General features: G+C 46.6%; 2 protein-coding genes, 2 long non-coding RNA genes and 1 pseudogene across 4 annotated transcripts; 1 reads left to right on the top strand and 4 right to left on the bottom strand.

Moving 5' to 3' along the window:
- Positions 1-5,195: 5,195 nt before the first annotated feature.
- LOC144284861 (adenylate cyclase type 1-like) lies at positions 5,196-111,691 on the bottom strand. Its single transcript, XM_077849974.1, has 10 exons — positions 111,443-111,691; positions 83,004-83,122; positions 76,916-77,063; positions 56,659-56,735; positions 22,123-22,250; positions 18,781-18,939; positions 18,266-18,407; positions 16,654-16,809; positions 9,053-9,241; positions 5,196-8,912 (listed from the first exon to the last, which is right to left on the bottom strand). The coding sequence occupies exons 1-10, from the start codon at positions 111,537-111,539 to the stop codon at positions 8,805-8,807; spliced, it is 1,323 nt and encodes a 440-aa protein (XP_077706100.1). The 5' UTR covers positions 111,540-111,691; the 3' UTR covers positions 5,196-8,804.
- On the top strand, positions 24,139-29,492 carry LOC144284856 (uncharacterized). Its single transcript, XM_077849966.1, has 6 exons — positions 24,139-24,333; positions 24,739-24,855; positions 26,409-26,602; positions 27,196-27,252; positions 27,967-28,160; positions 28,394-29,492. The coding sequence occupies exons 1-6, from the start codon at positions 24,202-24,204 to the stop codon at positions 28,762-28,764; spliced, it is 1,065 nt and encodes a 354-aa protein (XP_077706092.1). The 5' UTR covers positions 24,139-24,201; the 3' UTR covers positions 28,765-29,492.
- On the bottom strand, positions 37,375-38,307 carry LOC144284865 (uncharacterized). Its single transcript, XR_013353278.1, has 2 exons — positions 37,761-38,307; positions 37,375-37,575 (listed from the first exon to the last, which is right to left on the bottom strand). It is a non-coding gene; the product is annotated as an uncharacterized LOC144284865 (long non-coding RNA).
- Positions 43,347-47,969, bottom strand: LOC144284864 (uncharacterized). The gene is made up of 3 exons (XR_013353277.1): positions 47,622-47,969; positions 45,872-45,892; positions 43,347-43,465 (listed from the first exon to the last, which is right to left on the bottom strand). It is a non-coding gene; the product is annotated as an uncharacterized LOC144284864 (long non-coding RNA).
- LOC144284857 (integrator complex subunit 4 pseudogene) lies at positions 49,164-54,788 on the bottom strand (annotated as a pseudogene).
- Positions 111,692-131,043: the final 19,352 nt, after the last annotated feature.

Genomic DNA, 131,043 nt, shown 5'->3' on the forward strand with positions numbered 1-131,043 from the left:
AAAAAAACAAGGAAAGCCTTATGGCCCTTTATCTTTAGAGAAGCTCATTTTAGTTAAAACCTTCCTACTCTAAAGACAGACATACAAATCCAAGCCGAAGGGCTTCACTTCCCAAAACGTCTGAGGAAGAAATGGTACCAATTCTACGAACTCTTCCAGAAACCCGCAAAGGAAGGAACAGGTCCCTACTGGTGAGGCCTGCTTCGCTCTGACCTCAAAGCCTTGTCTGGCCTAGAAAATGAGAGAACAACCCATATGTTGGCAACTGAACAGCAACAGAAAATAAACTTACAAAAATAAATAAATAAACAAACAAACAAATAAATAAAAGACAATGAGAGAACTACATTATTCATGAGCGCCGACGCACATCCCCTTACCACGTTTTGGCAAAGCGAATCCAACAACACACAGAACCGTTCCCGCATGACAGGCAAGCCCACACCGGGCCACCTTCCCTCCGAGTGCTGCCAATACGGCGCCACCACCGGCAGGAATCACCCTCCCGAGACAGGCATTCCCTGTGCAGGAACAAGTTGCCCTACTATCATCCAGACTAAGGTCGCATCCCGATTGTCTGGGGAATCCAAAGGAAACGCGGCTCTGGCACACGGGCATTGCGGTGGCCACAGACGAGGAGGAAGCTCAAGCATGCAGGCTCCTGGGACCACCCGGGGTCTGAAAATAATTAACCCCCAGGCCTGGCCTGACCGTTCCACAACGGCGTGAGACACTGTGATGTCTGCGTGACAGGCTTACGGACCCACATGGCAAGCGGGCAAAGTCGAGAAATGTCCTTGTTTTGCTGGGTTTACAGGAAGGTGAGGTGGCCTTTCCCGTTACACGTCCTTGGGAAAATATGTCAGTGTGTCGCATGTAGGCACCCCTTCCCAGTGACATGCGGAGGGTCTCCCTGCCACTGAGCTCCCCGGAAAACTCACCGAGAGGTGGGGGCCCGGGGTGTTGTCAGTGGGGAACCCCAGGGCAGGCCCAAACACTGGGCTTACACCATCTAAAGGGACACCGAGAAGAGCGCCTGCCAACCCAGACGGGGCACCGCAGCCTCTGTCTGTAGCGCTGGCCGCACGGCAGGTGCCTGGTGAACAAGCCGGAAGCCAGATGCGCACACGCCAGGCCAACCCGGCTCTCCAGCGCACCCTGACTGCTCTCCTCAAGCTGAGTAGCTAATCACAACTAAAGACCTGAAACCAGACGGGCCAGCTGACCGCGGGGTGGGCACCTCTAGGGACCAGCCAGCCCGGTGCCCCTGGACAGCCAGCCACAGCCAGACAAGGGTCCCCTGAGTCCCCTGGCACAGCCCACGAGAGACGCTGTGCTCTGTCACCTGGTGAGGCCATGGCAAACAGCAGTGGTTGGGTCTCCCTTCTGGGAACCCATGTATGCGGCCGTCTGTCTGGCACCGGCTCCGACCTGAGACCTCTGGGCTTGGCCAGGGCGGAGCCTCAGCAGGCCCGGGGAGAACGCGGCTGGGCCCCTCCCGGCATAGTCAAGGAGGGCCGGCCGGGTCCCTTGGCTGAAGGCCGTGAGTCTCGTCTGGTGGCCTGCCTCGGGGCGCCTGCAGTGGCCCTAGACCCGCCCATCTCAGGTGAGCCGACGGTCCTACCCCTGACCCACCCAATCCGGGCTGTGGTCGGGCCCTCACGTGGGATGACGGTGGCAGCTCAAGTCCCTTGTGGGACAGAGCCAGCATCGGGGGCGTACCCCGGTCTGCAGGGAGACTCAAGCCAGCACTGTACACCCGCCTCCCCAGGGTGTCCCAGCCCCATGGACAGGGGTCCAGAGGGCTCAGCATTCCAGGGCCTCTGCCCACCCAAAACCCAGAATCCAGGTGTACAGTGAAGACGGCACCGGGCAGCGAGCCCCTCAGATCAGGGGTCTCCCCAGGGCTCGGGGGCGTGGGCTGCCCAGAGTAGACGCGGGATGGGCAATGAGCAGAAACACGCATCCACGGGGATGGGGCGGCAGACGTAGGGAGTGACCGCTGCTGGGGACAGGACCCTCTGGGAACGTGAAGATGCTCTAACACTGACCATGGCGACGGCGGCCCAAGTCTGTAAATACACTGGAAACCACCGAACCGCATACTTTACAGGAATGAAGCGTGGAGAGTGGTTTTAACCTCAGTGCAGGTGTTATGCAGAAAAGAATAATTAGGCTGTTGTTCCCCGGCATACAGACGTGTGTGCAGACCCCCTATGTACTCGGGTACGCACACGCGCACGCACACGGGTCTTCCCTCCTCTGTCTACCCGGAGGAACGGGATCACCCTTCATGGTCCCGACACGCATCCTGCCCGGACATCCGTAGCCGGGACCTGCCTTTCCCAGGTTAACAAAACCAGAGAAGAAATATCAGACTGGCTCCTGCAGGTGGAGCGTCCCAAGAGATGAACAAGTTGGCGTCCGGAGGCCGCCCAGCCGCACCGAGAGCTCACTGCGCGCCAGGCCCGCCGCCAAGCCCGTCCTGGTGGGGAACTAGTCACTGTATCCTCACCCAGGCTGGAAGGTTATGTGTCACCCGGACCAGGCCACAGGACGCCCACACGGCCACCAAACATCACTTCCAGGTGTCCGTGCTGGTCTCTGCAGCCCATGGTCTTCTTCGGCGAGGGCAACCTCACCCCCCAATCCTCTGGGCTCCACCTGTCTGGCATCAAACACTGGCTCTACCTGCATCCTGGTCCCCAGGGGGGGCCCAGGCTGGACACGGGGCTCCCAGGATGAGGCGACTGCCCCCCTACTCCGGACACCACTCAGACCCTGGCTCTTCCCCGCTGGGCCATGTACCAGCCACCCGGGCCTGAGCACGTCACATCGCTGCCCTGCTCCCCACCTGCAGGCCCATGCCCTGGGCAGGGCTGCCATGAAGACCGGACACAATTAAATGCCTCGGATGCTAGAGAGCGGCTGCGTAATACATCAGGATTAGAAAGCTCCTGAGAGCTCGCATCCACCGTCTCTCTTCTAGGGCGTGCCCCCTGCCCACTTCTAGCCAGGGAAGCCAAGGGAGGCCCTCCACCCAGGGTCCAGTGGCACGGGTCGACTTGTCCAGCAGGCCAGAAGGCCTCCCCATCCAGAGGCGAGGGACACAGCAGGGGACGAGGGGGGCCCCTCGCGCATGCCCCGCTGGCCCAGACGAGCACCAGTGTGCTGGTCACCTGGCAGGTGCACAGCCCACGCCTCCGGTAGTCATCCCCTCCCTCCCCGGGCTCGGACCGACAGCTCGCATACCTGCACCCGCACACCTACTAACTTGGGTGGGCGGTGCAAGAGTCAGTGTTTTCTGGACACTCCCATGACCCTGGGGATACCCACTGTCCCGTGCAGTGCAGCAAAGGCTGAGCCACTCTGCGCGGCAGCCCTACTGCCGGACGCCTCTGGGGATGGGGAGCTCACTGCTCAGGATGTCACCAAACCCCTGTGCCTGTCAGGCACGGCTCATGGGGCTGTGCTCAGCTTCCCCTGGTCCCCGTCCTGCCTCAGCACTACTAGCCCCTCTACCCCCACGGCCCCTCCCCAGAGGCTCCTCTGCCGCACCCCTCCCTCCGTGGAGCACACGGAGCGCCTCTTGCCTGTGCCGTCCAGAGGTAGTCCAGCCGCAGCTTGACGTCCACCTGCCGGGCGTGCAAGGCCAGCGTGCACGAGAACAGCAGGATGGCCATGATGGGCTCGAAGCTGAGCCCGGACACCGCGTTGCCCCTGGGGGAGGTGGGGGATGGTGAGGAGAGAAACCTCTTCAGTAACGAGGGCCCAAGACCCGTCCACGTGCCCCCGGGGCAGGCCAGTCGGCAGTACCTGCCACCGGCCTGGCTGCAGCACCTCCCACCCGAACCGAGGCCTCGCTGGCCCTGGGCCCAAATGGACACACGGATAAGCCGTGGAAGCAGGCAGCGCCCGACGCGTCTCCAGGGGGCCGGCAGCAGCGCACCTACCCCGAGGCCCAGGTGTAGCCGCTGAGCTCCAGGACCAGGATGTAGGACGCGGTGAGCATGAGGAGCAGGATCGTTTTGGGCAGGGAGGACACTCGCAGGAAGATGGCCAGTGGGAGCGTGTCCACCAGGCTGCAGAGCAGGGCGTGGGGCACAGACGCACAGGGCGCAGCGGGCACAGGCCGCCGGGCGTCAGGACCCCCAGGGTCCTGTTAGGGCTGGAGCTCCAGGCCCAGGGCAGACAGCCCACCTGGAGGGGGCGGAGGGGTGGAGGGGGCAGGGGCAGAGGGGGAGGGGGCGGGGGTTAGGGGGAGTAGGAGCAGAGAAAGCAGGGCCAGAGGAGGCAGGGACAGAGGGGGCAGGGGAGGAGGGGCGGAGGGAGTGGAGGGGGAAGAGGAGGCAGGGGTGGAGGAGACGGGGGTAGAGGAACAGAGGAAGAGGGGGCGGTGGGGGCAGAGGAGGCAGGGGTTGGAGGGGGCAGAGGAGCAGAGGGAGCAGGGGCCAATGGGGCGGTGGGGGTAGAGGAGGAGGGGGTGGAAGAGGCACGGGTGGAGGAGGCAGGGGCAGAGGGGACACAGGGTCAAGAAGAGGTAGGGGTGGAGGGGATGGTGGGGAGTGGAGGCAGCAGGGGCAGGAGTGGAGGGGGCAGGGACAGAGGGGTCACGGGCAGAAGAGTAGGGATGGAGGGGCAGGGGAGGAGGAGCCAGGGGCAGGGGGGCAGGGAGACGGGGGCTCAGGACCAGCTGCCCTCAGCCCCACCTGCACCGCCCACCCGCTGCTACAGCTTCCTGTGGGAAGGAGGGGATGCCCCCAGGTGCCGCCCGCCCCCCCTTGCTGTGCCCTCCAGGCTCCTCCCAGTGTAGGCTGGGAGAAGCAAGAGACCCCCTCGCCCCCCCAGACCGCCCGTGCCCTCTCGGCCCCCCTACTGTCACTGCGGCCCTGCCTCCCTCCTGGTACTCAGCGCCCCACCCCTGCCCTGACTCCTGCCCCAGCTTCTAGTGCGCACTGGGGAGGGGCTGGGTGTCCCTTCACCCAGAGACAGCCCCCCTCAGCCCCGCACACCTCACGGGGCTCCCCCCGCTACACCCTGCCGCCTGCGGACATGCTCACCACACATCCTTGGCCACGGAGCAGATCAGGACACTATGAAAATACACAAGTCGGTGCGGATCTGGATGGTCAGGCTCCTGGAGAACACTAGACAATAAAACATATTACTGTGAACACAGGTGTTCCTTAGAGTCGGTTCGGGTCGCAGGAACGGTCACAGCACAGAATGGGCCGCGCGCCCTGGTGCCGCTGGCTCCCCACCCAGGCCCCCCCTCCACACATCTCAGCTGTGCCCAGGCTTCCTCTCCCAGGTCGACGCTGCCAAAATTGAAACAAAATCTACTGTCTTTCAGTGAAAAACCACCACACCTGCCACCGTGTGCCCCACGCTGTGACTCTGGCACTGGAATGAACGGATTAATTTGACATTTTTATTGCATTAAATCCTTAACTACGTTATGTATTTTTTGACTTTATATATTGTTATTTATTATATGAAATAACAAGGATTTACACGTACTTGTGTCTTTTTTAGGTACTTTAAGTTTTATGTTATTCACATAGGTTTTACGCTGTTTTTGTTACTAGAAATTTTATTTTAAATCTGTTTGGGGGAACCTGGGCAGCTCAGGTCATGATCTCATGGTCCTGGGACCGAGTCCCACGTCGGGCTCCCGGCTCGGGAAGGAGTCTGCTTCTCCCTCTCCCTCTGCCTGTCCCTGAAATTGTACTTTCTTGCTCTCTCCCAAATAAATAAAATCTTTTTAAAAGAAAGAAGGCAGCTTAAATACAGTTTGCAATAGTCAACACGTGAGTTCGTGGATAAAAGCGCAAAATTCTTTTTTGATTCACGCTCGTGAAATTCAAAACAAAAACTAAAATAAAGACCGCAGGGACCCTGCACAAGACGCTGACCAGACCCGCAGCAGGCCAGGGCCGGCCCCCTCCGCGGCCCTCCCCTGGGGGAGTCCCGACCCTCCTGTCCCCACCAGCTGGCCTTCCGCGTCCTACGCGGCTCCCATGGCGCAGCCTTGGTTCCAGATTCGGTTCGGGATTCCTGAGTCCGACCCTGCCGCGCCGTGCAGACACGCTGGGCCCCCAGATCTCAGGGAGAGGAGCCCCCTGCAGCGGTGCCAGCCCCGACTGCTCACACCTGGCGCTGGCCACCTCCCTCCCTGTCCAATCTCGTGTCCGCCCCTGGCCGGGACGGAGATGTGCCCACGGACTCTCGCCCGGCCGACAAGGCACACGCAGCTCACGCATTCGCTCAGCAAACACAGGGTAAGGGGGGCTCCTCCCGCTGTGGACATCAGGAGCCCCTGGGAGCACTGCCCAGGTCTTGCCTCTGGTGGCCTCTGGTGACTGGAGGGCCACCGGCCGACGCTCAGCAAGCTGTGCCCGGAGTGCAGGGAGGCTGAAGTGGGAGGCGGCCTGGAGTGTGCAGGCCGGGCTCAGAGGCAGGGGCGGCCTGGGGGGTGGATGCGCCGTTCCCATTTGGCAGCCAGTCGGCCAAGCGGTGGCGCCTTCCTACGACGATGCTGAACGGGGGACACAATCTGCCCCCGTGGCTCCCCCGGTCTGGCCCTCCCTCCGAGCTCTACTCACTGAAGGTCATATGCAGCGGGCGCTAGCCGCTCCCACATGTCCTATGGATGGGCAGGGACTTACGATTCCTGGAAGCACTCACGCAGGACAGCTCTGCTCCCACCGCCCATGTGCCAGCGCCACACGACGCTCCGTAGAAACGAGAGAGCAGGCGAGCCACCGGGGGCTGGCCTCAGTCACCTCCGACCCGGGGCGCCCGCTGAGCGCTTGTCACACCATCCACACTCCGTGCAGCCCGGTTCCACTCCCTCGGCTGCCCGGGTGCCGGCTCCCCCGCACTCACTCCACAGCGCACGGTGACATCCAGGGATCCGGTGTCTTGGGACCCAGGCCTCGGGGCTACTGAGCACAGCGGAGCGCCCAGGGCCGGGCACACCGCCTCGCTGGGTGCAGAGAGCACGCCAGGGCTAGGACGCGGGCCCGCAGGAACCACAGGGCGCTGTGGCCTCACGCAACCTGTCATCCTCCTCGCGGGCCCTGCTCAGGGTCGCGGACCTGTGGCAGAAGGGCCTGCCCGGCAGGGTCACCCGACAGCCACCTCCCCAGCTCCCCAGCTGGCATTCTGGCCCGGCCTCGGTGCCTGTACCCCCGCCCTTCGGAACCACCGGCCTTGTCACTCCCCGTCTTCACACCAGGGGCAACCTCCAAGGTGGGAGGCCAGGACACACTGTCCCCGGCAAACAGACAAAGGACCAGAGTCGGCAGGTGCACACGGCCCCACCTGGGAGGCATCCCGCACTGCAGAGGTTCAGGGGTCAGGGGCTGGGCCAGGATTCAGGGACACGGCCCTGTGCTCCCAGGAGGGGCAGGAATCCAGCAGCGACATCAGACGACAGGTAGGGAGGGAAGGGCCAGCGCGCACTTGCACAGGCATGCGTTCTCGTGCACACACGGCCATGCACACGCATGGACACTCACGCAGGCACACTTACAGATGCACAAGAACGTGGTAAGAAAGGGAAGCTGCCAGGGGCCCTCAGGACCTGGGAACCCAGGCCGGGCAGGTGGCAGATGCACCCAGTGCTCGCAGAGCCCGTCATCTTAACTGCAGCCACGCAGGGCCTGAGCGAGATGGGCAGGAAGCTTCCCCCCAAAACCCCACCAGTAAACACCGACATGGGGAGACCCTGCCCCCCGTGGGGGGGACGGTGAGGACCACGCTCTCAGACCTGGCTTTGCACCGACGGGACCCACTCCCAGGAACACCTGTGCAAATGCCTGCCCGCCTGGGATGTCCAAACCCACCGGCCACACACGTGAAGCCCCCGGGTATGGGGGGTGCGCGGAGTCAGTGTTGATGGAATTCACATCCCAGCAAACTCGTCACAAACGTGAGCTCACGGTCAAATCCACAAAAACCCTTAGAGGCCATAAACCCCTGGGAGTGCCCACCAGCAGAATCTGGCTTCTTCCTGAAAAGCCCCTAAAACCGCGGGCTGGGGCCAAGCAAGCTGTGCCCGACAAGTGCCCGCGATTCCAACCCCCAACCTCTCCACCAAGTCCCTTTATGTCTTCCCCCCAACTCCTAACCAGCGGGGCCCATGGAGAGGTCCTCCCTCATGGAGGACCTGCCGCTGGGCACTGCCCTCCTGGGCCAAGTCATCGGGGAGCAGATTTTCTAGGAAAAGCTTGATCCCCACACGGGGCCATCAGGTGGTCGCCCTGTTGATAGCATCTGGGGACGGAGCAGCTTCCTGTGCTTTCTGGAAACTCTGGAAACCAAAGGAGAGCCACTCCACCAGGGGGTCTAAGATAAGAAACTGGCCTCTCTGGAAGGAAAGTGGACTTTCCTCCTGAAAACAAACACTGCCAAACTCACTTTGACTTTGGGTAACTTATTATTACTAAATTACTACGTTTCTCTTCCTTTCCAGAGGCCACTATTTCTCACTTTAACATATCTGAAGATGACGCGCACCTAGAAATCAACGTCCCTCGAAATCTGTCCTGAAGTCAAGGGTACACGTTGGGCGGATGGAAAGGCGCTGAAAATATCTTGTGTCTTAGAACTGTGTAAATGACACACGAGAACCTGACCGTGAGCGTCCCACACGTGTGCCACCAGGGCCTGCCTGACGGCTGACTGCAACCAGGGGACAACGGGCTGTGGCTCGTGCGGTCCCGGTGCCAGGGACCACGGGGGCAACGAGCAGACGAGGAAGGACCTCCGGCGCCCTCCTGCCCCGACGGCCAGGCCCGTCACACTTCCTGCGGGATGATGAGAAGGTAGACGAGGCCGAACAGGGCGGTGAGGATGAGCGCCAGCACAACGGCACTGGTGAAATATTCGTCCTGGAGCTGGTGGTACTGGGAGACACGGAGACCGCCCATCAGTGGCTGCAGCTGCCAGGACACACGCAAGGTCCCCGCAGGGGCACCCGAGACCCGGGGATCACGCCGCCTGGAGACAGGTGGGGGGAGTGGCTCCCGGGGCCCCTGCCACCTACCTTGTGCTCGCGCTCAGCCTGCTTGTACTTCAGGGTGAAGAAGTCCAGGTCTGCCATCTCCAGCTCCATCTGGCGCGCTTCCAGGAGGCGGCCGATGGACCTGTGCATGCCCGGCGTGGTGTAGACGACGTTTGCAGAGAACGAGGAGCGGTTTCTGAGTTTCTCCGATGCGGTTCTCAAGGCCCTCCGCTGCCGCCATGGAGGGAAAAAAGTAAATGTCAAATCGTCCGCTCATTGAAGAAAAAGCTCTTCCACTCCCTCAGCCTGCTGTCTGGGGGGGCAGGTGCGGGGCCGAGATGCGGTCGTGCCTCCACCACCTGAGATCCCAGGTGACTGAGCGCATCATTGGCCCTGAGACGCCTGCGTCTGCAAATACGGGCATGCGACGTTCATGTGGCACTCCGTGTGGATGTGGGCGGAACCCAGCACAGAGCAAGAAAACAGAAGTTGGTTCTTGAAAAATATCAATAAAGTTGACAGATCTCCAGCAGGCATGACAAAGAAAAAAACAGAGAGAGACTAACAAACATGGGGATGAAACAATTCTACTATAGACTCTGCTGACGTCAAAAAGGTAATAAGGAAATACTGTGAACAATTACACATCTTAATTTGACCACTCAGATCAATGAACGACTCGCAACACACACGCTACCACAACTCACTTAACATGAAAGATTATGAGATTAGCCCTGTAATTTACTAAAGAAATTCAACTCATAACTGTAAAGTTCCCGAAAAATGAATCTCCAGCTCCAGGTGGCTTCACTGGAGAATTTTACTTAACATTTAAATAAGAATTAACACCAGTTCTGTATCATCTCTTCCAGAAAATAGAAAAGGGAACACCTTCCAACTCACTTTATAAACTCAGAATCATCCTGATACCAAAGTCAGACTGAGACAAGACAAAAAAAGGAACACTACAGGCCATCTCTTTCAATACCGATGCTACAATCCTTAACAAAACAGCAAATAGAATTCGGGAGCCTAAGAACAGAAGCATGCACCATGACCATGAATAGAGATGCAGATCCTTTTACACATCTGCACATCGATGCAATACACCACAGAAAAAATCCCATGGTTGTGTCAATTGACACAGAAAAATTTGACAGTTGAATCTGACAAAATTCAACACCCATTCTTGATAAACAAGATCAGAAAACTAGGGAGGGAGGGGAGGTTCTCCAACTTGATGAAGATCTACAGAATACTGACAGCTACTATCGAACTCGCTGGTGAAAGATGGAGTGCTTTCAGCAACCCCAGCCATTGCAATAGGGCAAGAAAAAGAAAAAAAGAACATCAGAAAACTGGCCCTTTGCAGATGCCACAGTGGTGTACGTAGAAAATTCTATGTAGGAGAGGAAACAACTCTAGAACAAATGAATTCCATAAGGTCACTGGATACAAGATGAACATAAAAAAGGTATTTCTTGGGGCACCTGGGTGGCTCAGTCAGTTGGGCGTCTGAGTCTTGGTTTCAGCTCTGGGCATGATCTCGGGGTCCTGGGATGAAGCCTCACATTGGGCCCCCTGCTCAGCAAGTAATCTGCTTGAGCTTCTCCTCCCTCTGTTCCTCCCCCTGCTTGTGCACTCTCATGGGCTCTCTCTAAAAATAAGTGTATTTCTTAAACTAATAATCAGCATGTGAAGACCAAAGTTAAAATTCAGTGCCATATGTACTCATGGAGAAAAACGAAGTACTAGCTACAAATCTAACACGTACACAACTTGTATGCTGAAGACTATATGATACTGATGAAAGAGATCAAAGATTTCAATGAACAGAGGGACACACGTGCTCATCGATAAGAAGACATGACACAGTAAAGCTGTCGATTCTCCTCATATTGATGTGCACAGGTTCTTAAAAAAAAAAGATTTTATTTGCTTATTCATGAGAGACAGAGAAAGAGGCAGAGACCCAGGCAGAAGGAAAAGCAGGCTCCATGCAGGGAGCCCAGTGTGGGACTCGATCCCAGAACCCCGGGTCAGGCCCTAAGCCGAAGACAGATGCTCAACCAATGAGCCATCCAGGTGCCCCGCGGTGCATGGGTTTAATGTAATTCTTATCAAAATCCTAACAGGAATTTTTTCATCGATACAGACTTATCTTAAATATAAATGGAAAGGGAAGGGGATGAGAATAGCTCATTTTTCTCAAAATCACTCAACCCAAGGTTAAGACTGATTGTGTAGCTACCGTGGTCGGAGCAGTACAGCGCTGGTGACAGGAGAGACACAGAGATCTACAGAATAGAGAGTCCAGAAACAGCCTCACACCAGTATGGTCAATGATTTTTGACTAAATGCAAAAGTAATTCAATGGAAGAGGATAGTCTTGTCAACAAAGGGTGCTGGACCAACTGGTCGTCCCTGTGCAAAAAAGGAAATCTCAACCTAAACCTCACATGTTATAAAAAGAACTTATCAAACTCAACACCCAAGAAACAAACAATCCAATCCTGAAATGGGCAAAAGACATGAACAGAAATCTCACAGAGGAAGACGTAGACGTGGCCGACAAGCACATGAGAAAATGCTCTGCATCACTGTATTTCCATCAGGGAAATACAGATCAAAACCACGAGATCCCACCTTACACCAGTGAGAATGGGGAACACTGGCCAGACAGGAAACCACAAATGTTGGAGAGGATGTGGAGAAAGGGGGATCCTCCTGCACTGTTGGTGGGAATGTGAACTGGTGCAGCCACTCTGGGAAACTGTGTGGAGGTTCCACAAAGAGTTAAAAATAGACCTGCCCTACGACCCAGCAATTGCCCTGCTGGGGATTTACCCCAAAGATACAGATGCAGGGAAACGCCGGGACACCTGCACCCCGAGGTTTCTAGCAGCAATGTCCACAAGAGCCGAATTGTGGAAGGAGCCTCAGTGTCCATCGAAAGTTGATGGATAAAGAAGATGTGGTCTCTGTATACAATGGAATATTCCACAGCCATTAGAAAAGACAGATACCCACCATTTGCTTCAGCGTGGATGGAACCAGAGGGTATTATGCTGAGTGAAGTAAGTACTCGGAGAAATATGGTTTCACTTATATGGGGAATATAAGAAATATTAAAAGGGAATAAAGGGGAAAGGAGAGAAAATGAGTGGGAAAAATCAGAGAGGGAGACAAACCACAAGCGACCCCTAACTCTGGGAAACGAACAAGGGGTGGAAGAAAGGGAGGTGGGCGGGGGGTGGGGGTGACTGGGTGACGGGCACTGAGGGGGGCACTTGATGGGATGAGCACTGGGTGTTATGCTATATGTTGGCAAATCTAACTTAAATTTAAAAATGTGATAAAATATATGTATACAAAAGAGATTAACTCAAAATGCACCATAAGTTTAACCAGAAAGCATAGAAGTATAAACTTTTACAAGAAACATGATAATCTTTATGGTTTGGGCTACATAGAAAATTCTTAGAACACCAGAAACACAGTCCAGAAAGGAAAAAATATCAGTAAATCGGACATCTTTGAAATTTGAAACCTCTGTCCTGGGAAAGACACTGTGAACAGGACGGAAAGACAAGCCACACGTGTGACAGTAGAATCAGATCCAGGATTCATCGAGAACTCCGAAAAGTCAACAGTACCAAAAACAAAAAAACAAAAAAACAAAAAAACAAAAAAACCCACTCCAATTACAAAGCAGACAGACATTTTGCCAACAAAGAAGAGAAAATATATGGACAGAAAACAAGCACTTGAAAAGGTGGCTGGCATGACGAGCCACCCGGCAGATGCCAATAAACGCAAGTCACTACACGTGTTAGAACAGCCAACATTTTCTAAAAACAGAGACCGCACAAAGCTGGCTGGACGCAGAGAAGCTGCGTCTCGCACACGTGGCTGCCGGGAACGTGGTACCGGACGGTCTTTCCGGAAACAGTTTGGCGGTTTCTTAAAAAAAAACAAAAACCAAAAACAAGACCCATCCGCGGCACAGCTGGGCATCTGTCCCAGATAATAAGCATTTACGTCCCCACGAAAGAGAACGCAAACGAATGTTGCGGTTTTATTTTTAACAGTCACGGTCGGGAACAAGCTAAACGTCCTTCAACGGGTCCCGCAAACGGTGGCCCGCCCGCCCCACGAAATGCCAGCCGGCCACGGGGGACGGGGGACCCGGGGCTCCGTCCCGTGAGGAGGAGCCAGGTCACGGGGCGCATCCCGGGGTCCGCGTCCACCATGTCCTCAGTGCAGAGGTCAGCACGGAGAGCCGTCCGTGGGGGGCGCCGGGGGCTGGGGAGGGGGGCATGTGGCACAGCAGAAGGGGGATCGTGGCGTGAGGGAACGTTCCGGGCCCCGAGTGTGGCCGCCAGGACGACCCGGGGCACAGCCACACGCACCACCCAGCGGTGCCCGTCACTAGCTCGGGTGCACCTGTCCTGGGGAGCTGCGACCTCGGGGAGCCCGCCGGGGGCCCCAGTGTGCACACTGCGTGGCGCCACTGCACATGCGTGTGGCCAGGGTGGTGCATCACCGCCCCCCTCCGGAACTTGGCGAGAACGTGGGACGGGTTGGGACAGAGCCGTCACCCACGACCCCTGCTGGGCAGGTTGCTCCCATGCGACCAGCAGCACGTCCGGGCTCCTCCCGGGCCCAGCTCCTCCGAGGGCAGGATCTCCGCCGCGCCCCCACCCCGCTCCCCGCTCCCCTGCCCCGCAGTGAGGCCATGCTTTCCCTCTTTGTCGTTCTTCCCTGGACTTTCCACAACAATCGTGTTTCCTCGGAAGACAAGTCAGAGCCAAGGTCACAAGGAAACGTGCCCATTTTGGTGCAGACTCTGGCCGCCTGAGCCTGTTTCTTGACCTGCCGGAGGGCAGGCTCGAGGCCTGGGTGCAGAGCCCTGGGTGCGGGCCAGCCATGCAGCCCCGAGGGCGCCCCTAACCTCTCTGCTCCAGCTTCCCGGTCTGCGACCCACAACGAGGGGGGGCACGGTGTGCTGCCAGCGGGAAGCATCGGAATCCACGCAGAGACCCAGGTGAGGCAGAGCCGCCGGGAGCAAGAGGCCCTTGCGGGAAGTCGGGAGGCTGGGCTGGGCCGACTGACCCCGGGCAGGAGAGGTGACCCGGACCCGCTCTGCTCACCTGGGTCTTGCAGGGACGTGGGGGGAACGGGGCTGTGCGGGCAGAAGAGCCCGCTTGGGGGCCGACATGGACTTGCCTGTTCTGCGTCCTTCCCGCCAGCTGAAACGAGGACGCAATGACCAGAGCCCCAGCATCCCTGCGGGGCCACGTGGCGATGACGGCAGGCAGGCAGGCAGGCCGGAACAGGGTCACGGGTCTGGCTCAAGATGATCATGAAGCTGCCACGTGGGCCCCCACCTGCCTGCTCTCTGGGTTCACTTTAAGCGTAAGAAAGCTAACCTCTCTCCTGGTCAAGCCCCCACGACCGTGGGTTTGTACAACAGCACGATGCCCAGGCTGACTCACAGCGGCCCTGAGCGCACACACGTGTGACGTGCATTTGGGAAGCTCAGCGGTTGAGCGTCTGCCTTCAGCTGAGGGTGAGACCCCAGGGTCCCGGGAATGAGTCCTGCATCGGGCTCCTGCAGGGAGCCTGCTTCTCCCTCTGCCTGTGTCTCTGTCTCTCTCTCTCATTGTGTTTCTCATGAATAAACAAATAAACCTAATAATATTAGTAGTAGTAGTAGTAGTAATAATAATAATGATAATAATAATAATAATAATACAAGGGGGAAAAGAGGTGCCAAAGTCATAGCTATAACCATTGGTCCAGAAACCGAGAGCGCCAAGGCTCGGCCCCACATGAGGGCGCCTGCCAGGACTCAGGCATGGACATGGACGACCGGGACACAGGGCCAGTGAGAGACCCCATCTCAACGGGGACACGGGCCCTGGGTGGCAGGGGGACAGTGCCCATGGGCAGAAGGGCCTGCCCGGAAGGGTCACCCGACAGCCACCTCCCCAGCTGCCCAACTGGCATCCTGGCCCGGCCTCGGTGCCTGTACCCCCGCCCTTCGGAACCACCGGCCTTGTCACTCCCCGTCTCCACCCCGGGGGCAACCCCCAAGGTGGGAGGCCAGGACACGCTGTCCCTGGCAAACAGACAAAGGACCAGAGTCGGCAGGTGCACACGGCCCCACCTGGGAGGCATCCCGCACTGCAGAGGTTCAGGGGTCAGGGGCTGGGCCAGGATTCAGGGACGCGGCCCTGTGCTCCCAGGAGGGGCAGGAATCCAGCAGCGACATCAGACGACAGGTAGGGAGGGAAGGGCCAGCGCGCACTTGCACAGGCATGCGTTCTCGTGCACACACGGCCATGCACACGCATGGACACTCACGCAGGCACACTTACAGATGCACAAGAACGTGGTAAGAAAGGGAAGCTGCCAGGGGCCCTCAGGACCTGGGAACCCAGGCCGGGCAGGTGGCAGATGCACCCAGTGCTCGCAGAGCCCGTCATCTTAACTGCAGCCACGCAGGGCCTGAGCGAGATGGGCAGGAAGCTTCCCCCCAAAACCCCACCAGTAAACACCGACATGGGGAGACCCTGCCCCCCGTGGGGAGGACGGTGAGGACCACGCTCTCAGACGTGGCTTTGCACCGACAGGGCCCGCTCTCAGGAACACTCTTGCATATGCCTGCCCGCCTGGGATGTCCAAACCCACCGGCCACACACATGAAGCCCCTGGGTACCGGCGGGGCGGGGCGGGGAGACGGGACGGGAACTCAGTGTTGATGGAATTCACATCCCAGCAAAATTCTCACAAACGTGAGCTCAGAGCCAAATCCACAAAAACCCTTAGAGGCCATAAACCCCTGGGAGTGCCCGCCAGCAGAATCTGGCTTCTTCCTGAATGAAAAGCCCCAAAAACTGCAGGGATGGAATTCCTCGTAACTGCACAAAACCCAGGATGGCAGGGGACAGATGGCATGGTGTCGGGAAACGGAAATCAGTCATGGACAGAGCCACGCTGGGCTAGGGGGCCCAGGACGCAAGGACACAGCAGGGGAGGGGGCGGCGCGCCAGGCTTTTCCTGCCCCCACGGAGGACCGGGGTCGCCCCTGGAGGGGCTGGGGTCTCCGCCCACACCCCCAGACAGGAGGCCCATGTGGTAGAAGCAGATGCTGGGACCCGCACGGGGCGGCACCATCCCCCAACCCAGCAGAAGAGGAGAAAACCCAAGGATGCCTCTGACCAACCCAAGGGGAAAACCAGAAACTCCCGGGAGCCAGGTCATGAGGTGGGGACCCCACGGGAGGCCGCTTTCCGCGGACAGACTCCATGATCTAGCCACGGAGGAGAGGCAAGCAGGTGCGTGGCAGGAGGCCACGGACAGGAGGGGGCCGAGGGCGGGTCTGTGGGACGGCGGCCGGGGCTCACAGGCCGTGGCCGGGGCTCCAGACCTCACGACAGAGCATCTGAGGACCGTGAACCTGCAGACGGCAGCGAGGGTCTGAGCACGAATTTACCGAGAAGCACGGGGAATGCCAAATGGAAAAAAAAAAAAGCAAGAGAATAGGAAGATTTTCACAGGGAAACGAAAGCCACCCAGCCCCGGACAGCATCCACACGGTCAGGAAGCACAAAGGACGGCGCGGGCGGCCCTCCTACCTTGTCGTCATCCTCACACGTCATGTCGTTGGAGAACAGGATCTCCGCCTTGAACATCTTCCGGCACTGCATGAGCTGAACCAGCAGGTAGCACACGGTCTTGAATTTCATCCTCTTGGCTGCCTTGATGTCGGACAGGATGAGCCCTGGGAGTATCTGTGCAGAGAGGTGGTCCGGGGACGGCCCGTGAGCAGCCCCGAGCTGCCCCCCGGGCCGGGCACGACCTCACGGGGACACAGACGCCAAACAGGCGAGCGGGACCGGCGGGCCGGCTCCACGGCACACGGCTCTCGGCTCCTCCCGGGGCCTCTGGACCCAGAGCGAGGCCCCGGAGCGGGGCCTGCAGCAGTGGGGGGCTTGGGGCCCGGCCAGGGAGGGACCCGGAGGCCTGGACGTCGCTGGCTGGCGGGGTGGCAGCCGGCCGAGGACCAGCGCCAGAGACCCCCGGGGTCCTGCCCCGCAGGCCCCACCTGCCTGGGTGACTGCTGCTGTGCTGGGGTCCTGGGCGACTCCTCGCCCGGCCCTCCTCCAGGCCCGCGAGGGCTGCCCCTGCTTCAGGAGTGAGCTCAGGGAGCCCCTCGGCCGTGGGCCCCAGGTCACAGGGCCTGCACAGCCCCAAACCACGGACACACAGGACGGAGAAGCTTCAAGCTCTGTCTCGCAGCCGACCTGCTTATGTCCTGAAGGAGCACCAGGGCCGCTGGTGCCCCACAACCCCCACCTGTGCCCCCAGACCCTGCCTGTGCCCCATGGCCCCACCTTCTGTGCCCCCGGCCCCTCACCTGTGCCCCCCACTACTCTCCTGTACCCCCATCCCTCGCCTGCGACCCCGCCCCTCATTGTGCCCCGCGACCCCTGCCTGTGCGCTGAGACCCCGTCCGGTGCCCAAGGACCCCACTTGTGCCCCGTGGCCTCCCCTTCTGTGCCCCCACTTCTGTGCCCCTCGCCCCCCTCCTGTGACCCACATCACCCGCCTGTGTCCCCCGACCCCAAACTGTGTCCCGCACCTCCTGCCTGTGCCCCCAGCCCCTCGCCTGTGCCCCCCGCCTGTGCCCCGCGAACCCTGCCCGTGCCCTGCATCCACCACCCGTGCCCCCTGCCCCTCACCTGTAACCCGCATCCCTCACATATGTCCCATGGCCACCCCTTCTGTGCCCCCTGCCCCTCGCCTGTGTCCCCCACCCCTCGCCTGTGCCCCATGCCTCCTGCCTGTGCCTTGCGAACCCCACCTGTGCCCTGCGCTCCCCGTCTGTGCCCTGAGACCTTCCTCTGTGCGCTGAAACCCTCGCCTGAGCCCTGGAAGAATTAGGCCCCCTTAATCACACTCAAATCCGTTTCCTTGGGCACACAGCCCTTGATGGCCCTCTATGCGGGTCACAGGCCCTCCCACGTGCACGGCACCCTCAGCCCTCAGCAGCCCCACCACTGACGTGACATGCTGGAGAGGAGTAGAGGCCCAGGAAGGTCAGTGGGGGGGGGCAGTTGCAGGGTGGCCCCGCCCCCAAGAGGACCCCAGGCTCCGCCTGGGGGTCCAGGAGTTCGTCCACCCAGAAGGCCTGGCCCAGGACCAGGACCAGGCGAGTGGGGGCCCCGTCCCCCTCTCAGAGCCTACCTTCCGCCGGTGAGACAGCACGATGAAGAACGTTTCAATGTTGTGAGCTTTCAGGAAGCTGTTCCTCTCGTGCCCGTGACCCTCCTCCACCTCGTAGTCACCGTTCAAACACGCCAGCGTCGTCCTCGTGATGTGGACATTCCTGCAACACAGCAGCCCCGCCATGCCCAGGGCCTGCAGGCGGCGGCAGGCAGCCCTCCCCGTGGGCGTGTCCAGGACTGAGGCTCCCCGTGTCAGGGGCAGCCAAGGCACTTGGACACGCAGTGCCGGGAGAAAGCTGGTGTGCCCTCCGGACAGTGAGGCCACGGGGCCCCCCTTCCTTAGGTGAGTGCAGGGGACGAGCAGAGAGAAGCGACAGCACCAGGTGGTCTGAGCCTCGGACCTCCTCTCCACCCACTGCGGCTCCTGCAGAGGCTGGGGGTCCTGGGGGCCCCCCGCAGGCCCCTCCCAGGTGGCTCCGAGAAGCACCTGCACCAGTCCTTTGGCCCAGAGCGCATCGCCTCCCCTCCACTCACCTGGGCAGGCCGGCGACCTCCATGACGTTGGCCAGGGTCACGTCGTTGGACCACACGTCGTACTGCCATTTGCGCAGGCCGAGGACCCCGCAGAGGACCCTGCCGGTGTGCAGCCCCACACGCACGTTCAGGTCCACCTCAGTGGCCTCGGCCACCGACCTGCAAGAAACAGGTCACGGACATGAGCTGGGCCCTCGTGTACACGCATCAGGGGAGCCCGGACAGGCGGGAGCATGGGGTCCCCGCCCTGTGGGATGCACGGCCACAGTCAGGTGCCAGAGGATGCGCTGAGCCAGGTGCTCAGCCCCTCTGTGCCCTGGTCTGTCCACAGGTGGCCCCCACAGCAGGTGTGTCCAACGGGCCTTCCGCATGAGCGGCAAGCCCAACCACACCAGGAGGCCGAGCCACGGCCCAGGACACGGTGGCCCCGTGGTTAGCAAGTCTGCCACAAGGGAAACCACAGACATGCAGGGCCACCAGGCCGCCACCCTGGAGCCAATCTCACCAGCGCCCAACCTGGGGCAGACCCCCACCCGCCCAGCACAGCAGGTGGCCCGTGAGCTCAGAGACCAACCTCCCTCCTGCTTCAAAACTGCGGTTGATTCATGTGCGCCCACCTTCTTCCTAGTACAACTTGGCCCAGCTGAGACGTAGCCTCCAGGGAGCCCTCCCAGGCCCTCACCCCCATCCCCCAGGGCCATTCGCCAAGGCCTTTGGGTGCCGGTTGCCCTTGCAGGAACCCACTCCCCCAGCCGTGAGGACCGCGTCCCCCTGGCCCAGCCTTCCGTGGCCGGGCGCCCATCACCACCCCTTGAGCCCAATGAGGGCCCAGCCCCCAGAACCACAGTGTTTCGCGTCGGGTCTGGGGTCCCCGCCCGGTGCACGTCCAGAAGTCCGCGTGTCAGCACGGGTTACTTGGGAGTCTGAACGGGTGTATCCTCTATACCTATCGACTCCGCGGCCTGGCGAGGGGCGTCTGCAAGCACCACCTTCCTGCCGGTCGCCCACAGCTCACTCTAGCCATCCAGGCTGCGGCGGGGCCTTGGGGTGCTGTGCCCTTGGGGCTCCGAGGGAGAAGACTGACAGGCCCTGCTCAGAAGGAAGCCGCCGTCCTCCCAGGGCCCTGGGCCCAACACACAGCAGCACACAGCCCGGCCAGAGGCCAGACACCCGCCCTGACCACTGCTCCTCGCTTCTTCTCGGGCAAGTTTCGCGTTTCCAGAGTTCCAGGCTAAACACAAATACACAGGCTTCCGTACGTTTCTGTGTCAGAAGGGGGCGGTGCGGCAGGTGAGGGAGGCCACCGGCAGGCCAGGAGTGGCCCCCCAAGAGCCCGTCACTGCGTGAGGCCCACCGTGCGGCGGACGCACACAGGCGGCGCCCTGCGCTGGGGCCCCCAGAAAAGGGAAGTGGGGCTCATCGTGGGCAGGAGGCCGGCTCCGAGCTGTGGCTCTGGTGGCCCTCGCCCCCGTCCAAGCCGGGACGGCGCCCAGGACACGCTCCCAGTCTCTGGAGACAGAGACCGGGCCCTGGATTCCCAGGAGACCATGGAAGCTTCTGGGGATCTGGAGCCGACACAGACGGCAGCCCCTGGAGGCCAGGGAAGATGCCCACTGGCCCCGGGGTGGGCGGCCTCCGAGGCCTAGGTCGGTTCTCAGGGCCGACAGGGTCGGGGAGCCTGGAGCTCAGCCTCAGCGGACAGGAGACACTGCCAAGGGGCCCCCACCGCCCCGAGGGAACGGAGCAGGGGGCAGACAGGTGGCCGATCCACCTCTCCACACGGCACAGCAGCAGCCACACCCGAGGGGAGGTGGAGAACTCCGGGTTGGGGCAGCCAGGAGACGGTCACAGAAATCCCTCCGAGGCCGCCCAAGTGCGGCGAAGGTGGGGCGCACCAGGGCAGGCCCAGAGCCCGCGTGAGCAGCCAGGCGACCCAAGCACGCCTCTGGGCGCCTCTCCACCCAAGGAGACCTGGGGGCGACGGGGGCACCAGGTCCCCCCAGGAGGCCCCCAGCAGGGGCGGCCGGCGTCACCCCCCTCAGGGACATCAACGGCACGAGCCGTCGGTGGCACCCTGGCCAGGACCTGCCGGGGACGCACCCGTGACCGGCTGACGGGGGAGTGGACACCTGCCTCCCCGCACCTCCCCCTGCACAACCTCACTTTGGCCCAGGAGGTCCCAGAACGACACACGATGTGACCCAGGCTGTGCTCCACACTGATGTGGCCGCGACGAGAGAGCTGCTGGGCGTGAGCCCCACGCGACGACACACAAGACAGCACGGGCTGTGACACAAGGGATGACGCGCGACGGGGCGGACGTCACATGCTGACAAAGGACGCGATGTGAACCGCAGGCGTATTCGTGGCACGTGGTGCCCAGCGCTCTGATGGCTGGGACGTGGCCGGGGACACGAGAGGACGCCGTCGCGAGGGGGAGCCTCCGAACCCTCCGGGAGACGCACCTGTGCTACCTGCCCGGCCCTGCCCGCCTGCCCCAGTGCAGCGCCCCCTCGAGGGCAGAGGCTCCAGTGTCTGGATGCACGCTGGCCTCACCGGGGTCTCTCCCGGCCCAACCCTGGCGCGGGTGCAGACCCGCCACCACTGGCAAAGGGACCCACTGCCCTCAGGGCCCCCACCCCTGTCCCTGAGGGTGCTGCCTGGCTCCTGGTCGCCCCACCTCCAAACCCGTCCACACTTCGGAGCCTTCTCGTTTGCATCTCTCTCTCTCCCCTTTCTTGTTCCCCAGACGACGCTGCTGCTGCCTCTTCTCAGCTCCGAGTGTGGATGCTGACAGCGGTCCCTGGGAATTAAGCCCATCCTGCGGGGCTGCACCCACCCCTCTGAGCTGCTGAGACGTGGGCACGGGGGTGCTCCAGCCACCGGCTCGGCCTCCCGGCCCCACGCCGTCCGTACCCCGACCGAGGGTCCCTAACTCTTCATCCCGCTGCCTGACGGGACGAGACAGGCTGGCTGAGAAGCGGACACGGCCGGCCCGCGGTGTCCAGGCGACGCGCACCTGTTCCCTCGAAGGCCCCTCGGCACGGGGCACCTGGACACCAAGGCGCGCAAGGCCGAGCACGTGCAGTTCCTTCAGCGGAACCCGGCTGACTCCCTGGATGCCCGGCCTGGCTACGCGACAAAGCGTATTTCCTCCCGCCCCACTAATGCCATCCCGACAATGCCCGGGACGGCCAGGGATGAAAAAATGCCGTCCCAGCCAAATGCAGAGGAGGGGGTCCCAGAGGCACACGCGCCTCACCATGCGGCCTGGCTCTCGGCAGAGTGGACGGGACAACGCGGGGGCGGACGCCACGGGGACGGTTGCCGCGGGGCGCTCACGTGATGGTATCGATCATGTCCAGGCCCATCTCCACGCAGCAGTGGGCATGGTCGGTCTTGGGCTGGGTGAGGCCGGACACGCAGTAATAACAGTCGCCGAGGATCTTGATGCGGCGACAGTGGTTCTCCTGGAGGGGGAGGGGGGGCGACAGGACAAATCCCAGGTTAGTGACCCGCCCGGGGCCTGGACACCTGCACTTTCACCACCAGGTGCCAGAGACCACAGAGCGTGCAGCACGACAGGCAAGGGACCCCCTCGGAGGCCAGGGCAGCCTCAGGAAGGTGAGCGGCCCCCAGGGCTGTGGTTAGGGTCACCCTGGGGCACCCACCCGGCCCTACACCTGCACTCAGGCCGGTTCCCACGCAGGGGCCCACCCTGCCCGCCCCGCGGCCCAGCTGGCACACCCACACAGCCCCAGCCTGGAGCCAGCTCTCTCTTCCAGCTTCCCTCCTGACCACCCCCTCAGACCGTCACCTGCTGGCCCCTGTGCATCGTGCCACACACCCCCGACACCGGCCCCCGAAGGGCATGTGCGCACACCTGAGTCCTCGTGGCTGGCCTCCACGGGATGTGTGGGTGCTGTCTGTGAAGAGTCACCCGCCGGGGCCCGAGCCGCAAGGGGCGCACCAGGCTCTGCACCCTGACCTCGCCACCCAGGGTCATCTCAGAACTGCCACTCTGGCACTTTGCAACAGGAAGAGTGTCAGCGCCCACCTCGCCGTCGCCCGGGGGCAGACTCACTAGCACCTGTCACACGCTGACCCGCTGCTCTTGCCTGTGATCATCCTCGGACACTTCTGTAAAGCTCCCCTCTGCGTCCCTAAAATAGCAGACGGCCTCACAAGACTCCTTCCCGCCAGTGGCTCAGGTCCACGGGTGTGACCACGAGATACGAGGGAGACGCTCTCCAAAACGCATTCAGGCGTTCTCCCAGAGGGGACAGCAAGCCCGCTACACGTTAACGGAAGTCGCAAACTTCACGAAAAACGATGACCTTTTCCAGAATGAACACAAGCAGTGAGAAGCGTGGCTGTGTTCACACGGGGAGTGACGCGGGCGCCCTGGGCCCACGGGCGTCTGCAGCCCCCTCTGAGAGCACATCCCCCGGCTTCTGCTCATGCTGCCCTCCGTCTGCCCAGAAGGACCGACCCCTCCGGCTTTTCTCTGGTGCTACACGTTGACCTGAGAATTCAGGCCAGGACGCCCAGGAAGGACAAGGACAGGGAGCCCTCTCCCAACGTCCCCTGTCCCCAGGCCTGGGGCCCAGGGATGGCACCAGGGGCCACTGCCAAGCCTCGCCCGTGTCCTGGGCGTCAGGATGTCCTCCCAGCGATCAGCCCAGGGCTGCAGGGTTTCAGGATAAGGACGGCCTCACACCTTCTAGGCCAAGACTCCCACACCTACTGTAGGGTTTGCCTTGGATTCAGGAGCCTAGGATCGTGGGAAGCTATTGCCCATCCCTGCCCCGGTGGCACTGTCATCTTCTGGGCCTCCAGAATGAGGGTACCGGTGCCCACGTGTGTGCACACAGGGACCTTGTGGGCCTGGACGCATGTATACACCAAGGAAGAACATGTGGTGGGAGGTATTTCCTGCTTGGGACACCCGCCTCCAATGTCATAGATATGATGCCACAGTGGCCTGGGGACGTCTGGAGGAAGCACCTGCTAGGATAATCCCCATGCCACAGGCAAGAGGCAGACCATCCCCGACGGGCACAACGGCTTCTCCGGGGTGGAAACCTGGGAAGAATGGAAAGTTGTGTCTGAACCCAGGTGTGTTTCCAGGCTGGGGCCCTGGCTGCACACAGTCCTTCCCTGGGGCCTGTGGAGAGGGGTGCGGTTGTGTCACTGTGTGCACACAGGCCATTGCCTTGGGGGACGGGGGGGCGCATTGGCAGCCCCGAGCGCTGCTCCTGAAGCTTCCTCCAGGAGTGGACTCAGGGAGGGGGTCCCAGGCAGTGAGGTCACTTCTTTCACAACAGAGGCCAACAGAACTTGGAACCCCTGCCCGGGGCCCCCACATTCTAGTGCAGCCCCACCTCAGGCTCACTTTCAGGAGACTTTTGCTACTGAAAGATGTTCCCTTCCGGTTTTCCCAGTTTCGAGCCACGCCAGGAACCCCAGGGATGCGGCTGCTTCGAACGCTGGAGACGTTGGTGCCACCGTCAAACCCAACGCCTCAGGGAGTTTTTCAGGAGGCGCCGTAGGGTAATACAAAGCAGGCCAGGCCAGGCCAGGCCACCTGTGCCAGCCATCCTGGGTAGCCCCATCCCCTCCTCTTCAGGGAAACAGGGATGTGTGGGCAGGTCGCATCCAGGCTGGAGGACATTGCAGGGCAGCAGGTTCCCCGGTGATCCCTTCAGGGTCACCCTGATGTCACGGTGGGCAGGGTGGAAACAGGATTACCGAGGCGCCTCTTACCCGCCCCAGAGTTAACCCAAGGCCCTGCAGCCGCATCCCTTTGCTCTACCTTGGGGGAGGTGTGAGCCGGCTGTGCTTGGTGGGTCTGCAATGGAGTCAGCTGGGTGTGCGGCCCGGCCGAAGCGGCCAGACCGAAGCGGCCAGACCGGGCGCTGAGGCCTCCTGCCTGGCTGCCACACACTGTCTTTACAGAGCTCCACATGGGACAATGGGTGGCGGCGGAGGCGGGAAGAAAAGGACATCCCCCACACCCCGGTGGTGATCAGGAAGCAGCCCAAAACAGCTAACGGAGGCCTGCAAGGGTTCAAGGTGAGTGCAGGGGCTGGGGCCACCCGACACCCAGGGCCCCGATGCAGCAGGAAGGGCCCTGGGCCCCAGAAGCCAGCCTGTGCTCCCCCGGGCTCCCCCCTAGACTTCTGCTCCTTCAGGAGTCTGGATTCTCCTCCTCCCCAAACTTACCCCCATGACCCTGCCCCTGCCTGGGCCAGATGCATGCAGAGTCCCTGTGCACAGATTTGTAGGAATATCAGAATAGAGCCTTCAGGGGATGCCTGTTCGCCCAGGGTTTAGCGTCTGCCTTGTGCCCAGGCCCTGATCCTGGAGACCTGGGATCGAGTTCCGCCTCGGGCTGTCTGCATGGGGACTGCTTCTACCTCTGTCTGTGTGTCTGCCTCTCTCTCTCTCTCTCTCTCTCTCTGTGTCTCATGAATAAATAACAACTTTTTTATAATTAAATCTTTTTAAAGATTTTATTTATTTATTCATGAGAAACCGAGAGAGACAAGCAGAGACACAAGCAGAGGGAGAAGCAGGCTCCACGCAGGGAGTCTGATGTGGGACTGGATCCTGGGTCCCCAGGATCACGCCCCGGGCTGAAGGCAGTGCTAAACCACTGAGCCACCCGGGCTGCCCATAAAAACTTTTGAAAAAGAGACACGTGTCTCATCGCACGTGGTCTCCAGTAGTTTCCACTGTGCTCTGCTTTCTCCTAACTGGTGCTCCCAGGAGGCCCCACTGGCCTGACGTCCTTCCCCACCTTCTCCAAGGCTTGAGCATGGTCCTTGTGAGTTGGGAGACTTTTCCCCAAAGGGACACGGGGCTCACTGTACTATGTCTATCGCTCTGCAGTTAGGTTTTGAAGGAGCGCATCCCTGCCCCCCGTCCCCCCGGGGTCAGGCACAGGGGCCTCGTGTGCTGCACAACATGTCAGAGGCCAGTTGGTCCCAACAGCCACTGAGCCCTTCACTGATGCAGGACTTCGATGCGATTCCCTTCTGTTGCCAAATCACAGGGTGGCGCTGAACATCCTGCAGCCCTCACGCCCTGGGACCTCCACCCAAGGAAAGGTCTCCGTGTGGGCACCTCGAGACAGGGACGTGTGGTCAAATTCAAGGGGTGAAGCCGTTAATGCAGGGAGGTGCTGTCAAAACTCAGCTGACAAGCGGCCCTGGGAGACTGACCCCTCCCACTTGAGATCCTTGTATTGATCCAAATTTTTTTGAAAATTTATCCTCTAAGATTATTTCTTTATTGGATAGTTTGTTTAAGAGACAGGCAGAGAAGCAGGGAGCGGAAGAGGGAGACACAGGCTCCTCAAGCACACTCTGCCCCAAGCGCAGAGCCTGCCAGGGGTGGGATCAGGATGCTGAAACCATGACCTGAGCCACAACCCAGAGTCAGATGCCTAGTGACTGAGCCGCAGGCGTCAAGCCCCGTGTTCCTGCTGTGGGCACTCCTGCCACCACCACCCACCCCGTCCCCCGCAGCCACTGAGAGCTCGGGCTTTGGTCTGCGCTCCAACTCCCAGGTGGTCTGGAGGCTACAGTGCAGGCTGCACGTACGTCTCCTCTGTCCCACCTCAGGCTGAAAGGGCCTCAGCCCTGAGAAAGAATCGGATCTGCCCAACCACCCCCAGCCAGAGGGAGCTGCTGGAGCAGCAGGTAGAAGAACTGGTGCCTGCCTTGCTGCGCTTGGACAATCTGTTCCTATTTGAATTTCTAAATGTTTTGGAGGAATATGGCACCCCTGAAGAGGTGCTGGACCTGCTGTTTGCAAAGTGAGCACCCTGACCCTCCACAGCCCAGGGGCATGGGCCACCTACTGGTTGGGAGTCTTGGGGAAAGTGGCTGAACTTCCCGGCCCTTGGGGCTGCTCCTCTGACTGGAGTAGAGTCACGCAGGGCCTAGTCGGGTCCTGCAGGGCAGCCCCTGGGGCCTGGCCTGTGGCAGGTCGGCTAGAGGGGCTGTGATTGTGCTCAGCAGTCGTCGTTCTCTCCCCATGACGAAGCCTGTTCCGCCTCCCCACCGTCACCAGGGTTTTGAGCTGACCTGTTTTGCCATGGAAAGGGAGTTTTGAGTCCATCTGGGGTCTGTATCCTGGGGCATTCGGGGTAGGGGTCCCCGGGGACCCCTGGGCGCCCAGGCCCACTTGGATATCGGCCATGGGCCTGGCCAGAGCCCTTTCATTCCTCAATCATTCAGGAAGCGCCAGCAGGTGCAGGTCCTTCTCCAGGAGCTGCCCGTGGCCCAATGCACAGAGCTAATGGCCCCCCAGGGTTCTGGACTAGTTGGGGTTCAGAGGGTGACAGCAGCTATGAGGAGAGGTTGGGTCCACAGGACGATTCATGTGATGCCCCCCGCCCTCCTCTAGATATCGATACATCATACATACTTGCAAGAAGGAAGGAATCCTGGACCAGTGGGAAATGTGAGTGAGCCCTGGCTCATACAGGGGAGCCTTCCCTCTCCAGGAGGGTTGCGAGGGGACTGTGGGTCGGAGGGGCTGCTGGACCCCTCACCCCACACGTCTGCAATTCCTGTGACAGGGCAAAGGTCTGAGGCCCCTTTAGGAAAAGAGCAAAGGAGAGCCATGGGTGGGGTGCGGGCTTTGTGGGAGAGCACTGGGACCCCAAAGGGAGACCTCCTCCATGCCCATCCCCACCAACCCTGTCTGCCCCACACCTGGGACGCAGAGCAGAGGGTGTGGGGAGCATCACCCTCACCAATCTGGTGGCACCTGGACCCGGGTGCACGGCAGGTGCTCCGGAGACCCAGTGAGTGCTCACGGACCAGACAGCCCCAGCCCCGTGGGAGATTAGAGTCAGTGGAAGGACACCCCCTGGGGGCCCCTCGTGAGGGAGGCAGGGCAGACCCACGGGAGGGAGGTTCCCTGGGAAAGACAGTGATGGTCACACCGCTGGTCATGGGCTCCCACGCACAGAGGCTTCATGCCAGCCCCTCCTCAGTGAGCAGGCCTGTGGCAGGCAGGACCGCCAGGTGGCAGGTGGACAAGGAACAGCACTGGCCTCCGACAGCCCCGGGCGGGAGGCCGAGGGCCCCGGTTCCTGCAGGGCTTCCCCGGGACACCTCTGTGTGAGGGAGCCCTGTCTTCTGACGCCTCTGCCCACCTGTCCCTCCTCAGCGCCATGTCCTCCTTCTTGACCATCTGGCTGGACTACTATGAGGAGGACTTCCACGATCCCCCAGAATTTCCTGCCCTGACAAAGCTGCTGAAATTCACAGGGCAGTACGTGCCAGGCTCAGTGCTCGACTGTCGTGTCGAGCGCTACCTTTGGCGTTTCATAAACCTCCATCAAGCGGAGTTTGAGGGTGGAGGTGAGGAGAACTAGGGTGGCCGAGTTGGGGACAGGGTGGGCCACACAGATCAAGCCTCCGTGCTGCTGGGCCAGGAGCACTGGGTAGGCTCACACCCCATCCCCACGGGCTGCAGTCTGGGGAGACCTCCCAGGGCTCTTGCACTCACACACGTTGAGCGGTGGGAAGAGGGTCCTTGATTTGAGAGGGACGTGGAAAGTCCATCCTGGTGATGATACTTTGTCTTCCTGGAGATGATACTGTGTCTTCAGACCCCGAGAAACACCATGAACCACCCCAAGAGCGCGCCCGAGCCCCGACTCTGGGGCCTGCTCCACCTTCAGGGTCTCAGGGGATGGAGCTGGTCCTGGCCGATGCAGCTGAGGGATCGGCCCAAGCCCTGATGCCAGCTGCCGCTTACAAGGTAAGACACGTGATGGTCAGACCTCTCCATCCCTGTCCTGACCCGGAAGAACCACCTGTAACCTTGGGAGCGCTGGAGGCCGAACGGGCCCCACCACCGGTTATCGAGGTCATCGATGGGCCGGAGCAGCCGCCTCACTCAGGGGAGCAACCGGCTTCGGACACCGAGCAACACCCTGAACCACCGCAAGAGCCCGCCTGAGCCCCAACTGTGGGGCCTGCTACACCTTCAGGGTCTCAGGGGATGGAGCTGGTCCCGGCTGCTGAAGCTGAGGGCTCGGCCCCAGCCCTGATGCCAGCTGCCGCTTACAAGGTAAGACACGTGATGGTCAGACCTCTCCATCCCTGTCCTGACCCGGAAGAACCACCTGCACCCTTGGGAGCGCTGGAGGCCGAACGGGCCCCACCACCGGTTATCGAGGTCATCGATGTGCCGGAGCAGCCGCCTCACTCAGGGGAGCAACCAGCTTCGGACCCCGAGCAACACCAGGAACCACCGCGGCAAGAGCCCACCCGAGGCCGACTGTGGGGCCTGCTGAAGCTCCTGGGCCTGAGGTGATCGAGCCGGTCCCGGCTGCTGGTGCTGAGAGCTAGGCCTCAGCCGAGATGCCGGCTGCTGAGGTCAAGCCAAGGTATCTGGTGGTCATACCTCAGATTCACTTCCCCGACCTGGAGGAGCCACCTGCTTCTTGGCCACCCCAGAAGGAGGAGCAGGTCCCAGCGCTAGGTCTCGAGGTCATCGAAGGGCCAGAGCTGCCACCTGCCTCAGTGGAGCCACCAGCCTCGGCCCCCGAGCAGCAGTTCGTGAAGGCTGCAGCACAGTTGAAGCCTTCCCCTCCCCTTTCGTTGTGCTGTTTCTGTATTTTGTGTTTTTCATAATTGCTTCATGAATTTTATTTGTAATAAAGGATAAGTTAACCTTGTACAAAATTGACTCTGATGCTTTTAAATTATACATCGTGGTGCTTTAGGTCCATTCATACTTCCAAGCTCGTTCTATGAGGCCAGCATCACCTTAATTCCAAAACCAGACAAAGACCCCACCAAAAAGGAGAAAATTATAGTCCCATATCCCCGATGAACACGGATGCAAACATTCTCAACAAGATATGAGCCAACAGGACCCAACAGTACATAAAGAAGATTACTCGCCATGACCAAGTGGGATGGATTCCCGGGATGCAAGGCTTGTTCAACACTCATAAAGCAGTCAACGGGATGGATCACATCAACAAGAGAAAAAACAAGAACCAGATGATCCTCTCAATAGATGCAGAGAAAGCATTTGACAAAATACAGCATCCATTCCTGATCAAAACTCTTGAGACTGTAGTGATAGACGGAACATTCCTCAGCATCTTCAAAGCCATCTACGAAAAGACCATAGCAAATATCATTCCCGATGGGGAAACACTGGGAGCCTCTCCCCTAAGATCAGGAACACGACAGGGACGTACACTCCCACCACGGCTACTCAACATACTACTACAAGTCCTAGCTTCAGCAATCAGGCAGCAAAAAGAAATAAAAGGCATTCAAATTGGCAAAGAAGAGATCAAACTCTCCCTCTTCGCCGATGACATGATACTGTACCTAGAAAACCAAAAGACTCCACCCCAAGATTGCTAGAACTCATACGGGAAATTCGGCGGCGTGGCAGGATACCTAATCAATGCCCAGAAATCAGTGGCATTTCGATACACTAACAATGAGACTGAAGAAAGAGAAATGAAGCAGTCGGTCCCATTGACAATTGCACCCAAAAGCATGAGATACCTAGGAATACACCTAACCAGAGCGGTAAAGGATCCCTACCCGAAAAACTACAGAACACGTCTGAAAGAAACTGAGGAAGACACAGAGAGATGGAAAACTATTCTGTGCTCCTGGATTGGAAGAATTCATATATTGGGAAAACGTCCACGTGACCCAGGGCAATTTACACATGGAAGGCAATCCCTATCGAAATACCATGGACTTTCTTCAGAGAGTTGGAACAAATCATCTGAAGATTAGTGTGGAATCAGAAAAGACCCCAAGTAGCAGGGGAATATGAAAAAAGAAAACCAGAGCCGGAGCATCACAATGCTGGATGTCAAGCTGTGCGACAAAGCTGTGCTCATCAAGACAGTGTGGTACTGGCACAAAAACAGACACACAGATCAACGGAACAGAACAGAGAATCCAGAAGTGGACCCTCAACTCTATGGTCAACTAATATTCGAGAAAGCAAGAAACACCATCCACTGGAACAAAGACAGTCTCTTCACTAAAGGCTGCTGGGCACGTTGGACAGCCACACGCAGAGGAATGAAACTGGACCATTCTCTCACACCACCGTACACAAAGAGAAACTCAAAATGGATGAAAGATCTAAATGTGAGACAAGAAGCCATCAAAATCCTAGAGGAGAACACAGGCAACACCCTTCTTGAACTTGGCCACAGTAACTTCTTGCAAGATACATCCATGAAGGCCAGAGAAACAAAAGCAAAAATGAATCACTGGGACTTCATCAAGATGAGGAGCTTCCGGACAGCAAAAGAAACGCTCAACAAAACTAAAAGACAACCCACAGAATGGGAGAACATATTTGTAAATGACCTGTCAGATAAAGGGCCAGTGTCCAAGATCTCTAGAGAACTCATTCAACTCTACAGCAAAGAAACCAACAATCCAATCATGAAATGGGCAAAAGACATGAACAGAAATGCCACAGAGGAAGACACAGACGTGGCCACCAAGCACGAGACAATGCTCCGCATCACTGGCCATCAGGGAAACACAACTCAAAAGCACAATGAGATACCACCTCACACCAGTGAGAATGGTGAACATTAAGAAGACAGGAAACAACAAATGTTGGAGACGATGTGGAGAAAGGGGGACCCTCCTGCACTGTTGGTGGGAATGTGAACTGGGGCAGCCACTCTGGAAAACTGTGTGGAGCTTCCTCAAAGAGTTCAAAATAGAGCTGCGGGGAGAGCCAGCAATCCCACTGCTGGGGATTTACCCCAAAGATACGGATGCAGTGAAATGCCGGGACCCCTGCACCCCGATGATTATAGCGGCAATGTCCACAATAGCCACACTGTGGAAGGAGCCTCGGTGCCCATGGACAGACGAATGCATAAAGATGTGTTCTACCTATGTAATGGAGTATTCCTCAGCCAAGAGAAATGACAAATACCCCCTATTTGCTTCGACGTGGAGGGACCTAGAGGGTATTATGTTGAGTGAAATAAGTCAATGTGAGAAGGCCAAACATTATATGGTCTCATTCTTTTGGGGAATATAAAAATTAGTGACAGGGAATAAAGGGAAAGGAGAGACAATGAGTGAAAATATCAGTGAGGGTGACAAAACGTGAGAGACACCTAACTCTGGGAAAAGAACAAGGGGTAGTGGAAGGGGAAGTGGGTGGGGGGTTGGGGTGACTGGGTGATTGGAACTGAGGGGGGCACTTGGTGGGATGAGCGCTGGGTGTTATGCTACATGACAGCAAACCGAACTCCAATAAAAAAAAATCGTTTTAAAAAGAAGGGTGAACCCGCGGCGCCCGGCCCTGCGTCTCCACCCTGTCGGGAGCAGCGTGGGGCGAGCGAGACGCCGGCCACCCGCTCTCCTCCTGCTGCTGCTGCGTGGGCTCTGCTTCCTTTCCTCGTGCTGGGCCCGGGGAGCGGGTAATGGGCCGGCTGCTGCCGAGGGGGGCGCGGGGGGCCCTCGCCTTCATCTCTCTTGCACACTCATGCTTGCGCTCTCTTGGTGTGTGTGCGTCCGCCGGCTGCTCAGCCCCGTCGGGGAGACCAGACTGGGGCTCTTGGTCGGCGCTGCCGGATGTGGGGACACCTTCCCGAGTAGGCCACAGACGCAGCAGGAACTGTCCTCCCACATCGTCTGTGGGGCCTGGTCCTTTCGGGGAGCCCACCGGGTGTCCTCGGGAGACACAGCCGCGGTCTTTGCTCCTGCCTCTGCTCTGCCCGTGGGGCCTGAGCTACCCCAGGCCCGCAGGCCGCGTGCCCGCTGCTCTGTGGGGCTGTCAGCTGGCAGGTTTCCTGGGACCTTCCCTCCGGGGCTGTCCTGGGGGCTGCGGAGGACTCCTTTCTAGGTGATGGTTCCTCCAGAAACGGCCCCCTTCAAACGGCTTGAGTAGGCGGGAGCTGACTCGTCCGTCGTGTGGGGGCAGGTTTGTGGCTCCCGGTGGCCAGAAACGCGTGGGGATTCCTGAGTATGTCCGAAGCAGCCCCTGGGAAGCATCGGGTGGCTCTCGTGCCTTCGAAGGAGCTGCAGACACCAGATGGCTGGGAGGAGCGTCGCCAAGGGGGCGCAGAGCTCTGCCCCCATAGTTGGGCCGCAGCCTGTTGCTGGAGCTGCTGAGGCCCATCCTCAAGGTCCCCAGAATTTGCACACCTGTCCCATGTCCCAGGGTTCTTATGGCACGCACGTGCGTGAGAACTGGCCTCGATGGTCTCGTCGGGGTCTCTGGTGTGACGACGTGGGACGTGCACCGTACCCCAGCTACTCGGGAGACTGGAGAGCCATGGACTCCATGGTCTGTCGTCTTCTCTATCTGACGTCGTTTTCAGTGTTGCGTTTCGGCCCACCCCGCCTGCCGTGGCAGCGGCTCACCAGCGTCAGAGTGGCGGGCTGGGGCACGGGGCCATGTGGCCGATGGCGGGCCGTCCTCGTGGGTGTCCTCTGCCCATTGCTGCTGGCCTGGGCCCTGGAGCCGGTGCAGCCTGCGTGTTTTGTCTCTCCAGACCGGCCGCCGCAGATTGGCCACTGAGCTCCGTCAGCCGAGGTCCGCGGAGACCAGGGTGTCCGCCCGCGAAGCCCCCTCTCCAGTGTCGGTTTGCAATAAATCTGTATTTAAGCACTTCGGCGTCTGTGTGTGTCACTTGCTTCTGAGACTCTTCTCTGCGTGTGTGCGTTTCCGGAACTCCAGCCACGAGGTCCCTGGCTCACGGACAAAGCAGATGCCACCGTAGGGGTTCCTCAGTGTCTTCTGAACTGTGTCTGCTCTAACCTGTGGTTTTCAGAAATCTGATGAGCTTTCAAGAAAAAAGGATTTTCGTTGCAGAGCTGACATGGGTCTCCAGCAGGTTCTGAAAAGCTGAAGTGAGCACAGGATCCCGAAGCTTCAGCCAGAGGACACCCCCCCCCCCGCCGGCACCCCGTGGAGCGAGTCTCGCCCTGTGGTGCTGGGCTCACCCATCTGCCTGCACCCTCCCGGGCACAGCACGTCGGCCACACTCCAGTCCCGGGGACCGTGCTTCTGGGCAGGCTCTGGCGACGCTTCTCGAGTCAATGGAGGATGCGTGGTGGCATTAGCGCACAAGTGCCCAGGACCAGAGATTATCTGCCAGGGAGGAGAGGCCCCATCTTTCAACAGTTTGCCCCAAAACGTGTGGGAGGGAGAACAGTATCCATGTTCTACGTAGAAAGGAATGTCTGGGAGGCGGCAGTTGCGGTGTGGAGAGGAGTGAGCCCAGGACTGCCCACCTGAGGACAGACCCACAGCCACCCGGGTCTGCCCCACAGGCAGGCGGCGCTCCCGTGGGCCTCCCACTGGCACCTGTCCCAGCCTCGGTGGGTGTGGGGGGGTAACACCGTCATTTCACGCGCCGCTCCCTGCTCAGCAGTCTGATCAAGCCCCTGGTGCTCTCCCTGGGTGTGATTCTTTTTTTTTTTTTTTCTTGGAACATCGATGGGAAAAATGTTATATCTCTAATTTTTGCTAATATCTAACTGGGATTTAGCATTCCCATCAGTTAGGAAACATGTGTCAGTTCCTTTTTTTTTCCTTTGTAATTGACTTTTTATTGGTGTTCAATTTGCCAACGTATAGAATAACACCCAGTGCTCACCCCATCAAGTGCCCCCATCAGTGCCCGGCACCCCATCACCCCCACCCCCCGCACACCTCCCCTTCCCCCGCCTAGTTCCTTTCCTGGATGTGATTCTTGAGGGCTGGATGGCCTCCAGAGGTCAGCTTGCGTTCAGCCTGACAGCTGCCCTGGCCTGCCCTCTGCTGCTGAGCCCGGACGTGGGTATGGCCTTGTGTGTTCCCCTTGCCCAGAGGGGACCAGGCGCATGGACACTGGAGCCCATGCTGGGAGGCACGTGGTGAGTGTCACCCTACCAGGTCGGCAGGTACAGCAGCCTGGCGGGGCTGTCCCGGCTGGGTGGTCTCCTGTCTGGCTAGCATGGAGGACGAAACCAGGCCGGGCCTCCCGCCTTCTCCGTCATGCTGCTTCCCACGCTGTTTAGCCAGAGCCGGATGCACTCGGGGACGTTTTGATGCAAACATGGTGTGAGGGCGACAGAGGAAGGCATGACCCTGAGGCTGGTGTTGGACCTCCCCGACCCCCCCCCCCCCGCATGCTGCTCCAGTGGGGCCTCCCTGCCTCTGCCATCCATGTGGCACAGGCTTGGTACCGGCAGACGCTCTGCAGGTCAGGGGGTAGGCCCCTGGCGTCTTTTGCCGACCGATCCCCAACAGCCCAGGTTCTTCTCCCCGAGGAGGGGTCCTGGTGTGGGTATAGCAGTGGGGAGGCTGGCGGTCTGGGACAGGCTCTCCTGCAGGGCAGGTGGTTGCGAAGCTGCCCAGGTCGAGGCCATCGCATGGCCTGTGTGGGGTCTCCTGGCAGCCCGTAGCAGGGGCCTAGGAGCCCTCCACCATGTGCCTGGCCCGCAGAGGGTCTGGGTTGGCAGGTGCCACGGAGGGGCTGCCAAGCAGGAGCTCGTGCTCGAGCTCAAAGGCATAGGAGTCCCGGGGGCCACCTGTCAGCTGTCCGGTGGTCAGGGGGGCCCGGGACAGGAGACCCCAGACCGGCGGGTCCCCAGCGAAGAGGAGCTCTGCTGCAGAAGCAGCCACAGGGCTGCGGGAGAGGGGCCAGGCGGGGCCCCACACAGCTCTGGGGTCCTCCATCACCCAGGGTGTTCCGGACCCCTGCCATTTCAACCCCCAGGCGGTTGGGCATCTGGCAAACATGTTGCGTGTAGGGTTTGGGGGCAGCCCGCTGTTGCATGTAGGGAGACGGCCTCTGGTGGGGAAGGTGCCAGGACTCGGCCCCGACTCCTGCCTCCACGCGCCCCCCACCTCAGCTTCCCACAGCAGCTGCTGTGAAGTCCCGGGGATACCTGCTGGCTCAGGGCTGCCCTGCGCCCCGGGCGCCCTGCTTCTCTGGCTGGGTGTGTCAGCCCTCTGGGTCACTCATATGTGGAATTTAAGAAACGAAACTGATGGGCATGGGGAAGAGAAGGAAAAATACAATGAGATAAAAACAGACCGGGAGGCAAACTATAAGAGACTCTTAATCGTAGGAAACAGAGTGAGAGTCACTGGAGGGGAGGTGGGTGGTGGATGGGGTAGCTGGGGGATGGGCATTAAGGAGGGCATGTGAAGTGATGAGCACTACGTGTTATATGCAACCGATCAATCACTCCATTCTACCCCTGAATCTCATACTACACTATATGTTAACTAACTTGAATTTGAATACAATCCAAAAAACGGAATGAAAAAAATCACACATTCTTGTGTACAGTGAACAAAGAACTCCATCCAATTTAAAAAGCAGTAATGGGGCACTCGCTATGTGCACCATCAGTTACCAAGAACTTGCTCACCACCATCTTTAAGGTATTAACACATCACAATTTCTAAGCTTTTTATTAAATCAGGGACTTCCGCTTCCTGAGAAGATACATACATACATACATGGTGCAATCTGAAGCCTCCATCCCAACAACCAGAAAAGGCTGGTTACGCACAGACGTGCTCCTGGCGATAGTCAGGAAGCTGTCAGATGACCAGAGCTAGGTAAAGGATCCGTGCAGAGGACAGAGAGCCCTTCACTGGGGAGGCTGATGCTGGGACACCATTTTGTCCCCAGGCCACTTGCCGATTCCAGCTCAGGACATCAGCTCCACTGGGATAAGAGGACACCACCACCATACAGTGACACACTGGAAACTCAAGGAGGCCCAGATGCAAGGCTGACGTTCCCACAGGACCTGTGCTTTGGCAAGGTGGGAGGTGAAGGGGACGGGACCGAGCGAAGCTTACCGTGGCCTCGCAGTACCTACGGGATAGGCCTCTGCTAGTGAGAACGGGTCTCCCACAAACACAGACCCACCCACGTGGGAGCTGCCAGATGACTGAGCTGTACCGGGCAGAAGACTAAGTATGACGCTCCAAATCCCTGAAAGGACTAGCGTAGTGCTTGTGAGGCCTTCCAGTGCTGAGGACAAAGAGCCTGCTTCTGACTAGTGGGTCTCAGTCAAAACACAGACTGTCCACAGGGGAAAAACAGGGACAAATTACAGGGGCACCGAAGGCCAGCTCGATGCACCAAAGAGAAGAAGGGACTATCGACCAACCAAATAAACCATCTGGCCCTCGATTTTCTTTCATTCACCGTGTTAGGCACACATCCAAAGAGTTACCAGAAACGTACACGGGAAGGAAAATGCAACCAATAATTCAGAATAAAAATAAGCAAAGACTGTGAAGTAAGTAAGATCATCTTGGTAAGAAAAACAGGTAACAAGATGGACAGAAGTGGATGCAACAGATGGAGAACTGAATGAGGAGAGTGTAATGCATATGAAGAAATCACATGGATATTCTAGATTGATAAAATAAACTATCTTTCATCAAACATTCATTGATGGCTTAACAGAAAACTCGGATGGCATAGGAAAGGACAAGATTCGTGGGTTCTGAGACAGAGCACACAGACAATACCAAAACTGGAGAGTAGGCAGAAGAAGCAATGAAAAGAACAGAAGACACACGGTCCACAGCAAAAGGCCCATGATACTTTACTTGAGGTCCCAGGAAAAGAGGGACAGAGACAGAAGCAACGTCCAGAGAGAGAACAGCCAAGGATCCCAAACTGCAGAAAGACACCAACTCCCACATTCAAGAGGCAGAATGAAAACACGTGTGCGCTTACATGTCCATCTGCCACCACCTTCCGACTCAGACCATGACCTCCACACACTCCTAGGGCACGTGAAGAATTTTGAAAGACAGCAGTTAGGTCCAGATGGTTTACAGCTGTCGATTCCTGATCCCTGGCTCAGCTAGTCCTTCCTGTCCCCGAAAGCTGACGAAAGCTCCTGAGGTAGCACCCGATGCCATTTCGCCCTCATCACATCCTACCCCACCGCCGCTTTTCTGTCACTTACCAGAACGAAGGCCTCCTCCTTGCTCCTCCTGTACTGTGCTCCAGAGTGAGTGGTAAAAGGCACTGGAACACCACAGAATCCCCTGTTAACCGCAAAGCCTTTCTAAAGTCAAGGCGTCACTGAGCCTGGGACAGAACATCCAGTCTTTCCTTCTTTGCGTTCATTTCCATAAAAAAAGGAGCATGACAGCAGACACACGCCACCTGGCCTAAATTCATCTGTCCTAAATTCAGGGACAGTGACGATGGGATGGTGAGAGTGGTGGCGGTTCCTGCTGAGAGATCCTGCCTCCTCAATCCCGAAGGATCATCAGGGAAGGGCGTCAAGCTGACTGGGAGCCACGCACAAAGAGAACAGGAAAGAAAGGCTGCAGACGGCGGAAACTCAACTCACCAAGGCAGAAAGCTCACGGCAAAGACCTATACTGTCTCTAAGCATGGAATTACCTCAGGTTTGGCTTTAAAAAAAAAAAAAAGAAAAGAAGAAAAGAATCCCGGGAAATAATTCACACACACTATCTACAAAGTCACAGTGCTGAGTCAGGAGCCAGAGCCCACCCACTCACACATGCCTCGGTCTGTCTCAGTTACGTATTTTCTGTGACATTTCAAGGAGGAAGAGGTGAAAGATGCTACATGAATTTCCAGTAGACCAATTTTAAATCAAAGAATCATTTCTCAGAACTGATATGTATATATATCAGTATAAATATATATATATACACATATATATTTAATATTATATATCATAAGATATATCGTTACATAAACATTTATGCAAACTTAGAGGAACAGTATCAAGTTTTTACACAAAGAATATCGGGTACTATAAATTTTTACTAAGCACATATATCTACCCCCTCATCAGGAAGGTAAGCACCTTCCTGCTTATTCATTCCTAGCATGCCCTTGTTAACATTACATGGACTTCGAAAACAGTGTAATTCATCCTACTGTAATGACATACTATAAACATATATAATATACAAACAACATACCTAATAATCATTCAAACTTCATTTCGAAGCCCCACAGCATATCATTTATGTTTACTATTAATTTCCACCAGACTTTACATCACCCTGGTCATAGTATTCATTCATGGGTACATGAACTGAAATTTTATAAACTCTCTCTCCATCTTGCGAAGAGAGGCATCCCAATGGCATTATATTGCATGTTTAAAAATTACCAATCATACTATTAATTTTGCAGTTTATATCAATTGTGCATCAGTACTATTTATGATAACAATTCTTTCTGACCGATTTTCACACTTAGAATACTGTAGCCAAAGACACTAAAACTTTAGAAACCTTACTTCCATGTGTATATACACGGGTCTCTATATGTACACACATACACACAAATGACAGGATACTTATTAAAACATCTTCCCATTATAAAAACCATAAAATAAAATCTATGGAGGAAATGAAAGAGACAGGAGTTGAAGAAGAAAAGCAAATATAATTGTTCTGACAGTGAAAAGGGAGAGCTCAGTCAGGTAAAGTTCAAAGGGATGATAGTGAGCATCAAACTATCATGGTAGTAACGTCCTATTGGATACATATTCAATACTGAGATATAAAATACTTTTATAAGGTCAACTTTTCCCATACACTAGAAACTCCATCCTGTACTGTTGATACTTGAGATGAAAATGTTTGAGGTCCAATTTAAAAATGGGGAGGGGGTGATAGTTTTGACAAATTATGGAGGGAGATCTTGAGCACTCTGCTGAAGCACAACCAGTGTGATTGCTTGCACAAAGAACACAAGTCTCGCACCACCACCGTCAAGGCCCTGCAGGACACAGTGGCTTGGATGCTCAACCTTTCATAAAGCCCTCGTTCCCTCATGCAAGGGTCACAGCCACAGTGGCCCTGCTCAGTGAAGCCAACACCCCAACATCTTCCCACTTCAGAATCGGCACCTCTCTATTCCCTCCACCTGGAATGCTCTTTGACATAATCCCTCTCATCATTCAAGATTCGACTCTAAATGCCTCACAAAGAATGCTCGGACTTTTAGTTTGGTTATGTGTGTATTACGGTACTCTGCATGGTAATATTTTGTGTCATTTCTTACAACTGCATGGGAGGCTACGACTATCTCAAAGAAAAGTCTTTACAAAATGCTCTGGGGCTGCCTTCTGCAACAGATCTATCTGCAACCGCTAACCTCTGCCATGACTCCTCCTACCCCTCGTCACTTCCTTGCCTGTCACCCAACATCATTCCTCCACACTACCCACTGCTTTCTGAAATTTCTGATTGGCTCACTCCTCTATTTCCTGAGACCCCACAAGGAAGTCAGCTCCAGAAATACAGAGTCCTTGTCTTGCTCATCACTCTCCCCCAGAACTTAAAATGACGCTGGGCCTCAGGAAGCTTTCACTAGATGAAAATGCACGAGGCAGAGGTGATACCCAGTGACAGGACAGGAAGACCTGATGTCACTCTGCTGTGATATGTTACGTACTTAACCTCATGTAGTTCACTCCTTATAAGAATTCTGGAAGAAAGAGTAATTCTCCATATTTGTAGTTGAGTGAATGGAGCTTAAGAGGTTAAATAACTTGGCCGACGCTGCATCAGGTCGGCCATTAGGAAGTACTGATGAAGTACTTCATCAGGAAGTAATGGTGTTGTTCAAAGTCAGGTACTAGAGATTAATAAGCCTACACAGAGCTTTCCTCGCCACAAGCCCCTCACAGGGCTTTCCATTTATTGCCTCAATTGATCCTCACGACAGTCTGCATCTGATCACATCAGGGGTTCAGAGCACGAAACCAGGCTCGGAGAGTCAAGGAGGTTTGTTCAAGCAAGTACAGCTGCTGTGGAACACAGGGAACTCGGGGGCTGCGACCCCAGCTCCAGCTCCCCCACAATCCCACGCGTGCACAGACGAGACACAGAGATTTAAAGGAATGCACACAAGGTCAGGCAGCTGGATGGACAAAAGGCTGAATTAAGAGTAGGCCAACGACCTATTAGTCAAATGAGCTTTCCAGCCTGGCGGATCGTGCCGCTGTCAAACACTTGAAAGTATACATTTACTACAGACTTTCACGGATAAGATCAAGATTTTATAATGAACATTAGCCATGCTACTGAAAACATAAGTAGACCGAGGTAAGAGACAGCCGACACGGAATACATGTGCTTATGGCCACCGTACACCACGCATACTCACTGCTCCGGAAGATGACAAAAATCTAACTGCATGCATGTTGGGCTTTGATCTCTACAAGGTATAATCTTACTTAGGAATATTTAGTATTATTTCATAACATTTTCCTATCTACGGACAAACAGATCATTACAAATCAGGATGAAAACTGTTCATGATCCCCAAAGCTCTACATCTCTAGGGGAAGAAAAAAAAGTGCGTCAGAAACAGAAAAATCTTATATACCGTATGTATCCATGTGCTCTCTGATAAATACAAAAGATTTTCTCACCAAAAGAGCACGACACTTCAATGTACTTGCACAAGGCTCACATGTGCCTTAAAATAATGAACAATCAGAAACTGAAGAACAATAATAGTAAGTTGCAACAAAAATGACAGATACAGCGTGTATCTGACTTTACTTTGTCTCTACCAATACTGGGGGGAACACTCTTTAATGGGGTGGCCATTTCCCAATTGATACTGTTCAAACCCGAACAGCAAAACTTTGGTTGAACAGCCAAAGTCAGGTCTCTATCCTAGAGGATCATAAAATGTTAATGATTGGAAGTTTTCTATTTTCCTTCCCTCATCGCAGACATAAAAAGTTGTGAGGAAAACAAAAGATACTAATGGTATCCAAAACTCGGATAATGCTAGATTTAACAGTATGCTCATGTTGCAGTCTGCAACTAAAACAATTTGCATTGAAAATGTTAAGTAGGTATTTCTCTCTATCACTACAACTATAAACAGGACAGGATAAATCAGACCACTGTGACAGTTCAAGTGGAGAATTTAGGAGCAGAAAGAAGAAAGATTTTCAGCAATATATGACAAGTTCAATTATTTTAGACTTAAATCTGGTAAAAAAAAAAATGTAATTAGGGATCCCTGGGTGGCGCAGCAGTTTGGCGCCTGCCTTTGGCCCAGGGCGCGATCCTGGAGACCCGGGATCGAATCCCACATCAGGCTCCCGGTGCATGGAGCCTGCTTCTCCCTCGGCCTGTGTCTCTGCCTCTCTCTCTCTCTCTCTCTCTCTCTGTGACTATCATAAATAAATAAAAAAAAATTTTTTTTAAAAATGTAATTAAATTGAAAACATGCAATCAAATAGCACATATATATATATATATATACATATATATATATATATATATATTCCGATATAGCACAAAATGATGAAAGATAAGATAATTTTCCTTATGGAGATTCCGACCTAAGCCCAAATGAAAAGAAAAAAGAAACCTATCCTCATCATGGCGGGTGACTATGTCCTACGAAAAGATCCTTGCATCATACAAAAATGCAACTCCTATAACATAACAGAACTTTAACATGGGGGAAAACGAGGTCATTTTTTAAAGTAAACTGCTGTTGCAAGGTAACTTTTAATTTGCACACATAATGTAAATTGCTACGGTCAGCGCACCTTGGGTCACAGAAACAACGATAGCTGCATCCAGAGGTGCCCCGGCAGCCCGGGTGTTCAGGCAAAGTGCCATGAACAGTGAGGATCGATGATCTCCTCAAAGTGTCACGGCCAGATCCTCGGCAGGGTGGCTGGAGGGCGATATTCAGAGAGCAAGCACGTGCTTAGTGTTACACTTTAAATTGATACTGACATTTTCGATTGCGAAAAGAAAGTTTTTCCTAAGTAACGTAGGAAACCACCCAGCTAACCTTCTGGAGGATATCAGATAATCATGGTAGGTGGTTGTGCAAGAGCTAACTTCTCAGAAACGTGAGCACATATGAAATACAAACAAGCAGCCGTTGCGGAGATTTACTATAGTGATCAACATTTTAATTACTTTCTGTTCTCTTAGATGTACAGGACTATTGCGATGAATAGTCGCTCCATGTACAAACAAAGCAGTATTTTTAGCCTGGTATTTGCAATTGGTGGCAAAAAACTCCCACAAGGGTACGAATAACCACGAGTCATGTGCGGATTAATCTGAGACTTCTCGAGTCACGTGTTAATTAAAGGAATTAATATGATCTTTGCTGGTAACGCTACACATTTGTCACACGGCATGCAGAGAACGACTTATTGGATGGTCAGATTTCAAACAAATCTCCAACCCTGCAAATACGGAGAGGATTTTTTCGAATCACTGCTGATGGTGACTCAATAAAAACCGAGGGCCTAAATATGAAAACAAGCTCCTACCAGAAAATCGCTAGACCAGTCTACACGTGTGAAGATTGATGAATAACTCGAGTGTGCAAAGAAGTGTTCTCCACAAAAGAGAAAGGAGGACCACGATGGAAGGTGTGCGACGCAGGCCCAGCCTCATCCTCAGCCGGCCCCGCCCCCCGCCCCCCCCAGCCCCCCAGCCCCGAAAGGGGCTTGCGCACACTGCGGCCCGGCTGCTCCGTATTCCTGCCAATGCCCTGTGCTCTGGACATGCAGCCTTACCTCAGCAGCCACGGACTATCTATCAAGTGGGTTAAATTGCTTCATGTTTTCAAGGCGTCTTATAAAGCATTCTCGGGAAAATGTTTCGCTCCGTCATTCCTGACCTTTTAGAAACGGTGCCCCAGTAAGTGTTAATATTGATGAAAACCACACGATCTCGGTCATTTACCGCCGACTGACACATACAGGCCCAAGGTAACACAACACAGCTAGTCTACTAACCTGAAGGGACTTTGCACTTTGAAGACTTTGGGAAATGTTCACTGTGCCTACAGAGTAGTCCCATGCTCATTCTATCATTTCTGCAGTGAGTAGCACCATATAAGAGGTAGCGAGGGCAGCCCCGGTGGCACAGCATTTTAGCACCGCCTGCAGCCCAGGGTGTGATCCTGGAGATCCTGGATCGAGTCCCAGGTCGGGCTCTCTGCATGGAGCCTGCTTCTCCCTCTGCCTGTGTCTCTGCCTCTGTGTGTGTGTGTGTGTGTGTGTGTGTGTGTGTGTGTCTCTATGAATAAATAAATAAAAATCTTAAAAAAAATAAGAGGTGTCAAGAAGAAGTGAAAGGTACTCCACCTTCTGGTACAGAATGTGTTTTCATGGGAGGCTCAGGGACCAGTAGTGGGTTACTCTCGACCACACTGCTCTCAATACATCAAGCACAAACCCACTAAGAGACTTAGGCGTGCCTCTGCTGTTATGACATTTTGGTCAAAATGGCAAAGTGCATCTTAATTACACTTTCGATAGGTATGTACTTATAGGTGTCATATATTCAACGACCTTTCCGGGTCAGGATATAACTGAGTACACTTAGGAAATATAAAGTTAACAAATTAAAGCTCTGACAGATGATAGGACAGAAAATTCTATCCAGAGTTTCACCGATACCATGAAATTATCATTTTGATGGCCCACATTTGTAATGCTCTAAATATATGCACAGTGTAAAGTAGTCAATCTGGATTTCTACAAAAGGACACTGAGCACAAAATGGAAACATAAAGACAGTTCTATGAAACGAATCTCATAAACTATCGACCGAAGAACAGTATATGTTTAAACTACACAGTCTTAAACTACATGATCATTTATCATACTCAAGATAAAAATAGTTTAAAAAATAGTTGAAAAAAAATAAAAAATAAAAAAAATAAAAAATAAAAAATAGTTGATAATTGATGATTAAGACAAAATTCATATAACACTAGCATTATTCTTTCCAAGTATTCCAAGCAGAAATTCTTATAGGACATAACCAAAAGTATGGGCTATTTACTTGCTGTTATTTTAATAAAAGAACAAAGAAAAATAAGACCTCACAAAATGTTGAAATAGCTATCTGCAGACATCGTAAATTTTTAGGAAGACACTGAAACATCAATAGGATTGCAAACACACACGCATGCGCATATTCTGGTACAATGAACTTGAAAATCAACAAGCTATGTTGGAGTTACAAATAATGGTCCTAATTAGTCTTTTCCCGAAGTAGTAAACAGAAATACTACCTCAGAGTTTTCTGATCAGTGACAAAGTCATTAATAAATGAAACCAAAATGGCTAGCAATCAATAAAAAACTGAATTTGTGAGGGAAACATTTACTGCTACGCTAGGCTTCCATTCCGTATAGGCAACAGATTCATTTTAGTATGTAAAATGCTCGGGGTTGAAGAATGCTTTCGACAAGAAATGATAAAGATGTTCCCCTATCACAGTAACAAAAACATATATTCATGTTGTTTTTTTTTTTTTTGAACTGCTCATCTTCCTAAAAAAATTAAGTAATGGCTAGGAAAACATAAATTTTAAGAAGCAAGAGGTTCATTTCCCTTAAACAAAACTCCCAGAAAGCAAGCAAGAAAAAAAGACAAAAGACCTCAACAATTGGAAAAGTTGGGGAAGGAGGGGAAAATCTGAAAGCAGGCAAGATGAAAATAATGAAAATACCAGCTGACATAAAACAGGGATAGAATGCAGTCTAATCCCCAGACCTCTGAGCAAGGACGTATGCAAAATTAGCACGGGAACACAAAACTACAACATAAAGACGGGATGCGTAGCATCGGGACCAAGTATCAAACAAAGGATATCGAATTCAAAACTTGCTCATCAAACTGGATTAATTTTCCCTTTTGACGAAATGCGTTTTGAGTTCAGGTTACGTCACAGGAATATTTTTATGGAATGACTTAAAAAATGTAGAGAAAGACTCTGATTCCTCTGACTCCCCTTAGTGAAAGAAAATCTGCGAATGCTGCTAAAGTTAATTAAAAGCCACGAGGGATCGATGAAATGACGGATTCAATACAGACTGTGACATTCTGGGCCAAAACTGAAGTGTCATCAAAAAGTAATGGTTTTGGTAGACCCTGGCTAACAAACGAGAAAGGACATCAAACACAAAGACTTTTTTTGTCAAGAATGGTAACACTGGCGAGAGAGAACCTCAAAGTGACATACATACATACATACCGACAACTGAGTATGTATACTCAGCGTAAAGACTCACCAGGGGCAGGTGTCCATGCCTCTGTGGACAAAACAAAACAAAACTAAACAACTTTGGTTAACAGATCAACACTACATATTAAAATCCAGACACTATAAATTCTGGCACGGAGGCTGAAGCACACATTACCTGAGAACACTGTTGCTGTCTCTATCTGGTGAAATACAAAAAAGGAGTGTGAACCTCGTAAATGCAATTTTGGTATCAAAGTCCAACTGACTCTTTGTAATGTGCTCTGGCTTTGCAATTCTCAACATCGCAGGAGATAACCTGATAGAGAAGCGAATACTATCATGACTTCGGTTAGCTGCATGTGAGTTGTTTAAATATCAAAAGGTGAAGTACGACAAATTAGGAATAAAACACAAATTTATGGAAAGGGTGCTTCAAGAATGAAACCTGGATAAAACTCAAAAGCAGGAATCCTCCCAAGTGATCCTTCGCTACAAAATTAATTCACATTAGTGGAAGGCTTTGCTACGTCCAGTGCTGGGAATGTTTTTGTTCTGTCGGAAACAGTTCAGGCAAAATACCGAATTTCCGTATTTCACCGTTATGTCCCGTTGTTTTGCTCAGAAAGAGCATCAAACCTCTGTGCTAAATTTAAAATGAATTACAATTTTGCTGGAGGTTTAACTGCTAAGTAATTTGTTTGAACAGTTTAAACCACTTACAATTTTAGTCAACATAAACATTTGTGGGCAATCATACGGGAAAACTCATAAAACCACAGCTAAATTCCTAGGGATCCAAGTGTTATAGACTGAATTAATTAACAAATGATCATTATGATTGGATGTCAACTGCATTCCTAGATTTTAATTCATTTGCATATGAAAGAAAACCATTAGGCCGAGTAAAGGACTAAAAATTGCTTTTAAAGCAGCAACACTATGTAAATCTAAACAGAAATTCCAAACGTCCTGTCATTCTTCTGTCATTCTTCTGCTCTTCAGAGCAAAAGTCGTTCTTAGGTGAAAACGGAATTAAGGTTGAGAGCCCACAAGACTCCCTGACGGTGCTTCCTAAGTTAGAAAATGAGCCCATAGATAGGAGATCATAAAGACGCTTTTCTTCCAACAGAGACGGCTTCCTTACTACTCAACCAGTTCCTGAACTCTGTCATGAGCTAGTGAACCCCTAGAACAAAGCTGAGAACAAAACCTGGGTTCCGGCACGACTCCACAGTTGAACTCAGAAGCAGATTAAAACCAGACCTTACGGGAGCTTTCCCGCTGTCACCTTCACCCGTGGGTCATCCCTAATCCCACCCCAGACCAGCGACAAGACAGCAAGCTCCCATCCTTGCAGGAGTGCGCCGTGGAAGCGGCACAAGCCAGAGACAGAGGGGTTGTGTCCCTCAGAGGGAAGCTACAGGAAATGGTGTCCTTCTTTTCATTTTGTCGTTCTTAAGGAACTTTCATAAAACAGCTCTGAATCATGCAGTCTCCTTCAAAAATGTTCTCCTCATAAGGAAAACAGAAGAAAAATCAACCACCAAAGGTCACACTTGAAAACGCAGAACTTCAGAACTTGCGGAAGAAACACCTGTAAGACCTCTTTCCTTATACCATTTCATGGAAAGTTTCCCATGAGAAATTTACGTACTGGTTTGTGTTTTATGAATCAGACTTGAATAAAAAGAGAGACTTCTGCCACAAAACTTAAAGGGTAAGAAAATCTTCGTGTGCATGCCACTCCCAGCATCATGAGTCATGTTTTACCCACGCAGACTGTTCCACAGTCTCACCTTGATCCCCCCTACTGGTCCTTACAGATGCGCTAACGTGGATTACCACTGCAGTGGTGTATCAGTCCTCCTCCGATATCCGCAGAAAACTAAAGAAGACCGAGGAGGGTCCTCAAACTCCCATGCCCCACCTGGTGAAAATGGCATTTAAAGTCCTTAACACCCGAGAGGAAGTGGCTGAACTTCAGAGGCAGGCCAGGCTCCAGCAGAAGGTCCAACTCCAGACCCAAGCCTCGGTGGCAGCCCTGCGGCCGGCGGGCTCCGCGAGCCCGCAGAAAGGGGGAACCGACCGAACCCCGCCTGGGGCCTGCTTCAGATGCGGCACCGAGGGACAATGGGCCCGTCGATGTCCCAATCCCAAGGAGTCAACGCGGCAATGCCCTCAATGTCCAACGATGGGCCCCTGGAAATCCCCTGCCCGGGACTCGGGGGATCCTCGGCGCCTCCACACGGAGGAAACCCTGAGCCGGGAAGTCCAGCCTTTCAACTACTCGGACTGGACGATGACTGACGGGGCCCAGACTCGGACACCCCCTAACCCAGGCCAAGCCCAGGGTCCTGCTCCAGGGAGCGGGGAAGCCCATCTCTTTCCTGTTGGACACGGGGGCGACTGACTCCATTGTGCCTTCCTACTCGGGGGCCAGCTTCCCCTCCCCAGTAGCGGGGATGGGAACCGATGGCACCTCCTCTATCCACGGACCGCCCCACTCCTCTCTTGCAGCCTGGATGGGTTCTCCTCCTCACACTCCTTCCTTAGAATCCCTTCCTGCCCAGCTCCTCTTCCTCGAAAATCCTGACATCTATCTATCAGCTTCTCCTAGGTTAAGTCCTGCTACCCTCCTACCTCCCCCTCTACTTCCTTTGTACTTAAGAGTCATTAGGCGCGCGCACACACACACACACACACACACACACACAAAGAGTCATCAGGCACCATGACAACCCCCTGGTCAGTTCTCAACATTTTGCAATTAAGATCACCAATCAGCTTTCTTCCTGGCCTTCAGACCTGCTTCAATACAACAGGTAAGTATAAAAACAACTTTCATCAGTGAAAAATCCCATAGGAGTTCAGTATTGTTGCACTCTAATGGATACATGGAAGCAAATGTGTATTTCTAGAAACCAATGAACTTATGACTATAAAAGATACAGCACCTATAAATTGAAGAGCTTATGCCTCAAAACTATAGCTGATAAAAAAAGTCAGTGCATACATACAAAAAAGCCTTAAATAATAAGGGAGGAAAATAAGTAGAACATGTTAAAAAGATGGCCAAATGAGAGAGGCATCCTGCCTCTCAGGATGGTTTCCTTATCTTTTACTGCATTTTATAAATGTCATAAAATAACGATGATTTTTTTTATTGGAGTTCAGTTTGCCAACATATAGCATAACACCCAGCGCTCATCCCATCAAGTGCCCCCCGCTCAATGCTCGTCACCCAGTCACCCCACACCCCCACCCCACCTCCTTTTCTTCCACCCCTTGTTCGTTTTCCAGAGTAAGGAGTCTCTCACGTTCTGTCTCCCTTTCTGATATTTCCCGCTCATTTTTTCTCCTTTCCCCTTTCTTCCTTTTCACTATTTTTATATGCCCCAAATGAATGAGACATTACAATGTTTGTCCTTCTCCGAATGACGTACTTCACTCAGCGTCATACCCTCCAGTTCCAAATGATGACTATTTTAAAGGAGAAAAAAAAACACTTTTTAAATTAAGAGTATCACACTGGGAGAATCCTTTCAATGACTGGGAAAAAAATACGGTCACACAATACACTCTGCGGACAGCAGACATATACAATGCATGTTGTCAACTTTCTCCATCATTAACCACATGACAAAGCTCTTTTAAAGGTACAAGGGGAGGCTACGGAAGGAGTTGCTTCCACCTGTATTCCTGATTGCACTTTCTTCCTCATGTTTGTCAAGACAGAAAGAAGCATTTTTTTTTCTTTTCTTTCTTTGAAGTCTTTAGTTTAAAAAAGAAAAAAACGGGCAAACCTATAGGATTTTCAACTTTTGGTGACAGTCATGGAAATCTGGAGACTCATGAGTTCTAAGACTAGGGTTTCTGAACTGAAATTAAGAATTCAAGGATTACAGTTAAAGGCTCAGAGCTAAAGACATGAGGCCGAGTATCTTTCAACAAACGCCCAAAGAGAAAAACAGAGGCTGACGACAGAAAAGAGCTGTGACATTAACCACAGATGATGTCGGGATTATGATTTCTGTTAAATCTTGCCATGTATGCATGGATGTACCTACAGATACACACACATAGAACTCCGACAGTTCTTGTTCCTCAACGGTTATGCTCAAGGTTTGTCTTGGCATATTTTGCTTACTTTTTGCTATGAAAGGACAAAGAAAATTAAGTATAAAGATGATTTACAGATTTCAACTGTAAAAAAAAATATCAGTTTTTTAGTCCATAAAATCCAGACACCTACTGATAAAGCATCCTAGGAGGATCATCACTAGAAAAGTCCAATGGGACACACGGAAAAACTTCACGTTAACTACTTCCAAAGACAAAATTATTTTCACACTCTCTAGAGGTATTCAATATTTAATGTTGATGCCTGATGGAAAGGTCTGAAGTACTACAAACGCTCAGACATTGTAAAAAAGGATGTAGTACTGCCACGTCTACCATCAATTCTATCTAAATAAGTGCTATTTTATGGTGTTAGTTATTACTGTATATAAAACTATTGAAGACCAAGATTCTTTGGACATATTCTTACAGTTTCCCCAAATGTGTAAGATGGAAATAGGACTTTTTTGAGCATTCATTTTTTCCCCTCCTGATTCACTAGCACCTCTCAAAAATAAGCTCTAGGGAATCATGAAGTCCATTCGATAATTTCCTACTAAACACCCTAAATTACATATAAGACAGCCACGTTGATATAGATCTACTCAGATTGTCAAGGAATTATTTAACTTAGATTATGAGCAGCTACATTTCCCAGTGCTTCCAGTCTGAGACCTCATTTCTAAGTGTGTGAGTTGGTTCTCCTGTTTCCATAATAACCAATTTAACAATCAGCTTGGCAGTCAACTACTTTAGAGTTAGTTTCATTAATGTTAGCTCTCATCTCATTAATACATGAATCGACTGACACTGTGGGACTACTTATTTTTCTAATATACTCGTAAAAGGGCTCTGAATTCAAGGTAACAAACCTTCTGGAAGAATTAGCTCAGGCTCTTTTGTTTAAACTCAATCTTTTCCTGGTGGAACCTCAATGTATATTTTAGAATTTTCTTCCAATACTTTAGGACTCACTTAGACTTCTAGTCCTAATAGGACGATTTCCTTTTCTTGCTGCAGGGACCTAGAAATGCAACAAAGTTATGAGCCAGAAGTTTTTCAGTTTTTGAATGTCAGCTAAAACTCAAAAAAGGAAACAATTAAGAAATTCCAGGAAGTAAATTGGAATACAAAGTGGTCTTCATTTCACAGGACTCCCTCTATCGTTAATCCTCACGAGAACGAACACAGAAAGGAAGCTACTCCCTTACTGTATAATGAAAATCGTGATTTTTGGAATGCTTTTTCCCAATCAAAAAGCTCTCGAAACTAGTTCTTTCTCTCTCCTCTTTCCTGGTTTTGAGTAAAAGACCCTTCTTAGTAGATGATCTGGTACATACCAAGCACTGCTGAATGGCTGCACACAAACGTACGACAACATGAACCCAACAAGTACAACCAAACGTCACTCTCCTTTCACGGCGTTTGTCGTTTCTAATGGCTGAGTAATATTCCATTGTAAGCTGTAAGACCACACCTTCTTCTGTTGTTGTTGTTGTTGTTTTCTCAACTTTATAGAGGTGGTAGGGGGAGTCAGGGAAGGAAGAGGTGTGGACTTGAAGGTTTTTGATTTTTTAATGCAAATTAATTTATTTTGTGTATGATTCCAGATGAGACGAGAAGGGTGATGGTGCTCATGCCCATACGCCGGCTCCAGGTGAAGTGCTCTAGGCTTCGGGCTCACTCTGCTACCTAAGAAGGTCTTTCTCAGCTTCAGCTCTACACAATGCTGTGACTCAGCGCCTTGCGGATTTGGGCATTATGTAAACGTTCACAGACTTGCTGAAGGGAATGGTGCCCTCCATGCTGGTTTCCACCTGGGGGAACACGTCGCCACCTTCAATCCAGGGGGATTTTGAAATGCGGGAATTGGAGTTGTAGGCCAGTAGCAGCCTCACTTCCACCGGGCATGGTTCTATCCAGGCAGTATGGGAGAGGTACACCTGAGTGATAAGCCGGTGGCGCCCTGGGTGGGCCAGGATTCCTCAAGTCTGCCGGCTTAGGATGAATCATCTGAGCCTGGCCATCTGGATAGAAGACCTGGACCTTCACAGCACTCTCAGGGTCCTGCACATGTTCCAGGGTCGCATCGACATCCAGGGCCACAACCAATCCAGACGTAAACCGCAAAGGGTTGCCTGACTCGCCTGCTGGCTCAATGATGGTGGCTGAAGTATGTGGATCTGCTCTGGAAGGGGGAGGTGCAAGGAGGTACTCTGCCTCAGCATGGTCTGTCGAATTTTGACCACTTCCACAGGCTTGGATGTCATGAGTCGGGGCATAAGGTCAAGAAGTTTGTCCACAAAGCTGTCCTGTAGGTGGGGGCAAATCAGCAATAAAACACCTCTGAAAAAAGTCCACTTCCTGTAAAAAGTTTTCACACATCCCAAATAAGGGGTCAACTCCTCGAGTAGTCCGTGCTGTTACTGTAAGTTGCAAGGCTTTGGCCTGCAGCCTCATGGGATGTATAATCACCACCTGTTTCTCCTCCACACCACTGTACATGAACTCCATTTTGTAGGTCTCTTCCATGATCTGTTTTGCTGCTGCGGAGGCCAAGTCACTCTGCTTCAAATATAAAGGGGCAGCCACATTCCACAGCTTTCCTTGCAAGGCCTTGATGAGAAGAAGCTGACACCGAAGATAGGTAGCCGAGAAGTCAGCAACTCCTGCTAGTTCAGACTGAAGTTCTCTAAGTCTTTGCAGATCCCGGATGGTGAACTCCAGCAGCTTCTGGGTTCCCTGAGGGTCCCGGTGCTCTGGAGACTGTACACCCTTTCAGGGCTCTGCTGCAGGAACTGATGGGACGGGTCTTCATGGGGCGCAATACCGGGAGAAACGGCCGATGACACTAGTTCTCTACCTGATAACCTTAAGGCAGGAACAAGATGAGAAAGACTGTCTCGGAGGTAGGCATAATGCCTGAAGGTATGATCTGAGAATAGTGCTGGCATTGTTGGACAGGTTGTAGCAGCATTAAAAATAAGAACTAAAACTGCAATGTAAGCTGGGTCATCCATGTCTGGTTCAGCTGGGTCAAAAAATGGATGGGTGCTCAGGCGCTCTGGCACCAAGGGAAGCACCAGGGTTGGATGCCAACTTCCCAGAAACTTCAAGCACTTCCATATAGAGTCCCTATCAGTAGAGTACTTGGTTAAATTTTTCAGCAGCTCCGCCAGTGCGAGATGAATCCCTTCTTTAGTCGAAACATTAGTACAGCATAAAAGTTCGTGAAGAGCCAGCCTCTCGAATATCTCTGGACGATCCTCTAACACAGCCAGGACACTGCCAAGCTGATCCTCTCGGAGGGTGATATTATTAGAAATTTTTCTCATGCTGTGTATGGACTGCAGACGTACTTCCTCAATTTCATCATTAAACATGTCCACCAGGAAATCAGGGCGGCACTTCTCCGCAAAAGAAGGTGAAGATTGGGCCAGCATGCAGAGAGCCTCCAAAGCAGCAATGCGGACCTCATACATCTCATCTTCCAATCCAGGAACAAAGGCTCCACAAGCTCCTGACTCCATCAAGTTCACAGCTCCTGTATCTATTTCTTCTTTGGGAGCATCACCTCCCCACATTCAGCCACTGGTTAACTCTCCTGACCTGTAAAGTTCCTCGGCACGATCATGTGTAGTGCGTTTTCTCCTGAGATCTGACATGAGCTTCTTGTCGAGCGTCTGCTCCAAGAAGTGAAAACTGACTTGTTCCATCGAGCCCAATAGCTTTGCAGCCTGAACTCGAACCACCCAGGAGCCATCACTGACCATGGGACAAATTGCTCCAAATGCATCATCAACTAAGCGAATTTCTTCATTAGAAGAAGGAATGGGGACAGTGCTTTCAGGATAGAGCTGACTGATAGCCCAGGTAAGTTGGACTGCAGCATTGCGCACTTGTTCACAGTCATCCGACAACAATTTAGAGGCCTGATTATAAATTGCTTGGTGTAATTTCAGTCCTCTTTCATGAAGCTGCAACATGGCTTTTATAGCCGCTCTTCTGACACGTGGGTCTTGGTCACTGAAGTAATCCCCTATAATCTTCTGGACATCTCTGACAGCTAGGCCTTCTCCATCTTTTGTGACACTTGTCTCCAAAGAGCCAAGATTGCCAAGTAATTGCAGGCACTTATTTCTTACACCAGGAGACGTATCTGTGAGGTGCTTGCAGGCTACATCAACTAATCCCATGTGGATAGCTTGATTCTCTGGGAGTTTGGTGCCAATTGCAAGCAAGGTGTCCAACAGTTGAGCAAGGACGTGATGAAACTTTTCATTCTGCAGGATGTTAATGGCATCATCCATAATGCAGTCTGGTGAAAACCCTGCAGTCTTTGATAATAAACCCAACAATGAGGCAATTTTCAGTCTCACAGATGGATCACTCTCCTTGTAACAATGTTCCAAGAGAATCCTGACTACTCCTTCCTCACTTTCTGCTTCAAAAGGCTTTCTGGCAAACTGGAGTAGATACTGCAAAGCATCCGCTGGGGAGGGAGCTTTACAGCGATCTACGTGGAGTGCTGCAGATTTACTTGGTTTTGTCAATCACAGTTTCTTGGTTGCAATTTCCTCCTGTTGTTGCTGGACCACCTTAGTGTATTCCTCGCACACTCGTTTCTTTAGGTGAGCTGCCATGACTGCCCGCCACACCACAGCTTCTTGATCCATCATCTTTCGATGGAGACCGAGACTCCTTCCACAGTTTGCCTATTGTGGACATTGCTGCTAGAAACATTGGGGTGCAGCTGTCCCGGCTATTATGCTGAGTGAAAACAGTCAATCGGAAAAGGACAGACATTATATGGTCTCATTCATTTGGGAGATATAAAAATTAGTGAAAGGGAATAAAGGCAAAGCAGAGAAAATGAGTGAAAGTATCAGTGAGGGTGACAAAACAAGAGACACCTAACTCTGGGAAACAAACAAGGGGTAGTGGAAGGGGAAGTGGGTGGAGGGGGTGGGGTGACTGGGTGATGGGCAATGAGGGGGGCTCTTGGGATGAGCACTGGGTGTTGCGCTATATGTGGACAAACTGAACTCCAATAAAAAATTAAAAATTCAAAAGAAAGAAAACGGGCGCTTTATGTAAAATAAGCAAACATTTAACTGATGTATTCAGTAGGTCCAATAAATGCAAATGTATGACACTAAAAAAAAAAAAAAAAAAAACACCAGGTAAATCTTCAGGCTTCTAAAGAACGTCTTTGTTTTTCAAAAGATATCCGAATGATATAAACAGGAACACCACAAGTACAGAAGGAAAAGCTGCCGGAGGCACCGATATGAACAATTTCCCTACTACATTAAATGCCGTAGATCATTATGAGAAAGATTTAAATGCATCAGTAAATAAGAATCTTTAAGTCTTGGACACAGTTATTTTTTTAACATAAGCAAATAGGCAATAAGGTATTTCAAATGTGAAAAAGTACCTGTACCCACGGCCACCCTGGAGGAAGAGCACGCCAAGGGGCATGCTATCGGGATCCCCCACATGACGGAGCAGCCACCTGCCTCAGTGGAGCAACCGACTTCGGGCACTGAGCAACATCCTAAATGAAATCAAGAGCCCGCCAGAGCTACTACACTGGGGCGAGCTGAAGCTTATGGGCCTGAGCAGTTCGAGCCGGGCATGGCAGTTGGTGCTGAGTGCTTGGCCCGAGCCGAGATGCCAGCTGCTGAGGCCAAGCCAATTTACAGGGCAGTCACACGTCTGATTCACTGTCCCGACCTGGAGGAGCCACCTGCACACTTGGCCACCCTGCAAGAAGAGCTAACCCGGGCACCCACTATCAATGTCCCCGGCATGCCATGCCAAAGGAGTCACCTGCCTCAGTGCAGCAACCAGCTTCGGCCCCTGAGCAACATCATGAACCACGGCAGCAGCCCACCCCAGCTCCAAAGGTGGGGCCTGATGAAGCTTCTGGGCCTGTGGTGATCGAGCTGGGCAGGGCTGTCGGTGCTGAGTGCTTGGCCAGAGCGCAGATGGAGCTGCTGAGGCCAAGCCAATGCACCAGGTGGTCACGCCTCTGATTCACTCTCCCAACAAGGAGGACCCACCTGCAATCTTGGCCACCCTTGTGGACATCATGTCCCGGCGCATGCTATCAGGGTCCGCCACATGCCGGAGCGGCCACCCAGCTCAGGGGAGCAACTAGTGTCTGCCCCTGTGCAGTATCCTGAACCACCTCAACAACCGGCCCCAGCTCCTACCTTGGGGCCTGCTAAAGCTTCAGAGCCAGAGGTGATCGAGCTGGTCACGGCTCGAGCCGAGAAGCCAGCTGCTGAGACCAAACCAATGCACGTGGTGGTAACACCTCTGACTCACTGTTCGGACATGCAAGAGCTACCTGTACCCAAGGTCACCCTGGAGGAAGAGCACACCCAGGTGCATGCTATCAGGTTCCCGCACATGCCGGAGCAGCCACCTGCCTCAGTTGAGCGAACGTCTCTGGCCACTGAGCTACATCCTGAACCAAAACAAGAGCCCGCCACAAAGACTACAGTGAGGCCAGCTGAAGCTTCTGGAGATGGAATACTTCCAAACTCGTTCTATGAGGCCAGCATCACCTGAAGTCCAGAAGCAAAGACCCCACCCCACCAAAAAGGAGTGTTATAGACCGATGTCCCCGATGAACACGGATGCAAACGTTCTCAACAAGATACGAGTGAATAGCATCCAATGGTACATTGAAAAGTTACTCACCGTGACCAGGTGGCATTTATCCCCGGGACGCAAGACTGGTTCAACACTCGGCAAACACTCCGTGTGACTGATCAGATCTGCAAGAGAAAAAACAAGAACCAGAAGATCCTCTCAACAGATGCAGAGAAAGCATTTGACAAAATACGTCATCCATTCCTGATCCAAATGCTTCAGAGTACAGGCAAAGAGGGAACGTTCCCCAGCATCTCCAGAGCCATCGATGGAAAGGAAAGCCCATGGCATGGCCTCAGCAATCAAGCGACAGAAAGAAATAAAAGGCATTCACATCGGCAAAGAAGTAGTCAAACTCTCCCTCTTCCGATGACATGATAGAGTACCTGGAAAACCCAAAAGACTCCACCCCAAGATTGCCAGAAATCATACAGCAAATTTGGCAGCGTGGCAGGATACCCAATCAATGCCCAGAAATCACTGGCCTCTCTATACGCCAATGATGAGACTGAAGAAAGAGAAATGAAGGAGTCGGTCCCAGTGACAATTGCACCCAAAAGCATGAGATACCTAGCAATACACCTAACCAGAGAGATAAAGGATCTCTACCCGACAAACCACGGAACACGTCTGAAAGAAATTGAGGAAGACACAAAGAGATGGAAAACCATTCCGTGCTCCTGGATTGGAAGAATTCATATATATTTGGGAAAATGTCCACATGACCCAGGGCAATTTACACATCGAACGCGATCCCTATCATCAGAAATACCACGGGCTCTCTTCAGAGAGCTGGAACAAATCATCGGAAGATTCGTGTGGAATCATCAGAAAAGACCCCGAATGCCCAGGGCAATATGAGAAAAGAAAACCACAGCTGGCGGCATCACAATGCCGGACTTCAGGTCGTGCTACAAAGCTGTGCTCATCAAGACGGTGTGGTACTGGCACAAAAACAGACACACAGATCAATGGGACAGAAGAGACAAATCCAGAAGTGGACCCTCAACTCAACCGTCAAGACCGTACATTCGACCAAGCAGGAAAGACCATCCGCTGAAAAAAGGACAGTCTCTTCACTAAAGGCTGCTGGGCACGTTGGACAGCCACACGCAGAGGAATGAAACTGGACCATTCTCTCACACCACCGGACACAAAGAGAAACTCAAAATGGATGAAAGATCTAAATGGGAGACAAGATTCCATCAAACTCCTAGGGGAGAACACAGGCAACAACACCCTCCTTGAAGTGGGCCACAGCAACTTCTTGCAAGATACATTCATGAAGGCCAGGGAAACAGAGCCAAAATGAATCACTGGGACTTCGTCAATATGAGAAGCTTCCACAGAGCAAAAGAAACGCTCAAGAAAACTAAAAGACAAACCTCCAGAATGGAAGAAGATATGTGCAAATGACCCGTCCGATACAGGGCCAGTTATCCAAGATCTCTAAAGAACTTATTCAACTCAACAGCAAAGAAACCAAGAGTGCCACCCTGAAATGGGCAAAAGACATGAACAGAAACGTCACACAGGAAGACACAGACGTGGCCAACAAGCACACGAGACGATACTCCGCATCGCCGGCCGGCAGGGAAATACAGAGCAAAAGCACAATGAGATACCACCTCACACCGGTGAGAATGGGGAACAAGAACCAGACAGGACACAACATATGTTGGAGAGGATGTGGAGAAAGGGGAATGCTTTCAAAATTCAAAAGTTTCAGAAATCGCCATACTCACCTGATAGGGACCAAGGGGGGGGGGCGGGGCGGGCGTGCTCCTGGCGAGCCTGGGGAGCTTGAGAATGGGGGAAGGGGAGAAGTGGGGAAGGGGCTGAAGGGGGGAGGGGGAAGGGGGTCAGGGGTGGAGGGGGAAAGGGGAGCAGCGGGGAGGAGGAAGAGCCAAGGGCCTTGGGGGCGCTGCTTGAGCCCAGACACCCAGGCCCTCAAGCCACCGCCCCAAAGCCGTGCCCTGACGCTGGACGGTGCCTGCATCCAAACCCCTCTGAGCGTACGCGGATGGGCTCGGCACCCTCCCTGAGCCCCGGTGGAGGGGTCTCGCATCCTCTCTGAGCCGCCCGGAGGAGACCTGACCCGTAGGAGGCCACACCGCCAGCCCCCTCCGCGAACAGGTCCCACCACTCCTCCCCCGCGCAGCCCTTTGTCTCTCGGTCTCTCCCTCCCTGTCTCTGGGTTTGTCCCTCCCTTTATGTCTCTCCCTCCCTATCTCTGGGTCTCCCTCCCTATCTCTCCCACGCTGTCTAGATCTCACCCTCCTTGTCTCTGTGTCTCCCTCTCTGTGTCTTGGTCTCTCCCTCCCAGTCTCCCGGCATCTTCCTACCTGTTTCCCTGTCTTTCTGTCTCTGCCTCATGGTCTCTCTCTCTCCATCCCCCCTGTCTCTCTGACTCTCTTTCCTGTGTCTGTGTCTGTCTCTCCCCGCCACCCCATCTTGGTCTCTCCTCCCTGTCTGGCTCTGTCCCTCCCTCTCTCTGAGTCTCGCTCCCTGTCTCGCTGGCTCTCCCCAGTGTGTGTCTCTGTCTCTCTCCCCATCTCTATCTCTCTGCCAGATTCTCTGTGTCTCCCTCCGTGTCTCTCACTCCCTGTCCTTCGGTCTCTCCCTCCCTATCTCGTTCTCTCCCCATCCATTCTCTGTGTCTCCCTCACTGTGTCTCGGTCTCCCTTCCCATCTCTGGGTCTCACTGTCTCTACCTTCCTCACTGTCTCTCGGTGTCCCTCCCTGTCTCTAGGGGTCTCCCTCACTGTCTCTGTCTCTCCCTCCCTGTCTCTTGGACTCTACTTCCGTGTCTGTCCCTCCCTCCCTCCCTCCTTCCCTCCTTCCCTCCTTCAATCCCTCCCTCGGTCTCCCTCCTCGTCTCGGTCTCTCCCTCGCCATCTCTATGTCTCTCCCTCGCTGTCTCTCCCCCATCCCGATCTCTCCCTCCCTGTCTGTGTCCCCCTGCCTGTGTCTCTCTTTCTCTCCTTCCCTCTCCACATTAATGAAAGAAAGGACAGGGGCCGGAGCATTCTCTCAATAGACGCAAAAAAAGCATTTGACGAAATGGAACGTCCTTTCATGATAAAAACCTTCCGCCAGGCATGGATACCGGGAACAAACCTCAATTATCATAAAAGCCATCTACCAAAGACCCAGGGGGAACGTCCTCTTCATTGGGAAAATCCTGGAGCTTTTACCTTACGGTCAGGAACACGACAGGGTGTCAGTAGTAGCGGTCCCAGCTTTCGTAGTGAGATTCCGAAACAGAGAGAAAAGGCATCCCGATCAGCCAAGAAGTCAAACTCTCACCTTTCACAGAGGACATGACACTCCATGTGGGAAACCTGAAAGAGTCACTAGATCGTACTTAAAGGATCTGTCCAACAAGACGACCTAACAATCATGGATATCTATGCCCCAAATGTGGGAGCTGCCAAGGATATCAAGTAATTAGTAACCAAAGTTAAGACATACTTAGGTAGTAATAAGACACTTTGACTTGGAGACTCGAATACGGCGCTTTCTACAATGGATAGATCTTCCAGACACAACATCTCCAAAGAAACAAGCGCATGAAAGGATGCAGTGTACCACAAGGATCTCACAGATATTTACAGAACTTTACATCCAAATGCAACTGAATTCACATTCTTCTCAAGTGCACACGGAACCTTCTCCAGAACAGACCACATCCTGGGCCACAAATCAGGTCGTGACCTATACCAAAAGACTGGGATCGACCCCTGCATATTTTTGGACCACGATGTTTTGAAACTAGAACTCAACCACTCAACCACAAGAAGAAGTCTGGGAGGATTTCAAACACGTGCAGGTTAACGACCATCCTGATAAAAGTTCAAAGGGTCAACCAGGAAATGACAGAAGACTTAGAAAGATTCACGGAAACCAATGAGAATGAAGATAACAACCAACCGTCCAAAATCTTTAGGACACGGCAAAAGCGGTCCCGAGGGGCAAATACATCGCAATGCAAGCGTCCATCCAAACACTGGAAAGAACTCCAATACACAAGCTAACCTTGCACCTAAAGGAGCTGGAGAAGGAACGGCAAATGAAACCTTCACCCAGCAGAAGATGACGGTTAATAAAAATTCGAGCAGAACTCCATGAAATAGAGAGCAGAGGAACTGGGGAAACACATCCACCAAACCAGGACGTGGATCTTTGAAAGAACCAGTAAGAGAAAGAAAAACCATTAAGCCAGCCTTATAAAAACAAGAGAGAAAAGACTCCATTTAATAAAATCATGAATGAGAAACGAGAGATCACCATCACCACCAAGGAAATACAAACGATCTTAAAAACTCATCCTGAGCAGCTGTACACCAGTAAATTGTGCAATCGAGAAAAAACGGACGCATTTCCGGAAAACCACAAACTACCAAAACCGGAACAGGAAGACACAGAAAACCCGAACAGGCCAATATCCAGGGAGGAAACTGAAGCAGTCATCATCAAAGACCTCCCGAGACACAAAAGCCCAGGGCCGGATGGCTTCCCTGGGGAATGCTATCAAACGTTTAAAGAAGAAACCGTACCTATTTCTACTAAAGCAGTTCCGAAAGATAGAGAAGAGATGGAATGCTTCCAAACTCGTTCTTGGAGGCCAGCATCACCTTATGTCCAAAAGCAGACAAAGACTCCACCCCACCCAAAAGGAGAATTATACTGCGATGTCCCGATGAACACGGATGCAAACGTCCTCAACAAGATACAAGCCAACAGTATCCAACGGTACATTGAGAAGTTACTCACCGTGACCAGGTGGCATTTATCCCCGGGACGCAAGGCGGGTTCAACACTCGGCAAGCACTCCGTGTGACTGATCAGATCTGCAAGAGAAAAAACAAGAACCAGATGATACTCTCAAGAGACGCAGAGAAAGCATTTGACAAAATCCATTCCTGATCCAAACGCTTCAGAGTATAGAGATAGAGGGAAACTCCCTCAGCATCTTCAAAGCCATCTTCGACAAGCCCCTGCCAAATTATCATTCCCAATGGGGAAACACCGGGAGCCTTTCCCCGAAGACCAGGCATGAGACGGGGATGTCCACTCTCACTGTTGCTATTCTCAACATAGTATGAGACGCCATGGCCTCAGCAATCAGGCAACGAGAAGAAATAAAAGGCATTCAAACCCACAAAGGAAAATCAAACTCTCCCTCTTCACCGATGACATGATACCGTACCGAGAAAACCCAAAAGACTCCACCCCAAGATTGCTGGAACTCCTACAGCAAGTTCGGCAGTGTGGCGGGATACAAACTCAGGGCCCAGAAACCAGTGGCCTTTCTGTACGTGAACAATAAGACCGAGGAAAGGGTCATCGAGGAAGGGGTCAATCCCATTTATACAACCGCAGCACCCAAAAAAAAGCATGAGCTACCTAGAAAGAAACCTAACCAAAGGGGTAAAGGATCTCTACCCGAAACATTGCAGCACATGTCTGAAAGAAACTGAGGAAGACACAAAGAGATGGAAAAAGGTTCCATGCTCCTGGGTTGGAAGAAGTAATATCGGGGAAAATGTCAACGTGACCCAGGGCAATTTACACAACTAGTGCAAAATCTGTCAGAAATACCACGGACTCTCTTCAGAGAGCTGGAACAAATCATCTGAAGACTTGTGTGGAATCAGAAAAGACCCCAAACAGCCACGGGAATAGTAGCCAAGAAACCCACTGCGGGGCGGGGGGGGGGGGGGGGGGGGCGGTGAGCAGCACAATGCCCGATTTCAGGGTGTGCCACAAAGCTGTGACCATCAGGACGGTGTGGTACTGGCACAAAAACGGACACATGGATCAATGGAACAGGGGAGAGCATCCAGAAGTGGACCCTCAACTCTACGGGCAACTAAGATTCGGCCAGGCAGGAAAGACCATCCACGGGGGAAAAAAAGACAGTCTCTTCCATAAAGGCTTCTGGGAACACTGGACAGCCACATGCAGAGGAATGAAACTGGACCATTCCTCTCACACCAAACACAAGGATAAACTCAAAACGCACGAAGGATGTAAATGTGAGACAAGATTCCACCAACACCCTCCGGGAGAACACAGGCAACAACACCCTTCTTGAACTGGGCCACAGCAACTTCTTGCAAATGACATCAGCCACGAAAGCCAGAGAAACAAGAGCGAAATGGACCGCTGGGACTTCATCAAGATGAGCCGCTTCCGCACAGCAAAAGAAAAACACAACAAAACTCAAAGACACCCTCCAGACTGGGAGAAGAGACGTGCAAATGACGCATCAGATAAAGGGCCAGCATCCAAGATCGCTGAAGAACCTCTGCAACTCTACAGCAAAGAGACCAACAATCCAATCCAAAAATGGGCAAAAGACACGAACAGAAAAGTCACGGAGGAAGACCTAGACGTACATGGCCAACAAGCACGCGAGACAATGCTCTGCATCACTGGCCATCAGGGAAATACAGATCAAAACCACAATGAGATCCCACCTCACAGCGGTGAGAACATTAACAAGACAGGAAATACCAAGTGTTGGACAGGATGCGCAGAAAGGGGCACGCTTTCAAAATGCAAAACTTTCAGAGGTAGCCGTACTCACCTAATATGAACCAGGGCGGGGGGCGGGCTCCCGGCCAGGCTGGGGCACTTAGGGAGGGACCTGAGAGCGGGGAGTGGGGAGGGTGGCGGGGGGCGGAGGAAGAGCCAGGGCCTTGGGGGGGCTCCTGGGGCCCAGCAGCCCAGGCCCTCAAGCCACCGGTGCCTGCACCCTAACCCCTCTGAGCGCGCGCGCAGGGTCTCCGCGGCACCCTCCCTGGGCCCCGGGGCAGGGGCCCCGCACCCTCCCTGAGCCGCTTGGAGGAGGCCCGGCCTGACCTGGAGGAGGCCCCGCCGCCACCCCCTCCGCCAACAGGTCCCGCCCCTCCTCCCCCGCGCAGCCCTCTGCCCCGCACCCTGGCGGCCCAAAGGGTGTGGGTGTCGGCCCGGCTCGCCACGGGGGTGCCTCCGTGCGGCCCCCGAGGCCCGCTGTCCCCCGCGCGGTCCCTCCCGGGCACCCGCCGCCCACACGCGAGGGCCAGATGCCTCTCGCACAGCCACCCCGGGGCCCCTCACGCCTCCCGGGGCCCACGCCGACCTGCGCGCCCGTGGCCGGAGCTCGCAGCGCCGGGAACAGCGGGCCTGGAGCCGCGCAACCTCCTGCCACGGCCGCGGCGGGTCGGGTCGGGTCGGGGTCGCCGCCTCTGCGCCCAGCTCCCCCCGCGGCCACGCCCGGGCCCCCTTCGGGTCAGCTGGGGGCAGCCCGGGGCAAGCTCCGGCCGCCCCCCCGCCCCCTCCCACGGAGGCCCGCCCCCCGCGGAGCCTAGAGGGGACCCGAGACCGCCTCTGCCTCCGCCTGCTAGTCTGGTCGGGGCCCCGGGGCGCAGGGGTCCGAGGCCTTGCGCCCCCGGCTCAGTCCCGAGGGACTCCTGCTCAGAGAGGCACGAAGCCTCTCTCGGGCTCTGTCTCTCCCTCCCTGTCTGGGGTCGGGCCCTGTCTCCCTCCCAGTCTCTCTGCCTCTGCCTCCCTCCCTATCTCGGCCAGTCCCTCCCTGTCTCTGTGTCTACCTCCTTGTCTCTCGGTCTCTCACTTGTTTCCCTCCTTGTTTCATTATCTCCATCCCGTCTCTGTCTCTCCCTCACTGTCTCTTGGTCTGTCTGTCCCTTCCTCCCTGTCTCTGGATCCCTCCTTCCCTGTCCTGTGTCTCTGCCCCTGTCTTGGTCTCTCACCCCCGTCCTCTCAGTCGCTCCTCCCTGTCTCCATCTCTCTCTCCCTCCCTGTCTCTCGGTCTCCCCCTCACTTTCTGTCTCCCCACCCATCTCTATCTCTCCCTCCCTCCCTGTCTCTGTCCATTCCTCCACTTCTGTCTCTCCTTCCCTGCCTCCGTCTGTCCCTCCCTGTCTCTCCCCACCCGTCTCCACCTGTCCCTCCCTGTGTGTCTCCATCCCTGTCTCTGTCTATCCCTCCCTGGCTCTCTCACCCTGTCTCTCGGTCTCTCCTCTCCCTTACTGTGTCTGGGTCTCCCTCCCTGGCTCTGGCTCTCACTCCCTGTCTCTTGGTCTCTCCCTCCCCGTCTCTGGGTCTCCCTCCCTCTCTGTCTCTCCCACGCTGTCTAGATCTCACCCTCCTTGTCTCTGTGTCTCCCTCTCTGTGTCTCGGTCTCTCCCTCCCAGTCTCTCGGCGTCTCCCTACCTGTTTCCCTGCCTCTCCCTCCCTGTCTTTCAGTCTCTGCCTCACCGTCTGTCTCTCCGTCCCTGTCTGACTCTCCTTCCCTGTGTCTGTGTCTCTCTCTCCCCGCCGCCATCATAGGTAAAGATCACTTTTAAACATCAGGTAGTTGTGGCATCATAGAGGTCACAAATATATGCCTTTGGGAAAAAATGGGAAGAGTAAAAAAAAAAACAAAAAACAAAAAAACAAAAAAACAAAACAACCTCTTGATGTTATTATGCCTTAAATGCAGTAAGCTTTAAGCAACATAAAATATAGCACTTTAAAAAAGTTAACTTGGAAGTGAACATGATAACCCCTGACAAACCATGTAGAGAACTCAAGAGTAGCTCCAGGGAAATAGTAATGTAGAAGATAACCAGTTTTATTAATTTTTCATAAAATGCATTACAGTAATTTACATAATGTGGTTTAAAAGTGCAAGGTCAAATAATTAGGGATGCCAGCATTAGAAAAAAAGGGGGGGAACACAGTTAATGATTCTGTTGGATTTCCTTTGTATATAATGCACTCTTCGGGACTGTGGTACAGTGTAACATTAAATGAAATGGTCAGAATTGTCACTCTTATCTTGTTCCTAAACTCCATCTAAAGACTTTGAATATTCTGGGCAGCCCAGGTGGCTCAACACTTTAGCGCCGCCTTTGACCCAGGGTGTGATCCTGGAGTCCCACGTCCCTGGAGCCTGCTTCTCCCTCTGCCTGTGTCTCTGCCTCTCTCTGTCTCTCGTGAATAAATAAATAAAATCTTTAAAGAAAATAAAGACTTTCAATATTCTGTTATGATGTTTTCTAGGTCTCTTTACAGATAACCTTATCAGGTTTAGGAAATTTATTTAATCCTAGTTTGCTAAGATAAGATCTTCTACCACACGTATATGTATATATACATAGATATATATTTTTTACAGAATGTTGCTTCTGTCTCTATTGAAATGGTCATGTAATTTTTCCTTTATTCTTTTAATATGATGAATTACAGGAATGATTTTCAAATGTTAGATGAACTCAGTATACCTAAAACAAAGCCAACTAGGTTGCAATTATATTGTCCAAAAATCAAAATACTACTGGATTTGGTTTCCTATTTTATTTCTTAGAATGTTCATTCATTTCATGGACGAGACTAGTCATTTTTTTATTCCTCATAAAACAAGTTGGAGAGAATACATTCTTTCATCATTCTCTGGACAAGGCTGCATTAATTTAAGGTGTTATTTTTACCTCCCCTATGTTGTTGATTCATCCATTGAGTCATCTGGGTCTGTAGTTTTCTTTGTGAGGAATTTACAGATCATGAATTTACATTAAAGGACTATTCTGGCTTTCTAGCTTACCTTATGCTAGTTTCAGTAAGTTGTATTTTCTAAGAATTATTCTCTTTCAAGTAAAAATTTTCAAATCAATTGACAGATATTCTTTTCATAATTTTAAATGCTGTTAGAGGATGTACTGATGCTCCTCCTTTTAGCTCCTGGCATTGGTCGGGTGGGTCAGCTCTCAGTCACTCATAAAGGGATTTGTCAATTTACCAATCTTTTGAATGATTTGATTTTTGACATTATCTGCTTCATTAATGTCTGCATATGCTCATGGTGTCCTTTTCCCCACTTGAGGTTTATTCTCTGATTTTTCTAATTTGAGATAAAGGTTTGATACATTGACTTTTTTTATTCTTGTTGTCTAATATATACATTTCATGATCTATAGATCTTCCTTTACAATATATTTAGGATATTATTTCTAATATTCAGATAAAAGTATATTCTAATATCCACTGGGATTTCTTCTTCAATGCTTTATTTACATTTATTTCTAACTGCTTATTTTGAAATAACTTTGAAGTTAAATCTGCCATGGTACAGAGAGGTATATCTTTACACAGCTTAGTTTTTTAAATAGACTCATCATAGCTCTTTAACACCGTAATAATAATCAGTATGCATTTTCTAAACACAGGGCATTGTTATGCAACCATATTGTAACGATTAAGAAAATGGACACGGAGATCATTCTCTCACCTTCTCTACACACCATATACCAGTTATACCATTTGTTTCAGTCCTCTAAATCATTTTCCCCTTCTAGTCCAGGCTGCAGTATAGGATCATGCTTTGCTGCATATAGCTTTCATATGAATTTCAGGTCTTCATTTTCAAGTATATGGAGAATTTTCTCCACCTATTATCTTCTAGATTTAACTGCATTGAGTTTACACCAAGACTTAATAGCATTTTAACCCTCTGAAATTTAAGACTGCCCTAACATAAGGTCAATTAATTTTTTTTTCATGTTTGAAAAGAATGCACATTATTATTGGGTGCAGTGTTCCTTAATGTCCACATAGTCTTTAGGTTATTTGAATCTTGGCGGGATATCCTGATTTTTAAATCTGCTTGTTTTGTCAATTATTGAAAATGTCAACATTTCCCACTCTATGGATTGGTCCATTCTAAGTTCTGTTACTTTTTGTTATATATTTTAAGGCTATGGGCATACATATTTAGAACTGCTCTATCTTTTAAATGAAGAGACCCCTCTATTGGATAAAGTGTCCCTCTTTATCTCAAGGCACTTTGATATAACAGCTTGCCTCTGATTAGTGTTATGTGGTGTATCTTTTTCCATTATTCTTTCTACATACTTAGGTTTTAGGTGCTCCTCTTATAAAAAGCAAATGGCAGATTTTCTATTCTCTTTCTTATCCAGGCCAAAAATCTTTTAATTTGGAACATTTTACCCATTTCCAGTTATAATTACAAATATATTTACAGATTTACCAACTTACCAAGTCCTTATTAAATCCCATCTGTTCTTTGTTTTTCTTTTTTGGCCTGTTTTTAGACTGCCTAATGATTCCACTTCCCCTCCCTGTTAACTCTGATAATCCTAGACACTTCTACTATTCTTTTAGTAATTACTCTAGGCATTACAAAATACAGATCTACACTTACTATCTAATACTAATTTGTACTTTTTTATCATCTTCTACGACTATCCATGAGTCTTACAACACAAACTCCATATTCTCCCAAAACATCTATTGTGTAATATACAAAAAACACTGTAAGACAAAATTTTTGTTTCCTAAGTCAACATTTATTTAGATTTACTCATACTTACCATTTTAATTGCTCTTCATTCCACCATTCATTAACTACCATTTCTCTTTTGCCTAGGTATACTGTAGTGAGGGTTACTGGGAATATATTATCCCAGTTTATTTTATCTGAAATGTCTTTCATTAATCTTCATTTTAAAAAAATGTTCAGAGTATAGAATTTTACTTTTGTAATTATTTTCTTTCTGTATTTTAAAAATATTTCTTTTTTTATCCTGCTGGAGTTTTATGGCTTCCTAAATATGGGCTAGACATCTTTCTTCAATATTACCACATTCTAAGCCATTATGTTCTGTCTTTAAATGTTGCTGCCTTCCCATTCCCTCTCTTCTCCTTCTTGGCCCCAGTTACACCCGGTATTACTTCCACTTTCTATCTTTTTGTTTACCGTGCTTCATTCTGGGTACTTTCTTACTTTCCTTCTAGTTCATTAATTCTCTTTTCCAGCTACGTCAAATCTGTTACAGCCACTAATGAGTTAGTTTCAGTTATGGTAATTTTCAGCTCTGGACTTTCCATCTCATTCTTTTTTATAGTTTTCATTTCTCCACCCACATTTCCATTTTGTCTCTTCAATATAAAAAGAGGTAGCCCTAAGGGTCTTTTTATATTATTTATTGTATCTGCCAGGTTTTGTTCATGTTGTCGAATCTCCTAGAATACTTGATTACTTCTAATTATGTGTTGGACCATTTTGCAAAGTTCATTACTGAATAAATCTGAGACACAGGATGATGTTTTTTCTCTTCAGGAAGGATTTATATTTAATTCTACCAGGTACATCTTGGGGCACCAGTATTATTTCAATTTACTTCATCTTTGGGTCCTGAAGAATTTGATGTTGAGGCTTCAGTCCCAGTCATGAACTATTTAGTACCAAATTCATCTTTACTTAAACAGTGTAGACTTTCAGAATTCCAAATCAAGGCAAGGAGGAGGAACCTTCAATCCCTGTAATCCCTATCTTCTCATTCTCAGCCCTGTGGCCTATCAGAAGTCCTGGTAAATGCATCAAAGAGGGAAAAAAGCTATTATTTTCTCTCCCCACTCCAATCTGGCCTCGTAATTCTTTACTACTAAGCTCTAGATTTTTTATCAATGACTTCTGTATTTTGTCCAGGTATTCTGGTTATCCTCACTGGTATGGTTTGGTACAAATTGTCTAGTCTGCCATTACTGGGACCTTAGATCATTTTTTCCCTTTTTCTTTTCTTTTTTAGTTTTTATTTAAATTCCAGTTAGTTAATATATGGTGTATCAGTTTTAGTTGTATAATTTAGTGATTCAACACTTAAATACAACACCCAGTGCTCATCACACCAAATGCAAACCTATCATCTATTTAACCCATCCCCTCACCCACCTCTCTGGTAACCAATCATCAGCTTCTGAGCCTAGACCATTTTAATCTATTTTGTTTATATTAATCAGAATCTTACTATTTAAATAAATCAGTGGCTGCTGACTCAAATGCTTATGGGAGGTCAGATTTAAAAATAAGCTTCTGCAGGAATTATGATGAATTGGGAAACCCGTGCCTCATTCTACAGAACACTGAAGTGAATTCCACTCAATGCTGACATGAATATGGGGCTAACAAGTTCCATTTTCTCAAAAACCCAAAGACCCAAATTTTTTTTCTGAAGGTAAAATCTCCTCACTTTACAACACTGGCAACAAATTCCATTTATTTTCAAATAGTGTGCAGGCCAGTGGTTCTCAATTCAGGGTGATTTTGTTCTGCAGGGCATTTGGCAACATCTGGAGACATTTTCGGTTGTCACAACTGGGATGATGTCACTGGAATCCAGTGAATACAGGTCAAAAATGAACCTAAGCACCATACAATGAACCTGAAGCAACCCCCAGCCAACAAGTATCAACAGTGCCCAAGTTGAAAAATCCTGGAACAAGCCAACATACTGCTGGCCAAAAAAACTTTATTTGTTGACTGCCATTTGGCTGGGGTTCCAGCAGTCCTCTATTCCTCATATAGCTTATTATAAATGTGGGTCTATAATTAAAGATGTCAGTACCTATGCTCTTTATGCTCTAATAACTGGCAGTCCCGGCATGCCAGTTTGACACATGTTTCACAGTAAAGTTTTACTGTTCCTTCTTATGAAAAGGACAAAACACTGGTTGCTGGCTGGTCACACCCACTGCCTCTGTAGAAAATAATGGCAGGCCAGGGATCCCTGGGTGGCGCAGCGGTTTAGCACCTGCCTTTAGCCCAGGGCTCGATCCTGGAGACCTGGGATCGAATCCCACATTGGGCTCCCGGTGCATGGGGCCTGCTTCTCACTCTGCCTATGTCTCTGCCTCTCTCTCTCTCTGTGTGTGACTATCATAAATAAATAAAAATTAAAAAAAAAGAAAATAATGGCAGGCCAAAAGAAGAAAATTAATGTAAGTGAATACTACATAATTATTAAATTGTTTTAAATTTGAATCCATTGAGATATAAAAGAGCTATAAACAGTTCCACCAACACCATCACTACTACTAGGCTTTATACATATTAAAATAGCATTGTACGGTGACAGATGGTAGCTACACCTGTGGTAAGCAGAGCATAATGTATAAACTTGTCAAATCACTATGTTGCACATCTAAAACTTATGTAACATTGTGTGTCAACTATACTTTCAATTAAAAAAAGAAAAAATATATTAAGTATTCTCAGCATTTTAGAAGGAAAACATAAATAAGTTTTTCTCTCCAGAAATTCAAATTAACCCAGGAGAAAAAGAAAAGTAGTTAAAAATATGCTTTCTGTAAATCTGTAATTAATAAGTCTTTTTTTTTTTGTAATTAAGAAGTCTTAAGAAAATAGCCCAGGTTAAGTGAGTGTGAACCAACTAGATGTTTTCTACTTCAAATATGGGAGAAGACGGTTTTAAGTGGAATTCAGAAATATCTAATAAAAATGTATAAAGAATGTGTTGAAAAACTTATTTTCCCACTTTTGTAAAAATCCTTCCAGAGTATACCCATTAACACAGAAATAATCATAAAGTTTTCACTACATACTATTGTCCTCCATGTAACTTTAATATTCTTTCTTTCTTAAGAAAGAAAGCAGGGTTGGGGGGTAGAAGGAGGAAGAAACACAATCTCAAGCAGACTCCATGACCAGCATGGAGCCCAACAGGGGGCTGGATCTCACAACCTGAAGACCACAATCCAAGCCAAAATTGAGAGTCCACACTTAATTGACTAAGCCACCCACGTGCCCCAGCCATGTAACTTTTTAATGAGCAATGCTTATGTCATAATGTTAAATTAAAAAAAGAATACAAGTACATTTAATGATTAAATATAAATACCAGTTATCTCACTAATAATTATAGGTGAAATCCAAACATTTCAGAAATAATTCCACTTTCAGCAATAACCACCACTATTAGTAGCTTGGTATATGTTCTTCTGGCTGTTTTCTATTTATATTTAGCTATATACATTAGTAGGCACTTTGTTTTGTAAAATTAAAAAATGACACAAACTATCTTATAAGATTTCTTAACTCTTAGATACCTTTCTTATTTTGAGAGACAGCATGCGTTCACACACACATTTGAGCAGAGGAAGGTCTGAGGGAAAGAGAGAACCTCAAGCAGACACCACCGCACTGAGTGTGAGGCCAATATGGGGCTCGACTCACGACCCTGAAATCATGACCTGAACCCAAAATCAAGAGTCAGATGCTTCACTAACTGAGCCACCCTAGTGCCCCTCTTAGATACCTTTCTGTGATAGTAAATATGTCGACTTATTTATTAACTGCATAGTATTTCATCAAATGAATATAAGCTCTGCACTGTTTCTCATTTTTTAATATTGTATGATAATGCTGAAATAAACATATAAAAGTATAAGTCATTGAATGTTTCCACAAATCAATTCCAAGTAGCACAACTGTTAGGTCAAAGGGTGATTTCTACAAACATACATGATCCTCAAAAAAAAAACTTGTACCCATTTGTATTCTTAACAGTGTGGTGTGGCTATTGCCTACATTATTAACAGTGTTTTGTCAGTACTTTTAATCTTTGCCAATCTTACAGGAAAAAAAAAGATTTCACTATCTTTAGACATATTTCTTTAATAACTGAAACTGGACAACTTTTCACACTAATCAACCATTTGTATTTCTTCTAAGAATTGTCTGTTCACAACCTCTGCTATTTTTTCCAAGTGTCTTTCTTACCAATTTGCAGACACATTTGATACATTGCTTGCCAAAGATTTTAGAAATATTTTCTCCAGTCTGACTTGATTTATGTCATTTTCCCAAAAAGATCCTTAAAACATTTTACAGAAAAACGAATCTGATTTTATTTTATATGACTTTAGTTCTAAAGAACTGCTTCTAGAAAGGCTTTTTCCTAATTATAAAAAGAGTGAACTTACATGGTTTCTCCTTTTCTCTAAAGAACTGCTTCTAGAAAGGCTTTTTCCTAATTATAAAAAGAGTGAACTTACATGGTTTCTCCTTTTAATATAAATTTTGTATTTATCTAAAATTTATTTTCACATAGAGTTTACACCCTTGAACAACACAGGTTTTAAGTGCCTGGGTCCATACACATGGATTTTTCTTGATAAAAAACAGTATGGTTACTATAAATGTATTTCCTCTTCCTTTTAGTTTTCTCAACATTTTCTTTTCTCTAGCTTACTTTGTAAGAACACAATATAAATACACACACATACACTTCTTGCAAAATGTGTTCTAGGGTACCTGAATGGCTCAGTTCATTAAGCATCTGACTTCAAATCAGATCATGATCTCAGGGTCCTGGGATCTAGCCAGCATCAGCTCCCTGCTCAGTGAGAAGTCTGCTTGTCCCTCTGCCCCACCTCCCACTTGTGTGCACATGCCTGTGCACTTGCACTCACACTTACTATCCCTCCCAAATAAAGCTTTTAAAAAACAGTGTATTAATTGACTTTTACCAGTAAAGTGGCACTGGTACTAGAAGCAGTTAACTGTAAAGTTCTGAAAAATCAAAGGTTCACAAAGTGGATTTTTGACTGTGGAGGGTTCAGCATCCCTAAGCCTCATGTTATTCAAAGGTCACCTGTACTATCAATATTTACAAAAACCTTATGTTGTATGCCAGCACGTAGAAAGAGTTCACGGACTCACATTTTCTGATCATAATAAAACTATACAGTTGAAACAGGGAACAAACAAAAACTCCAAGCAATGAGAACACTTTTGTTTTCCTTTTAATGAATTCTTGGATTCAGAATAACCAGACTGTTAAGGAATTTGCTTTTTGCATTTAATATGCATTATGGCCTCCTTTCCATATCATTATTTATAATGCACCAAAGTAATAAATAACACAAAAATTCATAAGTCTAGGATTCAGAACCATAAATGCAGAATACTTAGATTTCTTTTTTAAACTAAGTAGGTTCTGCACCCAATGTGGGGCTTGAACTCACAACCTGGAAATCAAGAGTTGCATGCTCTACCACCCGAACCAACCAAATGCCCCCATAAATGCAGAGTATTTAAAATATAGTAGAAATCAAAGTGGCAAATTATATCAAGCTTTAAACATTTATAATTCTACAAAAAATAAATATCAAGTATTTATGTCAAGGAAGTTAGTATTAGAACTTTAAAATAACACTAAGGTAAGCTGGGAGAAATTAAAGAAAAATAATGAGCTAAAGATATATATAAAATATAATTAGATAAATTTCAGAGCAAATGTTTCTGTGGATAAAAACAAAAAGATAACGTACATCTAGTCAGATCCAAAAATAGGCAAAAATGTATTAAACTCATATGAGTTGGAAAGAAGGAAAATAACTGGAGAAAATTAGCAATATAGTAAAAGACTATTAAAAGCACAACACATCAAGACCAAATGCAATTAATTCTAGCAATGCAAAAATGGCTCACTATTATAATGTGAATATCCTAACAGCTCCCCTGTACCCTTCTCCTTAATGTGCATGTCATGTAGACATCACAATAAATAGAGTGACCATACATCTTTAGTTGGCTTAGGTCATTCTAGTTTGTGCCTACTATCCAACAATAACTATAGAGCTTCTGATTTAGGTAATTAGAATATCCTATCACCCATTTATAGACTTCCTTTACTTATTGAAGAATTTGGATCCTGACTCAGTCATCCTTCTAGTCCTCAATGTCATCATCACTCTGGATGATTTAGAAGTCCACATTGATTACCACAAAAAAACAAGGCTCTCAGACTTTCTCATCTCCGGAGACCTAAAACTCCATTAGAGCTCCTTACATCATGGTCTCACCTTAGACTTTTGACGGCCCATAAGTGCTCCATTTCTATAATCATAAATTCAAACATCTACTCTAATAACTTCAACTTTCTAACCTTCCAACTACTCTCCCTGGGGCTCAATGATTTCTAGGTTCTTAACAATTTCTTTCATTATCAACTTACACCATCAATTTCATTTCCTTTATACTGTGGAGGCCGAGAAAAATCAAGGCCATCCTACCTAAACTTGAGCATTCGCACAAGTACAGCCATCTTAGGCCCCTGTGAATAAGAGCTGAACTTTACGGGAAAAACTGCAGAATGTCCTCAATGTCCTCGGCAGGGAATCCCATATCAGAAAGACAACAGAGCTCAGAATTGCCCTTGGCAGAGAATCCCATATCAGAAAGACAACAGAGCCCACCCTGTGGTAGAAAGTCCCATATTAGAATGAGAACGGAGCTCAATGCCCTTGAAAGCCCCATATCAGAATGTAAACAGAACTTGAGAAATTCCTCCACCCCTTCTGAAAATCTCCTAGACCAGCCTATAAAAAACCCAGCTGTAACCCACTTCAGGGTCCAAGTCCCTGCTCCCCTGTGTCCGGTATACTTGGACCCAAGCTCGAGCTTGCTAATAAACCCTCGTGCGCTTGCATTGGTGTCGGCTCCTTGATGGTTTCTCGGATTCGCAATCTTGGGCACAACAATACAGTTTAAAAAAAAAAATCCTTCATTTAGTAAATGCCATTATTTTTACCTCTCACTCTATTGAACTTCTCCAACACCTATCTAGATAAACCCCAATCCTAGGTAAGTTCGATTCTTCTCTATACCTACAAGTACACTGCTGAGGCCTGATGGAGGAAGTTTTATTTTATTTTATTTTATTTTTAAGATTTTTGTTTATTTACTCATGAGAGGTGGAGGTGGTGGGCAGAGGGAGAAGCAGGCTCCTCTGAGAGAAGAGAGCTCGATGTAGGATTCGATCTAGGACCCCAGAATCATGAACTGAGCTGAAGGCAGACGCTTAACTGACTGAGCCACCCAGGCACCCCTCGAGGGAGGAAGTTTTAAGGCCTGTATATGCAATGTAACATTGATGCTACCAAACTGTTTCGGAAGCTGGAGCTCTCTTTTAACTGGAGTCATTTCAAGTATTCCCCACATTCCTTACCTTTTAATCCTGTTTCCTCTGCTCTGTTTTTCAATAGATGGCTGAATTCACAAAAAAAGAGACAAGTCTTTCTAGCACTAATCTATTTAATTTATCCGAATCTATACTTGGCCTCTTCTCTTTTTGTCTTTTCCTCATCAGTGTCCTCAGAAATTATAATCCCACTTCCCTTGTCACCAGACTCCTAGCCTCATCTCTTATTCCTCCTCCCCCTGAATCTTACTCTCCAGCTATATTCAACTGTCTCTCTCTCTAGATATTTGTGCATGTACTTCACTTTTCCCCACTCCTCTCCTTCCTGTGATAAAACTCTATTTCTCCTTCAAGCCCCAGATTTCGCTTCCAACCTAAATCCCCAAATCTTGAGTTTGGGGCTTCTTTCATGTGCTTCTACAGAACTTATGAGGCCAATTTGTTTGTAGCTTTCATCATACTAATAACTCCTGTGGGGCAAAATTATCTGTTTTATTCACTTTCCATCTCTAATGCACAGCAAAGTTCCTTCGAATACAGAATAGATCTATGAATACTGGTTGACTTGAATTAAAGGCAATAAAGCAAAAATTAAAACCAAAAAATAATTTTTTAAACAAAACTATATTAATGAGCCATAAAAACAAATGAAGTGTGATAAACACTACAACATAGATAAAAGCTGAAAATATTGTGATATAAGTCAGACAACAAAGGACAAATGCTATTTGATTCCACTTGCAGAAATAAGCAAATTCGAACAGACAGATTAGAAGTCCACGGGGTAGAGGAAAGTGGGGAATAAGCATTAATATATAGTGGGTATTGTTTCTTCCTGAAATGATGAAAAAACTTTAGAAACAGGCAGTGGTGACAGCTTCATAACATTGTGAATGCCATTAATGCACTGTACACTGATAAAATGAATGTGTATATTAATGAATTATACACTTAAAAATGGTTTAAATGGCAAGTTTTAAGTTACATGTATTTTACTATAATAAAACAAATTATTAGTAAACTTTACATTTTAAGTCATACAATAAAAACTGAGAAACTGTAAGTCACATAAAAGGCAGAGCTTCTTTAGTTATCTACATATCAAATATCACAAAACAGGTTTTCCATAATGGTATCAGGCTTATAAATTTTTATTAAGCCCACCTCTTGTCATACCTTAGAAACAAGATAAGTAATAAGAGAAGCTAAAAAAGTTTAAAAAGCAACTCTTTTTTTCTTCCATTTCCTATACATTTACACCAAATTATAGCATTTAAACGAAAAGGGGGATTGGGAGTATGAATCAATATAAGGCAGAAAAATTTTATATCTACTCATATTCAACAACATTTAGAGGTCTTCAAATTTCAATTACAATACAGACCTCCTTATATTAAAAAACAAGAATGCATTTAACACTTACAATGGTATCAAAACAAAGCCAGGAAAGGAAGATAGAAAAGAGGGGGAAGGTTAGAGACCAAAAGAGATTAAAGCCAGTTTATTACCTGGAGATACTTCCTCCTCCTGTCTTACAGTGTGGTCTTTTGTGAACTTCACTCTTTGATGAGCTCTGATGCATATCTTGCAGAGCCACTCAACACATTCTACACAAAACCCATTAGCTTCTGCATTGTCCTCACAGCTTGTGCATACCTAATAAAAGAAACATGTCACATCAATTTTTAAGAAAAACAAAAAGGTGGTCAAAAAACTAGTCATATATTGGGACGCCTGGGTGGCTCAATGGTTGAGTGTCTGCCTTTGGCTCAGCGCATGATCCTGGAGTCCCAGGATCAAGTCCTGCATGAGGCTCCCTGCATGGAACTTGTTTCTCCCTCTGCCTCCCTTTCTGTGTCTCTCAAGAATAAAGAAAATCTTAAAAAACAAAACAAAACCAAACCTACTAGTCATATAAAAATGATATACCACTCATACTGGACTCTATCAGCTATCCTGACAGTATTTGTAAATTTAAACTGACATGTTTTAAAATATAAACATATGAAATGGAAATATGGCATTGTTCTTCATTCAATATATCAAATATTCCAGGCACTATGTTAAGGTACAATGATGGAAAGGCAAACATGGGTCCTGCCCTTATGATACCGAGTCTTGTGGATAGGAGTGTGGGTTGATATTCCAGTTGCCCACTTAGTAGTTAAGTAGTCTTAGGCAGGTTACTTAGAATGCTTATCTTTATTTTTTTTTAATTTTTTATTTATTTATGATAGTCACACACAGAGAGAGAAAGAGAGAGAGGCAGAGACATAGGCAGCGGGAGAAGCAGGCTCCATGCACCGGGAGCCCGACGTGGGATTCGATCCCGGGTCTCCAGGATCGCGCCCTGGGCCAAAGGCAGGCGCCAAACCGCTGCACCACCCAGGGATCCCACATAAAATATTTTAAATGGAAGAATAAAGGAGATTAAATGGCTGCCTATAGGATAGAGAAGAAATAAGGTATATGGGTAGATTAAACAGCAATAGAAGCTTGAGTTCTCTCAATACACTGTTTTATAGATTTTACTTTAGAACTATAGAAATGTTTTATATATAGTCCTACAAATTTAAATTTAAAAAATTAAATCTCTAAACCAAAAGCAAAAGAAACAAATGAATCTGCCTATCAAGTGGTGGCTTAAATATTGAGAGAATTATTTATTTCAAGTAACTTTAGAATATTACACTGAATGTTAACTAATACATTTTTTTAAAAGATTTTTAAAAATACGGATTTGATTGACTATTTCCTATGCATACATGTAAGTAATTGCTGGCTTCCTTGCTTTCTATTTTGACAGAAACCGCTCCATAACTTCTACTTTCAGTACCAACTCTATTCTTCCATAGTCTTACTCCACAAACCATATTCATGCTGAGCTGGTTCCATATTAGATTCTTTTCTTTTATTTATTTATTTTTTTTAGATCTTATTTATTTATGCATGAAAGAGAGAGAGAGAGGCAGAGACACAGGCAGAGGAGAAGCAGGCTCCATGCAGGGAGCTAAACCGCTGAGCCACCAGGGCTGCCCCCCATTATTAGATTCTGACAATAGATGGTGCTGGAGGAGTACTGCAGTGTCAGAGGAAGAAGGCACTTCATCATCTTAGTTGTCTATTTGCTTGCATTTTCTGTGTATATCACACCAATCCATGAACTTCACCCCGTGATGGCAAGTGTATTCCCACAGTAGCGCTTAGCCCTGGTTTGCAGTGTTGTTAATCCTCACAGAACCAGCTTTGGAGATACTACCACCACAGGCCTACTCCTGCTCTGCTAAGCTCTGTGGTCCCAGGGCCAAAAGCTCAGACACCAACATGAGCTGAGCCAAGCAACCTCTTCAGATGTTTGAACTGATGTTCTACAAGACCCTTCTAACTTTGACTCTCTTTGTTCTCTGAGCTGCTTCTTTATAGTTGCTAGCTCTATGATACTTTTAAGTATTTTTTATTCTTTCAGTAAACAAGTTTTATCTAGTAAACAATTCTTATTTTTAAGAATTAAGATAGTTCCTGATTGTACCAAAACTAATATATCCTATAACATATATTATATTTCGAGAAAACAAATAATGATGTCAATGTAATTAAGAACCAAGATTTCCAATGTCAGATTAAGTGAGATAAAATCAAAAAAGACCTACAAATCTAAACTGGACTTATAAATATCAATATGGTGTAGTGGTATATTTGCTTTTTCTTTCCTAGATAGGCTACTTGTCTTTTTTCCGCAATTAGACACCCATTACCTCACATGGAAGCACATTTTATTTATGGAGAGTACACTATTGAGCCAAATGAAATCTATTTCTCTTCTTAAGGTCTTCTAGCTACAAGAATCTTAGAAATAGATGTTATATCCTCTTCTCAGTAACTTCTCATGAGCCTCAATCAGGCTATCAGTTTGCTTAGGAGTGGAATACATTCACCTTTGATAATCACACTTTATTCCCTCTGCCGAATTTGAGTTTTCAGCACATCTATGACTCTACTGATAACTGGGCAGTCTTCTCAGTACTATTCACATGACAGGGCAGGGAAGGGGAACGGTGGTGAGCCTTCTGTGATCCTCAGCAGGGTCAAGGTAGAACCTCAAAGACTGGCTGAACTGGAGAGGATAATGGTCATCCTATGGGAAAGCCCCGAAGGCACGGCTACAACCCTTATTTCTCACATACTCTATAGGACACCAGGTCAAACTATTAGTTCTGTGGAAAAAATAACAGCAACAGAAACATGACTTTGGACATTTGGGATCACATAAAACGAATAACTGTACACTGAATTTTTACACTATCATCTGGTGGTTTTGGCACTAGGGGGGACATGGTTTTAATTTTTTTGGTACAGCCACTTGCTGTCAGAGCTTCTCGGGTCATTTCTCACATTTTTGCTCCAGAAATCTGTTCACTTGGTTAATACATTAATACACTAAGACTAAACTTGCTTACTTTTCTGTTAAACATTTGCACCATCACTTTTCTAAAATCCTAGCCTTCTTAAAAACACTAGTTTCCTTACTAAGCTTAACAGTTTTCTATCATCTAATACTTACTTTGTATTCTGCTTATCCCCTTCCCTGACACTTAAAGATTTCAGAGACTCTCTCTATTGCAGATCCTTAAAATTTCGTGTGTTTGAGGTTGATGAGCTTCTTAATAAAAAGATGCTTTAGAGAGGATCCTTTGCCTGTTCCCCAGGAGACACTACGTGGCCTAAATTCAAGACCAAACCTGATGGACTTGTTTATTCTTTTTTATTCAAATGTAATTAACATAGTGTTACATTAGTTTCAGGTGTACAATTGTATGATCCAACAATTCTATACATCACTCAGTGCTTGATACAGTTAAGTGCAGTCACTTCTCTTTTTTCAATAAAAAGTATTTGCTAAATCATTCTCCTGCAAGGCCTAGAAATATGACCAACTCAGTGGTGATGAGTACCTTTGGCACCCATACTGTGGTCTCCAGATAGATAGCATTTCCAGCTAAAAGGAATCAAAGCCCCTAATATCTTGTGAAAAGAGAAAGGAAGGGAGATAGCAGTGACTACTGCAATTGTATCAGAATGACTCAGGAATCAATGTGAGGCTCCTTTTGCCAAGATGGCACAATTTGAGCATCAATAAAAACAACTACTACAACATATTTTGTGTTAAAAATCCATTAATTCATAATAACACACACATACACACAACGTGTGTAGTCAACCTCTGAAGAATGCTAAGAAACTAGGTTACTACTCTAAAAATCAGCAAATAAAGGAAAAATAAATCAAGTGTTTAATCTACCTTTCCTTGATAACCAAAGAATAAATGAAGGAAGCCTTTGGTTTCTCTTCCAGTTAAGAAAAACGGGAAATCACAGAATGAGAATGTCACAATTTTCCAAGTGCCTAATATAATATGGGATTGTGGCAATGATAATTAATGGCCACTGACATCAGAAAAAAGAAAGAGAACCAAACTCCTATGCCTCCTGATTGAAGTACACTCAGACATATGGATGAAAGTATTTTTTTAATATTTTATTTATTTATTCATGAAAGACACAGGTAGAGAGAGAGGCAGAGACACAGGCAGAGGGAGAAGCAGGCTCCATGCAGGGAGCCTGACGTGGGACTCGATCCTGGGTCTCCAGGATCACACCCTGGGCTGAAGGCGGCACTAAACCGCTGAGCCACCAGGGCTGCCCAGATGAAAAGTATTCTTACACCACGACCCCCTCATCCAATGGAACCTGAAACTAAATCAGTCTCTACATTTTTATTGCCAGTGTACATAAGTGACTTTATGAAGATGGTCAGCAAAATGCAGAATAAGGCTAACTTTACATGACTAAGACCCAGTTTATCTAACAAATAGGTTAAAAGGGAGGAAAAAGAAAACCAATAAAGTGAAAAGGTAATTTGAGATTAATTAAAATATAGGATTGAGACGTCAATTGTGTAGACCTTATTGGATCCTTACAAACCACTGTTTTAAAAAAAGAAACCACAACAATTAGATACGTTATCACTGGATGTTTGATATATAAAGGAATAACTAATTTTTTTTTACATATGAAATCAATGTGGTTATGTTTATAAAACTTACTTCCCCATAGAAAATGACTTATGGGTTAGAGGATATAATGTCTGGGAATAACTTCAACAAAATATAATGTGTGGTGTGGTCAGGGGGAGGGTGCTGTCAGGTTAAACATAAAACAAGAATTGATGACTACTAAGCTAGTAACCTGTACATGGGAGTCAAGTGAAACTGTCCCTCTCCTGGTAATGCTTAAAATTATCTATAACAAAAAGGTTTTAAACTTCTTCAGCTACAAACTTTCCTCAGAGCTCCAGTTTGACCATGGATGACATTACCTTAGTCTTATAGGCAAACTCAATCATATTCAAAACCAATTCTCTAACCACTTCTCTGCCCCCTTTCTCTCTGTGAAAAGCACCACCATCCTAGTAATGGGGTTCCTCTCACTTCCACATCCAATCAGGTATATCAAGCCCTGTGTAGACTTCTTCCCTTCCTTTCCTTATTGCCACCAGACTAGTTCATATCTCTCTATCTTTTGTCTAGTGCTTCCTTCATCCCACATTATCATCTCTCCCATCTTCATGGGATATTCCCATAAATATTCCCATGATATTCCCATGAATAGTCCCAAAATATTCCTCCAAGTACCCTATTCCTGAACCAGGTTTAACACCCTCCCCCTCACTTATCTACAGCAAACATGTCAATTTGGACTTTGTCTCTAGTTTAATGGATCATAACTTCTTCCTATTATGTTTCTGTGACAAAAACAGAGTAACTAAACTTACCAAAACTAATATTATACAGAGGCATAAAGCAGCTTCTTAAATGTGTCCTTCACATTAGAATCCCTTCTATTCTCTGGGGTATTTGGGTGGCTCAGCAGTTGAGCATCTGCCTTCGGCTCAGGGCGTGCATGATCCCAGGGTCCCAGGATCAAGTCCCACTTCAGGCTCCCTGCATGGAGCCTGAAGTTCCCTGCTTCTCCCTCTGCCTGTGTCTCTGCCTCTCTCTCTCTCTGTCTCTCATGAATTAATGAATAAAATCTTAAAAAAAAAAAAGAATCTTTTCAATTCTCATCTTATCATCATCAATTCATATTGGATAATAACTATTCTGTTGATAATACTGCTTTACTTTTGAATTTCCTGGACTGAGCATTCACATGCATTACTACAGTTCATCTGATAAAGTGATGGAACTAACAAAGTATATCTAGTATAAATATAATCACATATGAAGCAAAGTGACATGACAATCTGGAAGACAAAAAAGAAAAATCACTGGTATTCACAGGGGAACTTTCAGAGTCTTAAGTACTTCGCACTGTAGCTGACATAATTACATTTTCATTCTTTAAAGCTGGTTCCACAACAATTAGAAAGTTTATTCCCTGCACCAAGCCCTGTTTAAAGTTACTGTTTAAAATATTACATAATTATTGATAGACATAATGGTCAATGTCAAACACCTTTTATTTTAGAGTCTGTCAGGAGTTTAGGATGTCTCAATAGAAGGAAGCAAAACATTTAAGACTTAATTAATACACTTACCTGATTAGACTTTTCCACTGTACTGCTGGGAACCTCAGTAGTGTCCTTCACAAAAAAGTTATCTATGTTGTCTCTCTCTGCACACTCTTGGCTGCAAACTGGACATCGAATGACTCCAACTGGGAAAAACAAAATTGCGTTCTAAGATTTTTTTGGTTTCCACAGCATAACGATTTCATTGTCTGTATATAACTGTAAAATGATCATGGCAGTAAGTTAACATCTGCCACCACGCAGTTACAAAAGTTTTTTTCCTGTGATAAGAATTTTCAAGATCCACTCTTCTAGCTTTTTAAAAAAATGTACATTCAATTTACCAACATATAGTGTAACACCAGTGCTTATCACATCACATGCCCTCCTTAATACCTGTGACCCAGTTACCGCAGCCCCCCACCCACTTTCCCTTCAGCAAACTTGTTTCCCAGAGTTGAGTCTCTCATGGTTTGTCTTCCTCTATTTTTCCCCCATTCAGTTTCCCTTCCTTCCTTTACAGTCCCTTGCACTATTTCTTTTATTTCATACATAAGTCGAAACATGTGATAACTGTCTTTCTCCAGTTGACTTATTTCACTCAGCATAACACCCTCCAGTTCCTTCCACGTCAATGTAAAAGGTATTTTTCCTTTCTGATGGCTGAGTAATATTCCATTGTACATATACACCACATTTTTATCTATTCATCTGTCAAAGGACATCGTGGCTCCTTCCACAATTTGGCTATTGTGGACACTGCTGCTATGAACATTGGGTGCAGGTGTCCCCTCATTTCACTACATCTGTATGTTTGGGGTAAATACCCAGTAGTGCAATTGCTGGGTCATAGTTCTAGCTACTTTCAAATAAGCAATATAATATTATTAACTACAGTTACCATGCTGTACATTACAACCCTATGACTTATTCATTTTATAACTGGAAATTTGTACCTTTGACCCTCCTCATTCTTTATCCGCTCATGACACTTTACATCTTAGGCAATCACAATTTGTTCTCTATATCCATGAACTCTCATTATAAATTTAAATACAAATATACTAAGCACTAAATGAGCACATCTCATTCAAATTGTAACCGGGTTCTTTTATAATGTCCACTCTCTTCCAGGTCATACCTGCTATTACTTAACACAAAGCAATTCAGTGTGTGTGTGTGTGTGTGTGTGTGTGTATACATACACACACACATACACATATGTACACATATACATATATCTTACACTTAATTTAATAATGAATAATACTTCATTATTTTAAATGATATGCCCCTTCAATAACCCCATGCTGCTCTTTTTATTGTTTAGTAATTTCCCCTGGTAGTGGTTTTCAAATATGGATGTGCAGAACAATGTGGGAGATTTTTTTTTAAAAAATAGAGACTTCTGGAATCCCTGGGTGGCCCAGCGGTTTGGCGCCTGCCTTTGGCCCAGGGCACGATCCTGGAGACCCGGGATCGAATCCCACGTCAGGCTCCCGGTGCATGGAGCCTGCTTCTCCCTCTGCCTGTGTCTCTGCCTCTCTCTCTCTCTGCCTCTCTCTCTCTCTCTGTGACTATCATAAATATAAATAAATAAATAAATAAATAAATAAATAAATAAATAAAAATATGTTGCTTAAAACCATATAGACCTAGGTGCCTCCTTTGGATTGATTACTCTATAACCCCTAAAACCTTTTGAGCCTCCATTTCCTCTTCTGTAAAACAACAGTAAATGATAATCATAATAGTAGTTACCATATTGTGAGTTTCCTGTGTTCCAGTTGTGCTACATGTTTCACACTCATCAGAATAAATTTGAGGTAGGACTGTTCTAAGGATTCTATGAATAAATGTATAAAAAGGGCCTAATGATGTCAAGCTGGTTATTTGGTAAGCCTGTGCATTATAATTAAAATCAGATAACAGGGGACTCCTTCTGAAAGGATCAGCATGACTTCATCTATCTGATTTCCTCAAAGTATGATCTACTAATGCTACAAATGAATTCAGGTTAATAAAGGCACCTCTACCTAAAAGTACCAGTAGGAAAAGAAAGTGCATAACTAAAAGTAACAATGGGAATCAATGTTGAATGTATCTTAAATTTGTGTCTCAAGTTTCATTCCAACCACACAATTTAAGAGTACAAGAAAAACAAGACACTGCATACTATATAGTAAGTAACTGAATGCCTGTATGAAAAAAGGGGTTCTTTTGACACGCCATCCTGGGAAGAATGGGAATACTATAAAAACATAATTCAACTCCCATTTTTGAAAGGGAAAACGTGAGATCCAAAAGGCAAGCAGGTAGTCAACTTTAAAGAGAAAAGGAAATGGATCTCACAAATGCTATAAATTGCTTCTTTTAGCTAATACCAAAAGTAAGAATATGGAGTATGTGCTGGGGAGAAGCTAAACAAGGAAATCACCTATTAAAAAATTCACACTTCAGTATTATATTTTTCTGCATTTTAAAGGAAAAGGACTAAATGATGCTCTGTCCATGGTCCTATCGATGCCACTGATGTATACATTCTACTTAAACATAGATACATACACATGTATTTAACAAAAGACCTAATTAAACGTTATCTACAAGAAATCCAATTAAATACGCACACAGTTTAAAAAAATAAAAAGGACAGAAACAGATACACATTCAACAATAAGCCTATAAAACCTGGAAGACTTTACCAGATATAAAGTGGGACAATATATTATGATAAATATATTCCTTACAAAGACGTAAACAACTTGAACAAAAGAATCAAATAACTTGATGCAAATGATGTTTAAAGAATACCCAATGATAGCAGAATACATATTAACTGTGTCTGGAATATATACCCAGAAATACCATACGTTGTGCAACAAAACAAGTATGAATAAATTAAAAGAACTAAAAACGCAAAACATTGTTCCATGATCACAATGAGATTAACTCAGAAATTAGAAATAGAACTGGAAAATCCCCAACTACGTGGAAATTGAACAACTTATTTCTTTTTTTTTTTTTTTTTTTTACTTATTTATGATAGTCACACACAGAGAGAGAGAGAGAGAGAGAGAGGCAGAGACATAGGCAGAGGGAGAAGCAGGCTCCATGCACCGGGAGCCCGACGTGGGATTTGATCCCAGGTCTCCAGGATCCCACCCTGGGCCAAAGGCAGGCGCCAAACCGCTGCGCCACCCAGGGATCCCGAAATTGAACAACTTATTTCCATGTTGATTAAAAAAAAAAACAAAAATCAACGATCTAGGAAACTTCTATGTCAAGAATCTAGAAAAAGAACTGCAAATTAATCCCAAAGAAAGCAGAATGAAGGAAATAATGAGTAGAAAACTATTGGGAAAGAAAAGAAAATGAGAATAAAGGAAAACAAAAAAGGCAATGAAACAGAAGTTAGTTTGGGAAGTGAGGGGGGACGGGTTGTTAAAATTAATACTCTAGCTAGACTTATCAAAAAATTATAATGAAAAAAAATCAAATAAAATAGAGGCCATTGTGTAGACTTTGTGGACCTTAAAGTAACAGAATACTGTGATCAACTTGATTAAATGTACTGATTCTTTGAAAGACAGAATTACCCCAAATCTTAAAAAAAAAAAAGAAAACCTGAATAGCCCTGTATCAATTAAAGAAACTGAATTTGTTTCCAAACGTTCCCTCAAAGAAAAGTCTAGCTCTAGAAGGAACCACTGGTGAATTCTGTCAAACATAAAAAGAAGATAATATCAGCTATAAACAACTCTTAGAAAACAGAGAAGAAACACATTTCTCATCTCATTTTATAAGGCCAGTAATGTCCTGATACTAAAATCAGATGCAATCATTAGGGCAGGACAGAAAAGTACAGATCAACATGTCTCATGAACAAAGATTAACAAAAATCATTAACAAAATATCAGAATATCAAGGGAAGAAACATATAAAAAGGATAATACATCATGGTTAAATAAAGTTTATCTGGGGATCCCTGGGTGGCGCAGGGGTTTGGTGCCTGCCTTTGGCCCAGGGCACGATCCTGGAGACCCGGGATCGAATCCCACATCAGGCTCCCGGTGCATGGAGCCTGCTTCTCCCTCTGTCTGTGTCTCTGCCTCTCTCTCTCTCTCTGTGACTATCATAAATAAATAAAAAATAAAAAATAAAAATAAAAAAAAATAAAATAAAAATAAAAAATAAATAAAGTTTATCATAGAAATGCAAGGCTGGTTGAGCATTCAAATCAATTACAGTAATTCACTACATTAACAAAATAAAGGAGAAAAGTCTTAGTATGATCATCCGTGAAAAATTCAGCACCCATACAAGATACATTCAGTATCCTAGGAATAGAATGAAACTTCCTCAACCTGATAAAAGCCATGTTGGAAAATCTTACACATAACATATTTAATGATGAAATACTAAATGCTTTCTGGTGTGACTTGGAAGAAATCAAGGACTTCCACTCACAACTTCTATTCCAAGCTCTTTTAATTAGTACAAAAAAGGCAAGATAAAGAAATAAAGGGTAAACAGGTTAAAAAGGATAAGTATAATTGTTTAAAGTCACAATAAGCAATCACCTATGTAAAAAATTATAAAGCATACACACACAAAAACAAACCAAACAAAACACATGACATAGGAACATTTTTATCAAATTACTTGTTAGTCCTGTATAATGAAAACTAAAAAACAAAAATTAATGATCACCCTTAAGAGAGACATTAAACATGTTCCTGGAATGGAACATTCAACATGGTTAGGATATTCCTTCTCCCCAAACTGAGCTAAAGATTCAGTGCAATTCCAATTAAAATACCAGCAGGCTTTTTGTAGAAACTGACAAACTGAGGCTAAAATTTATATGAAAATGCAAAAGGACAAGAATAGCAAAAACAATTTGAAAAATAAATTTGGAGGGCTTATGTGATCTGATTTCAAGACTTACTATAGAGCTACAGTAATCAAGACAGGATGGTCTTTATGTAGGGACAGAAATACAAACAGTGGAACAGAATGGACTCCAGAAATAGACATATACATATAGAATATAAAACAAGTATCTTAATCATTGTCTCAGAAAGGCTTGAGAGCAAATACAACAACTAAGAATTTTGCAGAAGTGAAGTGATAAATCCTACCAAGAGAAAAATCTTAAAAGCAAAAAAAAAAACAAAAAACAGTCGGCTTATCATCAAACAAGACAAAAGTAAGACCGATTGCCTACTTCTCACCAGCAACAATGTAAATCAGAAGACATCTTCCAAGTGTTAAAGGCATCTTCCAAGTGTTAAAAACAATAATTGCCTTGCTAGACCTCTAAACCCAGCAGAAATATCTTTAAAGATCAATTAAGATAAACAACTTTATGTGATCTGGCCAGTCAACCTCAATACTATTCTACTAACAAATCTTTACTAGACATTCTTTGCTTCCTGATGCAATATGAAGTATATTCTTCATATGAATATGAAGCATCTTCTATGCAGTACTATCACCAAACAAGATTCAGCCTGAATTTAATCACCTAAACTTCTAGTTGAGAGGAATGACTTAAAGAGCGTATGAGGAGGGACGCCTGGGTGGCTCAGCAGTTGAGCATCTGCCTTTGGCTCAGGGAGATCCTGGAGTCCCGGGATCAAGTCCCACATCGAGCTCCCTGCATGGAGCCTGCTTCTCCTTCTGTCTGTGTCTCTGCTTCTCTCTTTCTCTCTGTCTCTCATGAATAAATAAAATATTTTTTAAAAAGAATGTATGAAGAAACACCACAGAAATGCAGAACATAAAGTATTTTATCACTCCAACTGATGGGTTCTCTTCAAGTCCAAATAATAGAATAGGGAGAGGAGAGGAAACTATTCTAGTTTAAGAAAGACTTAAGAAACACAGTAACTAAATGTGCCTAGTTAATCCTTGACTGGTTTCTGGTTTGAACAAAACAGCTGTAAAGGACATTTTGAGGACAAGATAGTTAATATGAAAACGATGCACTTGTCTTAGAATAGTAGAAAACAACAGCTATGCTAACTACCCATGATAATGATATGGGATTATCCAGGCAATTGTTCTTATTTTGGAAGATTCAAGTTGAAGTATTAAGGATAAAATGCCAAATCTGTGATTTACTTTAAAATAGCAGTAAAAATGGCAGCAAAAGATGTCAAAAAAATGGCAGCTTCTAGGGTTGGTCTCTCCACCAAAACAAACATTAAGCTGGAAAAACACTATCAGAATCCACTATTTTAGAACTCTAGAGTCACTCAGACACTTATAGCAACCAGAGAAGTGCTTAATAGAGACAGAGGCTGTTGAACTTTGGTAAAAGAGCTACTTGGGTAAACCAGCTACCATGCCTCCTTCTTGAATCATGTTGCATTGTGGGTATAGCAGCCTGCATTCCTCAAGTGGCTGGCTGGTTCCAGAGGGACAGTAGGATCTTGAACTCTAAACTTAATTTTGGAGTTTTGTGATTTGGGTAGTACGAGGTTCCCCTGAGGGTCAGCTAGGATGGCTGGCTTTATTCAGCACCCCCAGAAAACAGCAGCTTCTTTGGTGGCACCTATCAGAACATCTAAACAGGCATATACACTTAAAAAAATTCCACACATTAACAACAGAACTTCTGAGATGTCACAGGCTGAGTGCCAAGATAACAGGTCAGTAATGGGCACAAGGAAAGCTTTGTGAAAACAGTTTAGGAAAGCCACTATACAAATAGGCAACTGAAGACCTCAACAAGCAACAAAATCAATTCCTGAAGAGAACCTGACTTCCAAAGTTACCACAATATACTACTCGAAATGTCCAGGTTTCAACAACCAAAAATATAAAGTATTTAAAGAAATCAGGAAATAGAATTCATTCATAGGAAGCAATAATTTGACAGAGATGGCAGATCTGAACAGGCAGAAGAAATAATCAGCAAGCCTGAAGGACAAGTCAGTTCAAATTATCCAGTATGAAGAATAGAATGAAAATAATGATAAAGAAAAATGAACAGAACCTGAGGGACTTGTGGGATAATACAAAAAAATAATGGTTGAAAATAGCCTAAATTTGATGGAAGTCATGAATCTACATATCTAAGAAGTAGGGGTTGGGAGTGGGGGGGGGACCCCAAGTAAGTTAAACACAAAGAGATCTGGCAATTATGGTAACTCTAGAACTCTAACTGTCCCACTCCTCCTAGATTGCTGATTTTTGCTTATTGATGGAGGAAACAGTTCCTTTGTGACTTTTATTAACGATCTTGCAAAGTATGTATGTATTCCTTTTGAAGTTTCTGTTCCATGCTGTCTGATGGCCAGCCAATCACCTGACAAAGATTTCCTTAAATATCTGACTCCAAAACGTGAAGGAGGTAGTGTCACTTTAAATTTCAGCAAACATCAATGTCCAGTCCTCAGGAATCTCTCAGACCAATTAAAACACACAACCTTACATTTTGGAGCCCTCTACCAAACAGCAACAGCCTTTCCCTTCAATCAAACACTCTCCTAGTTCTTTTAAGAGTTTGACCAAGGTCCAGAGTCTAAAATAGTTGATTCTAGTCATTTTCTCCAGTCTACTGGTTGTTTCACTGAAAAGACCGAACCCTATGAAGTTCTACTGTGTCATTAGGCATGATGTCACTTTGACTTAACCAGAATTTAAAATTATTATATACCAACAGCACTATCAAAAGGGTGAAAAGACAACACAGAGAGAGAAAAATTTTTGCAAATCAAAATTTAGTAAGGTTTTAATATCTAGAATATATAAAGAAGCCCTACAACTCAACAACAGAAAATGTCAGTACCAAAGGACTCGAATAGACCTATCTCCAAATAAGATACACAAATGATAAATAAGTACATGAAATGATTCTGATCATTAATCAGTAGGGAAATGTAAATCAAAACCACAGTAAGATATCACTTCACATCCACAAGAATGGCTATTATCCAAAAAAGGAATGTAAGTGTTGCAGAGGATGGAGGATATGGAGAAATCTGACCCTGATACATTGCTGGTGGGATACAGCAGATAAAGTGGTGCAGCCAATGCAGAAAAGAGTTTGGTAGTTCCTCAAAGAGTTAAAAACATAGAATCACCAAATGATCTAACAATTCCAGTTCTAGGTATATGCCCAAAAGAACTGAAAATGGGACTCAGCATATACTTGTTCACAGCAGTGTTATTCATAAGAGTGGAACAGTGGCTCTGTCCATCACAGATGAATGAATAAAATAGTGCTGTGTCTGTAAAATAGAGTATTATTTGACCATTAAATCAGAATGAAATTCTGATGCTGTAACAATGATAATCCTCGAAAATACTAAATAAACCAGACAAAAAGATCAAATTATACATATATATATGTAGATAATTCTACTTATATGATCTATATATGTATATACATATAAAAATTGTACTTATATGAGTTATCTACAATAGACAAATTCAGAAGGATGGAAAGCGAAATAGAAGTTACCGGGGGCAGGAAGGGTGAAATGAATTACTGCTTATGAGTAGAGCTTCTATTTAAGATGATGAAAAATATTTTGGGAATAGTAGTGATGGTTACACAACATTATAATTGTACCTAAAGTCATGAAATTGTAGGCCTAAAAATGATTAAAATGGGGAGCTCCTGGATGGCTCAGTGGTTTTATGTCCGACTCTTTGATTTCAGTTCAGATCTTGATCTCAGGGTTGTGAAAAGGAGCCCCAAGTTGAGCTCTGAGCTTGGCATGGAGCCTGCATACGATCTCCCTCTCCCTCCCCCTCTCCCTCTCTGCCTCTGTCCCCCTTAACCAGGTACTCTGTTTTTCTTAAAAATAAAAAAAAAAGGGTTAAAATGGTAAAATTTACATTGTGTACATTTTTACCATAATAAGAAAAATATTCAGAGTTTGTAAAGCATAGTAGAGTCAACCCCAATGAATTAAAGAAAGCCAATTAACTACCAAAGTTTCTCAAGTGAAACAGAAAACATGAAGAGTCTTATAGATAAAACTTTAGGAAAACTGAATCCGGAGTCAAAATTTTCCCACAAAGAAAAGCACAGGTTCTGGTTGCTATTATATATTCAAGAAAAAAAAAGAATTCCAATCTTACACAAACTCTTTCAGAGAACTGTAAAAGGTAGCACTAATTCATTTTATGAAGCTCACATAACTCTAGAGGAAAACTTAAAAGAGTAGTATAAAGGGATGCCTGGGTGGCTCAGCAGTTGAGCATCTGCCTTTGGCTCAGGGTGTGATCCCAGAGTCCTGGGATCAAGTCCCACATCGGGCTCCTCACAGGGAGCCTGCTTCTCCCTCTGCTCATGTGTCTGCCTCTCTGTCTCTCATGAATAAATAAAATCTAAAAAAAAAAAAAAAAAAAAAAAAAAGTAGTCTAAAAAAGGAAAATCACAAAGCAGCAGGAAGATGGCACTGGAGTATGAGGACTCGAGGTTCACCTTGTCCCATGAACCCAGCTAATAACTATGCAGTCATCCTAAATACCCCAGAATATGACCTGAAGACTTGACAGAACAAACTCCACAACTAAAGGGAGAGAAGATGCCACACTGAAGAAGGTAGAAAGTGTGGAGATGTGACTTAGGGGAGAAACAGATTATGGCCGCTGCAGAGGGGAGAGAGCCATGGTCACAGAGAAGGGTGAGAGGACTAAAGAGGGAAAGGGAGAAGATGGGCAGCCTGGGTAGCTCAGCGGTTTAGCACCGACTTTGGCCCAGGGCATGATCCTGGAGACCCGGGATAGAGTCCCACATAGGGCTCCCTGCAGGGAGCCTGCTTCTCCCCTTGCCTGTGTCTCTGCCTCTTTCTCTCTCTCTGCGTCTCTCATGAATAAATAAAATCTTTTAAAAAAAGAAGAAGGACAGGGAGAGAGAGAGAGGCACACACACAAGGGAATACACAAGAACATTTCCATCAAGCCACTGGCTTAGAAAACAAGAAGAGCTGAATTTCATGGGTTCTTGCAACCAGCGGGGCTTAAAGCCTGGAGTTTTAAAGGTCAGTGGGCTTGTCTGTGATAGAGCCCTGAGGGCACTGTGCTGCTACTGGAGAGAAGGCAGGCAAACCACCCAGAAGCGCAGTGTGGTGTGTTCTTAAGAGTGCCTGAGGCACACACTGGGGAAGTTTATTTGTTCCTCTCAGAGGGTCCCTGAGAGGCAGAGTCCAGAGACACTTCTCTAGAACAAAAGACCTGTCTGGTGCCATTTCCCTCCCCCCACTCCTCAGCATAAACACAGAGCCACATGTAGAAAAGCAGCACACAGTACCAACACTGGCTGCCTAACTTGCTTACATCAAGCACCAACCTCCTGCACTCTGGTAGAACTGCCCTTCTCAGTCACAACTCCCTCAGTCCCAGGGTGGCTGGCCCCTCCCCCTCAGAAGAACAGCACAAAGCCCATGCCACCCTTCCTGACCAGAGAGTTTTGCAGGGCCTCTGTTCTGGTAGAGGTGGTAACAGGTCTCATTTCACAAGCAGACCAGAGCACATCCAGTTAAAACTCACCATACTCAGGCCAAGGACCAAATACTGCCCATGGCAGGCAAGGAGAGCCTCTGCCAACAACAGGCCTGAAGGACAGAGCAGTCAGAACATAAGAACGGACCACATGCAGTACACACCAGAGATACTTTCTGAAGCACTAGGCCCTGGGAACTGCATGATCTCTCTCTCATAAGGCCATTACTTTCAGTAGAAGCAGGAGACATAACTTTCCTAACACAGAAAAAGAGGCAGAGACCTAGACAAAGTATGAGGACAAAGGAATTTATCCCAAATAAGCGAACAAGATAAGGCCAGGGCCTGAGATCTAAATGAAATAAATATAAGCAACATGCCTGATAGAGAATTTAAAACAAGATCGTAAGGACACTCACGGGCTTAAGAAAAGAACAGAAGGCATCAGTGAGAACCTTACCACAGAGATAAAAAGAGTTAAAAAAGAATCAGAGACAAAGAGTGTAATAAACAAGCTTAGAAACATGCTTAATGCAATGAACAGCAGGCTGTAATAAGTAGAAGAATAAATGAATGACCTAGAAGACAAAGTAATGGAAATTACTCAAGGTGAACAAAAGAGAAGAAGAATTATGGAACATGAAAAACAGATTTAGGGAACTCAGTGACTCCATCAAACATAGTAACACTCATATTACAGGAGTCTCAGAAGAGGAAGAGAGAAAAGGGGGCAGAAAATGTATCTGACAAAATAATAGCTGAAAACTTCCCTAATTTGGAGAAGGAAATAGACATCTAGATTCAGGAGGCACAAAGAACTCCCATCGAAATCAACAATAGCAGGCCAATTTCAAGACATACTGCAATTGAATTTTCAAAATATAGCGACAAAAGAATCTCAAAAGCAGCAAAACAAAAGAGGTCCTTAACTTACAAGGGAAGACCCATAAGGCTAGCTGGAGATTTCTCAACAGAAACTTGGCAAGCCAGAAGACAGCGGCATGATATATTCAAAGTGCTGAATGAGAAAAATCCACAGCCAAGAATACTCTATTCAGCAAGGTATCATTTAGAATAGGAAAAATAAAGAATTTATCTCCAAACAAAAACTAAAGGAGTTCCTGACCACTAAACCAGCGCTACATGAAATACTGAAGGGGATTCTTTGGGAAAGGGACACTAAAGTGACAGAATAAAAGCAGCAAACACAAAAGCAGTAACAATGAATATTTCTATAAAAATCAGTCCAGGGATCCCTGGGTGGCGCAGCGGTTTGGCGCCTGCCTTTGGCCCAGGGCGCAATCCTGGAGACCCGGGATCGAATCCCACGTCGGGCTCCCGGTGCATGGAGCCTGCTTCTCCCTCTGCCTGTGTCTCCGCCTCTCTCTCTCTCTCTCTCTCTCTCTGTTACTATCATAAAAAAATAAAATAAAAATAAAATAAATGGATTTTAGCTATCCTTAAAAATAAAAAAAAATCAGTCCAGGAGGGACCCCTGGGTGGCTCAGTGGTTGAGCATCTGCCTTTGGCTCAGGTCATGATCCCAGGGTCCTGGGATTGAGTGCCCCTTTAGGCTCCTCACAGGGAGCCTGCTTCTCCCTCTGCCTATATGTCTCTGCCTCCCTCTCTGTAATAAACAAACAAACAAACAAACAAACAAACCAAAAATCAGTCCAGGAAGTCACACACAAAAAGGATATAAAATATAGTAACATATACCTGAAATGTGAGGAAGAGAGGAGAAAAAAACGGGTTCAAACTTGAACAACCATCAACTTAATACAGACTGCTGCGTGGAGAAAAGGTTATACACACAAACCTAATGGCAACTATTTTTTAAAAACCACTGACAAACATGCAAAGAATAAAGAGAAAGAACTCCAAATATATCACTAAAGAAAATCAGCAGAACACGAAAGAGAAGAAAGGATCTGAGAAAATCTCCAGGAACAACCACAAAACAAGTAATAAAATGGCACTAAGTGCATATCTATCTATTACTTTGAATGTAAGTGGAATAAACATTCCAATCAAAAGATATAGGGTGGGGCACCCTAGTGGCATAGTCAGTTAAGTAACTGAACCTTGGTTTTGGCTCTGGTGGGGGAGATCCAACCCCATGTGGGGCTCCATGCTTAGCCTGCAGAGTCTCCCTTCAGTTTCTCTCTCCCTCTTCCTCTGTTCCTCCTCCAGTCTCCATTCACTCACTCTTTCTCTTTCTAAATTAAATACTTTTGGAAAAGATACAAGGTGACAGAATGGATTAAAAAAATAAAAAATAACAAAAAACAAGACCCATTTATGCTGCCTAAAAGAGACTTATTTTAGGCCTAAAGACACCTCCAGATTGAAAGTGAAGAGACAGAGAAACAATTATCATGCAAATACAAGTCAAAAGAAGGCTGGAGCAGCAATACTTATATGGGACAAACTAGACTTTATAACAAAGACTGTAACGAGACAAAGAAGAGCACTATATAATAATAAAGGGGATAAATCAGCAAGAAGATATAGAAATCATAAATATTTATGCATCTAACACAGGAGTACCCAAATATATAAAACATTAAACATAAACTCATCAGTAACAATAATAGGGGACTTTATCATCACACTTACATCAATGGACAGGTAATCTAAACAGAAAATAAACAATCAATGAAACCAGGAGCTGATTCTTTGAAACACTTAATAAAATTGATCAACCTCTATCTAGATTTATGAAAAAGAAAACAGAAAGAACCAGAATAAATATCACAAATGAGGAGAGGAGAAATAACAACCAACATCACAGAAATACAAACAATTATAAAAGAATATTATGAGGAATTATATGCCAACAAAATGGACAATTTGGAAGAAATGGATCAATTCCTAGAAACAGAAATTACCAAAACTGAAATAGGAAGAACAGAAAATGAACAGACTGATAACCAGCAATGAAAATGACTCAGTAATCAAAAAAACTCTCAACAAACAAAAGTCCAGGAATAGATGGCTTCACAGGTGAATTCTACCAATCATTTAAAGAGTTAACACCTATTCATCCGAAACTGTTCCAAAAAATAGAAGAGGAAGGAAATTTTTCAAATTCATTCTATGAGGCCAGCATTACACTGGATAGTAAAACCAGATAAAGACACCACACAAAAAAAGAGAACTACAGGCCAATAGCTGTAGAGTAGATGCAAAAATCCTCAATAAAATACTAGCAAACTGAATACCTAAAAAAAATTTCACCTCAATCAAGTGGGATTTATTCCTGGGATGCAAGCATGCCTCAATATTCGCAAATAAATCAATGTGATACACCACATCACCAAGAGAAAGGATCATTTCAACAGATTCAGAAAAAGCATTTGACTAAGTATAACAACCATTCTCAATAAAAACCTTCAACGAACTAGGTCTAGAGGGAACATACCTCAACATAATTAAGGCCTTATATGAAAAACCCATAGGGAACATCATACTCAATAGGGAAAAACAGAGCTTTCCTATAAGGTCAGGAAAAGACAATGATGTCCACTCTCACCACTTTTATTCAACATCATACTGGAAGTCATAGGCACAGTAATCAGACAACAAAAAGAAATAAAAGGCATCCAAACTGGTGAGGAAGCAGCTTTCACTACTTGCAAATGACATGATAATACTTACAGAAAACCCTAAGGATTCCACCAAAAACATACTAGAACTGAATTCGGTAAAGTCACAGAATACAAAATGTACAGAAATTTGTTGCATTTCTATATACTAATAATGAAACAGCAGAAAAAGTGAAATTAAGAAAGCAATTCCATTTACAATTGCACCAAAAATAATACCTAAGAATAAACTTAACCAAAGAGGTGAAACATCTGTATTCCGAAAACTATAAAAAACTGATAAAAGAGGGACACCTGGGTGGCTCAGCAGTTGAGCATTTCCCTTTGGCTCAGGGCATGATCCCAGTCCCAGGATTGAGTCCCACACTGGGCTACCTGCATGGAGCCTGCTTCTCCCTGTGCCCATGTCTCTGCCTATCTATGTGTGTCTCTCATGAATAAATAAATAAAATCCTTGAAAAAAAAATAAATTTAAGATATAACAGTTGGCTACACATGGAAGCAATCTACAGATTTAATGCAATCCCTATCAAAATACTAAAGTATTTTTCACAGAGCGAGAAAAAAAAAATCCTAAAATCCATAATCCTATGTATGGAACCATAAAAGACCCCAAAAAGCAAAAGTAATCGTGAAAATAAGAAACAAAACTAGAGGTATCACAATTCTAGACCTTAAGTTATATTACGAAGCTGTAGCAATCATAAAACTATAAAACTATGGTACTGGCACACACACACACACACACACATACACACACAAGACACCTAGATAAATGAAACAGAATAGAAAACCCAGAAATTAACCCACAACTATATGGTTAATTAATCTTCAACAAAGCAGGAAAGAATATCCAGTGAGAAAAAAGACCATCTGTTCAACAAATGGTGTTGGGAAAACTAGACAGCTATGTGCAAAAGAATGAAAACGGGGATCCCTGGGTGGCGCAGCGGTTTGGCGCCTGCCTTTGGCCCAGGGCGCGATCCTGGAGACCCGGGATCGAATCCCACGTCGGGCTCCCGGTGCATGGAGCCTGCTTCTCCCTCTGCCTGTGTCTCTGCCTCTCTCTCTCTCTGTGACTATCATAAATAAATAAAAATTAAAAAAAAAATAAAAAAAAAAAAAGAATGAAAACGGGCCCGAGTTTTAGACCATACACAAAAATAAACTCAAAATGGATTAAAGACCTAATGTGAGACCGGAAACCATAAAAAAATCCTACAAGAGAGTATAGGCAGTAATTTCTCTGACATCAACCCCAACAATATTTTTCTAAGGTATGTCTCCTGAGGCAAAGAAAACAAAAGCAAAAATAAATTATTGAGATTACATCATAATAAAAAGCTTGTGTACATCAGAGCTAACAATCAACAAAACTGAAAGACAATGTAGGGAATGGGAGAAGGTATTTGTAAACAACATACCTGATACAGGGTTAGTATCCAAAATATAAGAACTCAATACTAAAAAAAAAAAAAAGAAAGAAAGAAATCCAATTAAAAAATGGGCAGAAGAGATGAACAGACATTTCTCCAAAGAAGACATCCAGATAGCCAATAGACACATGAAAAGATGCTCCATATCACTCATCATCAGGTAAACAGACATCAATATCACATTAAGATATTATCTCACACCTCTCAGAATGGCTAAAATCAAAACCACAAGTGTTGATGAGGATGTAGAAGAAAAAGGAACATTTGTGCTCTGTTGGTGGGAACAGCTAACTGTGGAACACAGTATGCAGGTTGTTTAAAAATTTTAAAACAGAATTACCCTATGATCCAGTAATTCTACTACTGGATATTTACCCAAACAACTCAAAAACATTAATTTGAAAGGATACATGGAACTCTACATTTACTGAAGCATTATTTACAATAGCCAAATTATAGAAGCAGCCCAAGTGTCCATCAATCAACAAATGGATAAAGAAGAGGTGGTGTGTACACATGTACACACACACGCGAAAATTACTCAGCCACAAAAAGAATGAAGCTTGCCATTTGCAATAACATGGATGGGATTTGGAGGTTATAATGCTAAGTGAAAGAAGTCAGAGGAAGACAAATTATTGTATGATTTCACTTGAGAAATTTAAGAAAACAAATGAAGAAAAAAAAAAAAGAGGCAAACCAAAAAACAGACTCCACTATAGAGAACAAACTGATGGCTACCAGAAAGAGATGAGTAGGGGGTGGGTGAAATAGCTGATAGATATTAAAGAGTATTCTTATCATGATGAGCACTGAATAATGTATAGAAACACTGAATCGCTATATTGTACACCTGAAACTAATAGAACACAGTATGTTAACTATACTGGAATTAAAATTTAAGAATGAAAAAAAAATTCCCTGCAGAACATCCTGCCTATTGTTTTCCTGCTAAAAGATCTCTTGGCATTAATATCAAGACTCAACAGCACGGAATTGGTGTAATAACAAACTGATCAATGGAACAGAAAGCCCAAAAATAAACCCAGACATACGTGAACAACTGATACTTGACAAAGGCAGTGCAGTAGGAGAAAGGATGGCTTTTTCGACAGCAGTGGTGGAAAAATTAAATATCCACAAGTAAAATGAACTTGGATCCATACCTCATATCACACATGAAAATTAACTCAAAATGGATCATAGATCTAAATGTAAAACTTAAAGCTGGGAAACTTCAAGAGGAAAACATGTTAGGTAAAGAATTATTAATACCAAACAAAAGAAAAATTCATACAAGATAAGTTGGACTTCACTAAAAAGGGAATTGGGACTCCTTAGAGAAATAACCAAGGCTGATACAGTAAAAGTAGAAGATAAGCCTAGAAACTATCTGGTTTGCCAGAAAGTTAGAAGTATTCAACAATCAATAGGTGTATGTCAAAGGACAAGATTTCAACTTGAAGGGGTTCCTACTGCCCAAATTGGAACAATGTGGTTATCAAAATAATGAAAGGAATAGTTTATAATATAAAAAAATTTCACAAGCCCACAGTGATAAATGGAAAAGGAAACTCTCATTCATACAGTACAGTATCAGCTAATAAGCTGAGAGTGACAGAAAAATCACCATTTTGCAACATCACGATAATAAATGATGAAGGGAAGAATCAGCAGTGGATGCTATCTACAGTTTTTGGGAACAGAACAATGACAGAGACCCAAAGTATCTCACAGGAAGTTATTAATTACAAAGGGGGAAAACTGGAGAAATCTGGCAGTTCAAACTAGTGATGAAAGCCAAACAACAGCAATGGGACAAGAGGACATCATGGTTTCCTAATGTAAAGCACTGAAGGGGACGCATTACTTTTGCCAAAAATGATGAATAAGGAGAGAAATCAAACATTAAGTTTGGAAAAACAACATTTGACAGAAATAATTATTAACTACCTCAAGGAACTGGGATAACTAGGAGTGGCCAGTAAGAAGTTGAGACAGTGCTCAAGAATATAACAGCAGCAGATGTGATAAATATGACACAAAATAGCCACTACTGCTAAGGCTAGGACAGAGTACCCAAGGAAGAATTTTCCCTTCAGAGCTCAATAGTCAGACCTTGTTAGAAAAGGTAACAGCCATCACTCACACTTTGGTGCTGTACCAGTGGGATTTGCTGGAAATTCACCCTCTGGAACTTGTCCACAAATCTATTCCATAGTACATGCTGGCAATCTGTGTCCTGGATTTCCCCCACCATCAAAGGGGGTGAAAAAGCTGCTGTGAAGGACATTATTGTGACAACTGACAAAATTTGAAATATAGATCATGTAATTAGATAATAGCACTGTACTAATGTCAAATTCCCTTAATTTAATTATACTGCAGTTATAGGGGATTATCCTTGCATATATCAAAACTCATCAAACAGTACATTTAAATATGTGCAGCTTACTGTATGTTAATCTTATCTCAGTAAAGCTAAAAAATAAATAACCTTTTAAAAAAGAGAATCTATGGGGCTAAGGGTCATGTCTACACTGCTCCCAAATAAGTAAAATATATATATATTATATATATATATATATATATATATATATATATATATATACATATATATATCACCAAGCATACCAAAGTGAGAAATAAAATGCAACAAAATCTAGTATCCTTAGGAAGGGCTCATAGGAACAATACTTTTAAGTTCTTATATGTGGTCTTTATGCTTAAACATCAGTTGGCTGGATGTGTGCCTCAATTCACATTTTTTTTCTATGAAAAATCTTAAAAATCTTTACTCCAGTCTTCCAGATTTAAGTACTAATGCTGGAGAGTCTAATGATAATCTGGCATTCTTTCCACCTAAGTGATGTAGTCTTTTTGTGTAGGTGCCCAAAGTTTTCTTTTTTTTCTTTAAAAGCCCTAGAACACATTTCAGTGGTGGCTGTTGTTTCAATTTTCCTAAGCACATGATGAACCCTTATAATACAGATGTTCATCTTTTAACAGCATTTTCTTGTTTTTGTTTTTTTCCTGTTCTTTTGTCAGTCCGGGCACTTTTATTAATGTCCATATACTTATTGCACATGCATATAAGATCTTCTTGTCACTTTATGAATTTCTTTCAGCTCTTTACTTGATTTGTTTTCACTTGTCTTTTTCCATCATTTCTTTCTTTTGTGGTACTTTCTAGAGTGTCTGCTCATTCAAGAACTTTCTGGTTTATCTTCATTTCTGAAATATTTCTCATTCATTCCTCAAGTCTTGTCAGTTTTTCATGATCTCCTATAACATAGGAGCTCATTTACAAACTTTTCTAATTCAGTTTATTTTGTTTTTTCATAACATACTGTTTTATTTTTCCAGCTTATTTTGTAGAAATTATATCTGTGCTTTAAGAAAAAGTATACTGCTATCTTCACTTCTTTAGATCTGTTATTCAGAGGACTACTGTCCTTTTTCTTATACTATCTTCCAATGACATAAAATTACAATACCTTCTATAAATCTTATTATAGTTGGATGGCTTTTCCTATACTTTTAAGTTTCCTATGTAAGATTTGTAAACAGACTGAGATAGCTTTCCTAGATTCAGAGTTCAAAGGTTTCCTCTTATATGGTTACCACAAAATATTCAAACCTAAGGTACTTAAGTGTGACCACTTCCCTAGTATTTTCTGAGATCTGCCTCCTCCAGTGCCCCCTCCCACATGTATCTGTGTCTTTTCTCCTCTTTACCCTTAAGTTCCTACTCTCATCAACTTTTATTTGCAGCAATTTCTTTTCAGTGTGGGGCTCTGTTCGCTTCCTGAATATTTCTAAGAATCTCAGGAACCAGGCTGTCCCTGCTCCCTCATACTTTCCTGTGGCAAACGATCTCATTTCAGACCCTATTAGAAGTTTCTGGACCACATTTTGAATAGCACTCCCTAAAATACTTTGCTTTTTTTCAGAGAGTGCTGAGTGGCACTGTAAGGCAGACAGGTATCACTATAAATGTACGATCTCCAGTAGCAAGTGGGCCTCAACAAGATCTGCAGTCATACTACATTTTACTGGGAAATGCAATCCACTTTGCACACATGTAGACAAACCCTCTCTGTGTGTGTGTGTGTGTGTGTGTGTGTATACCTACTCTTACCTTCTCTCCTGTTCGTAACAAAATGTCTCTCCTTCTATTCAAAGTCACCAATCTTTCCATCTATGCCTTGGGTCAATCAATCCTGCTTTCTCAGAACACCTCACAAATCCCTTCTTTGGTATATTTGATAGCTCGTTTGATTGAACTCTTCTTTCATATAACAAAGATGCTTAAGCCTTTCCCATTTACAAAAAGGCGATAAACAATAACTCCATTTCTCTCTCCAACTACTGCATAATTCCTTTAAATTTCTCTAGAGTTGTCTTAACTATCCACATCTCTTTACTTCTACCCATTGTATAACCCCAACAGAGTTTCCCCTACTACTTCTCCATCAAAATATGCTTTGCATGACTGTCATGTTTCTAACACTAAAATGTTTTTGGCCTCTCTTATTTGAACTTGAGTGAATGCGACACCGTGAACTACCACTTTGTTAATACTTTCTTTGCTTGGCTTCCATGACACTACATTTTCCTGAATTTCTCCCACCTCTTCTCAGTGTCCTTTCTAGGTTTCCATCATACACACCCGTAACATATCCGAATACCTAAGGCCTTGTGCTAGGTGATCTCCTCACTCTAATCTCTAGAGTAGAAGAGAAAGAAACAGAGGGAGGACAACAGGACACCAAAAAGGAAGGGTCAGAGAAATGGAATGGAAGCCTTAATACCAAAAGATGGGTGGGGAAATGAGCTGAGGTTAGTAAAAGCAAGTTAAGGCATGTGACACACAAGTCAAGTCTAGAAGATGAGGAACAGAAGAAACATAAATCAACATGCACCAGTACAAAAGGCAGATACTAATGTCATGTGCTATAGGCTCTTCTCCTGGTTATCCTTAATGTTGAATACAGACAGTCAAGAGATCCCAGAAAGACTATTCATTCATAAGGAAGATAAAATAAAGATCTTCCAGTAGTTATAAATCCCAATTACTATATATGACATTTTTCTTTTAAATTTATTGGAATTTTTTTTTTTAAGATTTTATTTATTCGTGAGAGACCGACAGAGAGAGAGAGAGAGAGAGAGAGGCAGAGACAAAGGCAGATGGAGAAGCAGGCTCCATGCAGGAAGGCCTGACATGGGACTGGATCCCGGGTCTCCAGTACAGCTCCCTGGGCCAAAGGTGGCGCTAAACCGCTGAGCCACCCAGGAGTCCCACTTTTAAATTTACTGTAGGGCAGCCGGGGTGGCTCAGGGGTTTAGCGCCACCTTCGGCCCAGGGGGTGATCCTGGAGTTGCCGGATTGAGTCCCACGTCAGGCTCCTTGCATAGAGCCTGCTTCTCCCTCTGCCTGTGTCTCTGCCTGTGTCTCTGCCTCTGTCTTTCATGAGTAAATAAAAAAAAATGTTTTAAATAAAAATAAAAATGAATAAATAAATTTATTGTATTGTGACCAGAGTACCTATGGACAACGTGTTTTAGAAGAAATTAGAAGAAAGTTCTTTGGGCAGCCCAGGTGGCTCAGCAGTTTAGTGCCGCCCTCAGCCCAGGGCATGATCCTGGAGACCCGGGATCGAGTCCCACGTCAGGCTCCCTGCATGGAGCCTGCTTCTCCCTCTGCCTGTGCCTCTGTCTCTCTCTCCTGTTTCTCATGACTAAATAAATAAAATCTTAAAAAAAAAAAAAAGAACAAAGTTCTTTGAAGAATCCTGTATTTTTACAACTTAGAAGAGGATTTGAAAACCATTTCTGAAAGACAAGGTAAACACGGAAAAACACTGAGGCAATTCAGCTGACACTTATGTTCACATGTTGTTTTAAACACAGGTGTTTAAATATGCACCTATGTATATATTATGCGTATATACTATAGTACTACAGTACCCTGTATATAAAAAATCACATATACAAGACATTCTGAAAGAACAAAATCAGGGCAAAATATTTTTAAATGTTTTGCTAGTCATGATAGCTTCATACCACTATCCTCTAATGGTCCAAGATGTAATATACATTTAAGGCATAGTTCATCATTAATTCAGAGGATGTCAATTTCAAAGAGGGTTTTTGGTAATTTTGAAACTTTTAGGCACTTATTAGATTTGGTTAGAAAATCACCTATGTTAACCTCACAATAAGACTGATAAAGAGCCTATGAAGTATCAGTTCTACCACTCTAATGCTGTTAGCTTACAAATTAGTATTATCTTTATCATAGCTAAAAAAAAAAATTGAGACTTCAAAGATTCAAATAATTTAGGGCTGGTTGGAAAATCGAGACTCCATCAACTCCATATACCTGATAAAATAAACAATGGAACAGCAACAATTACAGCTTTCCATAGAATAGAGATCTTGCTGGCTAATCTACCACTGACTGCATATTCAGGTGCCAGGAAATGACAAGTATCTATCCCTCTACATAACACTAAAGAAGTCATCAGATATGAAGAGCCCTGAGGAGCTTTCCATATTTTCCTAAACTTGGGAGGAGCTGAGCTACTAGCATCCAACCTTGATGACAGACTTAAATACAACTCTCTATGCTATTAATTGGAGTTAAGGATCACTTTTTATAATTATTACACATACCCTACAATCTATAACTAAGGGACTCTCCAGGCTGCTGAAACTGAGGCGCTTTCATGAGTGGCTTCCATATGGGAATTCCCTAGGAACTGAGATCCCAGGGCTTTATGTCCGGGTCCTGATAATGGCCTACCATGATCTTCAATTTTTCAGTCATTTTAGTTAAAATCAGAGTCTACAACCCATAAGCCAACTTATCCAAGAACATGTAAATTGTATTACAATACGTATGTATGTGTATGCACGAGCAAGCTAGGGGTGGATTGGAGGGGGGAGTGTCACAATAGGGTCTGCAGTATAGAAATCCTATTACTTCCCTTGCAGCTGTGTACAGTTTGACAGATTGTGCAGCACAAGGAACTACTTAATTTAAGAGGGCAAATGGGGATTAATATGCATTCCACTTCCTAAGGCATGTAATCCTTGGTACTACAGGTGACAAGTGAACACATATTCCTAACTCAGATAAAGTAACTTTTAGACTTACAGCAGCCTCAATTCCCCCACTCTTAGAATGCTTTGTATACAATATGTGAAATGCAGCCATTTGACATGCTTATTAATGACAATCTACTTATCAAAGTACTTTAACTTAAATTCTAATGTTTTCCCCTCAACTCAATAAATTATGTTACCTCATAATGTGGGACACATATATCCCATTTTGGAGACTACTGGTCTACTATGTACTTGAAAATACAGGAGTAAATTTGAAAAAGGGGTCAAGGTTTTAGGAAGAAATGTAGGGCTCATGCAAGTAGGTTGATAGTTTAACTTGGTGAGATCTCTAAGAAAAATCAGACAAAAATCTAGAGATCTGGGACACCTGGGTGGCTCAGCGGTGTAGCGCCTGCCTTCCGCCCAGGGTGTGATCCTGGAGTCCCGGGGTCGAGTCCCACATCGGGCTCCCTGCATGGAGCCCACTTCTCCCTCTGCCTGTGTCTCTGCCTCTCTCTGTGTCTCTCATGAATAAATAAATAAAATATTTAAACACACAAACACAAACACACACACACATACACACACACACACGAGGATCCCTGGGTAGCTCAGCGGTTCAGCGCCTGCCTTGGGCCCGGGGCGTGATCCTGGGGGTTTGGGATCAAGTCCCACGTCTGGCTACCTGCATGGAGCCTGCTTCTTCCTCTGCCTGTGTCTCTGCCTGCCTGCCTCTCTCTCTCTCTTTCTCTCATGAATGAATAAATTAAACAAATCTTAAAAAAAAAAAAAAAAACGCAAAAATTACTAAGTATAAAAGAAAAAATGGATAAAATCAGGCAATCAAAATTTAAAACTTCAGCTCTGGGATCCCTGGATGGCACAGCGGTTTGGCGCCTGCCTTTGGCCCAGGAGGCGATGCTGGAGACCCGGGATCGAATCCCACGTCGGGCTCCCGGTGCATGGAGCCTGCTTCTCCCTCTGCCCGTGTCTCTGCCTCTCTCTCTCTCTCTCTGTGTGTGACTATCATAAATAAAATAAAATAAAATAAAATAAAATAAAATAAAATAAAATAAAATAAATAAAAAATAAAACTTCAGCTCTTCAAAAGACACCATTAAGAAAATGAACGGGGAAAGAAAGAAAGAAGAAAAGAAAAGAAAAGAAGAAAAGAAAAGAAAAGAAAAGAAAAGAAAAGAAAAGAAAAGAAAAGAAAAGAAAAGAAAAGAAAAAAAGAAAAGAAAAGAAAAGAATGAACGGGCAAGCTATAGGAGTTAAATATGTATAAAACTGTATCTAACAAAGGACCAGGATATAGAACGTATATAAAGAATATTTACTTATCAATAATGTAACCAATTACTTAACTTTAAAAATCTGCAAAAGACAAACTGAAATTATACCAAAAAGCTATAATAGCTAATAAGCACAAGAAAAGACTTTCATCGTTATTCATCGGGGAAATGAAAATTAAAACCATGAGACTCCCCTTTGCACATCCTAGAATGACTAAAATTAAAGACTAACGACACCCAAACTGGCAAAGATTATGAACCAACTGGAACTCTCATACATCGCTGGAGGGAATGCAAAACAGTACAACCAGTATAAATATACATTTATGACACAAAGAAGAAATTCCCATTTTTAGTATTTACCCAAGGAAATAACATACTACATAAACACTTGTCTACAAATATTTATAACAGTTTTATTCCTAATAGCCACAAATTGAAAACAACAGTATGATTTCCATTAACAAGGTGAATATTGTATATAGAACTGTTTTATATAAAACTGGTAGACAATATGGATCAATCTTAAATACTATTAATTCTTTGACATTGTATCTTGTACTCACAAGGTGATTTACACTTCTCACCAAGAACCCAAAGCAATCAAATCCCAAAATCGACAGTTACATCTTACAGACTGCCAGTTAGTAAAGAAGTCTACAAAAAATTGATGGGTTCTTATTTTTTACTCTTCCCTGGATAAATAATGTGACCCTTTTCAAGGGTATGCTCAATACTCTTTTAAAAACAGCTTAGAGTTTGCTACTCTTTTGCTGAATACACTACAAAATATTGTACAATGTTGTACCATTTCTCTAAGACCAGTTTGTTTTCTGACTTCAGGTACCTATAATGTACCTAAAGAAAATCTGTTTTCTACGTCCTTCCCTCTTTCCTGGATATAACTGCACACTAAGAAAATGGCAGTCATACCTGAGGTAGCTCATCCAACTTTAGCATGTGGTCACTCATCCTCATTCCTTCCAACTGGCAGGCAGCCTTATCAAAGGACAGTTTTGACCCATGTTCTCATGGGGTCTTGGTAGTTACTGTAATTGTATCTGAGCATTTATAAATTATAATACATTCTTTTTCATTATAAACTAGCTTTATTTCTTTTGCATAAAACATTTCAGAAGATTTATTTTCTATGAATTCCAATTAGGGTAACAGAGAACACCAAAAATGGTTTATAGAAATATCAGGTTTGATAATGCTGAAAACTATTATTCTATACCCTGAATTTTGGTCTTAATTTCCTAAGGAATCCTCCTATGATCAATTTTGTTTTGGAATATAACATGGCTTGAGCTAATGAAACACTAGAATTTAATATTATACTCTAGAATTCTAAAACTATGCCAAGTTGGGCTCTCTGGAGGGCTAGGCCTAGAAATCTAATTTTTTTTTTTAAGATTTTATTTCTTTATTTGAGAGAGAATGAGCAGGGAGGAGAGGCAGAGGGAGAGGGAAAAGTAGGTTCCCTGCTCAGCAGGGAGCCTGCCTTTGGGGCTCCGATCCTAGGATCCCAGGATTGTGAGATAACGACCTGAGCAGAAGGTAGACAACACTTAACCAAATGAGCCATCCAGATACCTCTAAAAGTCTAATAAGTATACCAGTGCCTCTAGTAGAGCTAAAATTTGAAAACCACTATCTAAAAGGGACGAGTATAACTGCAACATGATTGTGGCCTCAACAAAACTTGTTTTGTTTGGCCTAAAGAATGGGCCTGTGTGTGTGTGTGTGTGTGTGTGTGTTTATTTACTTGCCATTATCTAATACTAGAGAAAGCTCACACAAAAATCTGGGCTTCAGACTTCTCATTAAAAGAAATACTATATATATATAGCATAGTATATATTTGTGTATATATATACATCCTTCAATATATAGGATATTCAATATATAGGAATATATATATTGAAGGGTATATATATATATATATACCCTTCAATACTGGCCCTCTGAGGGCACCTGGGTGGCTCAGCGATGGAGCATCTGCCTTTGGCTCAGGTCATGATCCAAGTCCTGGGATAGAGTCCCACATCTGGCTCCCTGCAGGGAGCCTGCTTCTCCCTCTGCCTGTGTCTCTGCCTCTCTGTTTCTCTCATGAATAAGTAAATAAAATCTTTAAAACAAACAAACAAAAAAATACTGGCCCTCTCTTCTCTTACATGACAATCTGCAAGAGCTGAGTTTGCTGCCTGCCTCCCTTTCACTCCTAACCTCCAACTCATAGTTCTCCAACTCATATAACTAGCTTAGCTCCTGTAGGTATTATATAGTTTGATCCATGAGGACTGTACCCACAAGTTCATTAGGAGAATGAAGAACAGAGATGATGAAATGAACCCTATTTATTTATGAAATGTGCTGGCTAAAGTTTTATCTCAGCTAGTATTGGAGTAAGTTCACAAGGAGAGAGAGGAAGGAAGAACATATTCAAGTTAATAAGATACAGGATAGGTAGTATTTTTAATTTATAGAAAATGACCCTCTTTTTAACAGTGTATTTAAAGAATCATTTGTTAGAGACTCTGTCTTTCTCAGCATAAAAACAAAACCATTACCTTCCAATTTATATGCTTTCTTGAATTCTTGCTGGTAATACAAACACCAAGATAAAACATATTTAGACTAGAATCGCATAGAACATTTTGAGAAATCTGGAACTTAAAACCTGTCTCAGAGTTTAGTTTCGGAGCTTTTATTCCCCATGTCATGGCCAGGCACACGATAAACCTTAATTCTAGAATTAGGCAAAATTCAGATCCCGATTGGCTACTAGCCTATTTAACCCATTAAAATTCAAATAAAAGAGACCTCAGACTGTGTCTAAACATTAAGAACTAATATTTGTTTCACCTGTACTGAATTTCCAACAGGTGGGCCACATGAGAGAAAACAAGAGTGAAAGATCGGAGACTTCAGCCTATTTGCAAGCTAGCTTACCATGGTAGAAGGCAGACTCATGGGTGAGAGACCAGGGACCTTTATTAGCTACTCACAATAATAACGTAGGCCAAAGCTAACATAAACCGAAGCATCGACGTTTTTGCTCTCCTTCCCGGAACCCCAGTTCCCACCAGGCAAGGTCAAAGGGCCAGCTGACACCTGCACAGGCAATGGATTGTGTTACACCAGAAGAAACCTAAGCTTAGAGGACCCCAATCTTGTATCGTGGGTACTAAGCATGCCTGTCTTTAACTCCAGTGGACATCACACTGGACCACACGCATGCCTGCTCTTTGCTCTGGTGGAAGACACAATCTCTATCTTCCAAGGCTGATCCTTATACAAACATCTTTCAAAAACAGAAACAAAGGGCAGTCACAGTACCTCCCTGGCACGACCTGCAGAAACTGAGAGACCGCTGGAAAACTGGCTCCCTAGGCCAGATACTGTTCCAAACACAGAATCAAATGCAGAGTCTAACACTACTGTCTGTCTATAGCACCGATTTCATATACCCCTTAACATAGGCTCAATTACTTAATTAGCATTTTATCTCAAACTTAATCAACCAGACCCTCTGAAAGTATACATCAAAAACGAATCATTCCCTTTCTAATTACTCTCTATTTTTGAAAAGGAGGTAGGTGCTCCCGAATCCGCAAAGTCGCAATTTACAATCCTCATTCTCCTAGGATGCTTACTGCGCTTACTCTGACTCACTTTTTAAAGGTCTCAAACCTGTTAACGCTCGCAATGGGAACGACCTGTCAAAAGTCTCATTACCCAGTAACAAATGCACCACCAAAGAGAACAGCAACGTCCTCATTACCCAGCTGTCGTCTACAAAATACAAGAAAATCCTGCGGGCCGCCCGCCCCCCCCCCCAAAAAAAATCACTCCCTTCTATTTCTCTTTACCCTTTACCGTTGCGAAAGAAAACCTTCCAATGCAAACACACACACACACACACAACCACATACCGTCTCTCTGGGTCCCTCCGTCCCGGCAGAAGGGAGAGAAATCGGGGAGACGCGTCAAAGAAGCCGAAACATACGTGCAGGACAGAAAACAGCATCCGGATCTGCCACGCGTCTCCCCGAAGAAAAGTCCCCGTCGCTTCGTCTTCACCCACCGCCCACCACCCCCGGCTCAAATGACGTGGGTCCGAACCGGGTGATGAGGGCCGCACCGACCGGGACAGAGCTCCGGGGGAGGCAGAGGGCAGAGCAGTGAGCCGGACGCAGCGGGCCAAGCAGCCGAGCGACACGGCGCAGCCCGCTCCAGCCCAGGTTTCCAGAGTGCGGGGCGCGCTCCTCCAGCCCCGGAGGAGAACGCGGAGCCGCCGCCGCCAAGCCCTCGGCGCCCGGGGAAGTGGCTCGCGGGGCGCGCGGCCGCCGCCGCCGACGCGGACCCTCCTCCTCGCCCCTCCCCCGCCGCGCACCCCCGGCGGCGGCGACGTGACAGCGGGTCGCGCCGCACCCGGGCGCCCGCCTCCTGCCCCGGAGGGGGGCCGCTCCTCAGGCTCCTCGGGCTCCCCGGGCGCCCCGGGCTCCCCTCCCCCCCGCGCGCCCACCTCGGCCGCCTCTCACCTTGGGTGGCGAACGGCGAAGAGCCGCTGACCGGCGAGCCGGGGGCGGGGACGGGCGGCGGGGTCTCGGCCGAGCCCAGCACGGGCGCGGGCAGCATGAGGTAGCGCCGGGGCGCGGGCAGGCAGGGCAGCAGCTCGGGCCCCGGCTCTGGACGTTGCTCGCCCCGGGAAGGCTGCGCCCCAGCCCGCCCTCGCGTCCCCGCCGCTCTCTCCGGCCCCCGCCCACCCCGCCAGCGCCGGCCCACCTCAGCCTCAGGCCCCGCCCCCGCCCCCGCCCCCGCCCGCCCTCTCCCCGCAGCTGAGGCCCCGGCGAGGAGCGCGCCGCCCAATCGCCGCCGCGCCTGGCCAGGGGGCGGGGCCTGCCCAAGCCCGCGAGGCTCCGCCGGCCGCGGCGAGAGGCTGGGAGGTGGGAAGGCGCTTGCCCAGCCCCGCCCCCGCCCCCGCCCCAGCCGCGGCCTCTGATTGGGCCTTGCTGTGCGTGGCGCTCCTCTAGGAAGGTCAAGGGATCGTTTGTTAATGACGGACGGACTAATTGGGTCCGCCTGCGTTAGCCCCGCCCACGGGGGGCGGAGCTCCGCCGCCGGGCGCGCAGCGCGGCTAATTAAGTAACTTGTATCAAAATCCTAGAGAACACGGGCAACACCCTTTTTGAACTCGGCCACAGTAAGTTCTTGCAAGATACATCCACGAAGGCAAAAGAAACAAGAGCAAAAATGAACTATTGGGACTTCATCAAGATAAGAAGCTTTTGCACAGCGAAGGATACAGTCAACAAAACTCAAAGACAACCTACAGAATGGGAGAAGATGTTTGCAAATGACCTATCAGATAAAGGGCTAGTTTCCAAGATCTATAAAGAACTTCTTAAACTCAACCCAAAGAAACAAAGAAAACCACAATAAGATACCACCTCACACCAGTGAGAATGGGGAAAATTAACAAGGCAGGAAACCACAAATGTTGGAGAGGATGCAGAGAAAAGGGAACCCTCTCACACTGTTGGTGGGAATGTGAACTGGTGCAGCCACTCTGGAAAAGTGTGGAGCTTCCTCAAAGAGTTAAAAATAGACCTGCCCTACGACCCAGCAATTGCACTGCTGGGGATTTACCCCAAAGATACAGATGCAATGAAACGCGGGGACACCTGCACCCGATGTTTCTAGCATCAATGTCCACAATAGCCAAACTGTGGAAGGAGCCTCGGTGTCCTTCGAAAGATGAATGGATAAAGATGTGGTTTATGTATACAATGGAATATTACTCAGCCATTAGAAACGACAAATACCCACCATTTGCTTCGAAGTGGATGGAACTGGAGGGTATTATGCTGAGTGAAGTAAGCAAATCAGAGAAGGACAAACAGGGTATGTTCTCATTCATTTGGGGAATATAAATAATAGTGAAAGGGAATATAAGGGAAGAGAGAAGAAGTGTGTGGGAAATATCAGAAAGGGAGACAGAACATAAAGACTCCTAATTCTGGGAAACGAACTAGGGGTGGTGGAAGGGGAGGAGGGCGGGGGGTGGGGGTGAATGGGTGACGGGCACTGAGGGGGGGCACTTGATGGGATGAGCACTGGGTGTTATTCTGTATGTTGGTAAATTGAACACCAATAAAATTTTTTTTTTTTTTTTAGTGATAGTCACAGCGAGAGAGAGAGAGACGCAGAGACACAGGCAGAGGGAGAAGCAGGCTCTATGCACCAGAAGCCGGACGTGGGATTCGATTCCAGGTCTCCAGGATCGTGCCCCGGGCCAAAGGCAGGCGCTAAACCGCTGCGCCACCCAGAGATCCCAAAAAATAAATTTATTAAAAAAAAAAAAAAAAAGTCTGGGCATGAGGTGAGAAATCAAAGTGTCCACACCAAAACACTAACCACTAGGACATGCTGGTTATTAGGAGAAGCTAGGAGCATATTATAGGAATCTAAAGGCAACAATTGAGATGTTGCCAGAAGAATTTATACCATTATCAGGGTCAGATAATTGGTTAAACATAGTCTTTTCCTCAGTGGTGATGATTTTCTGGCTATTTTTTTAGTTTTTTTCCTAGTTTATTCATTCAACAAATAGTTATTGAATATTTCATACACATTAGGCACTAGGCAGTCAGTGGCTATACAGTTATGACCGAAATGTTGAAAGTGTACTATTGGAGCTTGCTTTTCATTTTGTGCAAGTATGGGACTTGCCACTCAGCAGAAAAGGCTGGTGATGGATTTGAGCCCCGAGGATGGAGTAGGTGTGCCAAATCTGCTACTTCTCTGGTCTAGACCATACCATTTCTTGCCTGATGGCCACTGCATCTGCTTCTCTTCTTGCTGGGCCCTCTAACTAGGATAATTTATTCAACCATTGAGTCAAGTCCCATTATTTCTCTACTCAAAACCCTCCTTACATTGGTCCCATGTGGTCTTATATAAATTTAGAACTCTTTCACCTTTCTGATTTCATCTGCTGCTTTGCTTCAGTGGTAGCAGCTTCTTGGCTGCACATCAGATCCCATCATTTTCTTGCTCACAGCTTTCAATAACTTACTATGACACACTGGATGAGTCAGCCTCGGCTGCCATAATAAAGTACCATAGACTGGGTGGTTAAACAACAGAAATTTATTTTCTCACAGTTCTGGAGGCTAGAATTCCCAGATCAAGGTGCTGGCTGATCCAGTTCCTGGCCAGAGCTCTCTTGGCTTGCAGATTGCTGCCTTCACACCAAATCCTCACATGGCCTTTCCTCTGTAATGTGAGGAGGGAAATGGAGAGGAAGAGATCTCTTTTCATTCTCAGCAGACCAGCAGTCCTAGTAGATTAGGGCCCTACCCTTGGACCTCATTCACCCTTACTTACCTCCTAATGACTCTATCTCTAAATATAGTCACACTGAGAACTAGAATTTCAACATACGAATTGGAGGGGGACACAATTCGTCCATAATATGTGCAGAATAAAATCAAGCCTAGAAGCCTGGAAGCCTTGCACAATCTGATTCCTGCTTGCATCTCCAATCCAATCTCTTACCTCTCCCTCACTGTTACTTCCCTGTAGGTACACAAGGGCAATTCATGGCACATGCCAGAAACCACACCAAGAAATTGTATCTGCATCAATTCAATTTAGATCTTCCCCGGAAGGAGCTCCATTCAGTGATAGCATCTGACATCTCCAATCATACTTGAAGGCCAACCTGTCCTCAGATACAGACAGAACCTATTACGGAATTGTGGTGCTTTCTGTCCTTGGCAGCTATTGCTGCTAAATGTACAACTGAGCCAGAGAATGCCTAGCCAACAGAAGGGTCTCACAGGAAAGAAATAATTTCAACAGTGCCCTATATTCCAGTAGGGATTACATATCAAGAACTATAAAAATATTCATGCACTCTGACCCACTTTGGTAATTCCACAACTGGAGTTTTGTCTCAGAAAAGTAACTTAAAATAAGAAACAAGGACTATATGTATGAAGAGGTTGATAGCACATAATTTGAAACTGCCAAAAATAAAAAAGTGTTAAGCTAAAAATACCCTAAATTTTAAGGAATAGAGAAATGCATATGAATTATAAAATATCAATATGCTGGAATATTTTAGTCATTAAAACAAAAAATATGGTTGTCATGGAAAACATTTTGTATTGTTTTTTAAAAGATTTTATTTATTTATTCATGAGAGACACACAGAGAGAGGCAGAGACATAAGCAGAGGGAGAAGCAGACTCCTTGCAGGAGCCTGATGCAGGACTTGATCCTAGGATCCTGGGATCTCTACCTGAGCCAAAGGCAGATGCTCAAGCACTGAGCCACCCAGGCATCTCAGAAAACACTTTTGAAACAAGTTTAGGTAAATAAGAAAATTAGAACTCAAAATCAACGTACATTATAATTCAACTGTATAAAAACTTTGTATATGTTCATAATGACAATAACTGGTACTAGCTGCACATTGTTGAGTGCTTCTTTCCCAGATGCTATTCTAAGCACTTACCTCATCTTTTATCCTTACAAAAATCTTTCAAAATAAACATTATTGTCTTGAAATAACAAGAGGCTCAGAGAGCTGAGGTTAATTTAATAAGCAAGTGGGAGAACAGATTTTGAATCCAGATTCGTCTGACTTAAAATTTTATGCATTTTCCTTTCCCAAAGGTACTTTTCCAAAGTTGGAAAGGACAAACATGGAAAAAACAAGAATACAAAAAGTCTAGTTGTCATATAAAGGTAGCATGATTATAAGACAAAATCTTATTTTTGTATTTTATATATTTTTATTACATTTTGAAACTGAATCAATACTTCTTGTAAAAGGAACCCACTATGCAGTCTGGCTCCTCACACAAAACAGTAATAGTGATATCTATGAATTGCCTGAAACATGCCAAGTTCAATGTGTGTCTTCCTCAACTCCATTTACATTTGAATTAACATACCAACCAGTGAGCAAGAGCAATAAATTATAGGCATTATTGTAGGAGTACAACCCTCTTCTGAAGGCAAACCAGACTGTAGTTCTAAGTTCTGTTATGCAAGCTTCCAATAGAGATAGATAGTCTCTGAGGATCTTTTCCTACATTCCAAGCCACAAGAAGGAAGGATTACTAACTCGCCTTAAGGCCAATAGAAGAGAGCTTCAACAAAAAAAAAAAAAAAAAAAAAGGAAGAGAGCTTCAGCAATATAATTTCAAAAGATTGGGGGTCTTTACAAGAAGGGGAAAAGGTCATTTCCCTCCCTTGCTGGTTGATAATGAACTGCAAAAACTCATTAGATTCAGCATGAATGAAGCCTGGTGTATAGATTGGCGAGAAGGTTCTTAGGAGAGCTTGATATGTGTGTCCTGGAATCTGGGAGCATCCATGAGCCTAGAAACCAGTGCTTCCTTCTCTCCTAAAGTAGAAGGCAATGGGGGAGCTGCCTACATAACCACCACCTTGCATTGCAAGTTTACATGTGTTAAATGGTTAAATGGATGTCAAAAGTGATAACTGGGTTTGTGGTGATCTTATAAGTAGGCTGTCCCAAAAGGAAGCCTGCTAGCATGAGGGGATCTCAGCAAAAGGAAACTGTGAGTTCCTCCACCATGGGCAGTTGCTGAGGGGGGATGGTGTTTTAAGAGCAGAGGCAAACAGTATGTTGCCCAGGTTAGGGTCTGAGTAGAGCCTCTTAAATAACTCATAACCTGAGTCCTAACAAGAGAACCAGTCTTTGGGATGCACTGGCAGCCAAATTGCAATAGCACCAATTAGGTAAGTAATTAGTCCCATCTTCTCTGATCCTTCTTCATCTAATTTGACCCTGAAGAAGCCAGAAGCAGCAAATAAATAAAGTGGATGTTTGACTGGCTCAGTCTAGATGTTGGTTGGGGCTGCAGTCATCTGAAGGCTTGACTGGGGCTGGAGAATCTGCTACTTAGGTGACTCATTCATGTGCCTGGTGAGTTGGTGCTGGGTGTTGGCAGGAGACCTCAGTTCTTCACTACATGGAACTCTCCATTGAGTGTGTTTAAGACATGATTGCTGGGGCAGCCCGGGTGGCTCAGCAGTCTAATGCCTGCCTTTGGCCCGGGGCATGATCCTAGAGACCCAGTATCGAGTCCCATGTCGGGCTCCCTGCATGGAGCCTGCTTTTCCCTCTGCCTCTCTCTCTCTCTCTCTCTCTCTCTCTGTGTGTGTGTGTGTGTGCCTTTCATGAATGGATGAATAAAATCCTTTAAAAAAAAAAGAAGACATGATTGCTGGCATCCTGAGAGCAAGCAAGTCAAAAGCACATGTCAAAAGCCAAAATATCTTTTATACCCTAGCCTTGAAAGTCATATGCCATCATTTCTGCAATACCCTTATAGAAGTCAGAGGTATTTTGTGTGGGTGGGGATTGCACAAGAGTGTGAATAGCAGGAGGTGAGAATCATTGAAGGGAGAGGTAATGGGATGCCTGGATGGCTCAGCAGTTGGGCATCTGCCTTTGGTTCAGGTCGTGATCCTGAGTTCCTGGAATTGAGTGCCACATCAGGCTCCCTGAATGGAGCCTACTTCTCTCTCTGCTTCCCTGTGTCTCTCATGAATAAATAAATAATTTCTTTAAAAAAAAAAAAGAAGGGAGAGATAGTGTTAGGACAGAGCTAAAGTTGGAAGAGGAGAGAGGCTTTGAATGGGACATATGATTGAATATGTAACTTAGACCACACTGGACTTCTTCATATCTGAAAGTGAACAGACTTAATGTAAATAGATTTTATAGCTGGAAAAATTATGGGAAGGATTGCAACTAGTGTTAGGTCATTTTCTAAGGCTATAAGTACTGGCACTTTGACATTTGCCACCTGAATATGTGTGGAATCTCCTTTAGATATCACAGTAACTTTATTTAACATATAAATGACATTGTAATGCTGTATAATATTTGCTACCACGTTATGCAATTTAACTATTAATGTGTTACACTTCAAAGTGTTTCTAAGCTTCACATGCAATATGACTACAGTTCTCTGTAAACAGTTCAGCACCTGTAAACGGAAAGAGAATATGGACTCCTGTTGTGTGGATTGGGACCTTTATGGAGACTTCTCTGTTATGTGATTATTGCCTGGATGGGCAGTGTCAGGTGTCAGGATAAGAAGACTCTATGAGCACTGATAACTAGTCGTGAAAGGAAGGATCATCCCAAAGCCAAGAGTTACCAGCAAAGTAGGAAGTTAAGAGTTAAGAGTTAAGAGTTCAATGGCCAAGCCTTGTAGGTTGTCACCTGTGGGGCTAGATGATTCCTTAGGTCCCAGCTCATTTTTGTGGTTATACTTCCATTGGAATCTTGATCCTCTTTTCTGCAAGCATCAGAAACATGTATACTCCCAGGAAATAACCTTTTGCATTATTGAACATTTAACATCTCTAACCAAAGGAAGTTGGGATATTTGCCTTACATTTGTGTGACTATAGGAAATATGTCAGCAAATCTATTTGGCTCCACCTTAGAGGCCAATCAATTCTCACCTTTCCTGGGCTCTTATTCTGGGTGAGCTACATTTTCCTGCATGGATTTCTGGGATGTGTCTGGTGGCTTCCCTTTTGGTCCCCAGAATCTCATCCCCACACAAAGCCAAAGGGATCCTTCTAAAACACATCCAGATCATGTCACCACCTTGCTCAAAACCCTCCAATGGCTTTCCTTCTTCTTAGTAAAATCCAATCTTTAAAATACCATTCTTTGATCCAGAAACTCCTTTTTAGGGTGTATACCCAAAATATTTAAAAGGAAACACTCAAATATTTGTATATCCATGTTCATAACAGCATTATTCACAATAGTCATAGGTCGGAGCAATAAAGTACCAATGGCAGATGAATGAATAAACAAAATGTGCTAATACACATAACAAAATATTATCCAGTCATAAAGAGGAGGGAAATTCTAACATATGCTACAGCATGGATAAACTGAAGACATTATGCTAAGTGAAATAAACTGGTCAAAAAAGGAAAATAATAACTATTCTTTAGCCAGAAAAAAAAAAATCCTTCTTACCAAGTACCTCACTAAACAAGCTTCTGTCAACAGCTTCCAAGAAGCCAACCAACTGTTGGCAGAAAATATTTTATTAACATTTGGCTTATATGGTTGCAATGCCTCTCCAATGTTCAGGAATACTTAAAACTTGGAATTTGGGCAGAAAGCTGCTTGCATAACATTTTAATGCCCAACAAGCCCACTGAAGAGGCCTCGGCCCCTAACAATATAATGCAGCTTGACTTGGAACCTCTTTCTACAATTCTATCAAGTTACAGAATAATTTATAGAAAACTGATGAGGAGAGATGTTATACTTTGTGTTTACAGAAAAGATTACCCTAAAGGTTTGGATTTATTGCCTTGTAGTTCATTAATCAATTTTGTATCCAATTTGACAATCTTATTTTTAGAATTCCTTCTTTCACTTATTAATCCACTTTCTTACATCCTTCCAGAACCTGCATTGTCACCCAGCAGGTTCCCTCATTAATGAGTTGATTAAAACATTGACATGGGTTTCCTATTTGTATGAAGGGTATGTATATATCATTTTTTCTAATACATAATTTTAATTTCATATTTATTCAAAAAGCTCTCTTGGATTTCTATAGGCATAGCTTTTTGTTATATACCACAAAAGGGATTATAACTGAAAGCAATTAGTTAAGGAATTTCTAAATCCTGTTTATATTCATAGGCTAATTCTTCTAACACATTTTTCAACTCAGAGTCATCAGTGTTTGTGTTTTTCCACAGGTAGTGGTGATGGTAACATTTCTCAAAATTATGCTCCTGAATTCAGACATCTCCTGAATATTGCAATTCAGCAAGTTCTGATGCTTGCATTTTTTTATTTTGCATGTGTTCAGTAATTTTTCTTCATACATTATAATAATGAAGTATAATACAGCTTTATCTACAAGACCTTTTCTTAGGCCTAATAAAACATTATATTATTGCTTTGCATGACAAAGTGGAATTATGGCCATTTTTTTTTTTTAATTTTATTTATTTATGATAGTCACATAGAGAGAGAGCGAGAGAGAGGCAGAGACATAGGCAGAGGGAGAAGCAGGCTCCATGCACCGGGAGCCTGACGTGGGATTCGATCCGGGGTCTCCAGGATCGCGCCCTGGGCCAAAGGCAGGCGCCAAACCCCTGCGCCACCCAGGGATCCCAATTATGGCCATTTTATTTCTCCAAGAAACATACTTACTTCATTACACCAAATTTATGTCCTCTTCTTTCATTTTTGTGCTCTTCTCTAAATACATTAACTTTGTGTATCCAATTGCTTTATTGGAGTTTAATTAATATACACAAACCTGCATATATTTAAAGTGTACAATTTGGTAAGATTTGACATATATGTATGCCTATGAACTATCACCAGAATCAGGATCATGGATGTATTTCTCATCCCTCCCAAAGTTTCTATGCTGTGTTTATCACATTTTGAACATTACATTTTAACACTAATATGAAGAAGCTTTCTATATAAATTGTAAATAAATACTGAGTAAACTGTAAAAGAAATTTCCTAGCTAGTTTTTAAAATTAGATTTAAAAAAAATTAAATTAGATTCAGTAAGCCAACATATCATACATCATTAGTTTCAGATGTAGTGTTCAATAATTCACCAGTTGCACATAACACCCAGTGCTCATCATATCATGTGCCCTCCTTAATGCCCATCACCCAGTTACCCCATCCCCCCACCCACCTCCCTTCCAGCAGCCCTGAGTTTCCCAGAGTTAAGAGTATCTCTTATTTCTTCCCATTCAGTTTTCCCTCCCTTCCCCTATGATCTTCTGTGCTGTTTCTTATATTCCACGTATGAGTAAAACCATATAATTGTTTTTCTCCAATTGACTTATTTCACTCAGCGTAACATGCTCCAGTTCCATCCATATTGATAGAGGATAAAATCTTATTAACTACTCTTCAACAAACCGAACTACTGTCAACTTTATGGAGAATCTTACATCTAAGTCAAGCCTCAAAAATAGTTCAAATAAGCAAAATTTAGGATCTTTTAAAATTAACCATTGAAATAAATTACGACTATAATTTGCTATATGAATTTTTCTTAATGCTACTCAAATGTGGTTTCAAGAACATAGCTACAAATTACCCATTATTTCCATATTTTGCTTATTATGGACATTGCTGAGATAAACATTGGGGTGCATGTACCCCTTCAAATCACTATTTTTTCATACTTTGGATAAAGATCTATAACCCAGACTTTCACCAAGATAAAGAAGAGGTGGTGTAGGTATATATGATGTTATGTATGTACACACACACACACACGCACAAACACATGCACACACACACACACACACACACTAGAATACTACTCAGTCATCAAAAGGAACGAAATCTTGCCATTTGCAACAACATGAATGGAACTCGAGGTACTCTGCTAAGTGAAATAAGTCAATCGGAGAAAGACAAACACCATATGATTTCACTCATATGTGGAATTTAAGAAACAAAACTGATGGACATGGAGAAGAGAAGGAAAAATACAATAAGATAAAAACAGAGCAGGAGGCAAACCATAAGAGACTCTTAATCGTAGGAAACAGAGTGAGAGTCACTGGAGGGGAGGTGGGTGGTGGATGGGGTACCTGGGGGATGGGCATTAAGGAGGGCATGTGAGGTGATGAGCACTAGGTGTTATATGCAACTGATGAATCACTACATTCTACCCCTGAACTAATACTACACTATATGTTAACTAACTTGGATTTAAATAAAATCTAAAAAAAAAAAAAAAAAAAAATTCACACATTCTTGTGTACAGTGAAGAACACACTCTGCATCCAATTCAAAAAGCAGTAATTGGGCATTCGATACGTGAATCATCAGTTACCAAGAACTAGCTCACTACCATCTTTAAGATATTAACAAATCACAATTTCTAAGCTTTTTATTAAATCGGGGACTTCCACTTCCTGAGAAGATTTATACATGGTGCAAGCCAAAGCCTCCATCCCAACAACCAGAAAAGGCTGATTACGCACAAATGTGCTCCCAGCGATAGTAAGGAAGCTGTCAGATGACCAGAACTAGGTAACGGATCTGTGCAGAGGACAGAGAGCCCTTCACTGAGGAGGCTGATGACGGGGCACCATTTTGTCCCCAGGCCACTTGCCAATTTCAGCTCAGGACATCAGCTCCACTGGGAGAAGAGGACACCAGCATCAATCATGACCACCATACAGTGACACACTGGAAACTCAAGGAGGCCCAGATGCAAGGCTGACATTCCCACAGGACGTGTGCTTTGGCAAGGTGGGAGGTGAAGGGGACAAGACCAAGCAAAGCTTACTGTGGCCTCGCAGCACCTACGGGATGAGCCTCTGCAAGCAAGAAGGGGTCTGCCACAAACCCAGACCCACCCATGTGGGAGGTGCCAGATGACTAAGCTGCACGGGGCATAGGACTAAGTATGACACTCGAAATCCCTGAAAGGACTGGCATAGTGCTTGTGAGGCCTTCCAGTGCTGAGGACAAAGAGCCCGCTTCTGACTAGTGGGTCTCAATCAAAACACAGAGTGTCCACAGGGGAAAAACGGACAAATTACAGGGGCACTGAAGGCCAGCTCGATGCACCAAAGAGAAAAAGGGACTATCGACCAACCAAATAAACCATCTGACCCTTGATGTTCTTTCATTCACCATGTTAGACACACGTCCAAAGAATTACCAGAAACATATATGGGAAGGAAAATGCAACCAATAATTCAGAATGAAAATAAGCAAAGACTGCGAAGTAAGTAAGATCATCGTGGTAAGACAAACAGATAACAAGACGGACAAAAGTGGATGCAATCAATGGAGAACTGAATGAGAAAAGTGTAATGCATATGAAGAAATCACATGGATATTCTAGACCTATAAAATAAACTATCTTTCATCAAGCATTCATCGATGACTTAACAGAAAACTCAGATGGCATAGGAAAGGACAAGATTGGTGGGTTCTGAGACAGAGCAAACAGACAATACCAAAACCGAAGAGCAAGCAGAAGAAGCAATGAAAAGAACAGAAGACACACGGTCCACAGCAAAAGGCCCATCATACTTGTACTTGAGGTCCCAGGAAAAGAGGTACAGACAGAAGCAACATCCAGAGAGAGAACAGCCAAGGATCCCAAACTGCAGAAAGACACCAACTCCCATATTCAAGAGGCAGAATGAAAACACGTGTGCGCTTACAGGCACACACAGCACAAGCGTGTACATATACACACAGGCACGCATCACATACAGGTCACATGATCATCAAAATACAGAAAAACAAAAAGAAAATCACAAAAGCAGCTGTGGCGGGGAGTGGGGGTTGGGAAGACACACTGCCTTCAAAAGAACAATAGGTTGTATAGAAATACAACATGGGAAAATCAAGTTCTGGCCATTTGGGGTTTGGAGGGAGACTGGAGGAAAATAGTATATTTGAATCACATTTTAAAAAAACCTTCTAGGTAATGTGTTGAGTAGTATGCTAAGTGTTCAAAAATTTATGACACGTTATTTAAATTTCACAACTTTCTGAACTAAATATTACTATTACTTCCTTTTACACATAGAAACTCTAAGCTCCTTGCCAAAGGCCTCACAATTCCTAAGTCACAGAACGAAGACACAAGCCCAGAGTTGTCTGAAACGACGGTGATGCTCGCAAACAGTCTGCTGCTATAGTGCTTCATCCAAAGAGAAGGAGGCATGAGCATTAGTGGAATGATGTAAGAGTTATAGTAGAAAGGTAATGAAATAATATGCAAAGATTAAAGACCAGAAAATAAAGGGGGGGCCAAAACAAAGGGAACCTCAAAGCTGCAGGGGACAGAGAATAAAGCAGTGTAACAAAGTTAAAATTAAAGTGACGAGTAAACAGGGAAACCGTGAACCACACTTGCTTGACACAGTGAGCGAGAGCGATGGAAACACGGCATTTGATCAAATCACACTATGTACTTTTTTCTCAATCTGCTAACAGTTTGAGATCAAGGATACAATGATACAATACGATTAAACTTTAAAACACGTATGGGGTTTCATTGCATAATCTTAATGAATTCTCAGAAGACAACTCAGTATATCTAGTGGTGAGATCACTAATAGAAAAAATATAAATCTGGGATCCCTGGGTGGTGCAGCGGTTTGGCGCCTGCCTTTGGCCCAGGGCGCGATCCTGGAGACCCGGGATCGAATCCCACATCGGGCTCCCGGTGCATGGAGCCTGCTTCTCCCTCTGCCTGTGTCTCTGCCTCTCTCTCTCTGTGACTATCATAAATAAATTTAAAAAAAATTTTTTAAAAAAAGAAAAAATATAAAACTTTTCTAATAGTTAAAATATAAAATGAGAGAATAACTATGACAATTTCACCAACATTGCAATGGATCAAAAAATACCAAACTGTATACAAAAAACTACAAAAATTCTCAAATTCACAAATGAGTAACTATGACAGTTTATGATGTGCAAAATACCAACCGTGAAATTAGCATCTTTCAAATATATAAAAATAGAGGATAAATCATGGAATAAAGGCTTCATTATTTTAACCTACCTCCAAGCCATAAACATGTAAGAATGTGTTGGCAGGAAAAGACTGAATAAAAACCAGCTCTTACCGGGAGGATCATAGAAGAGACCACCCAAGGGAAATAGTCCTGAAGTCACGTAGCACAGCCTCAACCATTGGACCCAGGAACCGAACCCGTCACAATACACAAGAGCAGGACACTGCAGGGGGTTCCAGAGCCAGTCGCAGTGATTGAATTGAACCATTGCTCCTAGAAGAAACACAGGGTTAGGACAGTGTGGTCAACACCTCAATATATAATCTTGTTTCATTTGCGTTTCCGCTTAGAGACCCCCGTGTAATACACATGATGGATTAACGCTGAACTCTGCCAACAGCATTATACCTGGCCTCTGAAGGAAGCTTACCTACCTTGCCTATTTTCTCTGTGTGTACCTCACACCCTTCCCGAGCTTCACATTTCAGCATTAGGGCTACTTTAAGGCAGCGGAATCATCCACCAAAAGCACAGAACTGTGAACATGCGGCACTAATCCATCGGGAAAAGAACACTTGTTTGCAGCATGAGTGGAAATAAGAAGGCAGAGCCCTGGAGGGGAAGGTGTGTGCAGGGCGGTGCTCGGGCCCGTCCACGGGGACTCCAAGTATGAAATCCGAGAATAAAACCTCTGAATACGGAGGAGTGGAAGCAAGCCTCTCCCAGGTGTTTATCTCCTGTTTGGGGAGGCCGTGACTCGCTGAGATGGGTCCTTCCTCCCGCCCGGCAGGGGCCCCTCCCTCACCTGTGTGCAGTGACAGACAGCCAGCCCTTGCCGTGGGCGATGAAGTGCGGTACCGCCCCACAGGTCACCGGCTTGTCCCCCTTGCCCACTCGGACTCCGGCCGCCCGGTTCTAGGAGCCAGAGGGGCCGTGTCTCTGCGGGTCCTGAGAGCAAGCACTTATGACTCTGCGGTTCCTGGTGTCTCGGGCCTCAGTGCATCTATGTTGAAGGAACAATGACAAAAGCGAGTGCACGACTGGCCCCAGAATCTCACAGATTGGCATAACTTCTTGGAGTGTGGCCTGCACTTGATGACACACTTGCACCCGCAGCAAAGGCAACGTGACCCGAAGCCACTTCTAGAGTTTGGTTGTAACAGCTCGGGGCCCAGCAGCTCTCAGACTGGCCCACGTCTTTCCTGGGTCCCCACACTGGGCCACAAGGCCCTATGTTGAGCCATGACACAGTCCCTGCTCAGGCCCTGGCCTCCGGGGACAACAGCCCACAGGTTTGGGAACTTGGCCTGCGGTGTGGACTGAATCCCACCCCCAGCCCTCCGAGAGCCCAGTTTCCTAGAAGCAGGTCCATCCTCGGTTTTGACAGCAGCCTCCGCCCCCTGGAAGGCTCTGGCCGGAGCCCTGCTGCGTCCTGCGGGATCCCTGGCCCCTGACACTGGGAAAGCCACTGGGCGGGGAAATGTGGTCTCAGAGTGAGAGGACAGGGCCCTGCCCCTCCTCCCCTCTGTGCTGCTCCCCTCCTCTGGCCCCCGGGCCCCCCTTCGAACCGCCACTCTGGCAACACCAAGTTCTGCCTCGAGCGACTGAACCGTTGTGGCCTCTGCCCGGCTGCATGCCCTGACATGTGCAGGGCTCAGGACGTCCCCACGTCCCTGCAGCACAGCCTTATCACAGCCTCACCTGCGGAGCTCAGGACCCAGGGAAGCACCAGGCTCTCTTTCTAGGGAGCAATGGCCCTTCTCATTCATGACCTTGCTCCATATTTTGTCCATCTTCCCGCTGGAGCATGAGCTCGAGAGGGAGCATCTGGTCGGCTTATCAGCTCTGGCACTATCTGTGCTCAGGGCTCAGTGGCTGAAGGAGCAGGTGGGAGGATCCATCCCGCCTCAGGCCTCACAATGGTTAGGGCCTTATTGACTTTGGACATTTTTAAATTCTTGTGTTTTCTTTGCTTTTCAAGTAAACTCTGTGCCCGACATGGGGCTCAAACTCACGACCCTGAAGTCAACAACCACACGTCCTATGGACTGAGCCAGCCAGGCATCCATCAGTCATTTTCAAGCTACTAGAGTGATAACTATTTCAGTTACTTGGAGATGTCCGCCTTTGGTAGGTCTATTCCATTATGCTGAATTATCAAGTGACTCCTCCAATGTCAGTATCGCATCAACACAGATTGCCCCACCTGACAGCACTGAGTGGCTGTTCAGATTGGAGACTGAACTTGTTCACGGGGTCGTTCAGGAGCCAGGGTGGCTTCTCCATAGGCCTTTTCTCCCTCCCTGGGAGGTCATGCACCTCTGCAGGCAGCAGCACAAGGGGAAGACGACAAATACAGGCACGAGGGAGGGGGTCTCCAGCCAGGTCTAGCAGGCCTGCATGTCCACCTTTATGCTCACTCTGTGTGTTATTTACTAGTAGTAGTAGTATTAATTCTTAGGATTTTATTTATTTATTTAAGGGAGAGAGAGAGAGTGCACGCGCATGATCAGTGAAGACAGGCAGAGGGAGAGGGAGGGATGCAATCCCAGGAACTCTGAATCATATTCCACAAAACTGAGAAAACACATGAGAGATCTCCATAAAACATACAAAAGGCAATTCCTCAGGCTGAAGGAAAATTTTCTACTTGAACTACAGACCGTCTGAAGGAAATAAGAGCAAGATATGTGTGCACGCATGTGTATGTGTGTGTATATATGTGTATGTATAAATATATATGTAAATAATGCTGTCTATTTGAGTATGAATATGTTAACACTTTCTTTTTTTTATTTTTAAGATTTTTTATTTTACTTATTCATAGAGACACAGAGAGAGAGAGAGGCAGAGACACAGGCAGAGGGAGAAGCAGGCTCCATGCAGGGAGCCTGATGTGGGATTCGATCCCGGGTCTCCAGGATCACGCCCTGGGCTGCAGGTGGCGCTAAACCACTGCGTCACCAGGGCTGCCCTTGAGTATGGATATGTAAATGAATGACTGCTTATGAATATATATGGACATAAAGAAGGGGAATGAACATTGATTTTTTTTAAAAAAAAAAGCACTATTGTGGTTGCAGGCATGTAGAATTGAAACATATGAGGGTGATCATAAAAAGGCAGCGTGATGAATCAATCTAGTGAGTCTTAAGACTGAGTGTTTACAAGTAGGAAACCTGATGTCAGCCACAGAACTGTAAGTAGACAGGAGGCACTGACTCTCCAGCTTGACCACCAACTGAACTGAAATAATGATGTGTATCCGCACGCACCGGCATAGGAACGGATATAAATGTATACGCATATGCAGAACTAGAAAGTCAGCAGAGGAGAAGTAACCTCACTGAAGATAATTAATTAAAAAAAGACATAAAGTTTAATCTCGAAGGGAGAAAACGGAATAAATAAGATTGAAATGGAATAATGAAAATAATTCATCAAACCAAAAAAGCAGAAAGAGGGAAAAAGAAGCAGGGGCAGATTGGTGACAAAAAACAGCAAGCCTCGAATGTAAGTATGATCATGCCTCACGGATTCCATAGAACATAAGTCGAGCAACAAGCAGCACCTTCCAGCAAACGCCGGCGGCCCATCAAAACAATAGCCCAGTCTCTGCTGTTGACAGGGAGCCCGTGCAGACTCCAGACACAAAGTCCACAATAAAAGATGGGACAATGGGCAGCTCACAGACACAAACCAAAGGAAGCAGTGAGCTCTCCTCGTAGAAGCCAAGCTGACTCAAAGTGAAGACTTCCTGCCCGAAGCAAGTGGGACATCTCACACCAGAGAGGGTTGGGGCGGCGGGATGACATGCACAGCCTATGTCATAAGCACATAGCAATATGCCCACAAAGTAAAGGAAGAAATGGACAAATTTCAAACCAGCCCTGGAGGCTTCACACGCCGCTCTCACGCTAACGGCCAGAACACTCAGGAAAACCCATTGCCAAGGGGAGACCGAGCACCTGCACCCTCTGGCTCTACTACTACACACAGTAACTTAGAATATATGTCCTTCGGCATTTCAGACAGAATGATCGACAACACAGACCGTATGCTGCTGATGAACCAAGTCTCAACAGATTGTAAAAGACTGACTTCCCGCTGACTGTGATCCTGAAAACTGGATTTCCGTGGGGAATCCACAACATGGAGACAACTGGGAAATCCCTTCCTGCTGAGACAGGAAACAACACACGTGTTCGTGAGCCATGTGTCGAGGGACACATCACAGGAAAACTCGGGAAATAGTCCAGACTGAATGTAACGAAAACAAATTTTGCTTGGGGTGTAGATGAAAGGCACAAACAGGCTTGCACGTGTCTATATTAGAGAAGAAGAAATGCTGATAATCAGGTGAAGAAGCTTCTCGTTTAAGAAGCCAAAAAAGAGGGCAGCCCAGGTGGCAGTGGTTTAGCGCTGCCTTTGGCCCAGGACATGATCCCGGATATGCAGAACTAGAAAGTCAGCAGAGGAGAAGTAACACCATTGAAGATAATTAATTGAAAAAAGAAATAGGGATCCCTGGGTGGCGCAGCGGTTTGGCGCCTGCCTTTGGCCCAGGGCGCGATCCTGGAGACCCGGGATCGAATCCCATATCAGGCTCCCGATGCATGGAGCCTGCTTCTCCCTCGGCCTGTGTCTCTGCCTCTCTCTCTCTCTCTCTGTGACTATCATAAGTAAATAAATAAAAATTAAAAAAAAAAAAAAAAGAAATAAAGCTGAATCTTGAAGGGAGAAAACAGAATAATTAAGATTGAAAGGGAACAATGAAAATAATTCATCAAACCAAAAAAGCAGAAAGAGGGATAAAGAAGCAGGAGCAGACTGGTGACACAAAACAGCAAGCCTCGAATGTAAGTATGATCGTGCCTCACAGATTCCATGAAACATAAGTCGAGTAACAAGCAGCACCTTCCATGATCCTGGAGACCTGGGATCGAGCGTCGGACTCCCTTCATGGAGCCTGCTTCTCCCTCTCTCTCTCTCTGCCTGTGCCTCTGCCTCTCTCTCTGTGTCTCTCATAAATAAATAAAATCCTAAAAAAAAAAAAGGAAGCCAAAGAAGAATAGCAAATAGAACAGAAGAGAGAAGCAACTACATTACAAATATAAAAGCAGAGCTTCATTAAAAGAAAGCAGGTGCATGCTGGGGAAAATCATAAAGCTAAATGCTAGTGGTTTGAAAAACTAACATAAATGTGATTAAAAAAAAAAAAACTAGGGCGCAAAAACGTAAGCACTGGAGGCATGATGATGGAGATCAATAAGTGCTGGGACAGGCCGCTCTGCTCAGAGGGTCAGCATCACCAGCCAAGTGCACAGTGTGCAGCAGCTAGCCCCGTGTGCCTGGTGTTGCTCCTTAGGGATTCCCCTGGCCTTTCCTCACAGCCAGCGAGGGAGCCACATTCCCAGATTTCCCTGCCACAGCCACTCCAGCTTTAAACCTGCTGTGTCAGGGACCTGTCTGTCCACCGTGGATGCTTCCAAAAACCAGGTATGTGTGCCCACTTTGCCAGAACAGTGACGAGCTACCTGCCTTATGTAGCTTACTTCCCGACTGAAATTCCATCAGACAGACTTGCCTGGTGGAGCCAGGACTCCAGCTGCAGTTCTGTATTCTTTAGAGTTCTCCTTTATCCTTGTGTTAGGGAAGCACCTTTTCCCAGGTAATAATTCAACTCTTAAATTGGCCTTGTTTTTGCAGGGGTGGTTCAATATTTGCAAATGAAACAGGTAAATGGCTACCAGACATGTGAAAAAAAATGCTCAAGGTCCCTCATCATCAGGGAAATGCAACTCAAAAACACAATGGCAAACCACCATCAGATGGCTGAAATGAACAACTCCGGAAACCACAGATGCTGGTGAGGATGCAGAGAAAGGGGAACCCTCATGCACTGTTGATTCATGGGAATGCAAGCTCCTGCAGCCACTCTGGAAACAGTAGGGAGGTTCCTCAAGAAGTTAGAACTAGAGCTACCCTACGACCCAGCAATGGCACAACTAAGTATTTACTCAAAGGACACAAAGCTACAGATTCAAAGTGGTCCTTGTACCCCAATGTTTACAGCAGCAATGTCCACAAGAGCGAAACTATGGAATGAACCCAGATATCTGTTGACTGATGAATAGATGAAAAAGAGGTGGTATTTCTATACAGTGGAATACTACAGAGCTGGCAAAGAGAATGAAATCTTGTCCCTTGCCACAATGTGGGTGGAACTAGACGGTGGCAGGCTAAGCAAAATAAGTCAGAGATATAGAAAAATATCATATGATTTCACTCACATGTGGAATTTAAGAAACAAAAGCAATGTATATAAGGGAAGTGAAGGAAAGGAAAAATCAAATAGAATGAAAATAGCAAGGGAGGCAAAGCATCAGAGACAACTATAGGAAACAAACTGACGGTTGCTGGAGGAGAGGGAGGTGGGGGATGAGGTGTTTGGGTGATGGGCGTTACAGAGGGCACTTGATGTAACCAGCACTGGTTATTATTGCCATTGAGAATCACTATATGCTACCCCCAAATTAGTCATAAACATTGAATTTTTAAAAAGTAA

Source organism: Canis aureus, chromosome 15 (assembly GCF_053574225.1).
Source record: "Canis aureus isolate CA01 chromosome 15, VMU_Caureus_v.1.0, whole genome shotgun sequence".
Classification (NCBI taxonomy): Eukaryota; Metazoa; Chordata; class Mammalia; order Carnivora; family Canidae; genus Canis; species Canis aureus.

What these genes read in the sequence shown, in the direction of transcription:
- LOC144284856 (XM_077849966.1), top strand. Translation starts at nt 24,202, where the DNA reads ATGTTCCCTTCCGGTTTTCCCAGTTTCGAGCCACGCCAGGAACCCCAG. An exon ending in CTGGACCTGCTGTTTGCAAA is followed by an intron (nt 26,603 to 27,195) that starts GTGAGCACCCTG and finishes GCCCTCCTCTAG; the next exon opens with ATATCGATACATCATACATA. An exon ending in AGCGGAGTTTGAGGGTGGAG is followed by an intron (nt 28,161 to 28,393) that starts GTGAGGAGAACT and finishes GTCTTCCTGGAG; the next exon opens with ATGATACTGTGTCTTCAGAC.
- LOC144284861 (XM_077849974.1), bottom strand. Translation starts at nt 111,539, where the DNA reads ATGCTGCCCGCGCCCGTGCTGGGCTCGGCCGAGACCCCGCCGCCCGTC. An exon ending in ATAAATGCCACCTGGTCACG is followed by an intron (nt 22,251 to 56,658) that starts GTGAGTAACTTT and finishes CTCCCCCTCCAG; the next exon opens with GAGAACCACTGTCGCCGCAT. An exon ending in GAGGTCGCCGGCCTGCCCAG is followed by an intron (nt 18,408 to 18,780) that starts GTGAGTGGAGGG and finishes GCTGTGTTGCAG; the next exon opens with GAATGTCCACATCACGAGGA.